At 42.1% G+C, this 144,179-nt stretch overlaps 3 protein-coding genes across 3 annotated transcripts in view; 1 reads left to right on the top strand and 2 right to left on the bottom strand.

Moving 5' to 3' along the window:
- The window catches only part of KLF10 (KLF transcription factor 10), a 12,631-nt gene extending 1,079 nt beyond the window's left edge, over positions 1 to 11,552 (bottom strand). The window contains exons 1-4 of the mRNA XM_060775692.2: positions 11,302 to 11,552; positions 3,547 to 3,783; positions 1,960 to 2,764; positions 1 to 249 (exon numbers count right to left, since the gene is read on the bottom strand). The exon at positions 1 to 249 is cut by the window's left edge and continues 1,079 nt beyond it. Of these exons, the coding sequence (XP_060631675.2) occupies positions 1 to 249; positions 1,960 to 2,764; positions 3,547 to 3,783; positions 11,302 to 11,337 (1,327 nt within the window). The 5' untranslated portion in view covers positions 11,338 to 11,552. The remainder of the gene's footprint in view (positions 250 to 1,959; positions 2,765 to 3,546; positions 3,784 to 11,301) is intronic.
- A 33,334-nt stretch (positions 11,553 to 44,886) lies between these two features.
- AZIN1 (antizyme inhibitor 1) lies at positions 44,887 to 82,320 on the bottom strand. The gene is made up of 12 exons (XM_060775693.2): positions 81,975 to 82,320; positions 65,116 to 65,253; positions 60,984 to 61,187; positions 60,608 to 60,781; positions 57,679 to 57,851; positions 55,223 to 55,357; positions 53,485 to 53,566; positions 52,472 to 52,546; positions 49,734 to 49,899; positions 48,689 to 48,804; positions 48,268 to 48,482; positions 44,887 to 46,997 (listed from the first exon to the last, which is right to left on the bottom strand). The coding sequence occupies exons 3-12, from the start codon at positions 61,083 to 61,085 to the stop codon at positions 46,886 to 46,888; spliced, it is 1,350 nt and encodes a 449-aa protein (XP_060631676.2). The 5' UTR covers positions 61,086 to 61,187; positions 65,116 to 65,253; positions 81,975 to 82,320; the 3' UTR covers positions 44,887 to 46,885.
- Positions 82,321 to 106,432: 24,112 nt separating this feature from the next.
- Positions 106,433 to 143,570, top strand: ATP6V1C1 (ATPase H+ transporting V1 subunit C1). Its single transcript, XM_060775694.2, has 13 exons — positions 106,433 to 106,588; positions 109,483 to 109,665; positions 110,332 to 110,399; positions 111,809 to 111,894; positions 112,497 to 112,591; positions 122,283 to 122,374; positions 124,105 to 124,203; positions 127,137 to 127,205; positions 136,570 to 136,662; positions 136,742 to 136,835; positions 136,947 to 137,044; positions 140,666 to 140,792; positions 142,936 to 143,570. The coding sequence occupies exons 2-13, from the start codon at positions 109,534 to 109,536 to the stop codon at positions 143,029 to 143,031; spliced, it is 1,149 nt and encodes a 382-aa protein (XP_060631677.2). The 5' UTR covers positions 106,433 to 106,588; positions 109,483 to 109,533; the 3' UTR covers positions 143,032 to 143,570.
- The last annotated feature ends 609 nt before the right edge of the window (positions 143,571 to 144,179 follow it).

The following is a 144,179-nucleotide window of genomic DNA, read 5'->3' as shown; positions in this document are numbered from 1 at the left end:
GAGCTGAAGTATGGGATACAACAATATCATTTAGCTTGCTCACTTCCATCTGCCAGTTTGGCAACTTCTTGGCTGACAAGTGGCGACGTGCGTGTTTGGTTAAGTGGTCACTTCTCATGAATCGCCGATTACATATTGGGCAGGCAAATTTCTTCTCCCCTGTGTGTGTTCTACGGTGGCGAGAGAGTTCATCGGAACGTGCAAATCTCCTCTCACAGCCTTTCCAACTACAGCTGAATGGCTTCTCTCCTGAAATACAGAATATAAGAATCACAACCATGAGTGGGGTTTTTTTTTGCCAAAAGCAGATCATACAGATTCTTCCTACAACTATTCACAAATAAGTAAACCAAGCAAAAAGAAATCATTATCTGCAATGTTAATGTAGTTAAGCTTAGAGAAAAACCGTGCTTATGATGCTACACAGTCTGAGAGGAAATATAGCTACTTTCCAAAAGCAAAATATAAGTCTTAGGATCACACTAACTGCTAGAACATAAATCAGATTATTCCAAAAAAGTAATTAGATAACTGTTGTTGAAGGCTTTCATGACTGGAATCACTGGGCTGCTGTCAGTTTTCTGGGCTGTATGACCATGTTCCAGAAGCATTCTCTCCTGACGTTTCACCCCATCTGTGGCAGGTATCCTCAGAGGTGTCCTCACAACCTCTGAGGATGCCTGCCATAAATGTGGGTGAATCAGGAGAGAATGCTTCTGCAACATGGCTATACAGCCTGCAAAATTCACAGCAACCCAAGTAGATAACTGCTTTTAAAATCAGAAAAATATATATTCATACCAAATTTTATATTATGAAACCAATGGGATATTAGACTAAAGTGGCTGAACATTCCCAATGCAAAATTGATTAAATATGACATGCCTTCATATGATAAGCTATCTCCACAGACAAGGATTGCAGCAGTGCCTTGGTGACTTCACATATTTATCATAGCTATGGGTATGCATGTTCTGAGATAGGTTTTTTCCCCTTTCAAATTGTATATTTTCCCTGTTCCTCTCCTTTCTGGTATGCATATGGCCTGCAAGCTAAACTTTTTATGCCCCAGGTGTAGATATATGACTGTTAGATTCACAAGTCATTTTGGAATAGCAAAATAATAATGGAAAAATATATGGGAGTTTTTTGCAATGGAAAAAGCAGTAGCTTCCTTTAGGCAGCAATCCTATACACATTTACCATAAAATAATCCTCTGTGAATTTAATGGGGCTTATATTTATAAATGGGGCCCCCTGGTGGCACAACTGGTTAAATCGCTGAGCTGCTGAACTTGAGGTTGGTGGTTCAGATCTAGAGAGCGGGGTGAGGTCCTGCTGTTAGGCCCAGCTTCTGCCAACCTAGCAGTTTGAAAACATGCAAATGCGAGTAGATCAATAGGTACTACCCTGGCAGGAACGGCACTCTGTGCTGTCATGCAGGCCACATGACCTTGGACAACGCTGGCTCTTCAGCTTAGAAATTGAGATTTTTTTTTTGTCGTGTCAGGAGCGACCTGAGAAACTTGCAAGTCGCTCCTGGTGTGAGAGAATTGGCCGTCTGCAAGGACGTTGCCTAGAGGACGCCCGGATGATTTGATGTTTTATCATCCTTGTGGGAGGCTTCTCTCATGTCCCCGCATGAGGAGCTGGAGCTGATAGAGGGAGCTCATCCACCACCCTCCAGAGATGGACTCGACTAGAGGGGAAACCTTTAACTTTACTTATATTTACAAATATGTACAGGATTTCACTGCTGCTAAATGTTTTCTATTCCGAAAGAAATAACAAGGAATGCTGAGAGAAAAAAAATCAAGATACTTCTGATATGTTTTTTTCCAGTTCTAAATGCTGTTAAGTAAAGGAGGAATTTTATCACATGAACAACAACGCATGCACATAACATACACACTCCTCAATTTCAAATTTCTCATATTGAGTGATTTCAGAATCATTTACCTGTGTGAGTTCTAACATGAGCTTTCAGGTGGGAACTCTTGAAATATGTTTTTCCACATCCTGGGTGGGTGCAAACATGACTTCTTATCCTTAAGGAGTCAGCAGATGGAGTGATCTTTGTTACAACAGGGATTAAACCTGGGGCCGGGGCAATAGGTGAGAGTCTGGTGCCGTTAGGGCTGATTACTGGTGCCTTTGGATTCTGAATAACAGTCTGTGGCACCACAAACATGACAGCTCCCTTGGGTACCTGGGTTCCCATGAAGACCATCGGCTGACAAAGGTTTGGTGTCAATGGATTGCAAGGAGTGTTGGGCACTATTGTTGTCACAACGGAGTTGTTAGTAGAGAGCGGAACCATCTGGCACACCAGAGGCACAGAAGGGAGTGTCCCTGCATGCAGAGGAGGAGAGGGAGTGACCAGTGCTGGTTGCTGTACTGACCCAAGGACAGGGACAGGGCTGCCAGATACAGTCTGGATAAAAGGCACTGGACTATTTGGCAGCACTGGACATTGTTTCTCCTGCAACTCTGGTGCTGAATGCAGTTCTGTTTGATTTGCCTCAGTCTTGATATCATCTTGAAGCTTCAAAACACTCATAGTTCTTGCCGGACAAGTTATGCGATTGCAAAGCTGAGCGTCCGCAGTGTGGCGAATGACACTTGTTGCCTGAGATCTCAGTATTCTTGGTGCTGGAACCTTGTCGTTCCAGCACTTGCTTTGTACAGCAGGTGGTGCTGGTGTTGCTTGATGGATTGCCTGAGACATGTCAAGATCGGAAGGACTGTAGGGTGGAGTTAGGCACTAAAAAAAGAACAACAAAAACAAAATGCATTAAGCAATCTGTACAACATAGCTACATGTTCAACATTTACACAAATGACCAGCCACTGCCAGAAGGGACAGAGAGTTTCATCTATGCTGATGATCGTGCCATTACTGCTCAAGCAGGGAGCTTTGAGATGGTTGAACAGAAGCTATCCGAAGCTCTAGGTGCTCTTACTGCCTATTACAGGGAAAACCAGCTGATTCCTAATCCATCTAAAACACAGACATGTGCTTTTCACCTTAAGAACAGACAAGCATCCAGAGCTCTGAGGATTACCTGGGAAGGAATCCCACTGGAGCATTGCAGCGCACCCACGTACCTGGGAGTCACTCTGGACCTACAAGAAGCACTGCCTGAATATCAAGCAAAAGGTGGGTGCTAGAAACAATATCATACAAAAGCTGACTGGCACAACCTGGGGATCACAACCAGACACAGTGCCCTTGTGTTATGCTACTCTGCTGCTGAGTATGCATGCTCGGTGTGGAACACATCTCACCACGCTCTTAATGAGACATACCGCATTATCACGGGGTGTCTGCACCCTACACCACTGGAGAAATTACACTGTTTAGCCGGTATTGCACCACCTGACATCTGCCGGGAAGTAGCAGCCAACAGTGAAAGGACCAAGGCAGTGCGATCTCCAGCCTACCGGCTGTTAGGAATTGTGAGAGTTGTAGTCCAAAACACCTGGAGGGCCGAAGTTTGCCCATACCTGTTCTAAACAAACAAATGATACACAGAATACACTTACAAAGGCTGATATTGTAGGAATGTCAGCAGGAGGTAGCAGATTTTCCTCAAGTTCTTCTGATGTATCCGACGCTGGCGTTATCGGTCTCAGTTCGGCATACTTCTTGGCATCTGACTTCCAGCTACAACTCATGAACATCAGAGCTTCTACTGCGTCGAAATCACTCTTTTCAGTGGTATTATTCCAAGAATACTTCTGATTGTGCTGCCTTTTGGTAATCATCTCCATACTTTCCTCCTATGAGAAAAAAAGAGTTGTTTTTAATAGAAAGCAAACAATATTTATACATTTAAAAATGATTGCATAGTGATGGGGGGAGAGAGATATTATTTATTTATCATGTCAGAAGCAGTAGTTATTGTGTATTTAAAAAGAAACAAACAAAGTTTAAAAATTAGCATTATGCTTGATTTCCTTTGACCAGAAGCTGGCCACTTGGGAGTGCCTCTGATGTCACTGTAAGAAGGTCCACTGTGCATGTGGCAGGGCTCAGACTGCATTGTAATAGGTGGCCTGTGGTTTGCTCTTCTCGTATGTCATGGACTCTACTTTGTGGCCCCATTTCTTAAGGTTGGCTCTGTATCTTGTGGTGCAAGAACACAGCCTGTTCAGTGCCTTCCAAGTCACCCAGTCTTCTGTGTGCCCAGGGGGGAGATTCTCATCTGGTATCACCCATAGATTGAAATTCCGGGTTTTAGCCTGCCACTTTTGGACTTTTATTTGCTGAAATGGCTCGAGAGCAGTACATGTGAGAAAGATTTTGGAGTCCTCATGGACAACAAGTTAAACATGAGCCAACAATGTGATGTGGCGGCAAAAAAAGCCAATGGGATTTTGGCCTGCATCAATAGGAGCATAGTGTCTAGATCTAGGGAAGTAATGCTACCCCTCTTTGGTTAGACCACACTTGGAATATTGTGTCCAATTCTGGGCACCACAATTGAAGAGAGATATTGACAAGCTGGAATGTGTCCAGAGAAGGGCTGGAATGTGTCCAGAGAAGGGCGACTAAAATGATCAAGGGTCTGGAGAACACGCCCTATGAGGAGCAGCTTAAAGATAGCTATGTATAAATATGTGAAAGAAAGTCATAGGGAGGAGGGAGCAAACTTGTTTTCTGCTTCCCTGGAGACTAGGACGTGGAATAATGGTTTCAAATTACAAGAAAGGAGATTCCATCTGAACATTAGGAAGAACTTCCTGACTGTGAGAGCCGTTCAGCAGTGGAACTCTCTGCCCCGGAGTGTGGTAGAGGCTCCTTCTTTGGAAGCTTTTAAACAGAGGATGGATGGCCATCTGTCGGGGATGCTTTGAATGCAATTTTCCTGCTTCTTGGCAGGGGGTTAGTCTGGATGGCCCATGAGGTCTCTTCCAACTCTATGATTCTATGAGGTGTTCCTGTGAGTATCTCTGTAGATCTTAGAAAGCTATTGGTTTGCTGGCTGATATCTGAACAGAGGATGGGCCGAATATGTCAATCCCTTGGTCCTTTCACTACAGGCTGCTATTTCCCAACAGATGTCAGATGGTGCAATACTGGCTAATCAGTATAATCTCAGGGAGAGACTATATGGGGCAACTCCAATGCTTTACTTTTTCCTAGTGTGGATAGGATACCATGAAACAGGGAGCTCTGGCGTGGGCTGGTCTATGAGGTCAAAGTCAGAAGCGACTAAATGAATAAACAACAAATATGGTTCATGTAATATGCTATTTGTTTATCTGTTTATTTGGCTTATGATATCGTGCTTTTTTGTGTCATGTTTGTCATTATTCGTTCAGTCGCTTCCAACTCTTTATGACCTCATGGACCAGACTACGCCAGAGCTCCCTATCAGCCGTCACCACCCCCAGCTCCTTCAGAGTCAAGCCAGTCACTTCAAGGATCCCATCCATCCATCTTGCCCTTGGTCGACCCCTCTTCCTTTTTCCTTCCATTTTCCCCATCATCATTGTCTTCTCCAAGCTTTGTGTCATGTAATTTGTGCTATTTTTAACCATTGTTCACCGCTTTGAATCACACCCATGGGAGAAAAGTGGGATAAAAATCTATATAAATAAAAATGTAATGTTTGTTTGTGGGATTAACGTAACTCAAAAACCACTGGACGAATTGACACGAAATTTGGACACAAGACACCTAACAGACTAATGAGTGACCATCACTCATAAACACACACACACACACCCAAAATCAGCGGAAAGGCTTTAAAAACTCAAAAAGCTAAATGATGAAAAGTTAAATGATACAGAAAAAAGGGAAGGAAAAGGGAGGGAAAGATGGAAGCATGGAAGCAAAGAGCGAAGGGAGGAAGAAAAGAGGTAGAGGAGGACAGAAGGAAAGAGAGAAGGAAGGGTGGAAGCAAAATACCAAGGAAGGAAGGAAGGAGAGAAAGAGGGAGGGAAGGAAAGAGAGAAGGAAAGAAGAAAGGAAAGAGAGAAGAAAAGAAGGAAGGAAAGAGGTAGAGAAGGAAGGAAGGAGAGGAGGAAGGAAAAAGGGAGCAAAGGAAGGTGGGAAAGAGGGAGGGAAGGAGAGAAGGAAAGGGAGAAGGAAGGGTGGAAACAAAAAGCGGAGAATGGAAGGAAGAAAAGAAAGAGGGAGGGAAGGAAAGAAAGAGAGGAGGAAGGAAAAGGGAGCAAAGGAAGGAGGGAAAGAGGGAGGGAAGGAAAGAGAGAAGGAAAGAAGGAAGGAAAGAGGTAGAGAAGGAAGGAGAGGAGGAAAGAGGGAACGAAGGAAGGAGAGAAAGGAGGAGAGAAAGAGGGAGTGAAGGAAAGAAGGAAAGAGAGAAGGAAGGGGGAAGCAAGAAGCAAAGGAAGAAGAGAGAGAGGTAGAGAAGGAAAGAAAGAATGAAAGAAGAAAAGGCAGGGAAGGAAGCGAAAGAGTGAGGAAAGGTTGGCCACAGAAACACATGGCGGGTACAGCTAGTAAATAAATAAAAACCCAGGTGAAAAAGTAGAACAATAATAAATTATGTAACAGAAAAGTTAACTATTCCAAATTTTGTTGCATCAATAATCCTGCTTCCGGTGCAAACTGTTTCAGCTCAAGCAAAATTGCTGTGTCATATTTATTACTGTTGTTATTATTACCAGTGGATCACTTTTGGTCCCAATCCAATCATGACTTATGTAATAGCAAAGTCCACGTTTTGCTGCATCCATTGTCTTCCTTCTGGTGCAAACTGTTTCAGCTCAAGCACAACTGCTGTTGTCATATATTACTATTGCTAGAGAAGCCTGTTCCCATCTGAATCTCCAAGAGGAGCTCGGCTGCGAGGGAAAGGCAAGGCAGACAGCCACGGCGCCTCCCTGGCTCCCAGCCAATCGGGTTTCAAGACTGGCCAGGCGGGAAGAGAGAGAGGGAGCGCGCGAGTGAGCTTGGCCGCGCGCCCCGCTCACCTCAGGCGGCCCCTGCAGTGACTCACCCCGCGCCTTCCCAACAGCACGCGCCCTCTTCCGCGAGGACGGCCCCCGCCCTTCGCCCATTGGCTGCCAAGGTCAGGCACGGCAGGAGCTGATTGGCTGCCGCTGCCGCCTGGGGAAGGGGGAAGAGTAGGCGGGAGGGCGGGGCATGTGAACGAAGCGTGATCAGCGGCTGCTCTGCTCCCCGGCGCTCGCGACCTTCCACCTACTTTCCTCCGAGAGCGGCTCGCGCCCTCACGTCCCCCCGCGAGGCCCCGCCCATTTCCCCTGCCAATTTGCATGAAGGTTGGGATTATACAAACAGCAGCCACAGAGGATGGAAGAAGGCACTGAGCCCCAGGCCTGCGCTATATACAATAGATACAATATAATCTACACAATATAAGAATATATACAATAAATACATATACATATATAAATACATATATAAATACATATATAATAAATACATATAAAGACTATACTGAAATAATAACATTGCCATGTAATTATACTAATAGATTATATATAATATTCATGTTGTAATACTATATATATATATATATAATATAATATAATAAAATTTGGTCGTGTCAGGTGTGACTTGAGAAACTGCAAGTCGCTTCTGGTGTGAGAGAATTGGCCGTCTGCAAGGACATTGCCCAGGGGATGCCTGGATGATTTGATGTTTTTACCATCCTTCTGGGAGGCTTCTCTCATGTTCCCGTATGAGGAGCTGGAGCTGATAGAGGGAGCTCATCCGCCTCTCCCCGGATTCGAACCTGCGGTCTTCAGTCCTGCCAGCACAGGGGTTTAACCCACTGCACCACCAGGGGCTCCATATAATAATATAATATAATATGATGTAAAATATATATTATAAACTAGCCGTCCCCTACTATGCATTCCTGTGGCCCAGTCTGTGTATATGTGTTTTGTGTGTGTGTTGTTGTTCATTCGTTCAGTCGTCCCTGACTCTTCGTGACCTCATGGACCAGCCCACGCCAGGAGCCGTCACCACCCCCAGTTCCTTGGTGACAGCCGACAGGGAGCTCTGGCGTGGGCTGTATGTATGTATGTGTGTATATATGTGGTTTTGCGCATGGGTTGTAAAGTATTTTTTTGTCTTTTTAAGTCTCTTCTGCTGTTTTTTTCAGTGTTTTTATGAGTGATGGTCACTCGTTGACCTGACAGGCGTCTTGTGTCCAAATTTGGTGTCAATTTGCCCAGTAGTTTTTGAGTTATGTTAATCTCACAAACGAACATTACATTTTTATTTATATGGATAATTATATTATTATCATATCATATATTAATATATATAAACATATAATATATATTATATATTTTATTACATTAATATTATATATAATTATTAGTTTATTACACGACAATGTTATCATAACATTGTCATAACATTATGACATTATTATGATAACATTATAACACTGTCATGTAATAATACTAATAGATTATATATATAATATTAATGTTATAATATAATATATTATACGACTATATATATATATTGTAATATAATAATACTAATATATTAAATATAATTACTACTGATAATATATTAAGATATACTGATTTTAAGTGGAATTTTTTCTCTAGTGTGGTGCTTTTCTCTCACTAGAGAAATATATATATACATACAATATATTATGTTATTAGCATAATACAATATCAGTATTAAATATTACTATATTGTACTATACCATTATATTGTAATATTATTAATAGTATTACATGTAATATAAATATATAATTATAATATATAATAATTATTAGTATTATATTGCATAATACTATATTATAAATATATGTATATACAATATATTATATTATATTATTACATTATACAATAATGTAATAACAATTCAAGAGAGATATTGACAGGCTGGAATGTGTCCAGAGGTGGGCGACTAAAATGATCAAGAGTCTGAAGAACAAGCCCTATGAGGAGCGGCTTAAGGAGCTGGGCATGTTTAGCCTGAAGAAGAGAAGGTTGAGAGGAGATATGATAAGGTAAAGGTAAAGGTAGTCCCCTGACACTAAGTCCAGATATGATAGCCATGTATAAATATGTGAGAGGAAGCCACAGGGAGGAGGGAGCAAGCTTGTTTTCTGCTTCCTTGGAGACTAGGACATGAATCAATGGCTTCAAACTACAAGAAAGGAGATTCCATCTGAACATGAGGAAGAACTTCCTGACTGTGAGAGCCGTTCAGCAGTGGAACAACAACTGCTTCCCAAGTCCCGCCCTTGCCTCGCCCAACCCCAACTGATGCCCCTTATAATAGACGCGTCCAATCTTTATAAATGTATGTTCCATTGAATGTCTTCATTGCAAACTTATTTTGCATGCAAGGAAGGCTTTTTTGTAGGACTCTCATACTCGGAATCATTACTTTTCCTTCTAAGCCAGGCAACGGCTAACTTGGGCTCTCCCTTAGGTGTTTTGGACTCCGACTCCCACATTCCTCACAGCCTCTCTGCCCCGGAGTGTGGTGGAGGCTCCTTCTTTGGAAGCTTTTAAACAGAGGCTGGATGGCCATCTGTCAGGGGTGATTTGAATGCACTATTCCTGCTTCTTGGCAGGGGGTTGGACTGGATGGCCCATGAGGTCTCTTCCAACTCTTTCATTCTATGATTCTATATCTTTATATATGTTCAGTAATAATTATATTTAATACTAGCCATCACCTGCCATGCACTGCTGTGGCCCAGTCTGTACATATGTATTTTGTGTGTGTGTGTGTGTGTGTGTGAGATATATATATATATATATATATATATATATATATCTTGTCAGGAGCGACTTGAGGAACTTCAAGTCGCTTCTGGTGTGAGAGAAGTGGCTGTCGGCAAGGACGTCGCCCAGGGGACGCCCAGATCTTTTTGATGTTTTATTATCCTTGTGGGAGGCTTCCCATTATTATTATATAGTATTATTATTATATAGTACTAGCCATCCCCTGCCACATGTTGCTGTGACCCAGTCTGTATATGTTTTGTGTGTGTATATATGTGTTTATATATTTGCATATATGTGTATATATGTGGTTTTGTGCATGCTTTGTAATGTATTTTCTTTTGGCTTTGAAAAAAGACAGTCTGGATGGCCATCTGCTGAGAGTGTTTGGGCTGTATTCCCATGAAGGGCAGACAGCGGATTGGACTTATTATTATTATTATTGTGTATGAAGATGTGGGGCCCCTGGTGGCGCAGTGGGTTAAAGCACTGAGCTGCTGAGCTTGTTGACCAAAAGGTCGCAGGTTCGATTCCAGGGAGCGGTGTGAGCTTCCGCTGTCAGCCCTAGCTTCTGCCAACCTAGCAGTTCGAAAACATGCAAATGTGAGTAGATCAATAGGTACCGCTCCGGCGAGAAGGTAACGGTGCTCCATGCAGTCATGCCGGCCACATGACCTTGGAGGTGTCTACGGACAATGCTGGCTCTTCGGCTTACAAATGGAGATGAGCACCACACCCCAGAGTCAGACATGACTGGACTTAATGTCAGGGGACTACCTTTACTTTTACCTTTTTATGAAGAAAAAACACAGACTGGATGGCCATCTGTTGAGAGTGCTTGGGCTGTATTCCCATGAAGGGCAGACAGCGGATTGGATTTATTATTATTATTATTATTATTATTATTATTATTATTATTATTATAGTGTATTAAGATGTTGTCTTGGGAGGGTGTGAAAAAACACAGTCTGGATGGCCATCTGTTGAGAGTGCTTGGGTTGTGTTCCCATGCATGGCAGACAGGGGATTGGACAGGGCTGTTGGGTCCCGCCCTCCTCTAAGCGCCAATCAAGACTCCCTCCGCACCTTGGGCCACGCCCCCTTCTCAATCCCAAACGCGCGCGGCTTTTTAGGCCACGCCCCCTCCTGAGAACTAGGCCACGCCCCCTCCTGGACAACAACTGCTTCCCAAGCCCCGCCCCCGCCTCGCCCAATCTCAACCGATACCCCTTATAATAGTCGCGTCCAGTCTCTATTAATGTATGTTCATTGCAAACTTATTTTGCATGCAAGGAAGGCTTTTTTCTAGGACTCTCATACTCAGAATCATTACTTTTCCTTCTAAGCTAGGCAAGGGCTAACTTGGGCTGATCCTTAGGTGTTTTGGACTCCCACTCCCACCATTGCGCACAGCCTCAGGACCCTTCCTTTTCCCCCTCAGCCGCTTAAGCGAAGGGTCCTGAGGCTGTGCGCAATAGTGGGAGTGGGAGTCCAGAACACCTGGAGGCAGAGCCCAAGCTAGCCCTTGCCTTTGCCTAGCTGCAGTCCGTGTCTCCCCCTCCCAAGGCATATCCCGGGTTGGTGGTCCTACTCACCGCGATCTGCAAAGGAGAGGCTCCGAAGTTGAGCATGGCTCCTGCTGCGGGGCGGCTCTAGGCAAGCTGTGCTGGGCGCCGCCTCGCTTTCCCTCTTTTTGTCTCCCATTCAGGTGGCGGGTCCCCGGGCCGAGGCGGGCGGAGAGGCGGCCAATGGGCGGCAAAGGTGTGCGCCCAGCCGGCCAATGGGCGAGCGGGGCCCACGCGTGATCAGCGGGTGCCCGGCAGCGTGGAGACGGAGTCATCTCGGCGTGCGCATCCTCCGGCCTCGCTCAGCCCTTGGGGAAAGTCCCGCGGGAGGCTGAGTCAGGAGGCGCGCCTCTTCCCACCCCCTCCATTCCTGCCTCCCTTCCTTCCTTCCTGCAAAGAGGTGATGGAGAGGGGCATGTTTGGGATCTTTCCCTTGCCTCCATCTTCCTGAGTGTCAGGCACCTCCCAACAAAGGACTCCCCCAGGCAACAAGCAGCCAGGCTTTGAAGCTGCAAGGTCATCCTCAGTCCATTCTGCACGACTGCCCCCATCTTCCTGAGTGACAATATTTGGCCTTCAGGCACCTCCCAACAAAGGATTCCCCCAGGCAACAAGCAGCCAGGCTTTGAAGCTGCAAGGCCATCCTAGGCATCCCCCAGGCAACAAGCAGCCAGGCTTTGAAGCTGCAAGGCCACCTCAGTCCATACTCAATCTTCCTGAGTGACAATACTTGGCCTTCAGGTACCTCCCGACAAAGGATTCCCCCAGGCAACAAGCAGCCAGGCTTTGAACCTGCAAGGCCATCCTCAGTCCATACTCCATCTTTCTGAGTGTCAATACTTGGCCTTCAGGTACATCCCAACAAAGGACTCCCCCAGGCAACAAGCAGCCAGGCTTTGAAGCTGCAAGGCCGTCCTAAGTCCATACTCCATCTTCCTGAGTGTCAATATTTGGCCTTCAGGTACCTCCCGACAAAGGACTCCCCCAGGCAACAAGCAGCCAGGCTTTGAAGCTGCAAGGTCATCCTCAGTCCATTCTGCACGACTGCCCCCATCTTCCTGAGTGACAATATTTGGCCTTCAGGCACCTCCCAACAAAGGATTCCCCCAGGCAACAAGCAGCCAGGCTTTGAAGCTGCAAGGCCATCCTAGGCATCCCCCAGGCAACAAGCAGCCAGGCTTTGAAGCTGCAAGGCCACCTCAGTCCATACTCAATCTTCCTGAGTGACAATACTTGGCCTTCAGGTACCTCCCGACAAAGGATTCCCCCAGGCAACAAGCAGCCAGGCTTTGAACCTGCAAGGCCATCCTCAGTCCATACTCCATCTTTCTGAGTGTCAATACTTGGCCTTCAGGTACATCCCAACAAAGGACTCCCCCAGGCAACAAGCAGCCAGGCTTTGAAGCTGCAAGGCCGTCCTCAGTCCATTCTGCACGACTGCCCCCATCTTCCTGAGTGACAATATTTGGCCTTCAGGCACCTCCCAACAAAGGATTCCCCCAGGCAACAAGCAGCCAGGCTTTGAAGCTGCAAGGCCATCCTAGGCATCCCCCAGGCAACAAGCAGCCAGGCTTTGAAGCTGCAAGGCCACCTCAGTCCATACTCAATCTTCCTGAGTGACAATACTTGGCCTTCAGGTACCTCCCGACAAAGGATTCCCCCAGGCAACAAGCAGCCAGGCTTTGAACCTGCAAGGCCATCCTCAGTCCATACTCCATCTTTCTGAGTGTCAATACTTGGCCTTCAGGTACATCCCAACAAAGGACTCCCCCAGGCAACAAGCAGCCAGGCTTTGAAGCTGCAAGGCCGTCCTAAGTCCATACTCCATCTTCCTGAGTGTCAATATTTGGCCTTCAGGTACCTCCCGACAAAGGACTCCCCCAGGCAACAAGCAACCAGGTTTTGAAGCTACAAGGCCATTCTAAGTCCATACTGCACGACTGCCCCCATCCTCCTGAGTGACAATATTTGACCTTCAGGTACCACCCAACAAAGGCCATCCTAAGTCCATACTCCATCTTCCTGAGTGACAATACTTGGCCTTCAGGCACCTCCCAACAAATGATTCCCCCAGGCAACAAGCAACCAGGCTTTGAAGTTGCAAGACCATCCTAAGTCTATACTCCATCTTCCTAGGTGACAATATTTGGCCTTCAGGTACCTCCCGACAAAAGATTCCCCCAAGCAACAAGCAGCCAGGCTTTGAAGCTGCAAGGCCATCCTAAGTCCATACTGCACGACTTCCCCCATCTTCCTGAGTGACAATATTTGGCCTTCCGATACCTCCCAACAAAGGACTCCCCCAGGCAACAAGCAGCCAGGCTTTGAAGCTGCAAGGCCATCCTAAGTCCATACTCCATCTTCCTGAGTGTCAATACTTGGCCTTCAGGTACCTCCCAACAAAGGACTCCCCCAGGCAACAAGCAGCCAGGCTTTGGAGCTGCAAGGCCATCCTAAGTCCATACTGCACGACTGCCCCCATCTTCCCGAGTGACAATATTTGGCCTTCAGGTACCTCCCAAGAAAGGACTCCCCCAGGCAACAAGCAGCCAGGCTTTGAAGCTGCAAGGCCATCCTAATTCCATACTGCATGGCTGCCCCATCTTCCTGAGTGACAATACTTGGCCTTCAGGTACCTCCCAATAAAGGACTCCACCAGGCAACAAGCAGCCAATACTCCATCTTCCTGGGTGACAATACTTGGCCTTCAGGTACCTCCCAATAAAGGACTTTACCAGGCAACAAGCAGCCAGGCTTTGAAGCTGCAAGGCCATCCTCAGTCCATACTCCATCTTCCTGAGTGACAATATTTGGCCTTCAGGTATCTCCCAACAAGGGACTCCCCTAGGCAACAGGCAGCCAGGCTTTGGAGCTGCAAGGCCATCCTAAATCCATACTGCACGACTTCCCCCATCTTCCTGAGTGACAATATTTGGCCTTCAGGCACCTCCCAACAAAGGACTCCCCTGGGTAACAAGCAGCCAGGCTAAGTCCATACTGCACAGGTCTCTGTGCGGACATGCGGGGGTTTTTTTTGCCCCGCATGGAAAATCAGTGATTTGGTGCTGTCTGGAAGCACCCCTAGTCCAACACTCAAACCAGTACATGCTAGTTTTCAAATTTGTTCCATCCTTCTGTGTTTTTGTGCCTTCTATCACTCTTGCCTCAATGCCTTATTGTAAGCTGCAGTCCTAAACTCAGTGATAACTGAAGAATTAAGGACCTCAACACACTAGAGACTGAATCCACTTTAAATCTGGTTTCTGACTCCTTCAGAATTCTGGGATTTGTAGTTTAGGGAGGATCCTTCAACAGCCTCCCTAAACAACAACCTCCAGAATTCTGCAGGAGGCAGAAACAGGATTTAATGTGGATTCATTCTCTAGTGTGATGAAGTAGTAAGTGCACACCTAAGTGTAAATATTATGGTCAGCATTGCTACTTCAGCATTTATACAAACTGAAGATCCTCAAATACAGAAGCAATGTAAGGTGTGATCATTTTGCTGCAATTTAGGCACAAATTGCACTCACAATATTGCTCTCATGTATGTCCCCTGTCTGAATAAATGGGTATGCAAGATGAACCTATGCTGAACATGTATGACATTTGAAGCTTCAAGTCCATCCTGTCCATACTGCACAACTGCCTCCATCTTCCTGAGTAACAATATTTGGCCTTCAGGTACCTCCCACCAAAGTACTCCCCCAGGCAACAAGCAGCCAATACTCCCATCTTCCTGGGTGACAATATTTGGCCTTCAGGTACCTCCCAACAAAGGATTCCCCTAGTAAAGTGCTCTAGCCAATAAATGGGAATGTTACATTTGAATAGGAGTGACTTTTTAAGACTCCCACCTCCGCCTAAAACTTGTTGGATGGCCTTGTACCAATCTGTCTCTTACCTGGGAATCTGGCTTATCCAAGGCCATCTAGATAAGGTTAGTCTAAATAAGAATCTTACCCCTTCTTTCCCACATTTGATCAACACCTTCGTTGCAAGGGCTCTTTATTGACAGACTGCCTTCTGCATAAGGAGTCAATGCTTACTCGTGCCTAGTTTTAATAGACATTTTTCTTGTGTTTCTAGAGTTAATGAGACACATCCTCTCCATATGATAATTATACCTAATCACTAAATGATAATATATTGGAAATGCAAAATCATTAAGTCTGAACAGGGATCATTTATTACTCTGATCGTATTGTGGCTTTTTTTAGTATATTATGCCAATATTCCAGAAAGCCACAGGATTAGCCTGAAAGATATATTACATTAGTGGGCAGTTCTGAATTAGGGTAAAGGTTTCCCCTTGACATTAAGTCTAGTCATGCCTGACTGGGGGGTGGTGCTCATCTTCATATCTAAGCCAAAGAGCCAGCATTGTCCATAGACACTGTTGCCTTCCTGCAGAAGCGGTACCTATTAATCTACTCAGATTTGCATGTCTTCAAACTGCTAGGTCGGCAGAAGCTGGGGCTACCATTGGGAGCTCACTGGTCAGCAAGTTCATCAGCTCAGCGGTTTAACCCACTGTGCCACCAGGGGCTCCAATAGTTCTCAATTACGATGGAATTCTAAAGTTTATATCCTGAGAAATTGGGGAATGTGTTCAACCTACTAGATGAACTTTAGTGAATTTTAATCCGCTGAGCTGCTGAACTTGTTGACCGAAGGGTTGCAGCTCAAATCCAGGGAGCGGAATGAGCTCCCACTATTAGCCCCAGCTTCTACCAACCTAGCAATTTGAAAACATTGAAATGTGAGTAGATTAATAGGTACCGCTTCTGCAGGAAGATAACAGCGCTCCATGCAGTCATGCTGGTCACATGACCTTGGAGGTGTCTACGGACAACGCTGGATCTTTGGCTTAGATAGGAAGATGAGCACCACCCCCCAGTCAGACATGACTAGACTTAATGTCAAGGGGAAACCTTTACCTTAATTCAGAACTGCCCACTAATGTAAGGTAACAGCACTCCATGCAGTCATGCCGGCCACATGACCTTGGAGGTGTTTATCGACAATACCGGCTCTTAGGCTTAGAAATGGAAATGAGCACCAACCCCCAGAGTCAGATATGACTGGACTTAATGTCAGGGGAAAACCTTTACCTTTACCCTGTGGACAGTGCATGTGTTTCTTCTTTGTAATCCCTCTAATTAACACATACAGGGTTTCCGGCACAGGGACCGCTTTGGCACTACAACTGCCACATTAGAGAGGGAAGACAATGGCCACTGTGTTTGCTCAATCATAGAATCATAGAATCAAAGAGTTGCCATCCAGTTCAACCCTCTACCAAGAAGCAGGAATATTGCATTCAAATCACCCCTGACAGATGGCCATCCAGCCTCTGTTTAAAGGCTTCCAAAGAAGGAGCCTCCACCACACTCCGGTGCAGAGAGTTCCACTGCTGAACGGCTCTCACAGTCAGGAAGTTCTTCCTCATGTTCAGATGGAATCTCCTCTCTTGTAGTTTGAAGCCATTGTTCCGCGTCCTAGTCTCCAAGGAAGCAGAAAACAAGCTTGCTCACTCCTCCCTGTGGCTTCCTCTCACATATTTATACATGGCTATCATATCTCCTCTCAGCCTTCTCTTCTTCAGGCTAAACATGCCCAGCTCCTTAAGCCGCTCCTCATTGGCAGATGCCAATTTCCAATGGACACCTTAAGCCCTTGCTTTTTCTTCTGATAGCTCTCTTTAAACAGACCTTGGATGAAAGTCTTTTTGACAGAGAACTGTCCTCTTTAAAGTAGGACATATGGGCACCATTACTGTAAATTTCTTCGCTTATAATACTATTCCTAGCCATCTTCTTCTCCCTGCCCATCCTGCCCCTTCTCCAATTCCTTCCCTCTCTTCAATTTTTTTTGATCTTCCACTGGCCATAGGGTAAAGGTAAAGGTTTTCCCCTGACATTAAGTCCAGTCATATCTTACTCTGGGGTTGGTGCTCATTTCCATTTCTAAGCCGAAGAACCGGCATTGTCTTTAGACACCTCCAAGGTCATGTGGCCAGCATGACTGCATGGAGTGTCGTTACCTTAGAATCATAGAATCATAAAGTTGGAAGAGACCTCATGGGCCAAGAAGCAGGAATATTGCATTCAAAGCACCCCTGACAGATGGCCATCCAGCCTCTGTTTAAAAGCCTCCAAAGATGGAGCCTCCACCACACCCCGGGGCAGAGAGTTCCATTGCTGAACAGCTCTCACAGCCAGCTCTCATAGTCAGCTGAACAGTCAGGAAGTTCTTCCTCATGTTCAGATGGAATCCCCTTTCTTGTAGTTTGAAGCCATTTTTCCGTGTCCTAGTCTCCAGGGAAACAGAAAACAAGCTTGCTCCCTCATCCCTGTGACTTCCTCTCACATATTGATCTACTCACATTTGCATGTTTTCAAACTGCTAGGTTGGCAGAAGCTGGAGCTAACAGTGGGAGCTCATGCCGCTCCCTGGATTCGAAGCTGCAATCTTTCAGCCAACAAGTTCTGCAGCTCAGCGGTTCAACCCACTGCATCACCAGGGCCTCCTCTACTGACCATAACATTTCTTTAAAAACTGTTGAATGTCTGATACAAATATGCCTGTTGTTCCGCATAAGAAAGTAATTCCAAAATTATTTCTCAAAACAGTGTGTGCAAGAAAGGATTTTTATACCTCGAGGCTCAGTACAGACTAATCGTTGTTATCTGATGTCTTCTTTTTCCCTTGCTATGCAAATATATTTGCTTCGTGGACAAATATAAACTCAGCATGTGTTGCCAAAATCAGCACGTGCACAGAAGTAGGGACTGTTGTGAAAAAGATAAAATAAATGGAAGCTTTTATACAGTGTTATGTCGGTGAAAGGTTAAGCATTCTGTTTACATCCTTTTTTATTTCTGTCCAGGGTAGCCTATTATATTTCATCAGCAGTTCCCTCCCCGTTTTTCCTAGGAGAAAGTGACAGTCGTGGTTTCCTTGCTATGAAGTATTAAAGGTGATTGTCTAACATGGACCTGAACGAAAGGACTTAAGGTACGAGAAGAATTCTCTTCACTGGGATGGATGTTATTTTTAAACCATTGTCACTTCCCGATTTTTGTTGCCAGCTACTTTGACAGTCCCTGTTCAGCAGGACATAATTAATGAAGAGGAATTTTTTCATCTTTCAAAAAAAGAAACAAATTATTTATGTTAAATGTGAATATAACAATCCTATGTTTTACTGGTATTTGTATTTGTGTGTATACATTGAACTTCTATGCATTTAGATACATTTGCATCATTACAATTAGTGGATACTGGCACAAAAGCAGCCAGGAGATAAAAAGCACTGAATAATATGACTTAGGCATCAGGGAACATCAGGGAAAATAATAATAATAATAATAATAATAACAACTTTATTTGTACCCCGCTACCATCTCCCAAGGGACTCGGTGCGGCTTACATGAGGCCGAGCCCACAATACAACAATAAACAATAACAGCAATAATACAAAAACAATACATAAAACTCATAAACAAAATAAGCAAAAAACATTAACAGTAACACGACGCATTTTAAAAACCTATGACTGGGCCAAATGAAATAATTAAAAATTTAAAAATAATGCTGGGCATGAACAGGTGACATGTAATTGAAATAGAGGTTTTGGAGAGGGAAAAAATGTGCAGACAATCTTAAATCATTATTAAAGTGCGTTTAAGGACATAATGCTGGAAGTTTCCTTATTCTGGGAAGGCACACTGAAACAGCCACGTTTTCAGGCTCCTCCTAAAGACTGCCAAAGTTGCGGCTTGCCTAATGTCCCTGGGGAGTGAGTTCCAGAGTCGAGGGGCCACCACTGAGAAGGCTCTCTCCCTCATCCCCACCAATCGTGCTTGCGATGGTGGTGGGAGCGTGAGCAGGGCCTCTCCAGATGATCGAAGAGATTGTGTGGGTTCATACACAGAGATGCGGTCACACGGGTAGGCGGGTCCCAAACCGTTTAGGGCTTTGTAGGTAAGAACCTGCACCTTGAATTGGAACCTGTCACTATATCCATAATCCAAATTTATGCTCCAGCTACTTAGACAGATGAGGGAGAAAAGGAAATATTCTTGATCAAATGGATTAACAATATTTTGGCAGTCATGGAATATATAAGTAGGAAACAGCAAAAACATATTGGAAAACATGACCTAGGTAAAGCTTATGCTACCCAGGCCATTGTACCAGCATGCTTAATATGAGGAGCCCCCAGTGGTGCAATGGGTTAAACCCTTGTGCCGGCAGGACAGAAGACCAACAGGTCGCAGGTTCGAATCTGTGGACAGCGTGGATGAACTCCCTTTGTCAGCTCTGGCTCCCCATGTGGGGACATGAGAGAAGACTCCCACAAGGATGGTAAAACATCAAAACACATCCTTGCAGACGGCCAATTCTCTCACACCAAAAGTGACTTGCAGTTTGTAAAGTAGCTCCTGAAATGGAAAAAAGGCATGCTTAATGAGATCTCTGAAAACAAAGCTTCTTTTATGAAGACATTTGGTGTTGGAAATAGCAACCTTCTCAAACCTCTTCTATTTAATGTTTTGTCTGTTTACAATGTGTCATTTATTTCCTGAAGTGTATGTCATCTTAGGTTTGCAGTTTTCTTAGCTCTATATACTTGAGGCAGTGGGAGGGGCTGCAGACCATGTGACTGGTTCAGTGACTGTTTAGAATGCAGTTTTTAAAGGATGACAGTTGAAGAATGACAGTTGAGGCTGAGTCAGTTTGAGTACAGAAGTCAGTGTAGAAAGTTAGGAAAGACAGTTGAGGCATGAGTCCCTTGGAAGTAGACTGTTACGAAAGAGTAGTATAGTTTTGAAGAGACTGATAAAGACTATAAGTTAAAGATACAAACTGGAATGTTTAAAGCTTAACCTGACAAGAAATGTGCCTGTAGATTTAAATACATGAAGTTTTGAGTAAAACAATCATGTTGTTTTAAAGAAGTCTACTTGAATCTTTGTCTGCTGAGAATATAGAATAGAAACAAGATATTTACATGCCCAGTGATATTTTTTTTGTCATGTCAGGAGCGACTTGAGAAACTGCAAGTCGCTTCTGGTGTGAGAGAATTGGTCGTCTGCAAGGACATTGCCCAGGGGATGCCCGGATGATTTGATGTTTTTATCATCCTTGTGGGAGGCTTCTCTCATGTCCCCGCATGAGGAGCTGGAGCTGATAGAGGGAGCTCATCCGCCTCTCCCCAGATTCGAACCTGCGACCTGTCGGTCTTCAGTCCTGCAAGCACAGGGGTTTAACCCCTGTGCCACCGGGGGCTCCATGCCCAGTGATGATTACCCGATAAACTAATGGATAACTTCTGAAACTCTGCTACCCAACAGGTCATAATCCATATCCCAGTATTTGGATACAGGTGGCTAGAAGCTGTCTCCTTACCACTCCATGAAAGAAAAAAAACTTTCCAGTGATGCCAAACTAAAGAATCCCATCTTTGATGCTCAAAGCTACAGCAATAAATCAGTTCCTTATCTATAGCAACAACAACATTATCACACCAAGGCTTTAAAGCAGGCAGCCCCCATTTATGCTGGCTACAGAATTCTGAGAAATGTAGTTTGGGAAGGCGTCTGTAGCAGAGAATTCAAAAGGACTTGCCGTAAACTACATTTCCCAGAATTCTGCAAACAACAGAAATGCAGGGCTGCACACTTTAGAACCCTTGTGTGATAACGTAGAATGTCTTTAGGCTGCGAAGAAAGGTTTATTGAAATAAGCGTACACATTTACAGTATAAGTTCTTCCTAATGTTCCACCTGAACATTAGGAAGAAGTGTGAGAGCTGTTCAGCAGTGGAACTCTCTGCCCCGGAATGTGGTGGAGGCTCCTTCCTTGGAGGCTTTTAAATAAAAGCTGGATGGCCATCTGTCGAGGGTGCATTGAATTCGATTTTCCTGCTTTGGCCCACGAGGTCTCTTCCAACTCTAGTATTCTATGATTCTGTGATTCTATAATGCAGGTAAACTATTTCTGGAAATAGAGAGAATGGGAGATGGAGTCTAGAAGTGGCTGTAGGAAGTTCCAAAGCTTCCCTCCTCCAGCTTAGTAAGATATAGGTTAATACCTTGTGTTCGGGGCTTAGAGAGCTCAGCTCAAATGTTTTCACAGATGCTTCAGGGAGCTGTGCTCATTTATTATTTTATTTTTTGGCCAGACTAGGATACTGCAAGGAAAAAAAGACATGGCCAGAGAAGGCCTTGCATTTTGGAAGAAGCCTTCAGGTGGTCTTGTTGTTGTTCATTCGTTCAGTCGTCTCCGACTCTTCGTGACCTCATGGACCAGCCCACGCCAGAGCTCCCTGTCGGCCATCACCACCCCCAGCTCCTTCAAGGTCAGTCCAGTCACTTCAAGGATGCCATCCATCTTGCCCTTGGTCGGCCCCTCTTTCTTTTACCTTCCACTTTCCCCAGCATGATTGTCTTCTCTAGGCTTTGCTGTCTCCTCATGATGTGGCCAAAGTACTTCAACTTTGTCTCTACTATCCTTCCCTCCAATGAGCAGTCAGGCTTTATTTCCTGGAGGATGGACTGGTTGGATCTTCTCGCAGTCCAAGGCACTCTCAGAACTTTCCTCCAACACCACAGCTCAAAAGCATCTATCTTCATTCGCTCAGGTGGTCTTAGAAGGTTCAAAATGTGCTTTACTTATGTAAGCTTTCATATGTGAAAAGTGTTTGTTTTGCAAACAAAAAGTTTCTTGAAACATGTTGAATTGTTTATTTTTGTGGTGTTCCCATCCTTATACTTTTAGTGTTATTTCTATCTCTGGTGCTAATTTTTCTGTTAAAGAAGTCGTGTCAGGAAGATATCTAATGCATTTCTGACTTCTGTGTATGATTGTGAAAACTGGACAATGAAGAAGGCTGACAGATCGAAAAATCAATTGATTGGAAGTGTGCTTCTAGAGAAAAATTCTATAGAAACCATGGTTTGCCAACAAGCCAAATCATTGAGTTTTTGAGCAAATCAGTTCTGAACTCTCCCTAGAAGGTAATATAATTAAACAGAGGTATCATCCTTTGGAGTTATCATGGGACAACATGACTCATTCAAAAAGACAACAATACTTGTTAAAATGTAAGGTGATAGCAAAAGAGGAAGGACACATTTTAGGTGGACAAAGTAAATTTAGGAAACCACTGCATTGAGTTTGCAGGACTATTAATAACAGGGTTTCTTAATGATTTCTTACTCAGTGCATTGCCATAGGTCAGTGGTTCTCAACCTGTGGGTCCCCAGATGTTGTGGCTTTCAACTCCCACAAATCCTAACAGCTGGTAAATTGGCTGGGATTTCTGGGAGTTGTAGATCAAAACACCTGGGGACCCACAGGTCAAAGCCAACATACCAATAGTTAGCAAAAAAAAAAAAAACCCAAAAAAGTTTATGTCGTAATGGCTAGAAAACTATCGTGCATGATGACCCGGACCAGGAGAGGCTTCTACGTCCGTGGGCCTTTTCTGTTGCAGCACCCAAAGTGTGGAAACAACCCCCATTTGTAATGAATTTTTTAACAAGTAGTAAAAAATCCACTCTTTTCCTGGGACTTTGATCATATTTGATACTTTTCTGATCTGGTGTAAATAATGTTTCATTTTGTCTTGAATAGTTGTGACCTTATTTATTTCACTCACTCACACACACACACACACATCAGATATGGACAAACTTTTTGACCAACATAAACTTGACAGTATTTTAGTGGATGACCCCAGGGTCCATCCAGTCAAACCTTTTTCTGCCATGCAGGAAAAGCACAATCAAAGCACCCCCAACAGATGGCCACCCAGCCTTTGTAATAACAACAGTAGTAGTAGTAGTAGTAGTAGTAGCAATAGGAGCAACCCCAGTGGCCATCCAGTCCAACCCTCTTCTGCCATGGGGAAGCGCAGAGTCCCTCAGTATGCTTCACAGAGCCCCAAGGGCTCCACGGAGCACACTTTGAGAACCGCTGTTCTAGAGGCTTAATTTATCAGTGTGCAATCCTGTTTACAATTCTATTAAATTCAACTATATTTATTTCCAGGTAAATGTGTTCAGGATTGTTTTGTTTAGAGGAAACAGAAGAAAGTGAGCATGTGTTTTGGGAACATTTTGGCTGTACTGTTTGGAAGCTTGTTTGGGTGTTTTTGTTTGTCTGGAAGCTATTGTTCTCCCTGAGAACATGGTCTAAGAGAACAGAGCTGCAGTCGAGCTACTGACTTGATTGGGTCGGAGCTAGTAGCCACAAACTCAATAGAGCAAGAAATGAGGGATGACTCTAGGGAGAAGAACACTACTGAAACTCAGGAAAAAGATCCTTGGTGGCGTGTGACATACAGAAGCAGAACTATCAAGCTCCATGTTTTAAGCTTGGAGCTAAATATTTTGATTTCTGTTAATCAACCATTATTAGGCACAGGAACAGGGACAACCGCTTCACTGCTCAGAAGACATAAAAGTGACATTGGAAAGTACTACAGAGAGAAAAACTTCTTTCATTTTCCAGAAGAAACAGGAGGGAAAAAAAGAAGAATAAATAGAAGACATTTGTAGTGATAGTGGGCAATTTCTTTTTGACAGGAATACAAGTGGTATCCATACCTAATAAGATGTCTCAAGAGGTGCATTATCTTCCATTGGCAAAGAACCATGATGTAACAAAGAAGATAACAAAACTTGTCTTATTCTGTAGTCAGTAAAGTTACTCAGGAACCAGATGATTGGAGTGCAAGAGCTGTTAATTCAGTGGAGTTCAGACACAATGAAAGGTGAAACAAGTGAGTGATTATTAGTCAGTGTAGGAATTGTTATAACAATTCAGTAGTCTAGATAAGCAAGCTAGTATGAATTAAACAAGAATTTTTAATCATAGCCAGTCCAAGATCAGGAAAAAAGAGATTGCTGAAGATTACTAGTAGTCAACAGAAAAGGAGGATTGAAAGCAACAAAACTGCCAGAGAGTTACTATAAGATTTATAGCATTGGTTCTCAACCTGTGGGTCCCCAGATATTTTAGTCTACAACTCCCAGAAATCCCAGGCAGTTTCCCATCTGTTAGGATTTCTGGGAGTTAAAGGCGAAAACATCTGGAGACCCAAAGGTTGAGAACCACTGATTTATAGACAGTTGTCTCAAGACATCAAGTGCCCAGTTAGGTCAGCATCTTCTATTTAACAACCATGGAATTAGTATACACTCTCCTTGTGTCTTTGTCACTTGATGAATGATGGTTGAATGCAATTTTCTGCTTCTTGGCAGGGGGTCGGACTGGATGGCCCACAAGGTCTCTTCCAACTTTATGATTCTGTGATTCTAAATGTCTTCAACATTTGCAATCTTCTTCTGGAAAGTAGAGCTCAACTCTCCCTCAGGCCCTATCTCTTTGAATTCTGAGAGATCCACCATCATCAGGAGCTGCAGATTTTTGGCAGTCTGCATCCTCCTCTCTGCCTGAATCTTCCAACTGCAGAAGATGAGTTATCACATGTAGCCTTCAACATGTAACGGGGTTACGAGGCCCTGGGGAGGAGCTAAAGGATCTTGAGCAAAGACTATTACTTCACCACTGCTTCCTGTTGAAGGATACAGTCCTGACAGAGGAGAAAGAATATTGGGTTGCTGTGAGTTTTTCAGGCTGTGTGGCCATGTTCCAGAAGCATTCTCTCCTGACATTTCACCCACATCTATGGCAGGCATCCTCAGAGATTGTGAAGTCAGGAGAGAATGCTTCTGGAATATGGTCATACAGCCCGGAAAGCTCACAGCAACCCAATGATTCCAGCCATGAAAGCCTTCGACGACACAAAGAATATTTCACTCTGCAGATCAAATATGATCTACACTTTTTTGAAGAAGGATTTCTGACAAGAGATAAATTGTGCCTCTCAGCAGTTGATAGGAATGTATTTTCTAGGAGTGCCACAAACCTTATCAGGAGGCCTTTAAACTGAGTTACATAGAGGAGGCAGACAGAGGAAGCCAGGGGAGGATTGGCTGAGTGGGCAACAGAGATAAATATAAGGTTCTATATCTAGGCAAGATAAATGAAATGTACAAATATAGGATGAGTAACACTTGACTTAAAACTAGCGCATGTAATCTTGGGAGATTACAGATGCAATTTGGTTAAACGTGAGTCAACATTACAATGTGACATCTAAAAAACCCTAATGTGATTCTAAGATAAATCAACAGGAGTATCGTGTCCAGATCAAGAGTATCAACAGGAGTATAGTGTCCAGATCATTTTGCTTTGGCCAGACCTTACCTAGTATACTGTGCCCAGTTCTAAGCACCATGTTCAGCAAGGATATTGAGAAGCTGGAACCGTGTCCAGAGAAGGGCGACAAAGATGATCAAAGGTGTGAAGACCAAGCCTAATACGGAACAACCCAAGGACTTGGTATGATATGCTTGGAAAGGGGAAGATTGAGAGTGCTTTAGTTATGTATTCCTGCCTGGCAGGGGTGTATACTAGATGTGTCTTCCAAGCTCTTCCATAAATCTATTATTCCTGTTATTGTTTTGAAGCCCCTGGTGGTGCAGTGGATTAAACCCTTGTATCAGCAGGACAGAAGACTGAGAGGTCGGAGGTTAGAATCCAGAGAGAGTGAGGATGAACTCCCTCTGTCAGCTCCAGCTCCTCATGCAGGGACATGAGAGAAGCCTCTCACAAGGTTGGTTAAAACATCTGGGCACCCCCTGGGCAACGCCATTGCAGACAACCTATTCTCTCACACCAGAAGCGACTTGCAGTTTCTCAAGTTGCTCCTGACATGAAAAAAAGTTTTTGGTTTAACCTTCAGGATTGCTGGCTTAGCCTTCAATTTTGCACCTTCTCTGCTAAAGTGTCCTGGCTTTTAATGGTCTGATAACTCTTAAATTACGTATACACCAAGTTGCACTTTCATCTCTCCCCACATCGCTTAATATAGTGATGTGATGCGTACATGCTTTGTTTTTGTAAGCAAAAGCTATTAAGAACTGATCTTTATTACTAACATAAAACCTTGGAATCAGTTGAAGGACAACTTGCACTCGCATGGCATATTATGGTTGCTTGTTGTCATGCTAGTGTGTATTACCAGCATGAAACCACATGATTTACATGTTTTCCTAACAAGTTCAAGGCAAATCTGACCCGAAATATGTTAGCTTTTAATCTTTTTTCATCTATTCTCCCATCTTCCCAACTTGTTTTACCCTCCCCATTGGATGATGTCCTTTAATCATGGGCAAAAGTCATGGTCCATTCAAATTTTATGAGGTCAACTTTAGACAGTTTGTAAATGAAAAGAGGGCAACAAAGCAATATTTTATTTTGTCATTTTAAGCTGTTGCTATCTAACTTGGGAGGTGCTTCTGTCTATGTAATTATCCTTATCTGAACGGATAAGAGACTGAGAGGTCTGGAAGAAATATAGCAGACAACTCTAGATATTACATCAAAAATAGTAGAAACTTCATGGAAAAACAATTGCAGAAAAAGCAAAAATAACTATTGGTCATAGGAAAAAACCCCAAAGAATTGTATCAACTTTATCACAGAACATTGAAAGCCATAAGAATTAATTTTTTTCAAAATCTCCAGGCATCCTTATCAGAAAGGATGGGGAGAAACATAGGGGTGTGTCTGTGCATGGAAGAAGGACTGGCAGTCACCATGTCTGCCTAGTCAGAGTTTACATATAACATGATACAACAGTTTCAGGAAGCATTTGGAACTGCCAGAAACAAGAAAAAAAAAAACAATGATTGAGTCCGCCATTTTGAAATTACTTACTTACTTACTTACTTAGGCGATCCCTCGTTGGACGAGTAAGATGGTCTTCCATTATGGATTTCCTTGTGGGTCCGTATGTGGCTGTGGAGCCCTATTCTTGCTCTGCATCTTCTTCCACAGTGAGGGCATTGGTTTCCAGGTGGAAGGCGGTCGCGGTCGGGGTTGGCTTGACGCGCCTTCCTCCTGGCACGTTTCTCTCTTTCACCCTCCACTCGTGCCTCCTCAAATTCTGCAGCACTGCTGGTCACAGCTGTCCTCCAGCTGGAGCGCTCAAGGGCCAGAGCTTCCCAGTTCTCAGTGTCTATGCCAGAGTTTTTAAGGTTGGCTTTGAGCCCATCTTTAAATCTCTTTTCCTGTCCACCAACGTTCCGTTTTCCGTTCTTAAGTTCGGAGTAGAGCAACTGCTTTGGGAGACGGTGGTCAGGCATCCGGACAACGTGGCCGGCCCAGCGGAGTTGATGTTGGAGGACCATCGCTTCAATGCTGGTGGTCTTTGCTTCTTCCAGCACACTGACGTTTGTCCGCTTGTCTTCCCAGGAGATTTGGAGGATTTTCCGGAGGCAGCGCTGATGGAAACGTTCCAGGAGCTGCATGTGACGTCTGTAGACAGTCCACGTCTCACAGGCATAGAGCAGGGTTGGGAGGACAATAGCTTTATAAACAAGCACCTTGGTATCCCTACGGATGTCCCGGTCCTCAAACACTCTCTGCTTCATTCTGGAAAATGCTGCACTTGCAGAGCTCAGGCGGTGTTGTATTTCGGCGTCGATGTTGACTTTGGTGGAGAGGTGGCTGCCAAGGTAGCGGAAATGGTCCACATTTTCTAATGTGACACCATTAAGCTGTATTACTGGCATTGGAGAGGGATTGGCTGGCGACTGCTGGAACAGCACCTTGGTTTTCTCAATGTTCAATGACAGGCCGAGCTTCTCATATGCTTCTGCGAAGGTGTTTAGAGTGGCTTGTAGATCTTCTTCTGAATGCGCACAGACGACATTGTCATCAGCATACTGGAGTTCTATAACAGCTGTTGTTGTAACCTTGGTTTTGGCTTTCAGTCTGCTGAGGTTGAATAGCTTGCCATCTGTCCGATAGATTATTTCCACTCCGGTGGGAAGCGTCCCATCAACAAGGTGAAGTATCATAGCGATGAAGATGGAGAATAGAGTTGGGGCAATAACACATCCCTGTTTGACACCTGATTCCACCTTAAATGGGTCACTTTGGGAGCCACTGCTGTCCAAGACTGTTGCCATCATGTCATCGTGGAGGAGCCGCAGGATGTTCACAAATTTGTTTGGGCACCCGATTTTGTGGAGGATGGTCCAGAGAGCGCTGCGATTCACTGTGTCGAATGCCTTTGCAAGGTCGATGAATGCCATGTACAGAGGTTGGTTTTGTTCCCTGCATTTTTCTTGGAGCTGTCGTGCAGTGAAGATCATGTCCACGGTTCCTCTGGAGGGGCGGAAGCCATTCTGGGATTCTGGGAGGGTGTCTTCTGAGAGGGGCAGAAGGCGGTTTGCAAGGATTCTTGCGAGGATTTTCCCAGCAGAGGTTAGAAGGGAGATACCTCGATAGTTTCCGCAGTCTGTTCTTTCCCCTTTTTTGAAGAGGGTGATGATGGTGGCGTCCTTGAAATCTGCTGGGATTTTCTCGGTCACCCACACTTTTTCTATGAGCTGGTGGAGTTGGTGTGTCAGCTCAGGTCCTCCCTCTTTAAAGATTTCAGCAGGGATCCCATCTGGTCCACTGGCTTTGTTATTCTTCTGTTGGCTGATGGCATTGCTGACTTCTTCCAAACTAGGCAGTGCTGCAAGCTCGTCCCTGGTTTGTTGTTGCGGGATTTGTGAGAGGACCTCTTCGGCCACATTGGAGCTACGGTTCAGGAGGCTTTGGTAGTGTTCTTTCCAACGTAGTGCAATTGAGTTTTGGTCCTTCAGGAGTTTGGTTCCATCTGATGAGCGTAGAGGCTGTATCCCATGGTTTCTTGGTCCATAGATGACCTTTGTGGCTTTGAAGAATCCCTGAGCATCATGGGTATCTGCCAGGTGTTGGATTTCTTCAGCCTTCTTTGTCCACCAGATGTTCTTGAGTTCTCTTGTCCTTCTTTGGACCTCAGCTTTTGCACTGGCATAGATCTTTTTCTTAGCAGCACAGTTGATGTCTCTCTGCCATGCTTGGAAGGCTTTCCTTTTCTTGTCAATTAGCTGTTGGATCTCGATGTCATTTTCATCAAACCAGTCTTGATGTTTCTTGGCTTGGTATCCAATAGTTTCTTCGCAGGCTTGGATGATGGAGGTCTTCAGTTTGTTCCAATGTTCCTCGACACTTTCGGGGTGTACTGTGGGTAGATGGTCCTTGAGTGCTGTTTGGAGATGGGCTCGTCTGGAGGGCTCCTGAAGGACTTGGGTGTTCATTTTGCGCCTTGTCTTCCTTCCTTGGAGTCTGCGCTTGGGGGCAATCTTGAGAGCCATCGAGGATCGAATTAGCCTGTGGTCAGTCCAGCAGTCGTCAGCACCTGTCATGGCTCTTGTGAGGAGCACATCACGGCGGTCTCTGGCGCGTGTGATTACATAGTCTAAGAGGTGCCAATGCTTTGACCGGGGGTGCTTCCATGATGTCTTGAACTTGTTTTTCTGGCGGAAGAGCGTGTTGGTGATGACAAGGTTGTGTTCCGCACATTTGGTGAGAAGCAGGATGCCATTTGAGTTGCTGTTTCCAACCCCGTCTTTTCCGATGGTTCCTGGCCACAGGTCGAAGTCTCGCCCGACTCTTGCATTGAAGTCCCCCAGGAGGATGATTTTGTCCTCCTTAGGTATCCCCGATAGGACGTTGTCCAGCTGACAGTAGAATTTCTCCTTGATGTCTTCGTCAGCATCTAGTGTTGGTGCATAGGCACTTATGATGGTTGCCCGTTGGTTTTTGGCAAGATCGATTCGGAGGGTTGAGAGTCGTTCGTTGATGCCAGTGGGTGCTTCGGACAGATGTTTCATCAGATCATTCCTGATGGCAAAGCCAACTCCGTGCATTCTTTGGTCTTTTTCGGGCAGTCCCTTCCAGAAGAAGGTGTAGCCTCCTTTTTCTTCCTTCAGCTGTCCCTCTCCTGCTCTCCGGGTCTCCTGAAGGGCTGCTATGTCGATGTTGAAGCGTCCCAGCTCCCTTGCAATGATGGCAGTTCTGCGTTCGGGGCGTTCACTGCCACTGTTGTCCATCAGAGTCCGTACGTTCCACGTACCGAAGTTCATTTTCCTTTTTTGGCCGCAGGATGGTGACCCCACTGGACGCGGCAGTCCAGTCAGGGATAAGTGAGGCAGACTATGTTTAGGGCACCTTTTCTAGCCCCCTCCCCATGTGGGGTGAGCAGAGTGGGTCCTCAATAGGGCTGCTCAGTCGTAGATACAGCTGCCGAACTACTCAACTGCCTCGGACCTTGAGGTAGAACGACTGAGTCCGTACCCACCGCCCATGTGCCAGTCTGTGACTAGGGGCTTCCAGATTTCACAATCCTGCCCCCGTCGCCACTCGCTGATCGCCATGGGACTTTGGTTGCTTGGTTTTTATTTTCTTTGGAAGACGCCTGTGCGTGGGTTTTTTTAATGTGTGGAGGTCAGTGCACAACTGATCAACACACAGACTTCACAGAGTGAGGTTCCACTGGTGATGTAGTTTAACACAATGACCGTGGCTTCTCAGTCTGTTGCAGCCTTCTTCCGCCGTCGCAGCCGTTGTAACATGTAGCATGTTATCCTCCGCCTGCTCCGCCGTTGAGGTCTTTGGGTCTTCGGACTGTGCTTGGTCTGGAACCTCCCCCGCGGCCACTCCTGGGAGTGCACGACTCCAGTTGTTGTGCCTACAGGTTCATTGGAACACACAAGCCCCCTCACCACGACAAGGTGACAGTCCATCGAGGGGGGATTTTGAAATATACGAGGGTGGGTCAAAAAGTAATGCCTCCATCGTGCTTTTATTTCTTTCACAGCTACTGGACTATCTATGCATAGAATCATAGAGTTGGAAGAGACCTCGTGGGCCATCCAGTCCAACCCCCTGCCAAGAAGCAGGAGAATCCCATTCAAAGCACCCCTGACAGATGGCCATTCAGCCTCTGCTTAAAAGCCTCCACCACCAGGGCACAGAGTTCCACTGCTAAACAGCTCTCACAGTCAGGAAGTTCCTCCTAATGCTCAGGTGGAATCTCCTTTCCTGTAGTTTGAAGACATTGTTCTGAGTCCTAGTCTGCAAGGCAGTAGAAAAGCTTGCTCTCTCCTTCCTATAACTTCCTCTCATATCATCATGTCTCCTCTCAGCCTTCTCTTCTGAAGGCTACACATGCCCAGCTCTTTAAGCCACTCCTCATAGGGTTTGTTTTCCAGACCCTTAATCATTTTGGTCGCCCTCCTCTGGACACATTCCAGCTTGTCAACCTCTCCCTTCAATTGGACACAGTATTCCAGATGTGGTCTGACCAAGGTGGAATACAAGACCAGGGGTCCTCAAACTTTTTAAACAGAGGGAGAGGTCACAGTCCTTCAAACTGTTGGAGGGCCAGATTATAATTTGAAAAAAGCGTGAATGAATTCCTATGCACATTGCACATATCGTATTTGTCGTGCAAAAAAACTTTAAAACAATACTATAATTAAAATTAAGAACAATTTTAACAAATATAAACTTATTAGTATTTCAATGGGAAGTGTGGGCCTGCTTTTGGGTGATGAGATAGGATTGTTGTTATGTGCTTTCAAGTCATTTCAGACTTAGGTTGACCCTGAGTGAGGGCCGGATAAATGACCTTGGAGGGCCGCATTCAGCCCTCGGGCCTTAGTTTGAGGACCCCTGATCTAGACACTATACTCCTGTTGATGCAGGCCAAAATCCCATTGGCTTTTTTTGCTGCTGCATGACATTGTTGGTTCACATGTTGTCGATGAGGACTCTAAGATCTTTTTCACACGTACTGTTGTTAAGTCAAGGGTCCCCCATTCTGTATCTTTGCATTTCATTTTTTCTGCCTGTGGGTATTGTGGGAGTTGAAGTCCAAAATACCTGGAGGGCCTAAGTTTGCCCATGCCTGCTATAATGGGTTTCTTGGCAAGATTTGTTCAGAAGTGGATTGCATCTCCCTTCTTGTGAGGCTGAGAGAATATGACTTGCCTGGGTTCATCCGGTGGATTTTCATGGCCAAATGGAAATTCAGACCCTGGTCCAACCCTCAAACCATTATACCACGCTGGCTCTCCTGTGTGTACTAGTCTGTTCCAAGTTAGTTCCTAAATATTGGCACAACATGTGATAGCTAGGAAGCTGGCCAAGTGCCACCAACTAGCTTGTGTCCCTGAATGCTCTCTCGCTGAAATTGCCATAATTATGGGTCATGTGAGGCAAGATCATAAACAGTGCACAGGTGTTTCTGCCTTTGGAGCTGAGCACAACGCCCTGCAATTTGTTAAAACATTTGTCTGATTTAGATGTCTGCTGGAGAAGTGATATTTGTGGAAGGGTTGTAAGAAAAACTGCATATTTTATTATTAGTATTTCAGACTTGTGATGAAGAGGGGTACCATGAGTTCCTCTGTTCAAGGATTTTTCCTACTTAACTAACACTTCGTTCTTAAGCACGTTTAGTATTATAGATGCTGCACACCAGCAGAACTCTCAATTACACCTATGTGTTTTGAGGAATGTTGCAAACGAATGTTGCCTTCTTAGGGAAAGCCGTTTAGCTCAGTTGTGCAACAGCAGCCATTTTCATCGCTATGATACTTCACCTTGTTGATGGGAAGCTTCCCACCGGAGTGAAAATCATCTATTGGACAGATGGCAAGCTGTTTAACCTCAGCAGACTGAAAGCCAAAACCAAGCTTACAACAACATTTGTTATAGAACTCCAGTATGCTGATGACAATGTTGTCTGTGCTCATTCAGAAGAAGATCTACAAGCCACTCTAAACACCTTCGCAGAAGCAGAAGCTCGGTCTGTTATTGAACATCGAGAAAACCAAAGTGCTGTTCCAGCAGTCACCAGCCAACCCCTCTCCAATGCCAGAGATACAGCTTAATGGTGTAACATTAGAAAACGTTGACTATTTCCGCTACCTTGGCAGACACCTCTCCACCAAAGTCAACATCGACACCGAAATACAACACCGCCTGAGCTCTGTGAGGGCAGCATTTTTCTGAATGAAGCAGAGAGTGTTTGAGGACCGGGACATCCGTAGGGATACCAAGGTGCTTTTTATAAAGCTATTGTCCTCCCAACCCTGCTATATGCCTGCGAAATGTGGACTGTCTACAGATGTCACATGCAACTCTTGGAACGATTCCATCAGTGCTGCCTCCGGAAAATCCTGCAAATCTCTTGGGAAGACAAGTGGACAAATGTCAGCATGCTGGAAGAAGCAAATACCACCAGCATTGAAGCGATGGTCCTCCGCCATCAACTCCGCTGGACTGGCCACGTTGTCTGGATGTCCAACCACTGTCTCCCAAAGCAGTTGCTCTACTCCGAACTCAAGAACAGAAAACGGAATGTTGGTGGGCAGGAAAAGAGATTTAAAGATGGGCTCAAAACCAACCTTAAAAACTCTGGCATAGACACTGAGAACTGGGAAGCCCTGGCCCTTGAGTGCTCCAGCTGGAGTTCAGCTATGACCAGCAGTGCTGCAGAATTTGAAGAGGTACGAATGGAGGGTGAAAGAGAGAAACGTGCCAAGAGGAAGGCGTGTCAAGCCAACCCCGACCGCCTTCCACCTGGAAACCAATGCCCTCACTGTGGGAGAAGATGCAGGTCAAGAATAGGGCTCCTCAGTCACCTACGGATCCACAAGAATACGGATCATGGAAGACTATCCTACCCATCCAACGAGGGATCGTCTAAGGTACAACAGCAGCTGGTGAGATCCTGGTTATAACAGTGGGGTTGAAGCCTGCTCTATCTTTGCAAGATGTGGATGGATCGTCAGACTGTACTTGAGTGATTGTACTACTGGACCAGCACTGGACTGGGACTCTGGGAGAGTTTGAATTCCCCCACAGCCATGAAAACCCTCAGCCAAGTCATATTCTCCCAGCCTTAGAAGAAGGTGATGACAAACCCTCTCTGAGTGAATCTTGGCCAAAAAAAAAAAGCCTTGTGATAATTTATCTTGAGATTGCCATAAGTTCCAAGCAACTTGAAGGCAAACAGTAACACTCTTCTAGCTGAGTACAAATTATTGCTGTTGTTGCTGCTGCTGCTGCTAGAGAAGTGATATTTGTGGAAGTGTGGCCAATTTTGCTCCAGTTGTGCCCATACCTTGGGAAGTCTGACATCCCAAATAGATTACTGCAATGCACTCTATGTGGGGCTGCCTTTGAAGACTGTTCGGAAGCTTCAACTAATCCAGTGTGCAGCAGCCAGGTTGCTCACTGGAATGCCATACAGAGAACATATAAACCCTCTGCTACATCAGCTCCACTTGCTACCATTCAGCTTCCCAGCACAATTCAAAGTGCTGGTTTTAACCTTTAAAGCCCTGTGATAGCTAGGAAGCTATCCTTTGTTAGGAGGTGTTAGCTGGCCCTGATTGTTTCCTGTCTGAAATCCCCTGTTTTCTGAGTATTGTTCGTTATTTACTGTCCTAATTTTAGAGTTTTTTAAAAAAGAAAACTGGTACCCAGATTTTGTTCATTTTCATGGTTTCCTCCTTCCTGTTGAAATTGTCCACATGCTTGCGGATTTCAGTGGCTTTTCTGTGTAGTCTGACACGATGGTTGTTAGAGTGGTCCAGCATTGCTGTGTTCTCAAATAATATGCTATGTCCGGGTAAGTAAGTAAGTAAGTAACTTGTACACAGTTTTGTGGCACATGACACTTCCAAAGAGGATTCAAAGCCCAACTCTATCTGACTCCGTTTATTATAAAAGCGAAAAGACAAATTGGCCACAGAAACAGAGACCGGTTTGTGCAAAAAGCCTTGGATTGGGAGCTTGGTGCCAGATGGAAGCACTCAGCCAAATTAACACTGGTTATGTAAGTCCTCGATTGTTTATTTTACCGTTCATTGTCTTCTTTTAACCAAGGCGTCATCAAGTAAATGATTAAGGCTGCGGTCCTATACCTATTCCTAATACCAGCTCTTGAACTCAGTTGGATTTACTTCTGAGTAGACTTGTATAGAATTGAGGTTTGTATAGAATTGCATTATTTATATTGCAGCTGGAAAAGTTAAGAGGATTATGTGCATCTTATTGCTTCTTAATAGTGGTAGTTTAGGGGAGCAGAACAGGAGTGGATCCTGGATTGAAGAAGACAGACCTCTACAGATTATAAAACATGCATGGGCAAACTTTGGCCCTCTAGATGTTTTGGACTGCAACTCCCACAATTCATAACAGCCTCAGACCCCTTCCTTCCCCCCCTCAGATGTTTAAACTGAGGGGGGAAAGGAAGGACAATAGCTTTATAAACAAGCACCTTCATATCCCTACGGGTGTCTCAGTCCTCAAACACTCTGTGCTTCATTCAGAAAAATGCTGCACTTGCAGAGCTCGGGCTGAGTTGTATTTCAGTGTCAATGTTGACTTTTGTGGAGAGGTGGCTGCCAAGGTAGCGGAAATGGTCAACATTTTCCAATGTTAGACCATTAAACTGTATTTCTGGCATTGCAGAGGGATTGGCTGGTGACTGCTGGAAGAGCACTTTGGTTTTCTCAGTGTTCAGTGACAGCCTGACATAAGTTAGTATGGTTTGATGGAAACTTCAATTCAGTATTTCTCAAGGTATTGGATTATGGAGTGTTATAGTGAGTTGTAAAAGGATGAGCACCAAGTATTTGTGTATGTTAAAGAAAATCTTATACTATATTGTTGAAGGTTTTAATGGCTGGAATCACTGGGTTGTTGTAGGTTTTTTCCGGGCTATATGGCCATGTTCTAGAGGTATTCTCTCCTGACGTTTCACCTGCATCTATGGCAAGCATCCTCAAAAATAATGAGGTCAGTTGGAACTAGGAAAATGGATTTATATATCTGTGGAATGACCAGGGTGGGACAAAGAACTCTTGTCTGCTGGAGCTAGGTGTGAATGTTTCAACGGACCCCTTGATTAGCATTTGATGACCTGGCAGTGCCTGGAGCAATCTTTTGTTGAGAGGTGATTAGATGTCCCTGATTGTTTTCCCTCTACTGTTTTGATGTTTTAATTTTAGAGTTTTTTAATACTGGTAGCCAGATTTTGTTCATTTTCATGGTTTCCTCCTTTCTGTTGAAATTGTCCACATGCTTGTGGATTTCAGTGGCTTCTCTGTGTAGTCTGACATGGTGGTTGTGAGAGTAGTTCAGCATTTCTGTGTTTTCAAATAATATGCTGTGTCCAGGTTGGTTCATCAGGTGCTCTGCTATGGCTGACTTCTCTGGTTGAAGTAGTTTGCAGTGCCTTTCATGTTCCTTGATTTGTGTTTGGGCGCTGCATTTGGTGGTCCCTATGTAGACTTGAAAATGAACAAAATCTGGCTACCAGTATGAAACATTCACACCTAGCTCCAGCAGACAAGTGTTCTTTGTCCCACCCTGGTCATTCCACAGATATATAGACCCATTTTCCTAGTTCCAACAGACCTCACTACCTCTGAGGATGCTTGCCATAGTTGCAGGTGAAACGTCAGGAGAGAATGCCTCTAGAACATGGCCATATAGCCCGAAAAAACCTACAACAACCCAAACCTTATACTGTTAATTATCATGTGCAGCTGCTAATCTAGGTCAGCAAGCAGGTTTGTGCCACAGCCGGTGGGGTATAACTGTATGCTTAGAGTACAGTTCAGCTCTATGCTCAAAAGCCTTTACTCTGAGGATTCGTTTTGCTCAACCATTTGCGGCGTTGCGCTGCTCAAGGGAGATGAAGAAGCCAAGCTCTCTGTGTTCTGTATTTCTTACAAGGACTATGTCAGATTGTTGCACCGTTTATTTTGTATGCAACACTGTAAGTTTATGTTTTGACTCTGCTGACAAGAGTAAAGTTTTCTGTTTTTTTAGCTCCTGCTTTTGTGCAAAGTTATTGTGTCTTTTGCATTGGACCAGACTAAATTCTGCTTAAACGCAACATGGGGAACCGGCATAGGGAAAGGGTAATTTAGGAAAGGGTATTTGTGTCCATTGGCTACAGCTGTTTCCTTTTTTCTGGGAAACTCTGTGGGTGGGCAGCGGATGCCAGACTCACCCTGGTCTAAGGACCACCTCTTTCAGGAGCACTGGTTTAATAGCTTCAGTTGAGTATAGTTATGGTGGATTAGTAAAGTGTGCCATCTAGTGGAGCTGGATGGGCAGTATTGTAATAATATGCCAAGACATGAAAATCTGGGCAAGCTTTTCCACACAATGGGTTGTTGTAGGTTTTTCGGGCTGTATGGCCATGTTCTAGAAGCACTAGAGTGGTCCAGCATTTCTAACAACTAGCGTGTCAGACCACACAGAGAAGCCATTGAAATCCACAAGCATGCAGACAATTTCAACAGAAAGGATCAAACCATGAAAATGAACAAAATCTGGCTATTCGTATTTAAAAACTCTAAAATTATAACCCCCACCCCCCGAATCGGACACAACTAGACTTAATGTCAAGGGAAAACCTTTACTTTTTACGTACAGTACCAGTGCCACGTAATCTCTTATAAAATACTAATTCTCGAAAGCTTTTGAGTTTGTAAAAGAGTATATTTTAAAAAGGCATTTTGAGAAAAAGTTTGCAGAAGCAATATTCAAGATTATTTTATTTTTAAAAGTGGTTTTATTTTAAAAACCATGACCATTCCTCAGACCACTGTTAAATTATTTAATATGAAATTGAAAAAAAAAAGCTTTTTTGCAACTCCACCTAGAGAAGGTTGTTCACTAAAACTCAAGTGAAGGGGTAAGGAGAACTGTAGTAGAGAAGCAACCCAAAGGCCAATGGTTGGAGGGATCCATAGTTGAGACAGGAGGATCAATGCATGGGCAGCTGTTTCTAGAGAGTCGTGGTGGCACAATGGGATAAAACCTTGTGCCAGCTGGAATGCCGACCTGAAGGTTGGGTTGGTGACCTGAAGGTTGCCGGTTCGAATCCGTGAGACCGAGTGAGCTCCCATCTGTCAGCTCTAGCTTGCGGGGACATGGGAGAAGCCTCCCAGCAGGATGGTAACACATTTGGGTATTCCCTGGGCAACATCTCTGTAGTTAGCCAATTTTCTCACACCAGAAGCAACTTGCAGTATGTTCCCAAGTCACTTCTGACACGATAAAAAATAAGCTGTTACCCAGATGCCTCACACAGTGTATTTAATGGAAGGCTGCTGAAAAGAGAGGCACTGCAGAAATAAATCTGTGTCAAAGCCCATTTTGCAAAAACCCACCCTAGGAAAAGGATTTCTTGAATAGGATTGGGGAAAAAACCCTTTTGGTTCTCCTGCAAAATCCTAAGATTGGCACAAAGCCAACAGTGCCCATCGCCCCGAGGAAGAATGGTGATGACAACATTGTGTTGTGGAGGTGCTTTTTCCACAAGAGGGACTGGGAAACTGTTCATATGGATGGAGCTAGCAATTGGCAATTCAAGGAGAAAACCTGTTTCAATCTGCCAAGAACCTGGGCCTGAAATGGAGCTCCAGCTTCCAGCACATTATAATAACCCTAAACATGTAGCTGAAGTAACACAGTAGTTAAAATACTATTACTATTTATGTATATAGTGCCATCAAATGTACATGGCACTTTATAGAAATACAATGAAAAAAGTGGGCCCTGTTCAATATCCATCTATCTTGTCTATCTATTGTGATAACAGAATCAAAACATTGGCCAAAGGAGTGTGTTGGTGAATGAGAACAAAGCCTGAGTCCAAAAGAAGAAAATAAAGACAATTTCTTCTTGGCAGCAGGACCTTTGGAACAAATATTAAAATCACCCTTAAGAGTTATCATCAGAGAGAAATATAGTCAACTAAGAGTCAAAGTAGGAAATGAAAGTCGAAACTAAGCCATGGGGGTGGCAAATGACTGCAATCCACAGGTGCAGAGGCTAAGAAGGCCTCACATCATGGGTCTCAAAAGACATTGTTGGTGGGAAAGACAAAAGCTGAAACTGGTACATGCAAGATACCAGGAGAGAACAGCTGAGGTAGGGAGTGAGGTTTCAGAGAAAACAAGGAGATGGAAGAGACAGATGAACAGGAGCAACTTTACGAGTAACCAAGTGAAAATTCCATAAGTAGCAAGGAATTAAAGAAAGACAGTGGATAGGTATCTGAAGAAATTGAGTGAATGGGGCTTGTTCTGCCCCTATGCTATCTTAACTACTTGGAAGGAGAACTGGCTGCACAGGGTATAGATCGGGGACTATATAGTTGAATAAAACAAGAATTTATTAACTGACAAGAATTTTAGACTTTCTCTCCTCCTGAGTCTCACTACAAAGCCTTTATAAGGAGAGGTTAAGTCTTTGAGAGATAGACACAATTCGGGCTGAACTCAGGCTCTTGAATCTTTATTTCTTCTTATTGTCTCTTTCTTGTACGGTGTTCAACTGTCTCTTAAGATGGTCTCAATATTTAACTCCGATTGGACTTGAATACAGCTCCGATTGGATGTGCTATTTTGTAGCTCTTCCAGTTATGGAAAAGGCAGACTTTTCCAAGAACAAAAAGTGCCTTGCCTGCGGCTCCGCCCCTGAGGGGATTCTTAAAGGGGAAGTGCAACGGAGGCTTCAAATGCAAAGAAGCTGTCTAGACCAGGGGTCCTCAAACTTTTAAACAGAGAGCCAGGTCACAGCCCTCAAACTGTTGGAGAGCCGGATTATAATTTGAAAAAAAACATGAATTCCTATGAACACTGCACATATCTTATTTGTAGTGCAAGAACACTTTAAAGAAAAAACAATGATTAAAATGAAGAACAATTTTAACAAATATAAGCTTATTAGTATTTTAGTGGGAAGTGTAGGCCTCCTTTTGGCTGATGAGATAGGATTGTTGTTGTTGTTGTGCGCTTTCAAGTCATTTCAGACTTAGGCTGACCCTGAGTGAGGGCCAGGTAAATTTCCTTGGATGGCCGTATCCGGCCTTCGGGCCATAGTTTGAGGACCCCTGGTCTAGACTGACCTCCCAGAAACTGTACATAAAATATTACAAACCTAAAAAGGTCTTTACTGGGGTAAACAGTGAGGATCTTGATGAGACACGACAGGGCTTAAGAAATCTTTTTCAAATGTTACCAATGAAAGGATAAAATTAACCATAAAAACTTACAAGAAACATGCAACACAGTTATAGAATTCTGCCCCCACTAGTAATGAAACCAGGACTCTCATTTCCTGGATTTACCTCGCAGAAAAGCCTGATTAATTCTGGACTGGTTTTATGCCTCTAGTTCCCAGATATGAGACACAGCTCGGTGTGGGAAGGCAGCAGAGAGGCCTGAGCCTGCCAAGAGTACTTTGAAGCCAGTTGGCAAGCCACAGGAGAGGTCAGTCCCTGCAAGAGCAGTGGGGTGACACATCTTGACGTCTACGCACTGGAGAGCCTCTTCTTCCCCCACAGAAGTTCCCTAGGTGAAGGGAATTTCCAATCTAGAGTAGCATTTTGCATTTGTGAGAGCTTAGTCCCCATTTTGCCTTGCTTGTTCATTCGTTCCCAAAGGCAGGGTCCATTTCCTTTGAACTTCCAGTGGGCAGTTAAAACCGGTATAATGTCATGTTGTCTTTGTTTTCAAATGGTGTTAAACCTTTTTTAAAGTTTTATATCTCATACATGGCTTTAGATCCTGATGAGCAAACAAGTATAGCCATCTCGAGTACAAATATTAGAGGAAGGGTGGGATATAAATACATTTTAAACATTGACTGACAAAACATCTGAAGGCATAAGGTCAGAACAGCACAATTTAAAGCGACACTAGTTGGAACATGCCAAACTAAACTTCATAGAATCCTAGATTCTCGAGTGGACTTTGAATCATTGATGGGCCAAAACTCCAACTGGTAACACCTGATTGCCTGCGAAACCAGTGATGCTATTAATGGTGATGATGTTTATAACTTCCTGAGGTGCTTCCTGACAATCTACTTCCATTATCAGCTTTATATTTAGCTTAAAATAATGATAAATTGCCATACCATATGCCAGTAGAAGCAATACACCATATAACAAATCAGAAATTCTATGCCAACCTAGAAATTATGGTCATATTGTTGGTTTCAAATATTGTTCTAGCCAATAATCTATACTGCTGAATGTATGAACCTGTTAGGCTGATATCTCCTGCTTCTGGGTAATTACAACCATGGCCCTTCATGAAGTATTTTATACTATATTCAACAATGTCTCAGCAAAAAAAAAAAAAAATCTCAAAAGGATAGGGTTGATTTATTTTGAATGCAGTGAACTGAATAAAAAAAATCTGTTCATACAGGCTGGAATAGAATGGACTTGGCAATTTTAGTTAAGTGCTATGCAAGCAATAGAGCATATAAAGCATCTGTTGCTGTTTCCCCTGAAATCTTCACAAAAATATGTGTATCTGTATATCCAAGGAACTGGGAAAGAAATATGGAGGAGAAAATTTTCATTATTGTGTAAAGAAAAATACATGTGCTTAGTAGTAGTAGTGAAACAGATTGCATTGTCAGGTATAGATAGTAGTGATCTTATTTCAACTAATTTTCTAAAACTAACGTAATAAACCCCATACCCATGGGATCAACATAGTTTCACCTATCCACTCCTGACAAACTATGTCTTCTCTACAAACTTTCTAGATCCTCCAGGGAGGCTATGGTAATTTTCTGCAACACATTATTCATTTCAGTAGGGCTCCTACTAAGTATCAATGGTTGCATGTTTCCACAGTAAGTTCAGGAATGTAGCCCACACAAATATAAAGATTGTACTATACTGAACAAGTTTATTAACTTGCTTTACTGCACCTCATAGTGTCAGGTAGTACTTACCCTCCATTCCCATTTCCGCATACTCACTTGCATGGTTCTTGGTGCACTGGAAGCTTCCTATTTGCTCATAACTACGAGATGTGTTTGCATGTGAATGCATGCTGTTGCAAATAGCAGATCTATTCAGCTGCACGAGACTCCCTCCAACCTTATAACTGTTGTGTTAAGTTCTTTTTTAACACATATTTAACATCTTGTAAGTTGATCTGTCACCCTCAGATAATAAGTTTGAATTAAACTTCCAAATGTTTAAACAGTGTGCTTTTCCTGCTAATATCAAGTGGTATTCTTGGAAATAAATTCAAATGTACTTGTTGAAGGCTTTCATGGCCAGAATCACTGGGTTGTTGTAGGTTTTTGGGGCTGGATGGCTGTGTTCTAGAAGCATTTTCTCCTGACATTTCGCCTGCATCTGTGGCAGGCGAAACGTCAGGAAAGAATCCTTATAGAACAGTGATTCCAAAAGTGGGTGTTACTGCCCCGCTGGTGGGTACTGCAGCGATCGGGGGGGGGGGGGGGGCAGTAATGGCCACAGGTGCATTTGGGGGCGATGAATAACTGTAAGGGGGCGATGAAAGCATAAAAGAAAGAAGATTTTAAAAAATTGATTTCTAGGGGGTAGGCCAAATAAGTTTGGGAACCACTGTTCTAGAACATGCTATACAGCCCAAAAAACCTACAACAACTCAAATGTAATTTAGTGCTATATATGTAGCTAGCCCTCTTTCATTAACAGAATTGAGAAGCTACAAGACACAGGGAGCAAACACTTGGCAGTAACCAACAGTTAAGTAATGTCAGGGCAGTTTATTTCCAGCTCCATCCCAGACCCAGTAAGCATAATTCTCCCTCACACACTCAGGGACTGAACTCTGGACAGCAACCAAAACAGGAACACGCAAGAACAGTGGGAAATAGCTGAAGTACTGAAAAATTCAAGGCAGCAAAAAAGCCCGATAAAACTCTTTAAACATCACTCAGTGTAAACAGAGCATGCTTAGTAGTTACAATATGTTGACTACCATTTAAAAAAAGAAAACTGGGGTAGGACAATATCCTGCTGGAACTCTATAGTGGAGAAGCTTGAGGGAAATCGGCTAGCGCCCAGAACAGTGGGATTCTTGCAATATTTTGTAGTGGTTCCAACTTCAAATCCAATTATATTAGATGGGTAGGAGGAGGCAATAGGTATTTGCTAGAATCTGCTACCTCTCCACACCAGCATTTAAAACATCACAAATTATGAAAGGAAATGGATGCACAAAAATGTGACCATGCTATTTTCTTGATGTTACCTTTGCACTGTAAAGCTGCCTAAGGTTAAGCATTCATTTCTACTAGCTGACTGAAACAAAGCTTTAGTATAGTTACATTAGGAAGAATATATAACCCTTGTTACAGATGCATTTGTAAGACTGAAATCCCAAAACAAATTAAAATGCTTGGAATTTCGTTCTGAAACTTTTTAGTTTCACCATTAAGATGCTCCCTGACCAAACTTTGCACAAAATGACCTCAGAAGCACTTTATTTTATGGTTTGTGCAATTAAATCCCTTCTTCATCCCTGGATCCTCCTCCTGATGTTTTACATTGTCCTATCTCCCAGTGTTTTAAAAATTTAATCCTTGAATTTGGCCCTGCCCAATGAAATCTTTTGTGTTTTAATGTTTGATTTTATATTGTTGTGTCGCTTATTATATTGGTTTTGCTTTTTATGTATTTTATTTTTTGGATTTGTTATGGTTTGTGTTATATTGTTGTGTACTGTACTGATGGGCGTGGCCTCATGTAAACCGCACCAAGTCCCCCTGGGAGAGATGCAGCGGGGTATAAAGTTATTATTATTATTATTAAATGCAGAGCTGCAGTTTCCGATGAAGAGGGTATTCCAGCATTCAATGATAAGACAAAATATTTTGACTAGCAAGTAGTTCAAGTTCAGTCTTTATACCTTGTTAAAAGAAATAGGAAGCAGAATCAAGTGATGGGACTTGTCCTGTCTGGAACTATGAAAAGCCACTGTTAACAGAAGTGGACAATACAACACTATTCAGACAAGCTAGCATCATATTACTAGCCCTGAGCAGAGGAGATCAATTAAATCAATTATTACATAATAAGTCCCAACTATTCAGTGGGTCTACTCTGAGGCTCATCCATGGGAAGACTGGAATATAAATTGAATAACTCAAGTGGATGCTAGAAAGTCTGTTCACCTCCAAGATTCCTGTAGAAAAACTCCTAGTGCACAGGGTTGTTGTAGGTTTTTTCGGGCTATATGGCCATGTTCTAGAGGCATTCTCTCCTGACGTTTAGCCTGCATCTATGGCAAGCATCCTTAGAGGTAGTGAGGGTGCACAGTTTGCACATTCTCTAGCAAGATATGCTATGAGAAGGCCACTATGGTTCTCTGCACTAGATGCACGTACTTTACTTCTTCTCTCACTCACATTGCCCAAACACCTTCATCAGGGAATAAACCTCCCTTTACTGTCTTCTCCAAGGTGGAAGAATCCTTCCCATCTTGTTGCAGGGATTATTATGGCATTAGGTGCAAGTGAATACTGCCATGTGAAAGCTGCTTTGGAACTGAACATTGACATTTACAGATTTCTGTCATTAGTGAATTATCTCACTAATAAGGCTCACAAAAATACTTGCAACAGGTCTTTTTCCTTAGGTCTGCTAACGGGTTCTTGGTTACTCAACTTGAAGCAGTAGCTGTGTGCATCTGATCCTTTCACACTGCACTTTCCCCATTACATATGAGCGTAAAGCTTCTGTGATTTGCAAAGCTCTAAAATAAACAGTCTCCGATGGCATCCAGTTGTATATACACAAGACAAAAGTTCCACTAGTTAAAGTTGCTATATAGAAATCATTCAGTTTTATATTTGAATTATTCCAAAACTGATATTACAATATTGTAAACAGAAGATAGGTTTTTAGCATATAAATTCAAATACATACCAAGTTCAAACCAGTTTTTTATGGCAAACGGTCAAATACAATACATACATTTCCAAGGTGACTGTACCATTTACAACAGAGTTGGTAAAACTCACAACAGTTCTATAAACTTTATAGCAGACTCCCGGGTTTGATATGATAAGTATTCATTTTCTTCCTCATAGAACCCTGGTAGATGCTGGATCACAATGCTAGAAATTCATTCTTTTTTCTGAATTGGTAAAATGTAAATGGTTTATGTTTCATTTGTGCTTTAGTGCTCACAGCTGTATTTTACACTCAGGGTTACTGGATTGGGCAAAAGATACCATTCACACAAGTGAAAGGCATTTCAAATATAGTACCTGTTATTTTATTACGATCAGACTAACGTGAATACTCCATAAGCCAGGCATGGGCAAACTTCAGCCCTCCAGGTGTTTGGACTTCAACTCCCACAATTCCTAACAGCCTGCAGGCTGTTAGGAATTGTGGGAGTTGGAGTCCAAACACCTGGAGGGCTGAAGTTTGCCCATGCCTGCCTTAAGCCCTTCAAACAACAGTGCATTTTTGATTCACCAAATTGAAGAAAAGTAACTTCTGGCTGCTCAACGCTAATATAAAATACATTTTCATATGGTGGCATACTTCAAACATGAACTTAAGTAAGGAATACCAATCTCCATTTTCAAATAAATTCTGGCTTGGTGCGTTCAAAAATATGTCCAAGGCTACTAGATTAGCAAAATAAATTAAAACGAGTAATCAGAGAAGTGAAAGAGTCTAAGTAACAAAGAGTAAAAATGTCAGTATTCTATTTACTAAATCTAGCTGAGGCAGTTTGAATATAGTTCAGGTGAATTTTCCCGTTGTATGTGCCAAAAAAAAAAAAAGGCAAGGCTCCGGAAACAGCCACTCAGTTAAAGGCTGAATGCCATCACAAGTACCTTTCTGGGAAGTTAAGAGACTTTCAGCATAAGGCTTTCCATTTTTATGCAAAAGCCAAGCCCTTCTCAATTCAACCAGCCTTACTGTTAAGCACACACAAAAATCCGCCTTGCTTTGTACAACCAAAAGAACAAAACAGTAGTTCAGCTTCCTGCTAAACTACTAACTTCATATGGACTGTCGCATGCTTCACAAATTGAATGTTTGAATGTTAGAATAATATTAAATCAGATGCATAAAGAAATCCACATAATGCACTTCAATTTGGAATACAGTGCTCATGATCTAATGTTTTTGTTTTTTTAAAAACCTGTGAATAAGTTACGTTACACCTTTCTGCACTTAAACTCTGGCTGCTGCTTAGACACCTTCCCTATTTGAGCAGGAACTGGGGGCAGGGCAGCAAATTCTACACCATTTTTTATTGCAATCATACAAGTGTAGGTACGCCAAGGGTGAAATACAACAAATACTATGATGCAATTTTACATTTATTAAACTACAGTTCAAAGCACAAATTTACACATTCTAAATACACTAAACATAGCTAATGAAGTCACACTTGTTTCCCACTGACATTTCATATATCTGGGGGAAAAGACAACTTTACAAGACTTTCTAACAGAAATCCTTAGTATAAAAACTGTACTTGTATGTAAACTGTTAACAGAGAACCCAAGTGATGGGTTTCCATCTCAACTAAGTCATCCATTTTGTTGCATATTTAAATTTAAATGCTGAGGGATTGAAATATCTGACATGTTTAAATTTGTATATTATTTAACCCTTACTCCCTCAGGGAATTGTAGTTGTAAGCTGGTTTTGCCTGGTCCCAATTGATTTCAAGTTTTGAGAATTCATTCAAGATTGTTCCATTTTTTTTCTTCCAAACTGGAATGTTGTGACCAGACAAGACTACAGACGTGCAACTGCAAGGCTAAATGAATCACTAATGCCTGTTTAAGCTGCGAGGGAAAATCCGTCTTCAGGGCTCAGCTGAATGCACGAAGGCACAAAGAAGCAATTCTTCATCAGTGTCTCACAGGTGAATCCAGCATCTTGCATCTCATACCTAGAAAACACACAGATGTTCAGGTCAAGAACTGAAAGAAATCTCACAATTCCAAGGCATTTGGGCTTGTCCAACAATTGCAGTCGTTTATACCTTTTGTTTCCACTTGGCATGCTTTCCTGATTTCTTCAAAGTAATGTTTCAAATTAGAAAAAATTACCCAACCTGATTTTAATTCTGCTCTAGTTCTTGTACTACCAAATCAAAATGTTTACATTCAAGAATTTGGGGAAAATGGAATAGTGATAATTAATTAATTAATTACTATATTATATCCCATGTTTCTTGACCCCGAGGGGGACTCAAGGTGGCTTACAGTATCATTCAACCTGACTGGCTTCTAGTGGTCTATGAAGCATACACATACTTACTTTTAAAGCTTAGTATGAAACTCCATCACTCTGCAAAGAGTGATATAAAATAAACTCACTGATTCCATTTCTTTTACTCTTGCCCTGTTAAAATTATTGTAAAATCACTATGTTGCCATCACAAAGCCAATAAAGGAGCTGCGGGGAAGCAATGGGTGAAATCCTTGTGCTAGTTGAACTGCTGACCAGAAGGTCAGCGGTTCAGATCCAGGAGACGGGGTGAGCTCCCGTCTGTCAGCTCCAGCTTCCCATGAGGGGACATGAGAGAAGCCTCCCACAGGATGGTAACACATTCAGGCGTCCCCTGGGCAACATCCTTGCAGACAGCCAATTCTCTCACACCAGAAGTGACTTGCAGTTTCTCAAGTCGTTCCACACACACACAAGCCAACAGCAAATATCTATGCTGCTGCTTTTAAGAAGTGGCCATGGGCATAGCTTTTAAAAAAGACATTGGTGAAAAAGCTACTTGAATACATTGAGATGCCAACCAGCCTTCACAAAGTGAAGACCTAAATATATAGCATGTATATGGCATAGGTTTTAACATATTTATCATGTGAAATCACAGTTAAGCTGAATACTGTTCACATGTTCAAGGGTGAACTAGTGGGATTCAGAGTAAATGTCAAAATTTGCCCATATTGAAGTATAGAACTTTGGCTACTGAACCAACTCCATATATGTGTATATACACATCTTATTTATTAAAAAGCACCAGAATACCTTGAATGTACATATAAACATCCCACAATAATATTGTAAGTGTAAGTTTTCTAAATATAATATTCAGTTGTCTGTATTCTTACTTGAAAGTGAATTACATTATTACCTAAAGCACCTAATATCTCATTGATGATCAAGACTGATTGAGGAAATGCAATAAAATATGAACTTACCAGTTACTGATTGACATTATGTAGTAAACAGGTGGCCTTTGGAAGTCGTTAAAAGCAGATTGTTCACCCAAAGTGCCGGAACCCATATTGTCAAAGAGCAGCCAGTCTCCAACATTCAGCTCAGGGAGAAGACAGTTTTCCACAATTTGATCAAGCTCATCACAGGATGGACCCCAAAGGCTGCTTGCAAATAGAGGCTCGTCTTCCTTGTATTTCTACATAAACATAGTAGTGACACTTAAATACAGGCCTAATTATGCATCAGAATAATAATAATAATAATCTTTATTTATATTCTGCTCTATCTCTCCAAAGGAACAATAATTACCTTAAGTGACAACAAATGCCTAAACACTATCAATAAGTAATACAAGTAAATTGTCAGACGATCTCATCCTAAAGTACATAAAGGTGGTCTCACCTTGTGAACCTCTGGAATAGTAGTCAAATTGTCAGACAATTTGCTTGCAAAAGAACCATAAACACCATCATTTATATAGTACATGAAGACTTGGTCATCCTCCTGGGTTTGTTCAGCTGTTTAAAAAGAAATGTATTTTAGTAACAGCCTCACAGTAAACTTCAATGTGCAGCAAATGTTCTAGGAATGCATGGAACATGGACAAGCCAAAAAACTGTAAAGGATTGTAAGAGATGCGACTTGCAACAAATATATAAGGAATCATTTAAGCTTGATCACTTGTCAACACTTCAAATAAAATGCAAAGTATACCATCAGTATGTCAATAGTGCTATTCAAAGCAAACCTACAGAGATAACAATTTTAAAGTATAATCCTACATCAGGAGAGGGAACACGTGGCCCTCCAGATGTCAGATTGCAACTCCTAGCAAAAGCAATGGCACAGGATGACATGAACCTTCGTGTCCAACAATATCAGGACAGTGGCCATCTTTCTCCTATGGGCAAGACATTTTAATCTGGAGCAGCATGTTTCTATGGGAATAAAAGTACAACCTAGTTCCCAAACATTAAAGAATTTTCTACTCTTACTAGCTCATTAAAAGGTCTTTTGAACGGAAGCCAACTCAAATACAGGAGCAGAGAGACAGTCTGCAAGAGGACAGATGACAAAGGAGCCTGGTTGTAGCTGTCCATCAACTAGCTCCAACCAAAACAAACTCTCACTTCTCAAAATCCAACTGCAAATTTATTCAAAACTATCTTAATGTGAGGAGAGTGAAGTAAAATTTCAAAACTTGTTCCCTGTAGGTTGTGTTTACTTTTCTTAAAAATGTATAATCTCATTTTAGTATTTGTAATCTATACTGCTTTGTGAGCTTCATCTGAAAAGTGCTCTACGACATGCTAAATGTAACATTTTCAAAGCAATCTAAAACAGAAAGCGCACTATTTGAGGAGAGACCTAATTTCAGGCAAGGTTCCAAGGCAAATGCTTGCATCTGAAACCTCTGCTGACGTAACAGGCAGATGATTTTGCTTACTTTTGAAGAGAAGGGGCTCAGTAGACTGAACAGCTTTCTTCGCAATTATATTAACTGCAAGTGTAAATGCAGATGAAACATAATAGCATCCAGCTTCCGCAATCACGTTTACACCAGATTCTTCAGGAAAGTATATGTCAAGCAATGGGCTAACAACATGATTAATCTAGAAGATAAAAAAGATATTTAAAAAAATTGTTTCTGCAAAGTTTAGTACCTATAATTTACAAGCTCTTTACAAACTGTAGGTTTGATCTCAGATTATTTTTTGGCAGGCTAAATGCTGAGATAAGAAAGGACACCACTATCTTGATAGAGGAGAAAACCGTACATGGTTAAAGTTACAATGGCTGTAAATTGCCTAAAATGCAGTATTTATTTACCATATTTATATCCTGCTTTTTTCACCCCAGAGGGGACTCAAAGTTGCCTTACAACAGGCAACAATTTGTTGCCATACATAAATGTGTCAAATAAACAATTACAATTAAAAACCAAACAATTAAAACATGAACAATTAAAACTTCAATTAAAACCACGCCACCCAAAACATAATCCAGGGCCATTCCATTTATCAATCACACTGATTCTTGGTCACTTATTCCACTAAATATACCACTAAATTCCACTAAATATCAGTTGGTAGGGAACATAAGTAAGAAGGTGTCATTTTTCATATTCTCCTTTCAGTAGACATCTTGCTGCCACTGTGGGAATAGGATGCTGCACCATTTAAACATTTGGTGTAACTGAGCATATCATTACTAATACTATAGGCACCAGTTTTATTTTAAACTGTTATAAATGAGTGATTTTTCTCTTATTACCTAAAACTAAAAATACATGGCAGCACATTACCACCAGATAATTAGTACTGGTTCATACTGAACTGTTTCTCAACCTCAAACCCAGATAGTGAAAATCTTATTTATTAATATCCTCCTAATCTTAATCAAACAAGTCACCTAAATGTTATGGAAGTTTTCATCGTAAGATGTCACCTACATGGTCATTTTTGTAGAATTCATGCTGTCTCCATGCATCCTACTAATCTCAAGAATGCTTATTTTCTCAAGGAAGTAGCTCATCTGATGGGACAATGAAGCCACTGAGAGAGTTATAAAGCTGTAAGATGTTTTGGCCTTCAACTTCCAGAAAGCCTAAAACCTGTTAACTGTCTGGGATTTATGGGAGTTAAATATTTTAAATATTAAAATATTAAATATTTTAAAATAAATATGCAGTCAATGCCTTTTTGGAAGTGTGGTATTAGAGCAGGCACAGGCAAACTTTGGCCCTCCAGGTATTTTGGACTTCAACTCCCACAATTCCTAACAGCCAGTATGAGGAATTGTGGGAACTGAAGTCCAAAACACCTGGAGGGCTGAAGTTTTCCCATGCCATGCCTGCTTTAAATTAAAGTCTGAAAATTCCAATGAAGAGAAATGAAAATAATTATTTTTATTTTTAAGCTAGGATGATGATTGCAAATACAAAAACTCCTAATACTGATTTCTGTGTGGTCAGAGAACATACACGTGTTCCTTCCCTCCCTCATAACTGAATCCTCATACAGGTATGAATAAAAATATTAATGATTAACCTTCCCTTTCTTTATTGCTCCACCAATATACAACAGTATCTGTGTAAAGTGTTCAGTTTGTAGGCAACCTTTAACCTCCCTGTTTTATAGCTCTGACACATGAACATTACTTGATGCCTGACTGATTCCAATGTACCTTCAGTTGTATTTAGGTAAATACAGTAGAAAAGGAGTTGGAACTACAATCCACAAGTCGCTAGTTATTATAGGAAAATGGAAAAGATATAAAATAGAGATGAAGGAAAAAAATCAGATTTTTTAATACAATCTGTTTACAAACAGTGCTTTCAATAACTACAACAGAAGTCAGATACAAATAGTCTTGAGTATCATAGGAAGTGTTAGAATTGTATTTGATCCAAAGGTCCCATATTAACATTTAGTGCACTGGATCCCAACATACTACACCAACAATCACTCACTGAAAACATGAGGTTGGTTCTAGACTTAGTTGTGCTTAGAATAGGCCAAATAAGATCACATGGATTTATGTCAATCATTGTTTAATGGGCTACATTGATTTTAGTAGATCTCTCTGCTCTGAGCTTGATGGGATCTGAGTCCAGCACTGTGTGCCCATCTCTAAATGTAAAATGCCCTTCATTTTATGCTGGCCCTGGACTCTTAACCAATATATTTGACACAGAGACTTGCACTTTTCTTCTTGGCACAAAAACACAATATAGTGAATTTAGACGTATCTGAGCTGAATACATTTTTTTCAGTACTTGCCTCTATAGTACAATTTGTTTGCTGTAAAACGTAATTTACATCCACTGTAAATGCCGCTGGAATTCAACCCCACACTGCCAAGTCTGCAGCCCTCAATGAGGAATAGTTAGCTTAGAATAGGCTGAAAAAAATCCCTGCCCCCACCCCAAATGACAGGTGGAATGTATCCATTTCTTCTCTCCTCTCTGCATCTGCTCTCATTCTGATTGGTTACAGCCACATCCAACAGCACTTCACATTCTGCTTGCTGTGAGCTGATGCTCAACTTTTAGTATCCTGTTTGTATTTTGGATGCTCTGCTATATTTTTGAGTAGTTTTCACTAACAGAAAATCCTAACAAATGCAAGTATCAACTAAAAGTGACAGGTAAGGGGGGGGGGAAATCAAAATAATATTTCATACCTTTTCCAGATCAAATTCATAATCCGTAAATCCACTACCAATATTCAACATGTTCATTGTAAAGCCAAATTCTTCCTATAATAAAATGCAGAAAATTTGCTGTTTATAATGCAAGCTTCCAAAATGCTGAGTGATTCCACAGGATAGATATCTTGTTTCAATGCTGTTACAAATCAGGCAATTATTATACTTTATATTATATCACATATAAATGAGCATGCACCTTCAATTGTATGGTAAAATAATGATAAATGAGCATTATAGCTTGGATCAAACAAGCAACAAATGGAGCTGTGCTCACAGAATGGGTCTTTCTTATCCATCCCTGGTACTGCAGTCCTTTGAGACTCCTAAAAGCACAAAAGTTTCTTTCCAGGGGTTAAAACACATTCCAGAATTACATGGGATGTGACTAGGGAGCGACAGCAGAAAGTAAAATCTGCATACATGGCCTTTCTTGTTATACTATCCACTGAATTCAAACATAGGTAAAGGTAAAGGTTTGCCCTGACGTTAAGTCTAGTCGTGCCTGACTTGGAGGGGAAGGGTGCTCATCCCCATGTCTAAGCTGAAGAGCCAGCGCTGTCCATAGACACCTTCAAGGTCATGTGGCCAGCATGATTGCATGGAGCACTGTTACCTTCCCACTGGAGTGGTACCTATTGATCTACTCACATTTGCATGTTTTCAAACTGCAAGGCTGACAGAAGCTAGAGCTATCAGTGGGAGCTCACCCCGCTCCCCGGATTCGAATCACCAACCTTTGGGTCAGCAAGTTCAGCAGTTCAGCGGTTTAACCCACTGTGCCACCAAGGGGCCCATATAAGAATACAAACATTACTTATTTCGTTTTTATGCATAATGCCTCTTTATGCAAGAATGTTAATTAGATGTCAAATGAATCTTGAAATTAACATTACAAATTAAAAGGACTTTGTTATATTTAGAGTTGAATCTCTTGGGATTATCTGTATTTATTTAACATGTATATATAGATGCAACACTTCACTTACAGCCATATCAAATACACAGCGAGCATCAGAAATAGCATGTTTGTACACTTGAGATTCCTTGCAAGAGTTTGAAACATTAAATCTAAAAAAAGGAAAAGAGAAAAGAGACAAGTTTAAATTATTACCAAGATCATTGTTCTAGTTAAGAAATTTGGAGGCAATTCCAAGAGACTCTTTGTAAAAATATACAAGGCATGACACACTGTGTCACTATTTCCAAACATAAACACTGCAGTTTACATGATGTATGCAAGTTTACGGCAATGCCACGAGAAGATGTTTCTTTTTATATCCTGAATTCTGTATATATACGACAAAAATTGCAATGCTAATTACAAACCTTAATAAAGAAGAAGCGGGGTTTGGTGAATAGCTGAAAATCAAACCAGACAGTGCCTGTTGGGGCAATGTTATGAACCTGAAATTCTATCCAAGAGACAGTGATAAGAGAGATCCCACAATCAAATGTGGCTCCAGCTCAGTTTATTCAAGCTTTTCTACCCACTATCAAAGAATCAGAGGCATGATAAGCTGGGCCTCTTCCCAATAACTCCCTAGGGATGGGGTAATACCTGAACAGGCCTCACATTTTAGCAACACTGTACTCAATTGTCACAGTGGCCCTGAGTATTTTGTTCCTTAAGAGAAGTTTGAACACATCATCTGAAAGAAACAATAATTCTATTTCCCCCCCTGATGACCAAGCGTAAACCAAATGGATACATTCAGAAAGATGGCTAGTGTCCAGCAAACTAAGTTAGATAACTACAACCCCAAATAAACCTATTTAGAAATAACCCCCTTTCAAATACTGGGTTTCCTTATCATGTGTATGTTTAGGCTTAACCAGTGGTTTAAACACATGGTAAGTAAGGAGCTACCCAAAGGACAGCAAAAAATAAAGGAAGGTGCAATGCAAGCAATGAAGGGTAATTCATCTTAAATGTTCTTTTGCAGTATTTGGTGCTCATATCCACCCCCCTCCCCAAAAGATATGCCAGTTTCTGTTTGAAGTATAGAAGCATATTTCTTTTCTGTGGGAAAAGTTATTATAGGAAGAGGCTTCAATATAAAAAGGGCCTGCAAAAAAACTCAAGGGGAGCATCAAGCAGTATCTTACCACAGATATCTAAGACAAATATTTACAAACCATGTAAAAAAGAAAACTCAGTGTGCTTCTGCCCCTGCTTCCAACATTGCTTTTCAAGGTAAAAGGTAGCATATTAAATGCTTTTTTATTAATATGCACAATAAAGGTAAAGTAAAGGTAAAGGTTTCCCCTGATGTTAAGTCCAGTTGTGTCCAACTCTGGGGCTGGAGCAAATGTCCATTTCTAAGCCAAAAAACCGGTGTTGTCCATCGACTCTTCCAAGGCCATGTGGGCAGCATGACTGCATGGAGCGCCATTACCTTCCTGTAGAAGTGGTACCAACTGATCTACTCACACTTGCATGTTTTCGAACTGCTAGGTTGGCAGAAGCTGGGGCTAACAGTGGGAGCAAACCCTGCTCCCCAGATTTGAACTGCCAACCTTTCAGTCAGCAAGTTCAGAGCTCAGCGGTTTAACACGCGGAGCCACCAGAGGACCCATAATATGCACAATACACAACTGAAAATGTGGATATGGACATAATAAATGCATACTCGACTGCTTTTCGTTTCTTATTTCATATTACAATACAACAGCAAGGAAGAGAATGTAAAAGGGAATATGAAAGAAAATGCTCAGTCTACTTACTTGACGCCAATTATTTGGACATTCAGCTCCTTTGCACATTCCATAAGGTGACGACAGTTCTTCAGGGTGGTGCCAAACATCATGTTCATCTCTTCACCTCCATTAATGTCTTCTGTGGCAATATGAAGCAAGAGCCTAAGAGAAGGGGAAGATGATTGGGGCACAGTTGGTTTACACCAGCATCAGCACATGTGAAGCCTGAAGACTGTCAGAAGTATGTTGATTATGTTGCCATTACTCCAGTGCCATCGATGGACGAGTCAAGGGAACCTAATAAAACAATCCTGTATAGAGAGAAAACTAGCAATTAGGGCCTAAAATATGGGAGTCGATAAGAAAGGGGGGTTGGAAATGCAGCAGCTAAAGATTCTGTTGTAGCAGAAAGTCTGTTGAATGCTGTAATAAAAGTACATTACCTTACATGTAGTCATGGACATCCTAAATTCCTCTGACTTAACACTAAACTTTATAAACATGCTGAATATGGCTGGTTTGGAGAGATGGTTGGCTATTTAAAATTTATTTATTTATTAACTGCATTTCTATACCGCTTTTCTCACCCCTGCGGGGACTCAAAGCGGTTTACAACATAATGAATGGCAAATTCAGTGCCTCACATATATACAAAAATATCACATATCCTAATCAATGACATATAACTGTAGAAAATAAACATTAAAACTATAAAAACATCAAGCATGAAACATATTGTTGCTACAATTAACAATGTAGACCCCTTCTCCCCCCCCCCCCAACTCTCTCTCCATAGCGTTTCAGCCCTTCTTTTTTTTGGTTTGCAGTAAAAGGCATCCCATATTTTTCCTCCAACTAGGTACTACATCATGGTGTGTCCCTCTTTTCGACTGGCTTCAGATCTTATTTGTAAGTATTTGATGACGGGCAGCAGTTCCTCTTCCCAGAAAATGGAGGTTTGAGGAAATGCCAAGTCTTTGGTTCCTAGAAAAATGAATAGTTTCTTTCCTATTTGTAGTTACCATCCATCTTAGGGGTTTGAGTAAATGACTACATACATCTTAAAGTGCTTAATCACATTCTTCAGTGATTAGATGCAGTGACCTGTTTGCTCATGCATGCAGCTGATAGAGGCAATTGTTTTTTCACTGTCAATGATGAAGTCTATGTAGGATATGAAAATTTGCACCATTATTTACTGTCTATTACTTACACTTCCAGCTGTGCAATTTGCCTCAAAAGGAGGTCAATAGCAGTCATGCAAATGTGCCCTTAAGGGACATACAACCACAGTACTTTCTATTAACTTTTAAAGTATGCAAATACATGATCCTAACCTTTTGGATGACAGTATACAGCCCAAAGTGTGAGAGAAGACAGGAAACATGTGAAGACTGGCAACTACTGCCCTTTTACAAATATTCCTAATTACAGCAATTATTTTACAGATATTAAAAATGGAAATGGAGGTGCCCAACTGAAGCACCTCTTCAATAAACTCTCCCCAGCAAGGAAGTCTGCCCACACTACGCACTGCTGAAGAATGTGTTTATTTATATTGTCTTTCTCCAAACACAACACTCAATAGACAGCCAGGATGTGTAATGGTCTGAGCAATGGGCCATGACTCTGGAGACCAGGTGTGAATTCTTGCTTGGCCACTTGATGACCTTAGGCAAGTCACTCTCTCTCAGAGGAAGACAAAGGTAACCTCCCAGGAAGAAAGTCTGCCAAGAAAACCCCATGATCTATTCGTCTTAGGGTTGCTGGAAGTCAGAAATTACTTGAAGGCACACAACAAAAAGAAAAACATGTTAAAATTCAAACTTGGTATTCTGCTTTTTCAAAGGGACCCATACCTATTGCTGAAATAGCTTAAATGTTTCAGACAATTCAGTCATACCTTTGTTGCTCCTTTCAAGCTGATGCTACCCAAATAAGCTTGAAGACAATGTGATGTGCCCAGTTGGTGCAACACTATGTTTCACATACACACCATACAACAGTAGGTTCCAGATCTTTCCTCCCCTCCCCTCCCACCAAAGACATTCAGGACCATTTTAAAGGATTTTGAAGCAATTGTCACAAATGGTTGAATGGTTGTCTGAACAAACATGCGGTGTATCTATCATGTCGTCAGAGTTCCAGGTGCAGAATAAAATCTACTTTATTTTCACATCAATATTATGTTCCCATATAATTTTGGGCAGAAGCAGGCTTTGAGTCAAGGAAATTTTCAAATATTCCTAATAAAACAATGCCAGTGGAAGTTAGAAGAATCCTCAAAAGCAACAAATTAGAATTACAGTTACACACATACCTAACTAGTATTGGATACTAAAATCGTGCAGTCTCACATTTTAAAAATTCAAAGAGAAGCATGTGAAAACACTCATTGGTTAGTACTCCCTAAAAGGCATTTCAGAAACTTAACCTTCCAACTGAAATACAACAGTAAATAAAATAAACAAATTTATACTTACTTTGCATTTGGATGGTTTCTAGCAATTTTCTTTAATTCTAGTTCATTGTCGCATGTCAAAATGTTTACTCCGGTTTTCGCTGCATATTTTATTTGGGAAGCTTGCTTACAAGGATTTGAGAATAAAATGTTTTCAGAAGAAATGCCCAAGTCTTGAACTAATGCCATTTCATTCTGAAAGAGAGAGAGAAACAGCATTAACTGTCACAGATTTAGAAATTAAATAAGAGTGCACTTTTTAATTACATGCTCATTTAGAAAATTCCATATAGCTTATATTTTAAAAATCTATCCCAGGGTTTGTAAAAAAAAATTGTAAGGCCCTTCCACACAGCCATATAACCCAGAATATCAGGACAAAAATCCCACAATATCTGCTTTGAACTGGGTTATCTGAGTCCACACTACCATATATTCCAGTTCAAAGCAGAAAATATGGGATTTTATTCAGCTGTGTGGAAGTGGCCCAAGTTTACAGCCTGATCTACTGAAACAAAACTGAACATTTCATCTTATTTCCAGAAATCAAAATGCAACACATTTTTTGTATAAGAGAAGGAGATGGTAACTGTGCCGTCGCGCCTGGGGCTATAGAGAAAGAGGCATGGACGTGACTTCTTTCCCCAGGGGATTGCTTCTTGCCCTCCTTTAGGGAAACTGGAACTCCCAAGGACCAGAACACAACAAGTAACTCGAAATGGTGTTTATTGTTGACAATGAGTTCACTTTCTTAGGTACAAACTTGAAGTTTTAACAGGGAAAAACACTTTATAAACTCTAAAGTCCAGGGTCCTAGGAGTTATAAGCTGAGAAGCTTTTCCTGTTCCCTCTCTCTCAATGGTTGTGAATGCCGGAGCAAACCACAACCCCAGTTCAGTGGCCTAAGTTGAAGGACAAGACCTTCCTATGGTGCCACAGAACCGGAATGAAGGCGCCTGAGGTCTTCACAATTTCGTTCAGGAGGTTTGAACATAAAGAATAAGACTCAGGGGGTCAAAACCTAAGAGTTGGTAGTAAAAAATGCCTTGACCAGGGGCTTTGGGCCAAGCTTTTGGACACGTCCATCCAATGAGTCTTTTACTGAGGTAAAAAAGGTGAGAGAGATACCTTCCCTTTCTCCCTTGGAAGGGGCGGAGCCTAAACAACTGAACTGGGGAAACAAACCAATTGGTGCACAACAACAATAAATTGACAGCTATAGTAACCAATGAAATTTAACTATACATGTACAAGGTAGACAGAAATAAAATGGCAGTTTAAAATCCTGCAACTAACAGTTCAAAATATATGAGGCGCCACACGCGCCGTCACAGTAACGCATAAGGTTTCCGATACTCATGTTTACTTTTGCTATCCTGTATACTCTCTCCTCACATACTTGACGTTTAAACATGGCGTGCACGTTGTACATTAATCAGTTATTCTTTGATGATTTTGGACAAAACAATGAACAACAGAATTGTTCTCAATTTGTTGAATCCAAGCCATTTACACGAGAGCTGGAAATATTAAATTCAACTACCCTGAAAGATATGCAAAAGATGTTCACCACTGGTGCGATAACTATCTCTCATTCAAATAACACTGAAGACCTTGAGAGTTGCTGCCATGCAATGGACAATACAGGGCTAAATAGACAAGTCTGATCTGGTGTAACATGACCTGCTAACAAGTCAGTCACTGTACACAGGGCAGTAAAACCCTACCTTTATCTGGCATTAAAGAGACAATAAATTAGGGTGCAAACCTAGGGACCTTCCACACAGCCATATAACCCAGTATAACAAGGCAGGAAATCTCACAATATCTGCTTTGAACTGAGCCCACACTGCCATATATTCCAGTACAAAGCAGAAAATGTGGGATTTTATTCAGCTGTGTGGAAGGGGCCTTAGTTCTACAAACTAGGACAAAATCAAACAGATACAAGGAAGTTCCCTCCCTGCTCTTTTCCATACAGAACGCCCTGCTCAAGCTGCTAATCACCCCATAATGGCAGCTGGGAAGGGAGAAGGCTCTGGTTTCTATTTGCAGCTTGACTTGATTTCTGGATGATTTAAGTTGGAGAAAGCTATTTTAGGGAACATTTGATATGAATTTGAATTCCAACAATTGTCTCGGCAATTCACTAGGAAAGTACCAAGTACCATTAATGACACTACATATATATATATACTAGCCGTCCCCTGCCGCGCGTTGCTGTGGCCTAGTCTGTGTATATGTGTTTTGTGTGTATATATATGCATTTGTATATATTTTTGTATATGTGTTTATGCATAAATACACATGTGGTTATGCCGAAACCCCCAGTGGTGTAGTGGGTTAAACCGCTGAGCTGTTAAACTTGCTAACTGAAAGGTCGCAGGTTTGAATCCAGGGAGCAACATGAGCTCCCGCTGTTAGCCCCAGCTTCTGCCAACCTAGCAATTTGAAAATGTGAGTAGATCAATAGGTACCTCTTCGGCGGGAAGGTAACGGTGCGCCATGCAGTCATGCAGGCCACATGACTTTGGAGGTGTCTATGGACAACACTGGCTCTTGGGCTTAAAAATGGAGATGACCACCAACACCCCCCCCCCGAGTTGGACATGACTGGACTTAATGTCAGGGGAACAATGTGGTTATGTGCATGCATTGTAGTGTATTTTTATTTTTTGGCTTTTTAAGTATCTTCCGCTGCATTTTCAGTGTTTTTATGAGTGATGGTCACTCATTGGCCTGATAGGTGTATTGTGTCCAAATTTGGTGTCAATTCGCCCAGTGATTTTTGAGATATGTTAGTCCCACAAACAAACATATCTATCTATCTCCAGTTACCAGCTTCCAATGCTCAGCAAGCTATTGCAGTAGGATCCCTAAAATTATTTTTGAAAAATCTCAAGAATGAAAAAAAAATGCAGAATAGGAACATTAACACAAACCATACGTACCTTATTCGAACATGCAAACCCAGTTCCTAAAGCTGCCAGTATCTCAAGTACACCAGGGGTGGAGTTGCATTTTACATTGTAAAATGGCTTTATTGGTGCCATCACATTCTGCCAGTGGATGTGGTGTTTGATCAGCTTTCCCAGATCACCAACAAAAAATCCATTTTTTCCATTCTAGAAAGGAGAAGAAAAAATATAATATATACTTCAGAGTACAATAATATGACAACTAACCAAAGTACCTTTAAGCATCATTTCCTTATTTTGTTAGTTACTGTCCCAGTTATTATTTCCCAATTACACAATAAAATGTATGAAAACATAATAGTAGCTGGAATATTAGAAATTGAAAATAAGGGAATTAGAAACAACTTACAAGGGTATGTTCATAAATGCAGTTGTCAATGACTTCTGCAACATTCACTCCTTCATCCAGTAAGCCAATGGAGTAGTTTGCATCCTCCAGGAATCCTTTCATCTCAGCCGTATTCCGCAAAGCCGACAGTCATAAACCAAGAAACACAAGGGACGGGCCACAAAGCTAAAGCCTTAGAGCTGGGTCCTTAAATTATGCAACAAACTGGTTGAGAGAAAATATAACAAAAATATCACTTGTAATAAACAGTATAACAGAGTATTATTTCATAACATCTCTCTACATTCATCCCTTTCCCCCTTCCCTCAAAACGAGAGTGCCATTAGTAATGCTACAAGTTAATCTTAAAGCCTAGCTCAGAAAACGGTATGCCATAGTATCTCTATGTTAGCGTTATGATTTAGTAAAGGTAAAGGTTTCCCCTGACATTAAGTCTAGTCATGTTTGACTCTGGGGGATGGTGCTCATTTCCATTTCTAGGCCGAAGAGCCAGCGTTGTCCATAGACACCCCCAAGGTCATGTGGCCAGCATGACTGCATGGAGTCTCTGGATGTAGGTGAACTACAACTACAAAACCAAAGGACACTGCGCACCAAACCCTTTCAGTATTTTCTGTTGGTCATGGGAGAAGTGTGCCAAGTTTGGTTCAATTCCATCGTTGGTGGGGTTCAGAATGCTCTTTGATTGTAGGTGAACTATAAATCCCAGCAACTACAACTCCCAAATGACAAAAACCATTTTTTGAGTGAAGGACATACATTGGGTTGTTAGGTGTCTTGTGTCCAAATTTGGTGTCAATTCGTCCCGTAGTTTTTGAGTTCTGTTAACCCCACAAACGAACATTACATTTTTATTTACATAAGATAGACTTCAGGTCTGTTGTTTTTTATTTTCTGGCCTTTCTGCTGCATCCCTTCCTGACCCAAAAAACTGTGCAAAAACCAGAAACAGTGGCCCCAAAGGACAGGAACAGTTTCTCTTCTACAGATCTCAACTAAAGGTGGAGACAGGGATGGTTTTAATGGAAATTTAAACATACACTCAGACAAGCCAACTTTAATTAATACTCTGTTCCAACTAAACTCATTATGTTTAATTGACTTTTTCCTCAATAAATCATTTATAGTAGAACTTTAGGGCATCCATTAGTCAGCTAATACACACACATACAAAATCCGGGCTTGTTGAGTCTCTTCAAGCCTAGGCACACCCAAGATGCAAATATGCTTGCTGCTGAACATTTGAACATTTGTATGAAACTGCTTCATCAAAGTTTAATTTACTAGTGATGACTAATTCAAAATATTTGTATATGATACATGGAGAACAAATCTCTTTTGCTAAATGAATGATAGAACACTTAGCACTACACAACAAATATTTAGAGAAACTGCATGTTATGCCCACGTGAGCAAACATTGTAAGGCAAATGGTTACCAATGGTTACAACTTGTTCAGACAAATTTGAAAATGCATTCAACTCTAAAAGAATATCAACTTATTTGGACAAGAGGTCACCTCTGGCAACGGAATACTAAACAGCTTAATCATATGGAGCTACTATGTAGCAAATTTATATACTCAGGCAGTATGGCCCTCGCTTGGCAGGCTAGCCAGCAACAAGCAAAATTTAAATTAGACCAAGGATTGTTCAAAGTTTTATTTCAATATGACCTTTGAAAACTGGATCATAAGAAAAGCTTGTCAGATTAAAGTTTCAAGAATGCTGTAGTTCAGATCCAGAATAACTAAACAAGGCATTACACCTAATGGTGGTCCATGGACCCGTAAGATAGTCTATAGAATGCAAAACACTACCAAACTTCAAAACTAATATAAAGTAGAATAACACAAAACTCTGTAATTACAAATATGTATGAGAAGGACAATTTAACACAAAGAACACAGACCAAATAAAACCTATCGGCAATTAAACATAGCTTAATCTCATACATTATAGCAAAGGAAGAGATGTAAAAAACAAAATGCTCAGTGGCAAAACACATCCCAATACTTGGTGCTATGCTTTGTATTGTTATGAAGTTTGATAGTATATTATTCCATACAGTATGATCCCATATCCACAGGAGACATATTTTAGGCTCCTCTATGAAACCACGGCTATTAGCGGACTCTATATTTTGACAAAACTTGAGCTGGAAACACACCACAGAATTGGACTGGAGGACCTAAAAAAGTACATGTTTTCCTTGACATTAAGTCTAGTTGTGTCCGACTCTGGAGGGTGGTATTCATCTCAATTTCTAGACATTAAGTCTAGTCAAATTCAACTCTGGAGGGTGATGCTCATCTACATTGTATTTAAATACCTCCAAGGTCATGTGGCCAACATGGCTGCATGGAACACCGTTACCTTCCCGCCGAAGTGGTACATATTGATCTACTCAGATTTGCATGCTTTAAAACTGGTAGGTGGGCAGAAGCTGGGGCTAACAGCAGGAGCTCACCCCACTCCCCAGATTCGAACATGCGACCTTTCAGTCATCAAGTTCAGAAGCTCAGTGGTTTAACCTGCTGCACCACTGGGGGGAGGGGGGGGCTACTGCAGAACCTAGACGCCCACAAAACACTTCTGTGGGGATATTTTTTAAGCAGTGGCAAATGAAATTGTGAATATCAAACCTGTAGCTAAGGGGTCCATACTGTGTGTCAGTTACTAATCATATTTAATTGCCTTTAGGTTGTCCCGTATTCTACATTGTATTTTTCAAATTATTATTATCGTAGTTACTTTTTCATTTGATGATTTTTATTTTTTCCCCTCCTTTGCTGTTTCATCGTTAATGCTTTGCTTAGGTCAAAGGACTCTTACCATCCCTTAGCCACTGGCTATAAGCATTTATAACTAATGGGCATAGACATGGAACTGGTCTTTGGGACACAAGAAAATTTGCCATAGATATAGGCCAACTCATATTAAAAATTCAGTCACTCTGGGGCCTAGAAACCCAACTGTCAATCCCAACAAGAGAAAGTCTGCAGATTCAATACTAATTTACCAACAGTTAGATAGGTTCGATTGGATGAGTGAATCCATTTCAGTTAGAAGTAGCAAAATGATTCAGACCACACATTCCAGCACTTCTGAATTTGTGTAATAGCAGCATATTCCAAAACTGTCCCAAATGGCTAAAATATGTCCTGGTCACTTCATAATAGACTTTCATATATGCTTTTCTAAGTTGCAAATATTTTACAAGTCAGCAAAAATTCAGCATACTTATCTACAATCTTTAATCAAAATATCACTGACAGAAATTACTAATTTCCTGTTCAACCTGCATACCTTTAACTTTGACAAATTCAAATTAGAGCTGTTTATTCTCTTTATCAGTAATACATCAAAAGAATTGCTTGAGGCAGCTTTAGTTAGATTTGTATACAAATGCAACCTAGTATTCATATATCCTATGTTTTCATAACAGCATATACTACTTACAAAAACATGCTCCAACAACTCAGCTTTGTATCATAAGGTTTTAATCCACATTATTCAAAAACACAAAGAAGAATGCTTCAAATACATCATGACAGTCATCTGGTAAGAGGCCAAGTCTGCTAAATCTGATTTCCTGCTGTGATAACCCTAATGAAATACAGTAGGAAGTCCAGCTTCTCTCTCACTATAATTTTAGTTTAGTGACACACAGTTTAACTCACACATACCTTTATAAACAAAGAATGCACTAGTATTCAATAGTAAAATAAACAACAACTGTTTGTAAAAGCAACTAGCTAACAGAGACATGCTTTGGACACTCTGCTCTGAAAGTGAAGTACAAGTGATTGGATATTTACACATAACATATAAATTCGATTTGAATCTCTTCTAAGCTGTCATTACCTTTCAATTAGCACACTAATTTAAGTTACTAGAGAACATGGGGGATTTATGGGAAAATATTTTATGATCCAGAGAAATGATATGAGTAATAGAAGAGTAGAAACCACTACTGATGTTGAAATAAATGCCACATTTTGATGAATCAAAAAAAGAGCAAATTTTAGAAGGGAGAATTGACTAAGTGACAAAAAGACTCCTATATATGAAGTTTGCTGTGGCTTAAATAAATTGGTAAATTCAGACCTAACCAAAAATACAAGACTTACATGGACAAGTTAGGAGATGGAACCCTACTATCATCAGCTAGGTTCCCAAGGTGGCTCCGCGTTGAAGTCGAACTGTTCTCGATAAAGCACTTCTCCTAAACCCTCTGGATAGTTGCAGGCCTGGTCAGAGAGTTTGCCCTGTGAAGAAAAAAGGATTAAATATTCATAAGCAATGAAGAAAGTCCAGGTCCACAACGTAAGTATATTGTACGTTAAATGTGCTAAATGAAACAAAACAAAAACCTGTATGTTCAAATTGTAGCATCACCAACAGGCAGTCACCCAAGACCTCTTGCCACGTGCAGATATGAGGGAATATGTACAGAGAAGGAGAAACATTTTATATGTCCTTTTCACTGTACAAGGAGCCCCTGGTGCTGCAATAGATTAAATCCTTGTGCCAGCAGTACTGCAGACCAAAAGATTGGTGTTTCGAATCTGAGGAGTGGGGTGAGCTCCCACCTATGAGATCCAGCTTCTCATGTGGGGACATGAGAGAAGCCTCCCACAAAAAGATAAAACATCAGGGCAACATCCTTAAAAGGTAAAGTTTTCCCCTGACATTAAATTTAGTCGTGCCTGTCTCTGGGGGATGGTGCTCATCTCAATTTCTAAGCTGAAGAGCTGGCGTTGTCCATAGACACCTCCAAGGTCATGTGGCCAGCATGACTGCATGGAGCACTGTTACCTTACCGCAGAAGTGGTACCTATTGATCTACCTACATTTGCATGTTTTGAAACTGAAATCTAGTTAGGTTCTCAGACAAAATGAGACAAGCAAGTCTTAAGGTGAGTGATAAACATGTTCTTTGGAGTTCAATGCGTGTTATTTGGAGTTAAATGAAAATAAGAAAAAATAGATTGCAATGGGACAGAAAGAATTATTTACAATGGAGCTATGACACAAGATTGTCTGCAAAGGACACAATTAAGTTCCAAATGAAATAGCACTATGCAAGGCTATATAAAAACATTGTATTATCATGACAAGAAAATATACAGGACGCAAGTGATTTAGCAGATGCACTATTTTTCTAATCACTCATTGATGAAAACACTGCAAGTTATGTCTTGAGACATAAACTGAACTACAAAAACTAACATTAGACTGAAGATTGTTTACAACTGCTTAAAAAAACCCTAATGTTAACACTTGCTGATAGAGGAAAAACCAATCTACAGAAATACACTTCTTGGTGTGAGGAGAGACCATTTTTTATCAGCAAATATATGCCATGTAGAGAACTACAGTATATTTGGAAGATATTGCATTAAAACAATGACATTGGTACAAAATATGTAATCTAGGTTTTTCAGTGGAAACCATTAATACCTTACTAATATAAAGCTTGACAAAGATTAAGATTACCTATGATGTGGTCATTAATTCTCAACTCTTTTTGGATTATCAGGCCAAAAAGGCAAGCATATTCCAGCGAAAGCTGGGGAGAAAAGTGTTAATAGTGGTCAATAAGAGCTGCTCTATCCTATTCATTTCTATTCCTGTATTTTTTTTTTCTTCAATTATTTTTCCATTATCTTCCTTTCAGGAGAGATACATTGTTTCTCACTAAATCCTGATCTGGAAATGCAGGAAGAAGTCCCTTTTTCACCTCTTGTTATTGCTTATATAGATCTCATTTTTAAGAAGGGAAACCACCCAATAAACCGTTCTCACTCCAAAGAGCAGAAAGTTCAGAAAAAATATGTCCTGTTTTCCATTTTTCCTACTCCACTCAAGCACACAAATGAAATCACACATTTATGAGGATATGAGGACTAGGTTACTTTCATGTCTGGATGCCAAGCCCAATAAAAGACTTCACTGAACTATGCAGAAAATGCATAGTTCCAAGTACACTTCTAAAAAGGGTATCAGATGGTATCTCTGAGGAATTCAACAAGGATTAAAAGAAACAAAGGGCACAACTCAAACATTTGCTGGGTATACCCTCTGCTCTCTGGCAGAAATGGTAGTGAGACACACCTACCGTTCCCTTGTAATCTCATTTTCCATACGGGTGGAGCTACCCACCCACCTCCATCTTTATCACTGTAAAGAGCTTACAGATCAATAGCCATACTAGCCAGATTCCAAAAAGACAAAGCAGTATATTGTACCGGAGACCAAGAAATATAGATAATAAAATACAAAATGTCGTGTCAAGATCACGAGAATTAACAAGGGCACTCTATTCTGCTTTGGTTAGATATCGCTTGCAGTACTTGATGGCATCCTTTAAAGAGGACATGAAGCAATTTATTTTCTAGAGAACTTGAAAACAGTGAGTAAACTGAAGACCCAGACCTATGAAAAAAAGTGGTATGATAGCTATCTCCAAAGATTTGAGGTCATCTGAGGGCCACAATCTTGACACCTCTGCCCTAAGTGACAACACCCCTTTTCTTTTCACATTGGAATTTGGACACTTTTTTTTTCATTCCAAAAATGAAAATACTTTTCTCAAGAATTAATTACTGACAGTAAGAGCTTTACGCTAAAATATGCTCATATTTTTGTTCTTGCCTATTTGCCTTTGCCCACATCCACTTCTGGCATGCATCCTCTGAGCCCTTTTGTTGGAGACCCTGGTGGCACAATGGGTTAAACCCTTGTGCTGGCAAGACTGCTGACCAAGACGTCGGCAGTTCAAATCCAGAGAGCAAGGTGAGCTCCCATCTGTCAGTTCCAACTTCTCATGAGGGGACACGAGAGAAGCCTCCCACAGGATGTTAAAACATCCATGCGTCCCCTGAGCAACATACTTGCAGACAGCCAATTCTTTTCACACCAGAAACTTGCAGTTTCTCAAGTTGCTCCTGACATAAAAAAAGCCCCTTTGTTTAAAAAGATTCTCCATCTTGACTTCAATGTAAGTATTTTGGTAATGTGGAAATGTAAATGACATGTAATGTGAATCACCTGTGTTTTGTCAACTCATTTGTAGGGAAATACGCACACGCACACACACAATACACTTCGGATCTGATGGAATTACTTTAAAATTATGTGTAACCCTTTTAGATGACCTAATAATAAGTATGCTCTGGGTAACACTATATAGACAATTTTGACTAAATAGGTAATTTAAAAAATATACAAAACCAAAATTTAAAAAGGCATGAAATACAACCTATAGCATAGACTTTTATCAACATACAATAAAATCAAAGACAGATGAATCACAAAACTGAATACTACGAAGAGCTAAAATGTTTAAAGATTTCTTAAATACAAGGAAGCTAGTGGTACAAATATTGAGATGAAATTTTATGTAAGCCTCTTTAGGGATAACACCACAGAGAAAACAAAGAATTATCACAAATGTATCTGTCCAGGCTGTCTCATTGGTGATATCACCAGCCTAAACTGATAAAACATGCTCTCAGTCTAGGCATTAACCTATGACAACAGTGGACTCAGGCATATTATCAAACAACAGACTTGCTCTTTTAGGAAGTGCAACCCCCAATAGGGAAGAATGGAGCAGAATGACATTTAGCAAGATAGACAAGCTATCAACAAACAGAGAATCTATTTATCTGTTGATTCTCAATGTACTGGACAACACTTGGGTCCATTCCCCTATACAAAAACTTGTTCAAAATAACAAAAAGGTTCACTGCTCTTAGATAAAAGGAAGACATACAATGGTGTCACCCACATACTAGTGAGACACTGCAACCCATAACTCTCGGCAACTTTTTCTAGTTTGTTATAAAGCCTAGGAAACTGATGGAGCCTGAGGAATTCTGTTGTACAGCTACTACTAGGCAAAAAAATAAAATCCCAGCACACTGAATGGAGAAAAAGACTCCAGTACTAGACTGTAATGTGCTTCTATATAGCAATTATGAAGGAACACAAGTGTTAGGGAACTTCATGTTCTGCTTTTTGTTCTCTGCTTCAGTCTACCAAAACAGAATGCAGCTTTTGATCTGAAACAGTGTTGCTGCTCTTATATTCTTGCAACCATCCAAGACTGTACTTGACTAATCTTTAAGATCCTTGGGGGAGTACTTTCCCACTATCCTCAGAAAACACATGTGCAAATTTGGGGGAAGAGACTTCTCAGTAGTGGCTCCCAAGCTGTGAAGCTTTCTGCAACAGCCTCATTTATACTCTATATATTTCTTATACACATAACTGATGGGTAATTTGATACAGTATTTTTAATAATGTTAAAATTAATTTAATATCTGTATTAGCAACAAAGTGTGTACATTGTTGCTAATACAGATATCCACCTAAACAATTTTGGAGTACTGAATTTTGGAATTCCAGTACTCCAAAAATGATTCACAGCCTTTATTGTTTTAAGTAGTGATGTTTTTACATGGCAACTAGACTATTTTGAACTTTTTTATGACTGATTTTTAATTCATGTACAGTAAAACGTAAAGGTAAATGTTTCGCCTGATATTAAGTCTAGTGGTATCCGACTATGTGGGGCGGTGCTCATCTCCATTTCTAGGCCGAAGAGCTGGCACTGTCCGTCGACACCCCCAAAGTCATGTGGCCAGCATGACTGCATGGAGCGCCGTTACCTTCCTGCTGGAATGGTACCTATTAGTCTACTCACATTTGTATGCTTTCAAACTGCTAGGTTGGCAGAAGCTGGGGCTAACAGCGGGAGCTCCTTGCTCCCCGGATTTGAACCACCAACCTTTCAGTCAGCAAGTTCAGAAGCTCAGTGGTTTAACACGCTGCACCACCATGTTCAGTACTTTCTTTTAATTGCATTGGTTTATATTTAGGAGAAAGGCAGATAAAAGTAAACACATAAATAAAACCAAGCAGGACAGGAACCTCTACAATGCAATACTTCCACATTCTCTACTCAGACAGCCTATCTAGAAAGATACTGCAGTCAATGGGCTATTTACAGCTGTTGTGAAATCTAAGAGAAACGAAAGAACCACTCTATCTTGTTTTTTTTCCAGCACAGGTTACTTCAGACAACTCACCCACCAGTACATTTTTTGTTTCAAAACCAGGTTTTAAGCCAAATTAGAATGAATTTAGAAATTTAGTTTCATTCAGGAATTGCTTAGAATTAATTAGCACCCACTTCCGTGGGCATCTCTTCCAATCAAAATGTAATGCAAAGTTTTATATAAGAATCATAGAAGTATACCTATGTAGAAAATATTATATAGTTTAGTTATTAAGTGGTCATGCTGTTTTCTACAACAGATGCAGCTGCTAGATAACGTATGTGACCTTTAACAGTACTGACATTCTATTCTGTATCCAAATGCACAATGCAGCAATACTATAAACCAATCTGCTTCTAAGACCATAAAGACAGGAAACCAGTTTCCATGGAACCAAGGCATCTGAGACTTTCATTTCTTTCTATAGATTTTTTTCTCTCTGTGACAAATTTGTATTTTAGTTTTACTGGCCTTCTATACTAAACTGAACATAGGAACGGCATAAGGATATGAGACTGGATCTTGTTTGCGATCGAGGCATTGTATGAATGGTTGTGTGTGTGCTATTGGATATGCTGTGTTTTAATTGTTATTGTTGTGATAATTAATATTGTGTAAACCGCATTGAGTCACCTATTATAGGTTGAGAAACGCGGTATAGAAATAAAGCAAATAAATAAATAAATAAATATATTGCAGGATTAAACATATAAAACTTACCGTAAACGGAACTGAAGTCAACACAAGGTAGGCTTCTGTACATTTTGTACCAAAGCTATTCTGAATTACTGAATAACCTACTAGACCTTTTATTGTTGTGTTTATGTTTTTAAGACCTGGGTGGTTCTAAAAGTTTGATTAATAAAAGACTTTGTCCTTTTCTGTCTGTGTTTTCAAAATGCCTGTCTTAATTAACATTTTAATTAACATGTATTTTTAAAGCAGCATTTTTATGCCAAAAGACAACAAAATGTCTTGGAAATCATGTTGTCCTCTAAAAAGGTTGTTCTCAGTGCTTAAGGTGCTCTAAGTCTTTTTGTATGCCTCCAAAAAAGTATATATAAATTTATTGTCGAAGGCTTTCATGGCTGGAATCACTGGGTTGTTGTAGTTTTTTTGGGCTATATGGCCATGGTCTAGAGGCATTCTCTCCTGACGTTTCGCCTGCATCTATGGCAAGCATCCTCAGAGGTTGTGAGGTCTGTTGGAACTAGGAAAATGGGTTTATATATCTGTGGAATGTCCAGGGTGGGACAAAGGACTCTTGTCTGCTGGAACTAGGCGTGAATGTTTCAACTGACCACCTTGATTAGCATTTGATGGCCTGGCAGTGCCTGGGGGAATCTTTTGTTGAGAATATATAAATAGATCCGAGTTACCAGATTTTAAAATAGTGTTATTAAACACTTGTACAGATTAAGCATCTCTTAATTTGAATTTTGAAATATTTTGATATCCCAAATTGTTCATATGTGTGGAAGAGACAGTGGTATCTTTTATGATAGTTTAATGTACACAAACTTTGTTTCATGTAAACTAAAAATGGTGTGTTAAAATTACTTTCTAGCTATGTGTACAAAGTGTATATGAAACATTAATTTTCTGTTCAGACTCCAGTCCCGTATGCAAGACCTCATTATGTAAGTATTCAAAAACCTTTTAAACCCCACTTCCGGTCCCAAGCTTTTTGGACAAGGAATACTCATCTTGCATATCCAAGAAGTCCAAGGGTTAAAATTTTAAATAATTTTGTGCATTTTCCATGCAATTCCAATAGTTGTATCAGTTAGAAAGTTTGTTTTGTTTTAAATGGAATTAAATAGCTTCCATTTAGTTGTGGATTTTGTCTTCCTTCAAGTCATGTAAAGTTCAGCACGGTAGATTCTAAGCCAAATATGAAGGCTTCATATTTTCATCCTGTACACCTAAACACTGCCCTTGGAAAGGAGCCTCAAAATGAGGCAGGGAAGTTAGGTATTCCCTCACCTTCCCAGATTGCTAAACCCGCTTAATGTTATCAGAAGTCCAAAGAAAAGAAACCTCCATTGTGAGCCTCTAACAAACCCTCCAGTTTATTTAGCACACAATCGTGGCCTTCTTCCATCCCACCCACGTCTGCTGGAAACTGTGAGGCTCAACGTAAGCCCCGCTGGCGGGAGAGACCAACACTCCTGCTGTGGGCGACAGACGCTCTCTACTGTGCTGTAACTGGGCAGAGGAGGGAGAGGAAGGGACGCCGGGAATGCTCGCCTTCGAAGAGGCGCATGGGGGGATGCTGTGTCGCAAGCCCGCAGCAGCATTGTTCGCACCAAGACAGGAAGCAAAGAACTGGACAGGACCAGTCCAGACTGGAACAGACCCTCTTCCCCTTTCACCAGCATTATTCATGCTCAATCCCTTAAGCTACCACCGTGTACCACACAAGACTGGCCAAGAGCATTTGCAGCTGGTAACTCACTCATGTGTAGTGAGGACACGGGGGATGTTTGAGTCATAGTAGTCAGAATGTGAAGCAAAAGCTAACTAAAGTACAGTTGCAAATGGCAGGTTTCCCATGGAAGAGTACTGTATGCAATTCTAGCATGAATTGTGCCTACACTGATTAGCCTCCTTTGGACGCCAAACCACTAAAGATCTGGCTTTTAAAAAGGAAAAACCAGATTTCCTTCCTTTTTGCAAACCTGGACTCTAGTATTTCTGCAGAATGTGAATTGTGCAAGTTTACACATAATGCCAATACACTACTAGATGTATGGGGAAAGCCCCTCTCAGTTCCATAAGGACATATTTAAATCCTGCTTGTCTCCTGCTTTACTGAAAGCAAACTCAAAAAACACTGATCACATACCTCACTACCTCTGAGGATGCTTGCCATAGATGCAGGCGAAACGTCAGGAGAGAATGCCTCTAGACCATGGCCATATAGCCCGAAAAAACCTACAACAACCCACTGACCACATGTTTATTCATTCGCAATTAGGTAAAGGTTTTCCCCTGACATTAAGTCCAATCGTGTCTGACTCTAGAGACTGGTGCTCATCTACATTTCTATACTGAAGAGCCAGCGTTGTCCATAGACACCTCCAAGGTCATGTGGCCGGCATGACTGCACAGAGTGGTGTTACCTTCCTTCTGGAGTGGTACCTACTGATCGACTCACATATGCATGTTTTCTAAATGCTAGGTTGGCAGAAGCTGGGGCAAACAGTGGGAGCTCACGCCGCTCCCCGGATTCAAACCTGTGACCTTTCGGTCAGCAAGTTCAGCAGCTCAGCAGTTTAACCCACGGCTCATTCGCCTTTTTTATACTCATAAGCAATGTCTTTTTTTTTTTGTATCAAAAGCATTGCATAAATTAGTATATGACTGATAAAAAATAGCAGCTAAATATCTTTTGTCCAAAAACGGGCAACAGTGACTGCAATTGTCTGTAGTCTCCAATAATTCTTCCTCTGTACATAAGGCAGGACATTGTGGACAGGCGTACAGATGCGGAGGTGTCTGTTCTGCTCCACAGTTGTACAAGGTGGAGGATACTCATAAGAAATAATTGCCTCTAACAAAAAATGCCACACCACAGAGAGTTAATTGTTTTTTATAGTAGGCAGTATAAACTGACTTACAGAACAGCCATAAAATGTGCATAAATAAGAGGGGGCAGCAATTCCACATTAAATGTGGCGATCAAAGTCCTGCATTTTTTTCCAACTAAGAAAAGGTAAGTGAATGTCAGGTTGTTTACTGTTTCAGTGACTCAGAATGACATTCACGTAATTCTCATTTTGTTTCCATGAGGTGAGATATGCTAGAAAAGGCAATTTGTCCAATGATGGATATGAATGTGATGCTGTGTATTCCAAGTTGTACAATAACCTTTACCATCAGAAATCCAGCTGCTTTACAAAAGTGTCACATCCCAAGACAGACTCAAACTTATGTAAAACTGCTTATTTTCCAAGAAACCACAATCGCAGCAGACCGAGTGCCCAAGCCTGGGATAAAGAACAGAAAGAACGCAATCTACCGAAAGGAGAGGGTTCATGATGACACAATGTAGAATTGCTGATGTCTCAAATGCTTTAGACTCCAATGTTACTTAGAAATAAGTAACGCTGAACTCATTGGACCTTCCCTTCTGAATAGACACCATAAAACGGCATTGTTTGCCAGCCTGTCACTCACTCTCAAGTGCATTTTCTCAACTTTTCCATGCATGCTTAGGAACAAACTCCACAGCTGACTGACTGCATAAAACTCTGAATTAATTAAAGCACAATACAATTTGAATGGTTTGTTGTGAGTTTCCCGGACTGTATGGCCACGTTCCAGAAGCATTCTGTCCTGACGTTTTGCCTGCATCTATGGCAGGTATCCTAAGAGGCTGTGAGGTCTGCCTGCCATAGATGCAGGCAAAACGTCAGGACAGAATGCTTCTGGAACATGGCCATACAGCCCCAGAAACTCACAACAAACCAATGATTTCGGCCATGAAAGCCTTTAACAATATAACTCTGTTTAGCCTTGAAATGAAACTATTAAGAAACTATTAAGAAATTGCTATCTTTCTGTATTTGAAAGGCTTTTACCCAGAGCAAATTATGAGAAAAAGTATTTCGACTTCACAAAGAAGTTTGCATCAATAACAAAGCACAACAATATGATTTGTTTTGTCTGATGTACTACATTGGTACTTATATATATTTGTAATATAGCTGTAAAATGTGGACTGTGTAGAAAACTTTAAAAAATAACAATTAAAGAACTTTGCATTGGTATGAGAGTTTCTGTTGTTGACAGAAACTTTCCATCTTTAAACAGAAACTTTATGGCCACTTCTCAGAAATATATAATAGAAAAATTTCCTCCACTGGCAGGAAGTTGGACTAAATGGTCACCGAGTTCCACAGGTAACCACCAAAAATATGCCTCTCTTAGATTGCAACCATTAAGTAACTGACAAAGAAAAGTCTTGTTTTACTGACCCTATCCTTTGTGCTACTAGTCGAACCTTAAGAACATGAATACCTTTCCAAATGAGGCACAGAAACTGCTTGATCTTTGATCAAAAAGAAGGAGGCAATAGAGGTTGGTGTCACACCATGCACCCAACTATCACAGCATCACCATACTCATCAGAATATCAAAAACCTTTAGACTCGGTAAACAATAGAGGCAAGATCCTCACAAGCAAACCCAACAGATCCGTATCTCCCAGGTGCAAAGGCTTCAGGCTTTCTTCTCCACACTCCCATACACACAAAGGCATACATTGCAAAACCGTATCCGCCTAATGCTTGCAGATCCATGTTGCCATGCGCCTTCACGTCATTTCCAGCTGTGTTTTCTGGGGCTGACAGTATGCAACTCGCCCAGGCTCACATCTACGTTTAATGCATTTTCAAACTGGTATCAAAGAATAGCTGTTTCATTGTGCAGATTTTTACAATTTGAGATAATGAAACAAACCACAAAGCACATTAAGGATTTTTTTCTCACACACTTTGATGGGACTACATAGAGAAGCCATTGAAATTGACAAGCATGTGGACAATTTCAACAAAATGAAGGAAACCATGAAAATGAACACAATCTGGCTACTAGTATCAAAAAAACCCTCTAAAGTCAGGATAGTAAATGAAGAAAAACACTCAAAAATAGGGGAAACAATCAGGGCCAGCTAATCACCTCCCAACAAAGGATTCCCCCAGTCAGGAAGCAGCCAAGCTTTGAAGCTGCAAGGCTAATCAAGGTGATCAATTGCAACATTCATACCTGCTGCAAACAGGCAAGAGTTCTTTCTCCCACCCTGGACATTCCACATATATATAAACCTCACCTAGTTTCCAACAGACCTCTCAGCCTCTGAGGATACCTGTCATAGATGTGGGTGAAATATCAGGAGAGAATGCTTCTGGAACATGGTAATACAACCCGGAAAACTCACAGCAACCCACTTTGGTGGGAGTTTGTTGCCTGAGGGCCATTCCACACAGCCATAAAAGGGAAAGCTTTTTCCCTTGACATTAACTCTAGTCATGTCTGACTCTGGGGAATGGTGCTCATCTCCATTTCTAAGCTGAAGAGCTGGCGTTGTCCATAAACACCTCCAAGGCCATGTGGCTGACAAGACTGCATGGAGTGCCGTTACCTTCCCGCTGGAGCAGTATCTATTGATCTACTCACATTTGCATGCTTTCGAACTGCTAGGTTGGCAGAAGCTGGAGCTCACCTCACTCCCCGGATTCGAACCACCAACCTTTTGGTCAGCAAGTTCAGCAGCTCAGCAGTTTCACCCGCTGCACCACCAAACAGTCATATAACCCAGGGCCCTTCCACACTGCTATATATCCCAGAATATCAAGGCGGAAAATCCCACAATATCTGCTTTGAACTGTGCTGCCTGAGTCCACACTCAGATAATGTGGAATTTTCTGGCTTAATATTCTGGGATATAGGGCTGTGTGGAAGGGCTCCCTTAATATCAAGGCAGAAAATCCCACAATTTCTCCTTTGAAGTTAGTTGAGAGTCCACACTGCCATATATTCCAGTTCAAATGTGGGATGTATGCAAGGGGCCTTACGCTAGTTTCAAAGTGCATTAATAGTGTAGATCTTTGCAGAGCAACTGGAATAACATGGGTGGCCTTTCAGCACTCGCAAGGCTCCGGGAGGGGGAGAGAGAGGGAAAAGCCCTGCCTGAGCCTTAGACAATAACAACATAATCCATGCTAGGCAGTCAATTATACAGAGAGAGGGAAAAAACAAGGAGGAGGAGGCAAAACTATGCCATGTCACCAACTCTAGCCTCTTTTTAGAGGGACAACACAAGGCCCCCAAACTCCAAGGACTCCCTTTAATGGGGGAAGGCGGGTTTGACCACACGCCATTTCCTCCCTGAGGGTGGCAGGTGTGAGAATGATGGAAGAGGATTATAAAATGAAGGGATTCTCTTCACACTCTTGGGTTGCTTTCCTTCTGCAGAAGCCCCCAGCTTTCTCTTCTTAACACCACGGCCACATTCGTGGCCGTGGTGTTAAGAAGAGAAAGCTGGGGGCTTCTGCAGAAGGAAAGCAACCCAAGAGTGTGAAAGCAGCCTTTTCAATTCACACCCCCCTCCCGCCATTTTAAGCCACCCACAGTCGCCTCCCGCAGCTGAGCAGACAGGCGAGGCTGACCCAGTTGCGAGGCCTTGCACCGCCGACTCAGCCTCCCACTCCCCTCCAGAGGAATCCGCCATGTTAGGACCCAGCCTCCTCCTTGTGTTCCCATTTAGGCACCCCCATTTCATCCCATTTATTTTCTTCCCCCTTCCCTCCGTCTTCCCCCTCACACACAGAGAGAGAAATCCCCATGGGGAAGGGAGGAAAAGAGGGCAACTTGAGCCCCAAAGGCAGCCCCTTCCTCGCCCACACGAGCCGCCGCCATGTTACAAGCCAGAAGTAGCAGCTGCTACTACAGCCTGTCCCAGAAAAATGTATACACCTTTTACAGCCCTTCGTTCTTAAAAGAAATACTCTTTTTTGTCCCCAAATACACATAGAAATCATTGACAAGCTTTTTAAAGTCGCAATACTGTGGGAGAATGTACAAAGAAGATACTGAAGGCAACTCTTGTTTGCTCCCACCAAGCACCTGACTTGAGATTGTAAATTCAAGATTCAATCATTATTATAACACGTATTTTTCAACATACATATATGTATTGGGAGGCATTTCTCTCACAAAATATGTATTTATACCCTTGACAGGATTAAGAATCCAAATAATAAATTATGAAGGTCTGCAACTCGACAATGGCAGCAACACCTGACACGGCATTGGAATTTAAGATGAGATTTGTGACTTGGTTTAAATCATTATTATAGCATGTATTTTTCAATAGAAGTGTATTGAGTCTTCAAGGAATCACAGTAGCAACCATGCGGAGGCATTTTTGGGAGTGGGGGAGTCACCTTATACACCTCTCCCTGGGAAAAATAAATGTATTGATGGGGTCTTCAAAGAATCAATCGGTGTAAAAGGGTGTGTATATTTGGGGGAGGGGAATACCCCTTATACATCTCTCCTTTGAAAACATAAATGTATTGATGGGTTCTTCAAAAAATAAACAGGTGTAAAAGGGTGTGTGTATTTTTGGAGGGGAGACACCTTATATATTTATCTCTGCCTCAACACACATACACTCCATTGAGCTGTTCTGTTTTGCGGAGGAAAAAGGGACACCTTTCTTGAGCTTCCCCTCCCCTCCTTCAAGGCTTCCTCAGCTGCCAGGAAGAGCCGAGGAGCTCTCACTTCCCTTGGAGAAATTAAATTAAAGGTCTCCTTGGGACTTGTTAATGTGAGAATTGCCTGAGAAGCGTGTCTGTCTCACCCTCCTCCCACCCTTACAGTCCCTGCTTTGACTAGGTGTAAATAATAATAATAATATGGCAATTAAGAATAATGTATTGGAAGGTCTCCTTCCCGTCTTTGGCTGTGTCCGAGAGTCCCTTCTTCCCCATGACTCCCCTTTTCCCAATACAATAATACAAATTGTTATTATTTATACTTCACTTTCCTCTCAGCCACGAAACTTCAAAAACAGATGATGAATATAAATAATGTATTTAGCAGGATCCTTTCCCTTCTCTGGCTGCAACCTTTTTCCAACACTCCACGTAATAATAATAATAATAATAATAATAATAATAATAATAATAATAATAACAACAACAACAACAACAACAACAAGCAACACTTCCCACTTTCTTCTCTTAAATGAGAATCAAAGACTCATGATGAATATGGATAGTGTATTTGGAAGGAGTCTTTTCCTCCTGTGGCTGTATGTCAAAGACCAAGGCACTAATGATAATAATAATATATTAATAACAGCTACAACTACCCCTACTCCTGGAGACTCAAAGCGGTTTCCTCTCTTAAAGAAGATTCAAAAGCTACTGTTAGTGCCTTAGTCCTTGACCCAAGGCACTAATGATATTATAACAATAATATTGTTTTATATGTTTTAATGTATTTTATAATTCTATTTAAAGGTTTGATTTAACTGTACATTGTTTTGGATGGCATCAAATAGTTGCCTGAGAGTAAGCTGCCTTGAGTCCCCTCCGGGGTGGAGAAAGGCAGGGTAGAAATGTTGCAAATAAATAAATATATAAAAATAATAACAATAACAACAACAACAATCACTACCCCTGGAGATTCAAAGTGGTTTCCTCTCATAAAGAAGATTCAAAAGCTAATGATGAATGAGAAGACTGTGTTTGAAAGGAGTCTTTTCCTTCTCTGGCTGTGTGTCAAAGACCAAGGCACTAACGATGATAATAATAATATATTAATAACAACAACAACCACCTTTGGAGACTCAAAGCAGTTTCCTCTCCTAAGGAAGACCCAGAAGCTAATGATGAACATGAATAGTATATCTGGAAGGAGTCTTTTCCTTCTCTGGCTGTGCGTCAAAGACAAATGATAATAATATTAATAAGGAGGCTCAGAAGCTAATGGATGAATACGAATGTAGTATATTTTGAAAGAACATTTTCCTTCTCTGGCTGTGCCTTGAAGACCAAGGCACTAATAATGATAAATAATAATAATAATATGAACAGTGTATTTGGAAGGAGTCTTTTCCTTCTCTGGCCGTGCATCAAAGATCAAGGCACTAATGATAGTAGTAGTAATAATAATAATAATAATAATAATAACTACCCCAGAGACTCAATGTGGTTTCCTCTCTTAAAAAAGACTTAAAGAAGACTCAAAAGCTAATGATGAATAGTATATTTGAAAGGAGCATTTTCCTTCTTTGGCTGTGCATCAAAGACTAAGGCACTCATGATAATAATAATATATTAATAACAACAACCACCACCACCACCCAGGGAGACTCAAAGCAGTTTCCTCTCTTAAAGATTATTCAAAAGCTAATGATGAATATGAATAGTATATTTGGAGAGTCTTTTCCTTCTTTGGCTGTGCATCAAAGACCAAGGCATTCATGATAATAATAATAATAATAATAATAATAATATTAATAACAATTGAGATTCAAAGCGGTTTTTTCCTCTCTTAAAGAAGACTGAAAAGCCAATGATGAATAAGAATAGTGTCTCTGAAAGGAGTCTTTTCCTTCTCTGACTGTGTGTCAAAGACCAAGGCACTCATGGTAATAATAATAAATTATTATTATTATTAATAACAACAATAACAATGGAGACACAAAAGCTAATGGTGAATAAGAATAGTGTATATGGAAAGAGCATTTTCCTTCTCTGGCTGTGTCAAAGACCAAGGCACTCATGATATAATAATAATAATAATAATTATTATTATTATTATTATGCTAATGATGAATAAGAATAGTGTATTTGGAAAGAGCCTTTTCCTTCTCTGGCTGTGTGTCAAAGACCAAGGCACTCATGATATAATAATAATAATTATTATTATTATTATTATGCTTATGATGAATAAGAATAGTGTATTTGGAAAGAGCCTTTTCCTTCTCTGGCTGTGTGTCAAAGACCAAGGCACTCATATAATAATAATAATAATTATTATTATTATTATTATTTAGCCTCAAAGCGGCTTTCTCTCTTAAAGGAGACTCAAAAGCTAATGATGAATAAGAATAGTGTATTTGGAGCTTTTTCCTTCTCTGGCTGTGTGTCAAAGACCAAGGCACTCGAGATATTATATTATTATTATTATTATTATTTAGCCTCAAAGCTGCTTTCTCTCTTAAAGGAGACTCAAAAGCTAATGATGAATAAGAATCGTGTATTTGGAAAGAGCCTTTTCCTTCTCTGGCTGTGTGTCAAAGACCAAGGCACTCAAGATATAATATTAATAATAATAATGATGATGATGATGAATAAGAATTGTGTATTTGGAAAGAGCCTTTTCCTTCTCTGGCTGTGTGTCAAAGACCATGGCACTCATGATATTATTATTATTATTATTATTATTATTTAGACTCAAAGCGGCTTTTTCCTCTCTTAAAGAAGATTGAAAAGCCAATGATGAATAATAGTGTCTCTGAAAGGAGTCTTTTCCTTCTCTTGACTGTGTGTCAAAAACCAAGGCACTCGTGGTAATAATAAATTATTATTATTAAACAATAACCATGGAGACTCAAAAGCTAATGATGAATAAGAATAGTGTATTTGGAAAGAGCCTTTTCCTTCTCTGGCGGTGTGTCAAAGACCAAGGCACTCATGATATTATTATTATTGTTATTATTATTATTATGCTAATGATGAATAAGAATAGTGTATTTGGAAAGAGCCTTTTCCTTCTCTGGCGGTGTGTCAAAGACCAAGGCACTCATGATATTATTATTATTGTTATTATTATTATGCTAATGATGAATAAGAATAGTGTATTTGGAAAGAGCCTTTTCCTTCTCTGCTGCTGTGTCAAAGACTAAGGCACTCATAATATAGTAATAATTATAATTATAATTATTACTTAGCCTCAAAGCAGCTTTCTCTCTTAAAGGAGACTCAAAAGCTAAGGATGAATGAGAAGACTGTCTTTGGAAGGCCTCTTTCCTTCTCTGGCGATGCGTCAAAGGCAAGGGCTCAAAGGTCTCCCTTCAAAACACAGGGATATAAATTATTATTGTCATCACCTTCATTATTTATACCAGGCCTGGGCCAATTTGGGCCTTCCCTCCAGGTGTTTTGGACTTCTACTCCCACCATTCCTAACAGCCTCAGGCCTGTTCATTTTTGCCCTCAGCCGCTTAAGCGGCTGAGGGCAAAAATGAGAAGGCCTGAGGCTGTTAGGAATGGTGGGAGTAGAAGTCCAAAACACCTGGAGGGAAGGCCCAAATTGGCCTAGGCCTGATTGACACCCTGCTTCCCCCTCCTAGCAAGGCCTGACCCACCACAAAAGATGAGGAAAGAGAGGGTACTCACGTGGGACAACGGCCCGAAAGATTTGGTAAATCGTCTTCTCTTTTTAGGCGGAATTTTTAAAGAGTGATGTGGGAACCTACAGCAGAAATCCAGGCGGCGGCAGCGACGCCTTCCAGGGCCATAGGCTGCGGGAGCGGCCGGGAGAAAGGCGCAAGGTGGCGCCGAGGGTGAGGAGCAAGGCCTGGAGAAAGGAGAGGCGAAGCCCAGAAGGAGGAGGAGGAGGCGGTGGCGGAGAGGGCGAGCCTGCTGGGTGGCCAGAGGGAGGCGAGAGGAGGAAGCGGAGAGAGAGAGGCCGAGGATGCGTCAGGCAACCAGCAAGGCGAAGGCAGGAAGAGGAAGGAGCGCTGCCGGAGGGGCTTTTATACCGGAGGGCGGGGCTTCGTCGCGCGCGTCACGAGCGCCAAAAGGAGAAAAAAAAAGGAGGAGGAGGAGGAGCCAACTCCGTGCCAATTCCTCTGGGCCAAAGGAGCCGTGCGCATGCGCGCACGCTGCTCCCTTCCAAAGGTCCTCCTCACAATGGATCTCAGGCAGGAAACGCACAATCAAACCAACCCCGACAGATAGCCAAACAGAATCTGTGTTGTTGTAGGTTTTTTTCGGGATATATGGCCATTTTCTAGAGGCATCTATGGCAAGCATCCTCAGAGGTAGTGAGGTCTGTTGGAAACTAGGAAAATTAGGTTTATAAATCTGTGGAATGACCAGGGTGGGGCAAAGGACTCTTGTCTGTATTGTCGAAGGCTTTCATGGCTGGAATCACTAGGTTCTTGTGGTTTTTTTCGGGCTATAAGGCCATGTTCTAGAGGCATTCTCTCCTAACGTTTCGCCTGCATCTATGGCAAGCATCCTCAGAGGTAGTGAGGTCTGTTGGAAATAGGACAATGGGTTTATATATATGTGGAATGGCTGGGGTGGGGCAAAGAGCTCTTGCCTGCTAGAGCTAGGCGTGAATGTGTGAATGAAGAAACACAACATACAATCTACAAACCCACCAAGAAAATCTAACAAATGCTACGTTCAGCAAAGGACAAGAGGGATCCTCTCATCTCTGCAGGAGTCTACCGTATACCATGCAGCTGTGGACAAGTCTACATAGGGACCACCAAACGCAGCATTGCCCAAACACGAATCAAGGAACATGGAAGGCACTGCAGACAACTTCAACCAGAGAAGTCAGCCATAGCAGAGCACCTGATGAACCAACCTGGACACAGCATATTATATCAGAACACAGAAATACTGGACCACACAAACAACCACCATGTCAGACTACACAGAGAAGCCATTGAAATCCACAAGCATGTGGACAATTTCAACAGAAAGGAAGAGACCATGAAAATGAACAAAATCTGGCTACCAGTATTAAACAACTCTAAAATTACAACAGCAAAACAGCAGAGAGGAAACAACCAGGCACATCTTAACACCTCTCAACAAAACATTTTCCCAGGCTCAGCCAGGCCTTCAAATGCTAATGAAGGTGGTCAGCTGAAACATTCACACCTAGCTCCAGCAGAGAAGAGCTCCTTACCCCACCCCAGCCATTCCACAGATATATAAACCCATTGTCCTAATTCCAACAGACCTCACTACCTCTGAGGATGCTTGCCATAGATGCAGGCGAAACGTCAGGAGAAATGCCTCTAGAACATGGCCCTATAGCCCGAAAAAACCCACTAGAACCTAGTGATTCCGGCCATGAAAGCCTTCGACAATACATTAAAAGGACTCTTTGTCTGTCTGAGGCAAGTGTGAATGTTGCAATTGATGTTCTTGGTTAGGATTGAATAGCCTTGCAGCTTCAAAGCCTGGCTGGTTGCTGCCTGGGGGAATCCTTCTCATTTGCAGGTTAAACAGACTCATATCTCTTGGAAAAAGAAACCCTTTCACTCTATATATTTTTACAAAATTATGATTTCTAAGATAACAACATGCATTTCCATATTTTTGACATTTATTTATTTATTTATTTACGACATTTATATGCCCCCCTTCTCACCCCAAAGGGGACTCAGAGCAGCTTACAAGATATACATACAATATATTATAGTATTAGCATAGTACAATGTCAGTATTCAATATGACTATATTGTACTATACCGTTATATTGTAATATTAGTAATATTACAAGTAATATAAATATATAACTATAATAATATATAATATATTGTATATACATATAATACTTATAATATTATAATATAATGCAATATAATACTAATAAAAGGAAGAGGGGCCGACCAAGGGCAAGATGGATGGATGGCATCCTTGAAGTGACTGGGCTGACCTTGAAGGAGCTGGGGGTGGTGACGGCCGACAGGGAGCTCTGGCGTGGGCTGGTCCATGAGGTCACGAAGAGTCGGAGACGACTGAACGAATGAACAACAACAATTATATTGCATTTCATTATAATATTATAAATAGTAAATGTATATACAATATATTTTAGTGTATATAATATATTGTATGTAATATGTAATATATACAATATACAATATATTACATTATAATTATAAATATATGTATATACAATATATTATATTACATTATTTCTTATGTTTATGCAACACACCTGCAAACAGCAGCCTATACACATTTCGAAAGCTCTGATCTGTAGTTAATATCAACAGGAGCAACAGCAGGGAAAGCCACCATGACCTGGTTACAGAGCAAGAGTCCCCTGAGGGTTCATCTACACTGTAGGATTAATGCAGTTTGACAACACTTTAACTGCCATGGTTCAATGCCACGGGATCCTGAGATTAGTAGTTTGGTAAGGCACCAACATTCTTTGGCAGAGGAGGCTAAAGACCCTGTAAAACTACAGCTCCCATGATTCCGTAGCATTGAAGCATGGGAGTTAAAAGTGTGGGAAACTGCCTTCGTTCTACAATGTAAATCAAGCATGGGCAAACTTCGGCCCTCTCTCCAGGTGTTTTGGACTTCAACTCACACAATTCCTAACAGCCTACCGGCTGTTAGGAATTGTGGGAGTTGAAGTCCAAAACACCTGGAGAGAGGGCCAAAGTTTGCCTATGCTTGATGAACCCTCAGGGAACCCTTGCTCTGTTCCCAGGTCATGGTGGCTTTCCGTACTGTTGTTGTAGAGATGATCTGCTGTTGCCAAGTGGACTTTGGCCCGGTGGGGTTGGTGTCACCCAGTTCTGGTGGTGGTAGTGTCACCTCTCCAACTCAGCAGGTGGAAGGGAGGTTGGAAAGGGTCCTTGAAAGAGAGTGAAACTATGATTAGGAGTTTAAGCCCTTCCTGCAGGAGAGGATACTAGAAGGCAAGGCTCGCCTGGGTGGACACAGCTCGGGAAATACATTGCTGCTGAATCACTGCACAAAAATTGTATACAGTCATTTTGGGGTCCCTCCTTCTGGTGCTGTCTGCACTTCCCAAATGACACTGCTTCTCTTATGGAAACCCTACAAATGGGAGACCTTCAGGTTATCCTGCCATCAATCTCTTACTCGGGTCTTGCAAACTCAGGGCCCCTTGTTTCCTCGAGTGAGTCTGTCCATCTGGAATGCTGTCTTCTAACTTAGCAATAGAATCATAGAGTTGGAAGAGACCTTGTAGGCCATCCAGTCCAACCCCCTGCAAAGAAGCAGGAAAGTCGCATTCAAAGCACCCCAACAGATGGCCATCCAGCCTCTGTTTAAAAGCTTCCAAAGAAGGAGCCTCCAGTGGAACAGAGAGTTCCACTGCTGAACAGTTTCTCTCACAGTTAGGAAGTTCTTCCTAATGTTCAGGTGGAATCTCCTTTCTTGTAGTTTGAAGCCATTGTTCCACATCCTAGTCTCCAGGAAGCAGAAAACAAGCGTGCATCCTCCTCCCTATTACTTTCACTCACATATTGATACATGGCCATCATGTCTCCTCTCAACCTTCTCTTCTGCAAGCTAAAAATGCCCAGCTCTTTAAGCTGCTCCTCATAGGGCTTGTTCTCCAGACCCTTGATCATTTTAGTTACCCTCCTCAGGACGCATTCCAGCTTGTCAACATCTCCCTTAAATTATGGTGCCCAGAATTGGACACAGTATTCCAGGTGTGGTCTTACCAAGGCAGAAGAGAGGGGTAGCATGACTTCCCTGGATCTAGACACCAGATTTCTGTTTATGCAGGCCAAATCTCATTGGATTTTTTAGCTGCCGCATGACATTGTTGACTCATGTTTAACTTGTTCACGAGGACTCCAAGAGCTTTTTCACACATGTCTAAAAGCCTCCAAAGAAGGAGCCTCCACCACAGACAATCATTATTTTATTTTCTAACAAAACATATTTTCTCGTAATATAACACAACACAGTCTCAGTCAACTAATCTTAGCTTCCAAGGAAAGTTCAGGTTTTATTTGCTCTAGGACCCATCTGTCTTTTTCGCTGTCCGGAGTACCCACACATCTCTCATCCAGCACATCGTTTCAGCCAAGTTGATTTTCTTCTTTCACAGTCATACACAGAAACTGAGGACCCTTCTACAATGCCATATAATTCAGATTATCAAAGCAGATAAGGCTCAATATCTGCTTTGAACTGAATTATATGAGTCTATATTGAATTATATTCCAGTTCAAATCTGGATAATCTGGATTTTATATAGCTTGGGAATTTGATCAAATGCACAGTCTGGACTTTGGTATTCAGTTATATTATTTTAAATGTGAGGATCTTGAATATTTCCTTCATTGCTGCCCTTCTTATGATTTCTTGACACCAGGATTAATTACTAAGCCAAAAATATAGGAAGCCTTTCACTATTTCAGTACATTTATGGTCTGTTTTAAGGTTATATAAATATGTTTTCTTAATGTTCGGCTGAGAACTAGAGAATGTAGAACGACAGTTCTACGTTCTCCAGTTCTAAATTCCTATTCATCTTGGATAAGTTGCACACAGGGGCGGCTCAACCATTACGCAAAGTAAGCATTCGCAGTATAGTTGATTTTGCCCAGGGGTGCTCTTGAGACCTTGACATATGCGAGTTGTAGTTACTGGGATGTATAGTTCACCTACAATCAAAGAGTATTCTGAACTCCACCAATGATGGAATTGAACCAAATATGGCACACAGAACTCCCACGACGAACAGAAAATATATATCAGTGATTGGTTGGGGGAGGGGGGCAAAATACTGTTTGCTTACTGTTGAAAATTACCTAGGGCTGCCTCTGGTCGCACACTCTCAGCCTCAGAAAAAGGCAACCCCCCACTTTGGACAGAGCAAGAAAACCCTGTGATAGGCATACAACAATAACTATGCGCAACTTTAAACATACCTTTGCATTTCTTCCTTGACTTTCCAATCCTTTGTTATTTTCTTCTAGCAATATGCTGTCATCTTAAATGGTTGATGTTCTCATGCCTCCTTCGTCTGGGTCTAATCCACATATATGTGAAAACTGTATGTTTATTTTTTCTTTTGGGGTTGGATAAAGAGGAGTCTTTTTAACTTTTTTCCCTTTTTTTTTTTGTATGCCTAATATGCTTTTCCACACTTCTGGGGAAATACATGGAGTCCCTGATGTGGCATCCTCATGAGGTCAAAAGCAGGCGAGGAGGTGGGATTTGGACAGTGAAGCCGCTTTTGTGTTGGTTCATCTCCTGTTTCTTCCTTGCTGCTTTTCTTGTTTTTCATTTATCAAAATAATATGATTACTTTTTCATCTCCTTTGCCCCACAGATAGTCTGCTGTTCAGCATAAGCAATGTAGTCTTCTTGACAGATCACATGCTCGTCCTTTTTAAAATATTTACAGAATGGAGAAGAGGAGCAGGAGGGGGACACTGACGGTTTTGTAACCTCCCAGTGGTAGCTGTGGGTCATCTTAGTACGAGAGTTAGAAAACACTGCTCAATATCATTGAGTGCTAAACATCCCACATGGAGCTCAAAACACATAAGAAGAAGATCAAGAAAGAATTGTGTTTTAACTGGCTTAATTCATACAATAGAGAGGACATACTTATGTAACACAGGGGAAAATAACAGGATTGCAAAACATTTTGCAAAATATCCCATTTTCAATACACTGAAGAACCAAATAGAGCTGTGAAGTGGGAAATATCATAAGACCATAAGTTGAAAGGTGACTTGAGGGCACACACACACTCTCATATAATATATACACAACTATTATATGAAAAAAAACACACAACCAGATCAGTATTTGTAATCTCTGTGGAAGAAGTCGAAAAGTCATTTATTACTACTACTACTACTACTACTATTATTATTATTATTATTATTATTATTATTATTGTGGGCTATAGATCTTAGTGGAAGAAACATGGACGTGGCATCTTTTCCCCAGGGGATTGCTTCTTGCCCTCCTTTAGAGAACTGGAACTCTCAAGGATCAAGACACTATAGATAACAATTGTTCACAATGAGTTATCTTCCTTAGGCATAAACTTGATATTCAAAAGGGGTATAGAAAACATACAGTCGTTGGAGTCTTGGGTCCAAGGAGTTTTCCAGCTGAGAAGCTTTCCAAGTTCCCTCTTTCTCAATGGCTGTGGATGACTGAACATTCACAACCCCAGTCCAATAGCCTATATTTGAAGGCACAAAGTCTTCCTCTTGATGCCAACCGGTGCAAAATAACATTGATTGACAGCTATAGGTAACCAAACAATTTAGCTATACATTCACACACAAGTGGGGCCAGACGTGTCGCCATTATTATTATTATTATTATTATTATTATTATTATTATTATTATTTACAATATTTGTATACCTCTTTTCTCACCCCGAGGGGGACTCAAAGCGGTTTACACATAGGTAAAGGCAAAATTCAGTGCCAGTACAAATAATTAAAATTATACACTACAATTAGACATAAATCAAGTTAAAAACAATACATCTACAAGCAATAAAACAATCATTAAAACAATAAAACAGTCTTGTCCGTTGAATCGCCGTTCCAGTCATTGTCTTTCTGAAACGCTGCATACATTTACTTCTACTGCCCGAAGGCCTGGTCCCAAAACAATGATTTTAATTTTTTTTTCTAAAAGCCAGGAGGGAGGGACCGGATCTTACCTCATTTGGGAGTGTGTTCCATAGGCAGGGGGCCACAACCGAGAAGGCCCTACTCATCTACTATGAGTAGCATTTATCTACTCATTCCCCTCTCTCTTTCTGGCCAAGGAGATCTCAGGTTTCAACAAACTCATCTTTGTTAAGCGCTGGTCTTTATTTTGTCTTCATCGAGCATACTGGCACTTTAAGGCTTATATATTAATATAAGGCTTATATATTAATATAATATATTAAATTATTAATATATTACTGACTCTGAGGGTTGGTGCTCATCTCCATTTCTAAGCTGAAGTGCTGGCATTGTCCGTAGACACCTCAAAGGTCATGTGGCCAGCATGAAAACATGGAGCACCGTTACCTTCCCTCCGGAGCAATACCTATTCTACTCACATTTGTGTGTTTTCGAACTGCTAGGTTGGCAGAAGCTGAGGCTAACAGCGGGAGCTCACACCACTCCCTGGATTTGAACCTGTTACCTTTCAGTCAACAAGTTCAATAGCTCAGTGGTTTAATACACTGTGCCACCCGGGGGGGGGGGGGGTGGTGTTATTAATGTGTTTAAAACTATGTAATGTGTTTAAAACTGTTTTATTAACATTGATTTATTATTTATTATAAACATTTTATTGCTTTTAAAAAGTCTTCCTACAGATTAAAAAGCAAATTAAAATGGGTGTTGTTTAGCTTTTTGAATGTTGGACTGCAACTTCCAGCAACCCTTGCCAGCATAGCAAGTGATGACAAATATAGAGAGTGTAATTCAGGGTGCATTTATTTATTTATTTGTAGCATTTATATTACACACTTTTCACCCCAAAGGGAACTCAGGGCAGATCACAGAACACATACATGGCAAATATTCAATATCATTAGACATACAGGACAGACAGGCAGATAGAGGTATGTGTAGGTATTTTTCCGCGTCCTGGAGGATATGCTCAATTCCGGGCACAGGTGGGTGCTGTCTCTTCGTCCTCTATGACGACGAGCCTTTTTGATCCCAGACTTTCCTCCTGTTCTTTGATTGCCGACTTTTTTATGGTGCTGTAAAATACCTCCCCGCTTAAGCAGTGCCTAATTCCTCTACTCACAGCTCACAGCTGTTTTCCAATTGCTTAGGTGGACAGTAAACTAGGCTGAAAGTGGGTGCTCACCCTAACCCGGGCTCAAACTGCCAACCTTTTGGTTGGGAAAGATCTATTGCTGCTGGTGATTAACCAGCTGTGCTAAAGCCCGGTCCTTGTGAAGAGAGTAGGTTTAGGTCTTCCCTTCCTAGGATGCATCTACACTGTAGAATTAATGCAGTTTGACATCACTTTAACTCCCATGGTTTAAGGTTGTAGTTTTATAAAGTCTTGAACCTTCTCTGCCAAAGAGTGCTGGTGCCTCACCAAACTACAAATCCCAGGATTCCATAGTATTGAGCCATGGCAGTTAAAGTGGTATCAAGCTGCATTAATTCCTCAGTGTAGATGCATCCTAGGAAGGGAAGGCCTAAAACTACTCTCTTCACATGGGAGAATCCCAATAGATGTATTTCTAAGTTTAAGGGAAATCAAAAACCAAGCATAGCATCTAACAACATCTTTCAGGTAACGTGTAGTTTCAACTCACCATGCTTTCCTCTAAACAGTTCTGTCTCTTGGGCATGCATATGCGGTATTTAGACAGAACATTATCTATGTGAACAAAAAACCAAACATACAATATGTGATGTACTTCCCCATCTGACGTGAGCCTGCCTGTGCATTGAATCAAATGAGCAAGGGACAAACTGTTCTCAGGTGTGCCAATTTTTGTTGATTCAGTAAAATAAAAGCACCACGGAATTCACTCTCATGGGTTGCCAATCCCCCTGGGGAAGGAAGTTTTGTTTCCGAAATACATTGGCAATGTAAGCATTTTTGGATTCCTGAGGACAATTTTTTTTCTTTACTACGTTTTTGTTTTACTTAGTGCCTTTCACTATTGCTTTCTTGTTGTGCATTTATATCCCCATCTGAGGCTTTGCTCTGCGATCCCTCCCTTGCCAAAGGGGCAGTGAATGGGAGCTCAAGAATGAGGGTGCATCTACATTGTAGAATTAATGCAGTTTGACACCCCTTTAACTGCCTGGCTAGGTGTTTGGAATTTGAGACTAAAGACTTTTAAAAACTATGACTCATATGATCCTAACATGGTAAAGAAGGGCGTATCTATACGACAGAATTAATGCAGCTTAACACTTCAACGGCTTGGGCTCAATGCTTTGGGATCCTGGGAGTTGTAGTTTTGCAAGATCTTTTAGCCTTCTCTGCTAAAGAATGCTGGTGCCTCACCAATCAACAAGATGCCATAACACAGAGCCATGGCAGTTAAAGTGGTGTCAAACAGGATTCAAACTGCAGCGTAGATGTACCCCCAAAACAGAACTGTGGAGGAAAAAAATGCAACTGTGGTTGCATTTTGGAAAACATTTTCAAGTGATCTCTAGAAAGTTCAACATGGGGCTTGTTTAACTTATGCAAGCCCTGCCTCATCTCAAGGCTTCATTTCACACATATATATTATTAAGTCTGAATTTTAAAATTGCTGAAATATACTGAACTGTTATTTTTTGTATCATAGGAACCCTTTCCTATGCTTTTCATATTATTTCTACTGCTGGTGCCAAATTTTCCGTTAGAGAAGCCATGCACATCTATTCCATTACCTGAGGCATACCTGTAGTTTCATCAGTGTAATTCACATCCTGGTGGGACTTAAGCTGGATCTGCACTGCCATTTTATGCAGTTTAGAACTGCATTATATGGTTAGTGTAAACCAGGGGACCCCAAACTATGGACTGAGGGCCAAATGTGGCCCTCTATGATCATTTGCCCGCTCTAAACTTTATGTGAGTCAGTGCAACTTTTCTCATGACTGTATATAAGTTATGTTCTGCATAACAAAGAGTAAAGACCTTATTTTTGTGTTGTGTGCTGAAATAACTTGAAGGCACACAACACAAAAATAAGGTCTTTACTCTTTGTTATGCAGAGCAACATATATACAGTCATGAGAAAAGTTGCACTGACTCACATAATGTTCTTTGAGAGAGATTCAAATGGTCCTTGGGTGTCCATGTGAGAAATCGTCTTCCATCTGCCAAGAAGTAAAAATACAAAACTGTCCAGGCAGTAACAAGCCACACCTAAAAACTGTCAGGCCATCAAATGCTAATCAAGGTGGCCAATTGCAACATCCACACCTAGCTCCAACAGACAAGAGTTCTTTATCCCACCCTGGACTTTTCACAGATATATAAACCCAATTTTCCTAGTTTCCAACAGACCTCACAACCTCTGAAGATGCTTGCCATAGATGCAGGCAAAATGTCAGGAGGAAATGCTTCTAGAACATGGCCATACAGCCCAAAAAACCTACAAGAACTCATTGTCTTGGTTTAAGAATACTTAAATATGTTGTTGTTGTTCATTCGTTCAGTCGTTTCCAACTCTCTGTGACCTCATGAACCAGCCCACGGCAGAGCTCCCTGTCGGCCATCACCTCCCCCAGCTCCTTCAGAGTCAAGCCAGTCACTTCAAGGATGCTGTCCATCTATCTTGCCCTTGGTTGGCCCTGCTTCCTTTTTCCTTCCGTTTTCCCCAGCATCACTGTCTTCTCTAAGCTTTCCTGTCTTCTCATGATGTGGCCAAAGTACTTCATCTTTGCCTCTAATATCCTTCCCTCCAGTTAGCAGTCGGGCTTTATTTCCTGAAGTGTGAACTGGTTGGATCTTCTGGTGGTCCAAGGCACTCCCTGAACTTTCCTCCAACACCAGAGTTTAAAAGCATCTCTCTTCCTTTGCTCAGCCATCCCTATGGTCGAGCTCTCACATCCATAGGTGACTATAGGGAATACCATTGTTTTAACAATGCAGATCTTCGTTGCCAGTGTGATGCCTCTATTCTTCACTATTTTATCAAGATTGGACATTGCTCTCCTCCCAAGAAGTGTCTCCTGATTTCCTGGCTGCAGTCTGCGTCTGCAGTAATCTTTGCACCTAGAAATACAAAGATTCAGCCTCCACGTTTAATTCCTCTATTTCCCAGTTGTCAATCATTCTTGTTGCCATAATCTTGGTTCTTTTGATGTTTAACTGCAACCCAGCTTTTGCGCTTTCTTCTTTCACCTTGATTAGAAGGCTCAGCTAGCTCCTGGGCATAGCCCAACCAATCAGCTTTGTGCTTTGCATTTTTCAGTTAACACACTCACTAACTGATTTTATATGTTCCAACAAAGTTGACCAAAGAGTCACACTGGAGGACCTATTGGCACCTTGAGATAACATTTTTAATCAAATCTGAACGATCTGATCTGCAAAAGTCAAAACTGCAAATGTGGAAGGATGACTTCACAGCCATCTGTCTGCTAGGCAGTAAGGAGTATTTCTAATTTTTACATCAATAAACAACTGCATTGGATGGAAAACTTCTGCCAGCATAGTAATTCCCTTGTATCCCCAGAAACCTACTGTTTGCAGAACTCTTGCACAGCCAACACTGCATCAAGGAAAAGGAGAAATGGATTGAGATGGAAATGTGAGACAGGAAACTAGTTAATGACTTTGAGTAACTGCAGGCAAGAACAGACACAAGTCTTTTAAAACTTCCAACAGAGAAGCAAAGATCAGTCTGAAAAGTCTTTTACAACACAAGTTTCTGTAGGTAAAAAATCTTATTTCGTATGTGCACTTGGGAATAACGCTTTCCATAACCAAGGCGGAGATTGTACTTGGAAGAGCTTTCTCAGATTAACATCAGTTTAGAAAAAGCTAAGAAAAACGGCATTAGTTCTACTATTTATTTGTTTCACAAGCTAATTTATTTTAGTACAAAGACATCATTCATTCTAGGAAGTTAACTCCTTTGACTGCCTTTACCAAATCTAATAGGCTATAAACCAAGACAAATTGATAATTGTGTTAAAACAATTTCTACCCAGTGTAACCCCAAACATAAAATTAGAGGAAGTTTGATCCTTACAATATTTAGCACCACAATCCTTATACAGTTAACGGAGGGTAAGCCCCATTAAACAAAGTGGGATTTAATTCTGACTTACACGGCTTCTTCCAAATGTCACAAGACCTGAGAGGCTTAAAGCATTACAAAAATCATTTTTAATTGCTCTGTTCCTCACGTTAATGCTGCGTGGGTCCATGTGCTTTCAAGTCACCTGTCAACTGATTGTGACCCCAAGTAGATTTCGTAAGGTTTTCTTGGGCAAGGAAGTAAGAGGTGGTCTTGCCATTTCCTTCCTGTGAAAAATAGCCTACAGCACCAGGCATTCATTCTTGGTCTCCCATCCAAGTACTAGCCAGGGGTGAGCCTCCTTAGCTCTCAAGAGCAGACATAACTTTGTGTTTTTAGTGTATTTAAATGTTATTGTTTTTTTTGTTATTATCCCTGATTACCTTTTATTCTGACTCGCTGTTGTGGTAATTGATACCTTTCTTGCTTTTTTTCACTACTCATAGAACTTAAAGAAAATTTACTTGGTAAATATCCACTGATGATTTAGGGTGTGTATTTATTTGCTTCCTATATGTCATATATAGGAATTATAACAGCTCCCAGCTGTTCCTTCCAAGTCCCAACTCCCCATATTCTGGACTCCTGAAACACAGAATGCTATTTAGCTTGGGTTTTGTTTTTTGCCATCTCTGCTAGTTTCTGACTTAAAGTATGGAGGAAGATCCTATCCCACTGCTAGTGTAGAAGTCTAACATACAAACACCTCTTAAGTCTCTGAACATAAAGTAAAGGAGGGCACCATCTTGCTTTTTCTATCACGCAGGACGAGAAATGTAATTTTATAAGGTGTTAGCCTTCTCTGCAAAAGTGTGCTGGGCCCTCATCAAGATACAAATCCCAGGATCCAATAGTATAGAGTTATAGCAGTTAAAGTGATGTCAAGAGAGATGTCATTAATTCTACAGTGTAGATGCATTGTATGATGTTGACGGGAATCCTAGACCAATCATGGAGTGGATCCTAGCCAGATACTTCCTGAACCAATTAGGAGCTAGCACAGGAGTCTCAATAGCTGCCAAAATGTTATAAATACGCTCTGTATTTGTAGTTGCAGTGCGGTGTTCCCTCGCTACTTCGTGGTTCGCTTTTTGCAGACTCGGTTTCGCGGGTTTTTTCCTCTTCAGCCCTCTCTCCATCCTTGAAGGGCAATTTCTTCCTTTCCTTCACTCTCTCTCTCTTCACCCAGCAAAGAGAAAGGTGAGGAGGGCTTGCTTCCTTTCCTTCCTTCCTTCCTTCCTTCCTTCCTTCCTTCCTTTCCTGACAGCCACTGGACTGGCAGGGAGGCAAGTGGGGGAGCTGTGGGGGGGGGGGGGAGAGGGGGGGAGGAAGAGGAGAGGAAGATGAAGAAGGCATGCGCGAGTGGGGAAGGAGGAGAGGGAGGAGGAGGAGGAGGAGGAGGGGAGGTGGAGCCAGGCGCGCAAGAAGGATCTAGCAGGAAGTGTGGTATGCAAGGGGAGGGAGGAAAGGAGGGGGAAGAAAAGCTAAAGGGATTGAGTGTGTATGAGAGAGCGGGGGGAAGAGTGAGGGGTTGCGTCCCTACTTCGCGGATTTTCACTTATCGCGGGTGGTCATGGAATGTAACACCCGCGATAAGGGAGGGAACACTGTATGTCAATTCTTTGGAGTACTTTCTCTGCTGGCATCCTCTCTGACCAGTGATAATAAACCTCTAATTTTGTCTGTGTTTGCGAGTTCTTTGCGGAGAACTTCGCAAAGAACCTCTAATTTTGCCTTCCACCCATCTGTGTCTCTTTAGCCCTCTGGGAAGAGAGACACGCCAGCCCCTGAACCCGTGGTTCTTGCTCTAGCTGAAATCGCACAACAATTGGATCATCAATCACAATAGTTATCTACAGAAATAAGCAGAAGTCTGACTTCAACATTGTCTCACCATATAGGAAAATAATAACTGTTAGAGCAGCCCGGATAGATGGCACAGGGTCCATATGACTGACTTCCCTGTTGTCTTTTTAAAAAGGGACTATTAGGATCTCAACTGAGTGTTGTCAATGTTATCTCTCCTTTTTCCTTTGTACATGTTGTCCATGTTTTCACAGCTAAAACCACCTGGGCTCAGAAATCCTACACTGCTGTTCTTAAGAGCTCAGCATGGAAACTGTTTTCTTCACAAAAGAGTTAGTTGTTGTTTCCAGTTACTTACTGATGGCTTACTGTGAGGTTGTACAAATATAAGGCGATTACATAATTTGATCTGTAAAAGGCCAGAATTGAACATGCATTTAGTTTCCAGCTGGCACTTTTACAAACACCTCTTTAAACAGAATTATTTTCACGTGTGTGGTACAATTTATTAAGTAACAACAAGCAACACCCTCTGGTTGTAGTAAACTTTTACTGTAATTTTCCATGTGGTGACTTGTTAAAACTAGGCACACACCCTGCTAATAACCTTTAGGCTACACTCAGGTAGCTTTTTCCAGAAAACTTGGGATGGTCTTACATTAGCAATTCTTTTTAGAATTGTTCATTCTTTAGTTATAATATCTATATAGCTGCCCTTTCACCCATATTCTCTGGATGCATCATAAAATAAAGGCAATATTATAATTCCGTGTAAAACAATTAAAAGTAAAGGACAATTAAAGCACAGACTTTGAACTGAGAAACTAAGTCCGTGTGAAAGAAGTTACTCAAAAGACTTAGTTGAATTACTACTATCAGAAAAGATGTGGTTTCCTAGTGTACAAGCAGAGGGAACAAATTATTGATTTATTATAATTGATTTATATTTTTGGGTCCTGCTATACAGCTGGAAAGACTCTCAGAATGACTTAGATATCAATTCAAAAATATATGTCCTGCCCACAGGCTTACAATGTATATTTTATGTTGCTTCTGTTTGTTTTGGTGCTGTCTTGTAAGCTGCTCCGAGTCTCTCCGGGAAGATGGGACAGGTTATTAATAAAGTTATTATTATTATTTGAAACATAACAAGATTAGCACACAGCAAACAAGATCACCATGCTGGCTGTTGTATTGGATCACATGTTGAACAGTTCCCAAGTGTCTAGGACTGTGTGATGTATCGGTAAATAATGCATGCAGATCCAAGTAAGGTGGCCTTTTGCAGCTGACAGATGGTAATTTTGTCAGTGCTGATTGTGTTTAAGTGCAGGCCAGGGTCTTTAGGCATTGCACCCTGTGTGCCGATCACCGCTGGGACCACCTTGACTGGCTTGTACCAGAATCTTTGCAGTTTGATCTTTAAATCCTTGTATTATGTTAGCTTTTCCAGTTGTTTTTCGGCAATCCTGCTGTTGCCTGGGACTGCAACATTGACAATCCAAACTTGTTTTTTTAACACAATCATGAGGTCAGGAGTATTATACTCCAAAACTCTGTCAATCTGAATTCGGAAGTCCCAGAGTAGTTTGATGTGTTCATTTTCTGTAACTTTTTAAGGCTTGTGATCCCACCAGTTCTTTGTCACAGGCAGGTGGTATTTGTGGCACAAGTTCCAATAGATCATCTGAGCAACAGTATTATGCCTCTGCTTGTAGTCTTTGCTATCTTATTGCAGCAGCTGAGGATGTGATCTATCATTTCGTCTGCTTCCTTGCAGAGTCTTCTTCTTCTTCTTCTTCTTCTTCTTCTTCTTCTTGCAGAGTATTATTATTATTTTATTACAATGTTGAAAAGACAGAAAGAAAGAGACATAACACAAAACTAAAATAGAATAGGTTATACAGTGTGAAATAGGAAAATGCAGGGTAAGATACCCCTGTAGTTGTCGTTCGAAAACGTAACTTTTCTAGGTTCTGGAGATGGACAAGGAAAGCACCCAGTTCACCTTTAAGGTGGTCACGTGAAGCTAGCTTTGAATGGATCGAAACAGAAGATTTTTTAGCAGTTTTTAGCAGTAGCTGTTGATCCTCACAGTCTTTGTTTTGAAACTATCACCCAGATCTAATGAAGAAGGACGGATTTTTAGGAAATGCTTTACTGTACCTTCTCTGAATGGGTAACTTGGGATGAAAACCCCAATGTAAGGTAAACAAATATCTTCTCTGATGCAAATCTATTTTGCCAAGACCCATAGATAAACTCCAGAGAAAAGTTATGTGGCTTAGGTTGTAAGCCACTTTCCTGAGTTACTTATAGTGGAGTATGAATATCATAGCCCTAAGGTCTGTAACTTTTCCAAAGACTTGACATGCTTAATAAAAGTAAATCCCACTAAATCTGAGAAAACTTGCATACCAGAAAAGGTATTAAGGACAATGTCACTTGCAGTGCGGTTCTACTTAACAATAGTTAACACATAGCGAACTTGAGACTCTATCCCACTTGCCATTCATTGAAGATCATATTTGAGGAATTAGCTATGTAGAATAGAATGTCCTTTCAGGCAAGTGCTGCTTTGAAACTTTAGTCCGTTTGTGTTATCTGAAACCCTGTTTGTCCCCACTTGAAAAGGGAGCTTGATCCCACAGCTGCTGCACATGCCTTAGCGAGCTTTAAGAATGGACTCCACCAGGATTTGAAATGGAATTTCAGATGAGATATCCCTTTGCATTAATTCATTCATCACCACTTTGTAAAAAAAAGTTGTAAATAACACTCAAGGATTCGTTCCTTATCAAAACTCAGATTACAAGCTAGCAAACTCAGGTGTTTCCAGTATCTAAATTTGGAAAAAGCTAAGGAAATAAATCCAAAATATTTGGCTTTGCTGTAATTTAAACTATGCACATACTTCCCATTATTGCCTTGAGCACAGATGGAAAGCAACAGCAGTACAGTCATTGCTCACTGTTTAACTACCAGCGGCCAATTCTTTATTGGAGGGATCTAACTTCTTTGTGGGGCTGGAGGCTAGATTCTGACATTCAATCTGACTGGAAATCTTACTCCGACCCTCTGATGTGGAAGATATTTCCCATAATTTGTGGGCATTCCAGTAGCAAAATTTTACTAATACTTTGCACCTTCTCGGGAGCACCTTAGCTATCCTTACTTGCTAGGTATTGTAAGATTGAGCTATGCCTCAAGTAATTTAACTTGGACTTTTCCATGTGTTTGCTATCCCAACATGTGACGGTCAATGACAGTCAATGTCTATGCTAATAAAAACTCTACAATATTAAGAAAATACAGCCCAAATACAGTCCTCTCCCATTTCTATGGATTGTATATCCACAGACTCAACCATCCATGCCTTGAACATATTTCAATTTTTTTAAATCCAAAAAAGGAAACATTGATTTTACCATTTTATATAAGGGACATCATTTTACTATACTATTGTACATAATGGGATTTGAGCGGCCAAGAGTTTTCGTATCCACAGAGGTACTTGAACCAAATCCAGATACTGTCAGCCCACTGTATTGTCTTCACTGGCATAGAATTTGGTGGATACATATTATAGAATATAATAGATCTATTTCTCAAGTTAATTTGGCTTGGACTTTTCCATGTTTGATATCCAAATATATGCCCTCCTCTTTTAGAGATAGGAGGGTCTATGGTATTGATAATTCTGCAATGATAAGGAAACACAGGTTAAATAGTGTCTCCGACAGCAAAGTAATTGCCGAATAAATATACTTCAGTTGATATTGACACCAAACTATTTAATACATACAATAAATAAAAACAAATACATAGTTTATGCACTAATGCATGCTCATAGTCCTTCCTGAGTGATAGGATTTTTTTTCCAAACTAACATACATTTATATTTTGTATCTACTGATTCAAGCACTTATAATTAGTATTGCTTTATACCACAAGTAGATAGATAGCTCTGATCATGACCAATATTGAGATGTTATTAAAAATTGGACCCCCAAAATTATGAATTGTAAGATGCGGCTCCATTTGGTCATACAGTGAGCCCATTTTGCCCTTTTCATTTGTCCCTCAGTAACCCTTTAATTAATTACCATAGAATGTAGCCCCATTACATCTCAAACTTCAGAATGTAATCCCACAATTATCATAATCCTCTCACTACGGAGGTACAGTCTTCAAAATACATTACAAAAAACATTGCAAGAGGCACCTGTGACCTTGATTTTGCTATAATAAAACTCTTGTGGTGTCTTAGTGAAAGGTATCAACCCCAATTTTGAATCCAAGCTAATCTGAAGATACAAGTTCTGCAATCTTGTTGCTGTTTGTTTGGCTGATGGGCTAGAAAACATGGAAACTCAAAATAACAGCTATCTGTTACTGCAAAAGAAATGAACATATGTTGCTGTGGAATATTTTTAGTTACTATTTGCAGTATGAGTGGAGCAACTGCAAAGCTTAAAGGGACACACTTTCCTTTTGATCTGTTTCCTTTGAAGTTACTTTGTTTCACAACTAACACATTGCACAACACTTCTAACTGTTCACAGAATCTTACAGAACAAATTACTATAGGCTTTTTGTTATAGTGAGGAAAGCAGCTCTCTTGCCAAGGCTGTGAGATGTAGAATGGGCCCAATTCTCATAGAATCATAGAAGAGACCCAAAGGGCCATCCAGTCCAACCCCCTGCCATATAGGACTACACAATCAAAGCAACTCTGACAGATGGCTATCCAGCCTCTACTTTAAAAAAACTCCAAAGGATTTCATCCCACACAAGTTGGAAGCACCAAAGGGAATTAATTGCCTTACTATCACATTCAGTCTTCGATCTGTCTTGTGAGAAGGCAAAAGTAAACTCTCCCCCATCACTCTTCTCATGTTCAAGCATTTGAAAATGCATTCTTCCCCATCACATGCTAATAGCCTGTCTCCTTCCCCTCCATCAGATAGATTGCCCACGTGTCCTTGAAAAGAAAATAAATCACATAACATCACGTTTTCTCTCAGCAAGTTCACATTTCATCAATAAGTTTTCTTATAGGAAGATTATATGGGTAGGTAAAGGTTTCCCTTTACCTACCTATATACATGAAGTCCAGTCGTGTCCGACTCTGGGATGTGGTGCTAATCTTCATTTCTAAGCCGAAGAGCCGGCATTGTCCGTAGACACCTCCAAGGTCATGTGGCCGGCATGCCTGCATGGAGCGCCATTACCTTCCCGCTGGAGCGGTACCTATTGAGCTACTCACATTTGCATATTTTTGAACTGCTAGGTTGGCAGAAGCTGGGGCTGACAGCGGAAGCTCACGCTGCTCCCCGGATTCAACCTGCGACCTTTCGGTCAACAAGCCCAGCAGCTCAGCGCTTTAACCCACTATGCCACCGGGTGACAGTGGTTTTCTTCCCTGCCGACTGGAACATCACCTTTGAGTGACAGGATACAGGAAGAGGAAACATGGACTGGGACCATCCACAGTTACACATTAGTTAAAGACAGTACAGGGGGAATGTTATGGGATGGGATAGGAAGTGGGATATCGTGGGTTTGAGTTTAATAATGCATGTATTTTCACTGTGGAATAAGGTCCAGAGACTCCATTTCCCTGTGAGGCAGTATATTCTACAGTCATTCAGCTCTTGCCATCAGGATGTTCTTCCTAACATTTCGGTGAAATCTCTTTTCCTGCAGTTTGAATCCATTGTTCCAGAAAGCACCAGAAAACAAGATTGCTTCCTCTTTAATATGACATCCTTTTAAATATGTCAATATAGTTATCACGGTCCATCTCAACCTTCTTTTATTCAGGCTAAACATGCCCAGTTCCTTAAGCCGCTTTTCATAGGTTCTCAGCCTGTGGGTCCCCAGGTGTTTTGGTCTACAACTCCCAGAAATCCCAGCCAGTTTACCAGCTGTTATGATTTCTGGGAATTGAAGGCCAAACATCTGGGGATCCACAGGTGGAGAACCACTGTCATAGGGCTTCTCTGGACACATTCTAGCTTGTCAGTGTTGGGAATCATGAGCTGTTAGGTTCAAAAATAACCCTCTCTGAGGGTGATTCCACCAAAAATATAGCAGAGTGCAGGGTGTACAGTTCATAAGCAGCAGAAACTTATGTGTAGTGAGCAAGGATTGACTTCCATTCAACAGGATGGAACAGGATTGCAGATACACAACTCATAGGATCAAAAATAATATGCTTATTAAAGATAAAAGAAATCCATTCTAGAAAGGAAAGGTTCTTGGAGCTGACTAGCTTCACTGAGCTATCTTCTAAGGAAAGGGAAAAAGGAAAACAAAAACAAAAAAAACAAAACAAAAAAACGGAGACAGGTCACAGGACTAGCCCAGGGCAATGAAAATACTCCTAGGTATTCAGGGAATTCCCAGGATTGAAAAAAGTAAAGGTTTTCTCTTGACACTAAGTCCAGTCATGTCCACTCTGGGAGGTGGTGCTCATCTCCATGACTACATGGAGCACTGTTATCTTCCCACAGAAGTGGTACCTACTGATCTATTCACGTTTTCATGTTTTCAAACTGCTAGGTTGGCAGAAGCTGGGGCTAACAGCAGGAGCTCACCCCACTCTCCGGATTCGAACCGGTGACCTTTTGGTCAGCAAGCTCAGCAGCTCAGTGGTTTAACCCACTGTACCACTGCATGTTCCACTGTAGCTAAGTGACTCATAATTCTCCAAGTCTGAAAAGACAAAAGAATCACCAGACATCATTCGTAAGACATCACAGTCATGAGACCTTACTAAATGTTTATTGTACAGAGGTTAACTGCATGTAAATATTTTCGGGCATATGATCAGCTTCTATTAATGTATCTACTAGCTCACATTCACATCCTATGTAATTCTTCCCCAACTCGTCCCTCCTTCACTTGTTGCATTTATATTTAGGCAGTCATTAAACTACTTTATTGATTATTATGGGTTCTTTTTCAGAGAAAGGCTGGAAATAAATGTAAACAAAAATAACAATAGATCTCTTTCTTTCAAGGCCCTATACGGAGGGGGGACAAAATACTAAGAACCACGAACGATTGCAGTAGCTTTCCTAGTACAGGTAGTCCCCGAGTTAAGAAACATCTGACTTACAAATGACTCCTAGCATGCTTCCAGATAGCACCAAATTGCAAGTTTTCCGTGGGGGGGGGGGGACGGGACCAGGACCTGATAGCAGGTCGTCACTCAGACCTGTTGGTCTTGCAACATCCAGACTTACTGCTTTGTTGTGCGAATATGCACATTGTTCATATGAGTTTTGTTCCTGTGTCATACATATTTGTTCCTCGTTGCTTTTATCCTGAAAAGATGGCAAAGGTTGACTAGAGAGTGAATATTTGCCCTGGAAAGAGAAACTTTGTCCTCCTCATGTTTCATGAAATTTGTGGCATACAAACAAAGTTTATGGAGTAATAACAAGACCACTACTTTCAGTGTCTAGACTACACTATTAACAGACACTTTCAAACCAGGGACAGAACTTCATCATTATTATTATCCTTCAGAGGCTGCATGGCCATCTGTCCAGACAGGTTTGGTCGTGTACTTGTGCCTGGGAACAATGGGGTGATGGCTGTTCCTCATTCCTTTTATCATAAAAATACATGGAGAAAGTGTAATCAACCTTCCCATTAAATGTTCTACCTCTCCTTCTGTCTGAAGACAATGGCTTTTAAGCTGTGTTTGTTAACAAGCAGTTCTCAATAACAAAACCACAAATAGAAAACATATTTTGCTAAATTTAGAAAGTTTGCATGCCATCATCATTAGCCAACACAGTGTGCTGGAAGAAGAAAGCGTTGGCTGTGTTCTGGTTGATGGCCCTGGTTCTCAAGAGGATAGCAATTAAACCCAGCAGGCAGAGCCAGTGTTGATGCCCCCAAAATCATAATTAGAAAAAAAAATGGAGGCCAAAAATTAGATTTTCCAAACTGTCTGGAATCATCTGCAAAGGCTTCGGTGACATGTGTGTTAGGCCCCATCCACATTCCTATATAATAAATGACAAGATGCTATGATGAACTGTGAAGGCAAATTGCATTTATTCAGTAATTCATCCTATTTAATCTTCATCCAGCCTAACTAGAAAGGTGGCCATTAAGGCACCTTCTACACTGCTATATAATCCACATTATCTGATTTGAACTGGATTATATGAGTCTACACTGCCATATAACCCAGTTCAAAATGTCTGTATTTTATATGGCAGTGTAGAAGAGGCCTAAACGTTTGCTTGGAAGTGAATCCAATTATGTTCAGTGAAGCATGCTCTCAAGTAAATGTGCAGACAAAGCTGCAAACTGAAACATCTCAGATAAACAAGCTCCCTCTTGCTGTTACAAAAGGGAAAAGTTACAAAATGGAAAATCTTGTAGGCCAAATGTTCCATTATGAAAAACTCTGTTATGAAATAAAACAAAGACATTTTTAGAAAATGGAAATCTCCAGAAACTTTTTGGTGATTTTATGATATTTGGACTTCTTAGAAGTCACAACCTTTTGAAAAATGATGCCATAACCTCTTGGTAAAAAGCATGACTTGTTAGACAGTGGTTCCCAACCTGTAGTCCATGGACCACCAGTGGTCCACAAGAACTAAAATATGGTCCACAGCCTCACCATTACTACTCTGTTGCAATGAGAGCAACTGGTCTTGCGAAACCCACTTATAGTGCCAAGGCTTATTAAATATGGTTTTCTGTGGGCCCATTTTTATATCCCTTTTCTTGCTCACCAACATTCTGTTTTCCATTCTTCAGTTTGAAGTAGAACAACTGCTTTGGGAGACAGTGGTCGGGCATCTGGACAATGTGGCCGGTCCAGCGGAGTTGATGGCGGAGGACCATCGCTTCAATGCTGGTGGTCTTTGCTTCTTCCAGCACGCTGACATTTGTCCGCTTGTCTACCCAAGAGATTTGCAGGGTTATCCAGAGGCAGCGCTGATGGAATCGTTCCAGGAGTTGCATGTGACATCTGTAGACAGTCCATGTTTCATAGTCATATAGCAGGGTTGGGAGGACAGAAGCTTTATAAACAAGCACGTTGGTATCACTACAGATGGCTCGGTCCTTAAACACTCTCTGCTTCATTCGAAAAAATGCTGCACTCGCAGAGCTCAGGCAGTGTTGAATTTCAGTGTCAATGTTGACTTTTGTGGAGAAGTGGCTGCCAAGGTAGTGGAAATGGTCAACATTTTCTAATGTTACACCATAAGCTGTATTTCTGGCATTGGAGAGGGGTTGGCTGGTGACTGCTGGAACAGCACTTTGGTTTTCTTGATGTTCAATGAGAGGCCGAACTTCTCATATGCTTCTGCAAAGGTGTTTAGAGTGGCTTGTAGGTCTTCTTCTGAATGCGCACAGATGACATTGTCATCAGCATATTGGAGTTCTATAATAGATGTTGTTGTAACCTTAATCTTGGCTTTCAGTCTGCTGAGGTTAAATAGCTTGCCATCTGTCCATAGATGATTTCTCTCTGGTGGGATGCTTCCCGTCAACAAGATGAAGTATCATAGTGATGAAGATGGAAAATAAAGTTGGGACAATAACACATACCTGTTTGACACCTGATTCCACCCTAATGGGTCACTTTGGTCCTATAGGCTGATAAGAATTGTGGGAGTTAGAGTCCAAAAAACATGGTGCGCCCAAATTTGCCCATGCCTGCTGTATTCGTAAAAAGCGCCTGGCTTCAGTCTTGTAGAAGGGAAGTTTGGCCTTCAACTCCCAGATGCCCCAGCCATCTTATAGAATCCTAGAATCAAAGAGTTGGAAGAGACCTCATGGGCCATCCAGTCCAACCCCCTGCCAAGAAGCAGGAATATTGCATTCAAATCACCCCTGACAGATGGCCACCCAGCCTCTGTTTAAAAGCTTCCAAAGAAGGAGCCTCCACCACACTCTGGGGTAGAGAGTTCCACTGCTGAACAGCCCCCACAGTCAGGAAGTTCTTCCTCATGTTCAGATGGAATCTCCTTTCCTGTAGTTTGAAGCCTTGTTCAGCGTCCTAGTCTCCAAGGAAGCAGAAAACAAGCTTGCTCCCTCCTCCCTGTGGCTTCCTCTCACATATTTATACATGGCTATCATATCTCCTCTCAGCCTTCTCTTCTTCAGGCTAAACATGCCCAGCTCCTTAAGCCGCTCCTCATAGGGCTTGTTCTCCAGACCCTTGTAGAGGGGAAGTTTAGCCTTCAACTCCCAGATGCCTCAGCCGTCTTGGTCAATGAGAAGTGATCCTGGGAACTGGAGTCCAAAACACGCAGTAGGCCAGACTTTGAGAAACACGGTCGGACTCCAACTCCCAGAAGCGTCGGCCACGTTGTTCAATAGCTAAGAATTATGGGAAATGAAGTTCGAAATGACTGAGGGCTTGCGTTTGGGTACCACTGTTGTCAATCAACGATGAGGCGGGGCTTAGGGCCCTCTCTGGCGTCGCTTCAGTTCCTGACTGACAGCCCAGCTTTAGCCCCGCCCCTGGTTCGCTCAGTAAAGCGTCCGGCTGGGCTGCGCTTGCCCGACTCCGCCCCGCCCGCCCCCGTGACTCGGGTCACGTGTGTTTTCTTGTTCCGCAGCGCCTGCTGCTTTCTGTCCCCTTCCTCCTCCTCCTCCTCCTGCTTCTCGGCCTCTCCCGTCTGCTTGCCTGCCTTCCGGCCGGGGCCTGCCTTCGCAGGTAGGGGAATCTGCGAATCTCAAGGAAGAGGCCTGAGAGGCTTCCTCTCAAGAGAGGGACGGAGGGAGGGCAAGGCCCCATTTCCCCTTCTGTAGGTTCCCTTTGGAGGTCATGCATCCCCCAATCCGGAAGTAGGGTGTTTTGGGACCCCTGCAAAGCCCTCATACTTTGGGAGGAGCTTCTAGAGATGAGACACACCAGGCCTGGGCAAACTTTGGCCCTTCCTCCAGGTGTTTTGGACTCCAACTCCCACAATTCCTAACAGGCGGGGGGGGGGGTGAAGTTTCCCCAGGCCTGGCCTAAACCGTGAACTGGATGCAGTTTGACACCACTTTCAACTCATAGAATCAAAGAGTTGGAAGAGACCTCCTGGGCCATCCAGTCCAACCCCATTCTGCCAAGAAGCAGGAATATTGCATTCAAATCACCCCTGACAGTGGGCACTAGAAACAACATCATACGAAAGCTGACTGGCACAACCTGGGGATCACAACCAGACACAGTGAAGACATCTGCCCTTGCGCTATGCTACTCTGCTGCTGAGTATGCATGCCCAGTGTGGAACACATCTCACCACGCTAAAACAGTAGATGTGGCTCTTAATGAGACATGCCGCATTATCACAGGGTGTCTGCGCCCCACACCACTGGAGAAATTACACTGCTTAGCCGGTATTGCACCACCTGACATCCGCCGGGAAGTAGCAGCCAATAGTGAAAGGACCAAGGCAGGGACATCTCCAGCTCATCCCCTGTTTGGGTATCAGCCAGCACGTCAATGACTTAAATCTAGACATAGTTTTCTAAGATCTACAGAGACACTCTCTGGAACACCTGAGCAAGCGAGAGTCCAAAAGTGGCAGGTTCAAACCCAGCACCTCAACCAATGGCTGATACCAAATGAGAGACTCCCTCCTGGGCACACAGAAGACTGGGCAACTTGGAAGGCATTGAACAGACTGCGCTCTGGCACCACGAGATGCAGAGCCAACCTTCAGAAATGGGGCTACAAAGTAGAATCCTCGACATGCGAGTGTGGAGAAGAGCAAACCACTGACCACCTGCTGCAATGCAACCTGAGCCCTGCCACATGCACAATGGAGGACCTTCTTGCAGCAACACCAGAAGCACTCCAAGTGGCCAGATACTGGTCAAAGGACATTTAACCAGCTACCAAACTCACAAGTTGTGTATTTTTCTGTTTGTTTGCTTTGTTCTGTTCGAAATGTAATATAATGGACTGATTGCTCTGACACGACAAATAAATAAATAACTCCTGACAGATGGCCATCCAGCCTTTGTTTAAAAGCTTCCAAAGAAGGAGCCTCCACTACACTCCGGGGCAGAGAGTTCCACTGCTGAACGGCTCTCACAGTCAGGAAGTTCTTCCTCATGTTCAGATGGAATCTCCTCTCTTGTAGTTTGAAGCCACTGTCCCGCATCCTAGTCTCCAGGGAAGATGCGAAAAAAAAGCCAATGGGATTTTGGCCTGCATCAATAGGAGCATAGTGTCTAGATCTAGGGAAGTAATGCTACCCCTCTATTCTGCTTTGGTTAGGCCACACCTGGAATATTGTTTCCAATTCTGGGCACCACAATTCAAGAGAAATATTGACAAGCTGGAAGTGTCCAGAGGAGGGCGACTAAAATTATCAAGGGTCTGGAGAACAAGCCCTATGAAGAGTGGCTTAAGGAGCTGGGCATGTTTAGCCTGAAGAAGGGAAGACTGAGAGGAGATATGGTAGCCATGTATAAATATGTGAGGGGAAGCCATAGAGAGGAGGGAGCAAGCTTGTTTTCTGCTTCCTTGGAGACTAGGACACGGAACAATGGCTTCAAACTACAAGAGAGGAGATTCCACCTGAACATTAGGAAGAACTTCCTGACTGTGAGAGCCGTTCAGCAGTGGAACTCTCTGTCCCAGAGTGTGGTGGAGGCTCCTTCTTTGGAAGCTTTTAAACAGAGGCTGGATGGCCATCTGTCAGGGGTGATTTGAATGCAATATTCCTGCTTCTTGGCAGGGGGTTGGACTGGATGGCCCATGAGGTCTCTTCCAACTCTTTGATTCTATGATTCTATGAAGCAGAAAACAAGCTTCCTCCCTCCTCCCTGTGGAGTCCTCCCTTGTCAATACTACAGAATCCTAGGAGATGTAGTTCCACAAGGTCTTTGCTGGCACCTCACCAAGCTGCTCCTGTTGTCACTTCCTTGGAAGCCAAATGGGTTTTTTTTGGTCGTGTCAAGAGCGACTTGATAAACTGCAAGTCGCTTCTGGTGTGACAGAATTGGCCGTCTGCAAGGACATTCAATCCTCCTGTAAACTCATCTGTAGCTCATGAATCCCACTAATGAAATACAATAACTTTATTTATATCCTGACACCATCTCCCAAAAGGGATTAAGGGCGGCCATAAAACAAATTAAAAAGACAACATTAAAATACAGGGAATGTTAAGGGATGTTTTTGCTATCAACTGGACTTGCAGCAATACATTCCAAAGAGGAAGTTATGGTTTCCTCTTTCTGAGGGAGACTGAGATAAATCCGGTCCCCTTTACAAGCTTACATTTTTACGGAAGGGGAAATGATTAATAATTTAATTCTACGGAGTAGTTGTGCCTTCAGTTGATTAGTATGGAAGCAAAGGAGTGACTCTCTTGTATTAACTAGGAAAAGCACATGAGGGGGATAAGTAGCGGATCTACTGGAATTGCTATTTGCATTTCAGGTGCTATTTCTGCATGTCATCTGTACAAATCTCATATGAATTGATGCTAATAAATTTGACTGTTTCTTCTTCCGAATCTCTTGTCAATAGAAAATCACATTAAGCAGTGATGTTTAGGTGTTTTTATGCCTCTGCTCCTTAACAAAATGTTTTCTTATTCCCTTCAGTGTCTCGCCTCTGTCTTCTGAAGTCATCAGCATCATCATCAAGGGACCAAAATGACAGAATTCTGGCTGATTTCTGCTCCTGGGGAGAAGACTTGTCAGCAGACTTGGGAGAAGCTGTGTGCCGCAACTATCAAGAATAACAATCTCTCCACCAATTCCAAATTTAACATTCCAGATCTAAAGGTATATCGAGAGGTTCTTTTCTCAATTGAAGAACATTTGACTGCCTTTTTTTACACTTTGCTTTGCACTCTAAATTTAGGGGGTTGGAGTAGGAAGCACAACCATGGCACATTCATGGCTAACACCTCCCAGCAAAGGATTCCCCCAGGCAGCAACCAGTCAGGCTTTGAAGCTGCAAGGCCATTAAATGCCATTCAAGGTGGCCTATTGCCACATTCAGATTTGCCTTAAGCAGACAAGAGTTCTTTCTCCCACCCTGGACATTCCACAGATATATAAACCTCACTTGCCCAGTTTCCAACAGATCTTTCAACCTGCCATAGATGTGGGTGAAACGTCAGAAGATAATGCTTCGGGAACATGGCCATACAGCCCAGAAAACTCACAGCAACCCGGTAATTCTGGCCACGAAAGCCTTTGACAACACATTGAAAAATAACTATTAGTTGTACTGTCTTTACATTGGAATGTTCAGGAAACTTTTTGTAATCAAAAACGTAATTGCCACCTTTCCGTACACACTTACATGAAAGCAATGCCATTTATACTAGATACGGGGTTCTTTTGTGATAAAAAAAATGTGGAGGATGGCACTATTGACATTATGAATTCCTTTTTGATGTTTTTTTCAAGCATTTTATCTAAAGTCATTCTTATCCTCCATAGGTTGGCACCCTTGATGTTTTAGTTGGCTTGTCAGATGAACTAGCTAAACTGGATGCATTCGTGGAAGGGTAATAGTTATTTCTTATTACTATCCAATATCTGAACCAATCTGTATTTGGTATGGTCACATTATACAACCAGGTAATATAGTTTGCAGCTTAAAGAATACCTTTGCATTTGGTCAAGTCAAGTTCATCACTTTTTATAGTTTTGAGCTTAGCAGATAAGCAATAAATATACCCTAACATGAAAGCAATGATAAGATTGCATGAAATCATTAAATGCAGGCTAAACGTAAAGTAATGGTCAGCTATAGGGATAGGTTCCTACACCACAAAAAAAGAGCAGATCAGCATGTTTCAGGGAAATTTTTACTATGTGCATATGAAGTTGACTAAGTCAGATAAGCCTTGCGTAAGTCAACAACCACATTTTTAACCTTCTAGAGGTCATTTGAAGATTTCTTCCAAATCATAGGGATTGCTGCCCTGACTTTGTTTTTTTAACCTGTGGTATCAGAATAGCAATCTAAACAAGCACATTATGTGAGACTTCACCGGGGCCCCTTTGACACTGCCATATAAAATCCAAACTATTTGCTTTGATCTAGATTATATGGCAGTGTAAAGTCACAAAATCCAGTTCAAAGCAGATAATGTGGTTTATCTTTGATAATCTAGATCAGGTATCCTCAAACTGTGGCCCTTCAGCTGTTTGGGCCTCCAACTTCCAGAAGCCCTACAAGCTTGTTCAATTGTCAGGAATTCTGGGAGTTGAAGGCCCAAACAGCTAGAGGGCTGCAGTTTGAGGATGCCTGATCTAGATTATATGACAGTGTAGAAGAGGCCTTAAAGAACTCACAGTAAGCTGCTAAACAGCTGAATTCAGAGAGTTATGTTTGGATACAGGGTTTTGGGACTCACTTAGCCCTTCCTCTCTCTTGAGTATCTCTCCTTCTGTCTGCAGAGTTAATCTGCACAGTGGGGTAAATAAGTATATTCTGGTTCCAGTACTTAGCAACCTAGAATTAGTCCCCTGTTCTATTCCTTGCTACGTATAGGGTTCAGATTAATCACTGCAGTGTCATTCCATTGGTAGCTGTTCTCTTCCATCAAGTGGGAGGAGTGAGAAGGAGCCACTTATAGTCCTTTATCAAAGGAAGCTTTGTTCTGGAGGCTTTGTTGACTGAGGTATGACTGTAATAAGAAAGTGGTTGTTTATGTGTTGCAAGTGGAGTCTTCTTCAGTATTGCAATCTGATCTACTGATATGTTCAATCTAGCAGTGGTTCCCAACCTTTGGGCCTCGAGGTGTTTTGGACTTCAACTCCCAGAAATCCCAGGCATCTTACCAGCTGTTAGTAATTGTGGGAGCTGAAGTCCAAAACACCTGGAGTCCAAAACACCAAAGGTTGGGAACCACTGGGAGAGAAAAGATGCGGTCTTCCTTCATCAACTTCTATCTTTTCTTGTTTCCAGTGTTGTCAAAAAGGTGGCACAGTACATGGCTGACGTGTTGGAAGACAGTAGAGATAAGGTTCAAGAAAACCTTCTGGCCAATGGAGGTAAAATATTTTTTACAGAGAGTTTCTGTGGATGCCACGAATTCAAAACAGGAAGCAACTTATAAATCAGTGTAACTTTAAAATCAGAGACAGAAAGCATATACAGTAGACATTTTCAGGCAGCAACTTTCAACATCCCTTACCATTGACAGCTGATGGGAGTTACAATAGACTGTCTGAATGGGCACATTCTCCCCTCTATAATACCTTCTGGTATTATACTGCCTCCATTACCTTCTTTACAACTTAGATTCTTAGATGCAATCAGTATTTGGGGAGATAGGGCAGTATATAAATAAAGATTATTATTATTATTCTCCCCAGTTATGTTAAGATCAGGTTTCCAGTATACACTAATCTGGAAGTCTGTAATTCTATTAGTTTACATAGAAAATGATTGTACTGACCTGCAATATAATAAAATGGAAACAGAAAAGCTCTGCAAGTCCACAAGATTACTACAAAATTAACAGAAGTTCTCTGTTGAAATACAATTTCATGCACAGTATTCGAAACATGAGTGATGAATTTGTTCAAAAATAAGTAAATATGTTTGCTTGCAATACTAAGTTCAATATCATCTATTAATGTTTGATTCACAGTTGATTTAGTCACCTACATAACAAGGTTCCAATGGGATATGGCGAAGTATCCAATCAAGCAGTCTCTGAAGAATATTTCAGAAATAATTGCCAAGGTAAGATAATATTTTTAAAGGCATGGAAACCTGTATAATGATCCTTAGTGTTATATTTATCTATTGCCCAAGCTATGTATTTTGAAATGGTAGCAACATTAAGGCTACAGTTCTAGAAATACATGCCATTGAACTTGATGAAAATTATTTTTGTGTCAATGCACATAGGATTGCACTATATGTTTCATGAAGTAGGTACACATTGCAATCCGTTTTGTCAAGAAAGATAACATCTTTAAATTAAATATATAAAAATTGCTTGTATATGTTCCAATTTAATGTTATATTCTCAATTTTAGAGGGAACTATTGGCTATTCTGTCTAATTTAAATATAAATTGGAAACAACTGAAGGCACACAACACTAAGTTTTCGAAGGCTTTCATGGCTGGAATCACTGGGTTTGTGTTAGTTTTCCAGGTTGTATGGCTATGTTCCAGAAATATTCTCTCATGTTCCACCCACATATATGGCAGGCATCCTCAGAGGTTGAGAGGTCTGTTGGAAACGAAGCAAGTGAGGTTATATATCTGTGGAATGTCCAGAGTAAATGAACTCTTGGCTGCTTAAGGCACGAATGAATGTTGCAATTGGCCACCTTGATTAGCATTTACTGGCCTTTCAGCTTCAAAGCCTGGCTGGTTGCTGCTTGGGGGAATTATTTGGTGGGAGGTGATGCCTGGCCCTGATTGATTCTTGTCTGGAATTCCCCTGCTTTTTGAGTGTTCTGATTTTAGAGAAAGGAGGAAACCATGAACATCTGGCTACCAATATTAAAAAAACTCTAATATCAACCTCTGAGGATGCCTGCCATAGATGTGGGTGAAATGACAGGAGAGAATGCTTCTGGAATGTGGCCATACAGCCCAGAAAACGTACAGCAACCCACACAACAATACTTCATTATTGTCTGTTGATGGTGGGAATTATGCCTTTAAGTTTCTTCATGTATTTTTTTTTTACATTACTCTGCCTTTGTCTCTTAAATCTGCATCTGTGAAAGTTGCTTGCCATTAAACATTTTGAAGAGTGAAAGAGATAAATACCATAAACCCACACAATAGGTGAATACTCTGTTCTGGCAATTTACAAATACTACGGTGCAATGAACCCAGCATTGTTTCCTAACTTCAGCTTTTTATCTTCTCCTACTGTCATTTTTGGCCCATAAAGAGGTTATCTTTATGGTGTGCATAGGAAATTCCCTTAGTGGCATTTATCTGTATTTAAACCTGGCTGACTGTTCCCACAGCATCTTTTTATCTCAACAGAACACTGGTTCTGTAACAACCACGTAATTATAAACTACGGTATATGCTACTTCCTTCTTTACATCAGGGATGGGCAAAATGCAGGCCACGCAGGGCTTTTGGCTTCCTCAGGTACAACCCCAGAACCCTGGAAAGCCCTTAGAACAGATAATTTTATTTTTCTTTCTTCAGGCTGATTTTTTCTATCCTCGAAGAAGCTCCAAAACTGCCTACAAACACTGATTTTCTCCCTGCTGTCTCCCAAGACCCTGCAACAAAAAGAATTAGCCTTAATTCAAACAAAATGATGTTACTTCTGGGGCGTCAAAATGCACTGGTATCATGGCCCCTTTTTGACTCCACAACAGGGATTGTTTGCTGAAGAATACATGGTTGACCTCTAAATTGATTTTATAGCTCTAGGCATCACATACACTTTAAAATATCACTGAGATGGATGGTCCCTAGAAACAGAACCTTCTCACTCTTGACCTTTACTTCATAGAGCTCCCTCCCAACCAAATGTAGTTGAACTCTGACCTGTGATATTTTAAAAGGCTTGGAAAACCTTTCTATTTTGGATTTTCTTGCTCATGCTGATGTTTTACTGATGTTTTAGTCCTGTAGATCAATAATTGTTTGTAATACAGTAACGTGACCTGCAGCCCCTCCCACCGCTTTAGGTATATATTTTATTTATTTATTTATTTATTTCTGGCATTTGTTAGCCGCCGCTCTCAGCCCTAGGGCGACTCGCGGCGGCGTACAGTACAAAAAGACATTTTACAAAGAATCAAACAACAATTAACATCACTAATACCTACATCAACTTATACTAAAAATCCGCTCCGTCATATTTATGGAATCATAGACAGTCTCGTCGTCGTAGTTCAATCCGGTTGTCATTACCCGTAGCATAGCACTTAGTTGAAAGCCTGCTCAAAGAGCCAAGTCTTCAGGCCCTTACGAAAGGCCATGAGGGAGGGGGCCTGTCTGACATCAGCCGGGAGGGAGTTCCACAGCCGGGGGGCCACCACCGAGAAGGCCCTCTCTCTCGTCCCCGCCAGACGTGCCTGTGAGGCAGGCGGGATCGAGAGAAGGGCCTCCCCAGATGATCTCAAGGTCCTCGTGGGCTCGTAGGCCGAGATGCGGTTCGCAAGGTATTTTGGGCCGGAACCGTTTAGGGCTTTGTAGGTTAACACCAGCACCTTAAATTGGGCCCGGTAGCAAATCGGCAGCCAGTGGAGCTGGAACAGCAAGGGCGTTGTATGCTCCCTGCGTCCTGCTCCTGTTAACAACATGGCTGCCGCGCGCTGGACTAGCTGCAGCTTCCGGGCCGTCTTTAAGGGCAGCCCCATGTAGAGAGCGTTGCAGTAGTCAAGACGGGATGTGACCAGAGCATGTACCACCGTGGCCAAGTCAGACTTCCCAAGGTACGGGCGCAGCTGGCGCACAAGCCGAAGCTGTGCAAATGCTCCCCTGGTCACCGCTGAAACCTGGGGGTCCAGGCTCAATGATGAGTCCAGGGTTACACCCAAGCTGCGAACCTGCGCCTTCAAGGGGAGTGCGACCCCATCCAGCACAGGCTGTAACCCTATACCCTGCTCGGCCTTGCGACTGACCAGGAGTACCTCTGTCTTGTCTGGATTTAATTTCAGTTTGTTCGCCCTCATCCAGACCATTACAGCGGCCAGGCACCGGTTCAGGACTTCGACAGCCTCCTTAGTAGCAGGTGGGAAGGAGTGACAGAGCTGGACATCATCTGCGTACAGATGACACCGCACCCCGAAACTCCGGATGATCTCACCCAGCGGCTTCATGTAGATATTAAACAGCATGGGGGACAGGATAGAACCCTGAGGAACCCCACAGGTCAACGGCTGTGGAGTTGAACAGGAGTCCCCCAATAACACCTTCTGGGTACGGCCTTCCAGAAATGACTGGAGCCACTGCAGAGCAGTGCCCCCAAGACCCACTTCCGCAAGGCGCCCCAGAAGGATACCGTGGTCGACGGTATCGAAGGCCGCTGAGAGGTCCAGGAGCACCAACAGGGACACACTCCCCCTGTCTAGCTCCCGGCGCAGATCATCCACTAAGGCGACCAAGACCGTCTCGGTACCATGTCCCGGTCTGAAACCAGACTGTGCCGGATCCAGATAATCCGTGTCTCTCAAGAGTACCTGGAGTTGTGAAGCCACCACGCTTTCCATGACTTTGCCCAAAAAGGGAAGATTGGAAACAGGCCGAAAGTTGTCGAATTTAGTGGGGTCCTGTGATGGTTTCTTCAACAGCGGCTTTATAATAGCCTGTTTTAGGCTCGCTGGAATCTTGCCTTCCCGAAGGGAGGCATTAACCACCACCGTTACCCACTCAGCCAATCCCCCTCTGGCCTCCCTCAGAAGCCAGGATGGGCAGGGGTCTAGGATGGACGTGGTGGGCCTCATTCCTCCAAGTATCTTGTCCACATCCTCGGGCTTCACAAACTGAAAAGAATCCAACAAAATAGGACAAGCAGGCGCTCGTGTCACATCCACAGAGACTGCATTTAATGTGGTGTCCAGCCCAGAGCGGATCAAAGCAACTTTGTCTGCAAAGAACCGAGCAAATGCTTCACAGCGCGTGGCCGAATTGTCAGGGCTCCCACCTGAGGTGGTGGGAGTCAAAAGACCTCTGACAATCCGAAACAACTCCGCCGGACGGTTTTTTGCAGACGCAATAGTAGCCGCAAAGAAAGTCTTCTTTGCGGCTTTTATTGCCACGGCGTATGCCCTCAAAAAGGACACGAACCGTGCTCGGTTTGGCTCGCTTGGGTCTGAGCGCCACACGCTCTCTAGTTCCCTCTTCCTTCGCTTCATCGCTGCCAACTCCTCAGTGAACCAAGGAGATGGTTTAGCTCGGTTACTTGAGAGGGGACGTTCCGGAGCGATCGTGTCAATTGCCCTGGCCATCTCCCCATTCCAGAGAGCGACCAAGGCCTCGACATGATCACCTGCCGAGGTGGCGGGAAAATCCCCAAGAGCCGTCAGGAATCCATTCGGATCCATAAGCCTCCTGGGGCGGACCAACTTAATGGGTCCTCCACCTTTGCGGAGGTTGGGGGGCGCAGTGAGTCTAAATCTGATCAGGAAGTGGTCAGTCCACGGCAACGGAGAGATGGACAACTCCTCCACACCGCCACCCTGCTCCCATCCCTGACAGAAAACCAAGTCCAATGTGTGTCCAGCACAGTGGGTGGGGCCAGTTATTTGTTGGGACAGCCCCATGGTTGCCATGGCAGACATGAAGTCCTGAGCCGCTCCTGTGGGGGCCGCCTCGGCATGGATGTTGAAGTCCCCCAGCACAAGAAGCCGTTGGGACTCCAACACCAGGCTCGAGACCACCCCCGCTAGCTCAGGCAGGGAGACTGTAGTGCAGCGAGGTGGACGGTACACTAACAGAATCCCTATTCTGTCCCGGTCACCCACCGTCAGGTGGACGCATTCAAAATTTGTGGTCTGCGGGATGGGGCTCCTGGTCAGATGGATGGAATCTCTATAGATCACTGCGACCCCGCCTCCCCGTCCTCCGGATCTAGGTTGGTGCTGTACGGAGAAGCCTGGAGGACAAAGATGGGTCAGGTTTACCCCTCCAGCTTCATCCAACCAGGTCTCCGTAATGCACGCCAGATCTGCCCGCTCCTCCAGGATTAGGTCCTGGATCCAGGTCGTTTTTCCGTTGACAGATCTGGCGTTCAGCAGCACCACCTTCAATCCCGAGGGCCCGCTCACCTGGCTACACCAATTTACCTTAGGAGACCGGTTGGGAGTTATTAATTTAGATAGGCGGTCCGAATTAGGCCGAATTCGAGGTCTCCTTCTTCCGCATCTCCTCCTTCCCACCACGACCTCTATGGGGGCCCCACGGCTAGTGGAACTCCTCCCTCCCTCCATGCCGCGATCTAATATCAGGGACTTGATTCCTGCTTCATCAGCTGTATGCTTTGTTGGATCCTGCCAACATCCTTTCTCTCCTTCCTCCCTCCTCTCGGTCCCATTGGGCTCCAGCCCACCTCCCCCCCTGGCCTTTCCGCTAACTACTAATAACAGAGATAGTATTAACAGGGGAGTGGGGGGCCACATGGATGATAATAGCTACCGGTGGTGGGGGCGTTTCAGCCGCACCCGTTAGACAGTTGTAAAGTGCGAGAGTGCAAGAGTCTTAGATGCGATACAGACAGCAGTACCACTCGGTTGCCTTATAGAGATAAGGAAACTAAAAATCAAATAAGACATATACGTCAGGTTATAAAATGACACATTATTAAAAACAGACAAACATCATACAGAGGAGGTTTGAGATGGTTGCTTCCTCCAACACAAGCTTTCTGTAATCAGTACCTTGTTACATTTCTGATTCTAGAGGGGTGTTTTTTGTCAGAAATAATTTTGGAACCTGAATGCATAGATTGATCTCTATTAATTTATTTGAATTCATAAACTTGATTACCCTTAAAAAAAGAATAATGAGATAAGGTTCTGAAATTAAACACTATCGAAGAGATTTGTGGTGCAAAAATCTGTGGCTTAAGCTGACATTTTTAGGAAATTAAACATTGTCTTCTGAGAATGAAAAACAACACATCTCAAGGCCTGTGTCACAAAGTAACCTCTTATTAGCCTTGCATGTTATGGGGAAGTATTTGTATATGAAGCTGCAGAATTGGCACTGGTCACAAATATGCAGAGAAATTGATTCAGACTGACATAAAAAATTATTATTATTTATTTAAAACTTTTTTATCCCGGTCTTCTCTACCTCTGTAGAGGGACTCAGACCAGCTAACAGCAAAAATTCAATGCTAACAGTGAAATCTAAAACATATCAAGCAGTAAATTAACACATACATAAAATAAATACAAATACAAAAAGCTGTTTGCCAAGATAAAGATGGCAGATAAATTTTAATGTGTTCATTTCAGTAGGTCTGTGGGCTAAATTTCTCTCCAAGGGGTCCTCCAGGAACTATCAAAAATGCCAGAAAAAGAAGAAAGTAGTGGTTGAAAGTCCACTACATTTGAAAAAGAAAGAAACACTATTTTTAAACAGTGCAATAGTCTCCTGTAGCCCATTTACAAGATGAATGGCTGCTCTTGGCAGTTCATTTGTTTTGCCAGAAAAGGGATGGAAAAATAAGATTTGCTTGCCACATTCAGCCCTAAGAATGTAAATTCCCCATCCCAGCGTCATTCCAGTTGACTTGCTTTGGTTTCAGTCAGGTTCCGGACAGATTTCTTCATTCTTATTCCAGTGGATGAAAGAGAGAAGAAGAGGGGAAGCATTGAAGTGTCATAACAGTTTTAATTGGGTGATTACGTAAGGCCCTTGAATGAGAGGGTTGTGTGAAAAAAAACCTTTTGGAACACCCCAGCCAAAGTAGTAGGAAAGATAGAATTGTTGCTCAATGTTTGTAAAAGTTTGCTCAATTTTAAGAAAAGTGCATAATTATCAGATCTTATCCCACACTAAATCTTCCCCTTCCCAGCTCTCTGTGTCTGTCTTCTTCATCCACAGGAAAAATTAAACTGGCAGCCATTCAGGTTCTGTTGTATTTGGCAGCTGTGGGGTTTCTTTTTTCTGGCCATGCGCCTAAGCATTTTAGTTTCCTCACCATCTTACAAGAGAATCCATCCTTTTAGACTTCAGCTGAAAAATGTTGGCCCGCCAGCAATGCTTGATAGGTACGGCATTGTGCTGCATATACTTGTGAATTACCAATTAGGTTCATCAAGTTCCCAGCTCTAGGTGCTGGTCACAGACAATGGATATCTTATTGATTGATTGATTTGTTGTCGAAGGCTTTCATGGTCTGAATCACTGCGTTGTTGTGAGTTTTCCAGGCTGTATGGCCATGTTCCAGAAGCATTCTTTTGTGATGTTTCGCCTGCATCTTATGGCAGCATCCTCAGTGGTTGAGAGGTCAGCTGGAAACTAGGCAGTTAGGGTTTATATATCTGTGCAATGTTCAAAGTGGGAGAAAGAACTTTTGTTTGTTTGAGGTAGGTGTGAGTGTTGCAATTGGCCACCTTGATTAGCATTGAATAGCCTTTCAGCTTCAAGGTCTGACTGTTTACAGCCTGGGGGAATCCTTTGTTGGGAGGTGTCAATCAGGACCAGCTTACCTGGAAGCCAGGGCAACAACAACAAAAAAACCTTTATTTATATACTGCTTTATCTCCCCAAAAGGACTCAGAGCGGTTTCCAAGTGACATAATCAATACATACAAAGAGAACAGCATGAACATAAAATTAACATTACTGTACATTTAAGCATTAAAAACCACAATAGCACATATATTTAAAATAATCCTGCCTGTTCAAGGCAGTTTAAAAGGCCGGCGGGTTAGTGCGATTTTAGAGGGCCCAGGAAATTAGGTAGAGTCTATGGCTGCACATTTCCAGGGCCTAATAGAAGAAGAAAGTGACCTGGGTAACTGGTAGAAAAAGATATGGCCAGTTTCTACAATATCTGGGGCAGAGCTAGAACTAGTCATTCTCAAAAGTTTGTTTAAACCACCAGGTCTTCAGGCTCTTATGAAAAGAGGGGTGGGATGGGGCCTGTCTTATTTCTCCAGGAAGGGCGTTCCGGGGGAGTGGGGGGAACCAAAGAGAAGGCCATCTCTCTTGTCCCCACCAACCATTCTTGTGATGGTGGTGGGAGCGAAAGGAGGGCCTCCCCAGAAGATCTTAAAGAGGGAGATGTGATCGCGAAGATAGGCGGGGCCCAAAGGGCAATGAGTTTGCAAGACCTAAGCAGGCTGTTGATTAGGGTTACTTGGAGGTTTTTTGTTCAAGGAGTCACCATCTTAAAAACCCTAAAATCAGGACAGTAAATAAAGAAAGAGCAACACTCTGAAAACAAGAGAATTCCAGACATGATACAATTGGGGCCAGCTAACACCCCCCAACAAAGGATTCCCCCAGGCAGGAAGCACCCAAGCTTTGAAGCTGCAAGGACATTCAGTGCTAATCAAGGTGATCAGTTGCAACATTCACACTTGCCTTCAACAGACAAGAGTTCTTTTTCCCATCCTGGACCTTCAATAGAAATATAAACCTCCCTTGTCTAGTTTCCAGTATACCTCATAACCTCTGAGGATGCCTGCCATAGATGTGAGTGAAATGTCAGGAGAGAATGCTTCTGGAACATGGCCATACAGCCCGAAAAATTCACAGCAACCCAGTGATTTTGGCCATGAAAGCCTTCGACAACACAAGTTTAAAAGTAGATGAAACATCTTGAGAAGATTTAAAACTGTACATAAGAAGATTTGGATTAAATCAGCTGGATCCCAAAGCAGAATTCAAAAGCTGTTGTTTCAAGGATAGAGCAAATGAATCTTTGGAGGGGATCAGTAGCAGAAAACAGACTTTGAAACCTGTTGTAATTGCCTATCCATGTAGTAGAGCTGCAGAGGAGATTGGGACAGTCTGCTCATCATTAGAAGAGTGTAAGACTATCCCTTCTGATACAGGATGTCTGGCACCAGCTTTCCCCTGGAGGAGAGTGACCTTCCTCAGATGGTGGATTAACGGCCTAAATAAATTATCACCATTAATCAAGGGTACCATTGTGCTGTGGGAAGAGACTAAGTTAAATAGCTTGGTAGGGAACATAACACCAAAGTAAAATGCCATCTGAGGCTAGTACAGTTACGGATTTCCCTGAGTGGTCACAACTGCTTGCTGCTTGTTGGTTTTTTTAATCTGTTGGAGCTTTAAAAAGTCACTTTTTTGCATGTAAGTCTCAGAATCCACCAGCCAGCATTGGGGATTGAAGCTGGGGCTTACAACGGGAGTTCACTTTACTCCCTGGATTCAAACCACCAAGCTTTTGGTCAGCAAGTTCAGCAGCTCAGCAGTTTGACCCACTGTGCCGCCTGGGAAGAATTAGATAGAGCCTCCTTCCATTCCATGTTAGTTAGTTGAATTTTTCTTCAAGACTGGTAATAGGCATTATCCTTCACTTGAATGCAACAAGCCAGCTTCGTTGCAAAATGGAGACCTGCCTTTCTAGTATTTTTATCCAGAAAGGTTGCCTATGAATCAATGTAACAAATAATCGCCTTCATGATGAATAAATTCAGCTTGGGTCACATAAACCACAAATGGAACTTGTTTGTTGATTCTGAGAATAGTTTTCTGTAGAGACTAAAGAATGCTCCAGGGCACAGTAATGCCTACTCTAATTACAGACTCCCCAAACACAGTTTTAATAAGGTAGAGTCCTTGGCTTTCAAAACCTTGGATGAGTAAGAAAGATCTAATCTACTAGTCTGCGTGTTTTATCTCATTTCCATATGTCTCCTTTTAAAAATAAGTATAGCTATTATATGTATACTCCTGTTTAGCAGTACTTTTCAAATTCTCAACACTGTTTTTGTTTTTGAATTTTGTTTTTTAAAGGGAGTGACTCAGATTGACAACGATCTAAAGGCAAGGGCTTCGGCGTACAATAGTTTGAAAGGCAACCTTCAGAACTTGGAAAGAAAGAATGCGTGAGTTGTTTTGAAGTTCTATAAGGCATTATCATTGATTTGATTTCAGTATGATTTTTGAAATAAATATTTTGCCATACAAGAACCCGAATTTGGATTTAATCATACATACTCATTTTGGGTGGAAGTAAGGTAAAGATCCGGACAACTGTGTCCAAAGATGATTTGAGCACCTTTATTTCCATTCATGTTTGACCTCACTCTCTGCAGCTTGGTCTACACACAGACACAGCCTCCTCCCAGCCAGGAGGCTGTCTTTAAATTTGACATTTACCATATATCCTTGAGGATAAGCCGGGTGTTTCAATCCTTTCTTAGGCTGAAAAAGCCCCTCATAGCTTATAATCAAGTCAAAGTTATATATTATTTTATTTGTGATATCATTATTATTTTATTACATTTATTATTTTACTCTATTACTGTTATTACATTTACCTTATTTTACTCTATTATTATTATTATTACATTTATTATTTTACTCTCTTTATTATTATTGGAAGGATACGTAAACACATTTACATTGAAGAAGGTTAAAATAATGGTTTAATCAGAGTTGGACAGCTTTATCTTAAAGATTTATGTAAATATTTAAAAATGTTTAACCTACTGATGCCTCAGCTAATGTATTTTATTTTATTTATTTATCGTGTCAGCCAACCGAACAGTTGTATTAAATTTTTGACAGAACAAACAAACAAACATACATACAAAAGACACAGAGTTTGCAAGCTTGGTAGTTGATTAAATGTCCTTTGACCAGTATCTGGCCACTTTGAGTGCTTCTGGTGTTGCCGCAAGAAGGTCCTCCATTGTGCATGTAGTAGGGCTCAGGTTGCATTGCAGCAGGTGGTCTGTAGTGTGCTCTTCTCCACACTCTCATGTCGTGGATTCCACTTTGTAGCCCCACTTCTTAGGGTTGGCTCTGCATCTTGTGGTGCCAGAGTGAAGTCTGTTCAGCGCCTTCCAAGTCGCCCAGTTTTTTCTGTGTGCCTAAGGGGGAGTCTCTTACTGGTCAAAGGACATTTAATCAACTACCAAGCTTGCAAACTCTGTGTCTTTTGTATGTTTGTTTGTTTGTTCTGTCAAAAATTTAATACAACTGTTCGGTTGCCTGATTAAGGTTCTGGGTTTGAGCCTGCCACTTTTGGACTCCCGCTTGCTGAGGTGTTTCAGTGAGTGTCTCTGTAGATCTTAGAAAACTATTTATTGATTTAAGTCATTGGCGTGCTGGCTGATGCCCAAACAAGGGATGAGTTGGAGATGTCTCTGCCTTGGTTCTTTCACTATTGGCTGCTACTTCCCGGCGGATGTCAGGTGGAAGCAACCAGAAGTTAATGTAATTGTATTGGTATCTATTTTTATGTTGAAATTAGGTGCCTCGGCTTATATTCGGGTAGGCTTATATTCGAGTATATAGGGTACATAAAGAATCAGGCTGTGTACTGTAACACTGTCCTTGTAACTTTAAGTGTGGAGTTATTTAGACTTGACATGCTTCCCCTATTTTCCTTTAAATTGAGCATTTGTTGAGCTCAAGGGCTTAAAAAAATACAAACTTGTATTTATATCACTGTTGCGTTCTTGAAAACTAATCGCTGCCACAGATTGTATGTATCAGTTCCTTCAGGAAGATTACAGACATGTTAATATCTGGTATTCAGTCACATTATTCACACAAACTAAAGAGTAGGATTGTAGCCTCACTTTCTGATCTGCTTATGCTTTGACAGGGGGAGTTTGCTAACAAGGAGTCTAGCTGAAATTGTGAAGAAAGACGACTTCGTGTTGGATTCTGAATATTTGATTACATTGTTAGTGGTTGTACCAAAGTAAGTCAGCCTTCCTTTCTAAAAGTATGAAAGAAAGTTAAATGGAAGCAAGAATATTCTGATTAGAAGGAGAATGATTCCATTGAGCTGTTTATTGAAATTAACATGTCACAACATTAGCAAAATCTGCCATCTTAAAATGAAATCAGTTAAGAAAAATCTTCCCAAGGCTAGATTTTCCCTCACCTCTCATCACTACTTTAAGGATGTTATTGTTTTGCTCTATTTCATGTATTTATTTGTAAATTAACAAACTAAGTCAACAATTCACTTCTGAATACTCAAGTTTTATTTTCTTTGCTTTTGTTTTCCATATTTTATCATTCAGTCTAGTAGAGCATTCATAGTCATAATAAACCACAGAGCATTTTAATGTCACAATTGGTGACGAAGCAGGTTACACCACTGAATTGCTGAACTTGCTGACCAAAAGGTCATAGATTTGAATCCAGGGAGCAGGGTGAGCTCCCACTGTTAGCCCCAGCTTCTGCCAACCTAGCAGTTCGAAAACATGCAAATGTGAGTAGATCAGTAGGTACTGCTTCAGTGAGAAAGTAATGGTGCTCCATGCAGTCATGCTGGCCACATGACCTAGGAGGTGTCTACGGAAAACACCGGCTTCTCAGCTTAGAAATAGAGATGAGCACCACCTCCCAGAGTTGGACACGACTGGACTTTAATGTCAGGGGAAACCTTTACCCTTTACTATGTTGAAGATTTAACTTATTTATTTATTGTGTCAGGAGCAAGCCAAACAGTTGTATTGCATTTTTAACAAAACAAACAAACAGACAAAAAAAACAAGGTTTGCAAGCTTGGTAGTTGATTAAATGTCCTTTGACCAGTATCTGGCCACTTGGAGTGCCTCTGGTGTTGCCGCAAGGAGGTCCTCCATTGTGCATGTGGCAGGGCTCAGGGTGCATCACAGCAGATGGTCCGTAGCCCCATTTCTTAAGGTTGGCTCTGCATCTCGCGGTGCCAAAGCGCAGTCTGTTCAGCGCCTTCCAAGTCGGCCAGTTTTCTGTGTGCCCAGGGGGGAGTCTCTCATTTGGTATCAGCCATTGATTGAGGTTCTGGGTTTGAGCCTGCCACTTTTGGACTCTCACTTGCTGAGGTGTTCCAGCGAGTGTCTCTCTTGATTTAAGTCGTTGATGTGCTGGCTAATATCCAAACAGGGGATGAGCTGGAGATTTAACTTATAACCTAAAAGAATACCAATGGCTCTTTGTAACATTTTAAAAAGCTGGAATCCGCTTCTACACCCATTCTTATGAAAATAACTTTTTAAAATTAGTAAGATGTCAAAGTAGGACTGAAATAAGAAGCCTTTGAGTTTAACTTCATCTGTAATTATATAGAACATTCTCCAGCTCAGAGAAAGGGGGAATATATGATCCCTAGTTGGGAGTGAACTGTTATGTTTGATCTTTCCGGTGCTGCTTAGGGATTACAGTAGTTATAATCCGATAACCTCTGGAGGTTTTCACTCCAGTTATAAATCTAAATGTCTATACCATTCTGCCCAAAGGGTTAGGATTGTAATAACTAGGGAACAGAATATAATGGTTTTTGTTGTTGTTGGCTGCCATCGAATCAGCGTCAACTTACAGTAATCCTATGCATTGGAGACTTCTAATATACCTTGTTAACAACATTGTCAGTTTACTGAGCATTATTGTCTTTTCTGTTAGACCATGCCATCTCAAGGTATGACCAAAGTCCTACAGTCCCATTTTAGTCATTTTGACTTGTAGTAAGAGTTCAAGTTTAATTTGCTTTTGCAGCCACTTGAATGTATGATAAGGTTTACACATTCAAAATACCTTTCCTATCCAAAAGCTTTCTTGTTTTGGATTTGTTTTCAGGTTCTATTTATTTTGGAATCATAAACACACATACATAGAGCACTTAAAATGTTGTCTGTAGGCCTGAGGAGAAGAGTTCATCTATGTTTGTTTTCTCTTCTCAATTTTCCATTTAGAGTGAGTCATTCTTGGAGATGCAAAAATGTGTCTGACTTCAAAGATGTCAGGGGGAAAAAACAGAATTGCCATGTTTTATAATAAACTAGTTAAATATGTTTCAGGCTTTTCAAACCATGCAAACTTCTCTTTTGGTGTGTTGAGTATAAAGTTTCTAGAGTGAATTATATTTCCTATTTTTAATGGGAAAGGTAAACTTTAAAAAAATTAGAAGTCCAAAACTGTATTTTTTTAATAGTAAAGGGTAAAGGTTTCCCCTTGACATTAAGTCTAGTCATATCCGACTCTGGGGGTGGTACTCATTTCCGTTTCAAAGCCCAAGAGCCGGCGGTATCCATAGACACCTCCAAGGTCATGTGGTCAGTGCTGTTAGCTTCCTGCAGAAGTGATACCTATTGATCTACTTACATGTTTTTGAACTGCTAGGTTGGCAGAAGCTGGGGCTAACTGCGGGAGCTCACCCCACTCCCTGGGTTCGAACAGCCAACCTTTTGGTCAGCAAGTTCAGCAGCTCAGAAGTGTAACCCACTGCACCACTGGGGGCTCCATTTTTTAAAATAAGATACTTTAAAAATGAGTTCGGAGTGTGCTTCATTATGAAATCCTAAGTTAACCTCGATTGTCTCAGTATTTGTGGTGTTTCCTTATTTGTAAAAAAAGAAAGGATGTATTCAACTGTTCAAAAACATTCCCCCATATTTCTTTTATTTTAAGCCTTGTGAAACTGAAATGGTTGTGTGCTGTACGCAATATTTTGTACACGCTGACGGGCCTTTTAAAACCCTCAATTTTCACATTAGGTTCTTTTGCACCTGAAAACCATGTGAAGAGCAAAGACTTGCTAGAGAACTATCAGCTGCAGCATGCCATTCAATACCTGAAAAGGAAGTTGGGCAGACATAAATATATTTGGAGTGCTCACTAAAGTATAACCTTTTCTTCATTTTTTAGGTTAAATTTTAATGATTGGATGAAGCAGTATGAAACTTTGACTGATATGATAGTCCCACGATCCAGCAAGTAAGTTTTGTTTTGTTATTTCTTTCCATTGAAATGGAGAAAATGGGTTTTGGGGACCTGGTTTAACTATTGCGGGCATGGGCAAACTTCAGTCCTCCAGGCATTTTGGAATTCAACTCCCAGAAATCCCAGCCAGCTCATAAGCTGGCTGGGATTTCTGGGAGTTGAAGTCCAAAACACCTGGAGGGCCAAAGTTTGCCCTTGTCTGATCTAATGCTTTAAATGTCTTCTTTTTCCCTCTCGAAAAACTTGATTCTTTTAGAGTCCCTACATTGCTTCTTATGCCTGGCTTTGGAATCAGTTCATTCTGTTTAAACTCCCCTTCTCTAATTTCTCCCTTAAACTTTCTGAATTTTTTTTAAAAAATCCCCTTTCTCTACTTGGAAGTTATCCTGTGGTCCAGACTGTGTGATGTCTTCATGTTTGCCTGTGAGAAGGATTTTTATAAAGTGAAAGGAAGTGGGTTGCTGTGAGTTTTCTAATCTGTATGGCCATGTTCCAGAAGCATTCTCTCCTGACGTTTTGCTCACATCTATGGCAGGCATCCTCAGAGTTTGTGAGGTTACCTCTCAACCTCTGAGGATGCCTGCCATAGATGTGGGTGAAACGTCAAAAGAGAATGCTTCTGAAACATGGCCATTCAGCCCGGAAAACTCACAGCAACCCAGTGATTCCAGCCATGAAAGCCTTCGACAACACATTGAATGGAATTGTATCCCATTAACAGGATGAGAAGCCAGTTTCAGTCTCCTGCTTATTCATCTAACAGGTTACTACTGAGTTGTTCTTTTTCAAGCAGACCCTGAAGAGAGAAGGAAAGAGGCAATCAGGCAAAGAGGCCTGGACTCTTCGCTAAGCTTGGAACCCCAAGTTTCGGCGGTTTCCAGGGGAGCATTTGCACAATTAAAACTTGTGCGCCAGTTGCGCCCGTACCTTGGGAAGCCTGACTTGGCCACGGTAGTCCACGCTCTGGTTACATCCCGTATTGATTACTGCAACGCGCTCTACGTGGGGTTGCCCTTGAAGACTGCCCGGAAGCTTCAGATGGTCCAGCGCTCGGCAGCCAGGTTGCTAACGGGAGCGACACTCAGGGAGCGTACCACTCCTCTGTTGAGCCAGCTCCACTGGCTGCCAATCTGCTACCGGGCACAATTCAAGGTGCTGGCTTTAGCCTATAAAGCCCTAAACGGTTCTGGCCCCACTTACCTCTCCGAACGCATCTCCACCTATGAACCGACTAGAACATTAAGATCGTCTGGGGAGGCCCTGCTCTCGGTCCCGCCTGCATCGCAGGCGCGCTTGGCGGGGACGAGAGACGGCCTTCTCAGTGATGGCCCCTCGGCTATGGAATGCCTTACCGGTAGACATCAGACAGGTACCATCGTTGCTGGCGTTTCGGAGAAAGGTCAAGACCTGGCTTTATGAACAAGCGTTTGGTTAAACAGTGCAACCGAACATAGGAAGACGGTAAATGGAACATAGGAATGGCACAAGGATTATGAGTTCGGATCTGATTTCATTGAGGCGCTATGTTTGTTTCATGTTGTTTGTTAATTGTAGTGGATCGGTGTTGTTGATCCTGTTGTCACATTTGTTGTGTTTTTAATTGCACTGACACTGTTATGATCATTTGTACCTTGTAAACCGCATTGAGTCGCCTGTTTGGGCTGAAAAATGCGGTATAGAAATAAAGCAAATAAATAAATAAATCATCTTTTGTATTCCAGGAGTTTGCAAGCCATTGATCTCCCACATTGTCTCATTTCTCTTTTCCGCTTTTGTTCTCAAGTGCCTGAAAGTTAACTTGTATTTCTACCTGCACTACTCACAATCAGCAGAGTCTTGAGTTGTTGTTTTTTTATGAAGAGAATCGGTTCTTTCCTACACCTAGTAGACAACAGATGAGGCAATACTCTTTTTTGCAGTTTATGGTTCAATACACTTAAAAATACACATTCTCTTAGCTCCTCCTTGTGGCCTTTAAGATTATTTATTAGAAGCATTTCCCTTTTATCCTGGAAGATTTGGCTTGACTGCAGGAGTTTCCACAGCTTTTTATCTGTCTTCACTATTGTTGTATTAATTTTGAGGCTCTGAGTTGATTTTTCCTAGAATTTGAGATGTTTTATATTCAAAATCCACCATAAATAGCTCTCAAGATCTGAGTGGGAACTCATGCCCCAAACTAAAAAAGGCCTTTCCTTGCCCTCTAGCTTTTCTCCATGTTGGTAATGAATTCGGAGAGAAATAAGGTCAAGCACTGTGAATGCCATCCACTGCATGGCTATCAGCCTCCTCCCAGTAGACTCAAGGAAAAGCTTCATGAGAAACACCACTCCTCTTAATGTTCCCCCAGCAACAGCAAGAGTTTCCTTTTGGGCAGCTAAACCAGGAAATCCCAACTGGATGGCCCCCCACAAGGGTCTGCCTCCAGGAGCAAACTAAGAATGGGAAACTTGGAAGTCTCTGAATGGACTCTGAAGTGGAGAGGGCAGATCAAAAGACAACCTGGCAAAATGGCACTAGCTAGAAGACTCCTCCACCTTGTGGGACTGTGGAGCAGAACAGACAACTCCGCATCTGTATGCTTGCCCACAATGCCCTGCCTCATGCAGAGGAAGAATTGTTTAAAGCTACAAACAGTGTGGTTGTTGCTGCCCGTTTTTGGCCTAAAATCATTTAGCCACTTGTGCTCCCTGTATTTTATTCAGTTCTATCCTTGTTTATTTATGCAATGCTTTTGACCCTGAATAAATAAAATAATAATTCACCCCAAACAAGAAGGGATAGTAAGAGCGAGGAGAGCTGATTTAAAATCATAGAATTGGAAGAGACCACAGGGGCCTTCTAGTCCAACAAGCAGCAATACACAGCTAAAGCAGTCCTGAAAAATGCTCATCCAGCTTCTTTTAAAAATCTTCCAAAGAAGGAAAGGCCTCTACTCTCCAAGGCCAGTCCATTCCACTGTTGAACACCTCTTACGGTAACAAAGTTCTTCATGTAGTTTAAGTAGCTTCGTAGTTTGATTTAAATTTAATCTGAGATTAAATGGCACCACCTTCTGACTGTTTTTTTAAATGGAGACATAAGCACCAGTATTTCAGGTGTCATGTTTCTGGCGGCTACCAGATAGTAGCAGAAAGAAACCTCATTCTTGCTTAGACATACATAGGGGAAAAATGTGTTGGACACAAAGAGGCAGTTTCCCAAATATCAGTTCATTTTTTTCACCATGAGCAAGGTTAGAAAGGATTGTGATTTTAATGCTAGCAAAATATCAGCAAGCAACTTTTGTCATTGTATTGTCGAAGGCTTTCATGGCTGGAATCACTAGGTTCTTGTGGTTTTTTCGGGCGATAGGGCGATGTTCTAGAGCAGTGGTTCTCAACCTGGGGTCCCCAGATGTTTTTTGCCTTCAACCCAACCAGCCACACTCCTTCGCTCAAGAACACTTCCCTTATTCAGTCCACTCAGCTCCCTTGATGTTTCATTATCTACCTCATCATCAGAAACATCTCTACCTAACACCCAAGGGAGATTATTTCCCAGCCCGACCTCGTCCTCTGAGAGCTGACTAGTTACAGATCTCGGCCATGTAAGGGGGGGAGTGTTCCGGAAGAAGGGGGTGCCATTCAAGTCGTGTGGGGGAGGAGAATAGTGGGTCACCGATATCCCAGGGAGAAGCGCAACAGAGTTCTTGCGACCCTGGAGAAGGTAGGTAGTGGTAGGCTCCAGGGCAGCCCCCTTGGTCTTAAGGTCCTGCTGATTAATGCCAGATCCGTTAATGGCAAGACCGCAGCCATCCAGGACTTGATCCTGGATGAGAGGGCGGATCTGGCATGCATCACCGAGACCTGGCTGGACGAGCTGGGGGGAGTAAATCTCACTCAGTTGTGTCCACCAGGTTTCGGAGTGCATCAGCAGGCCAGACAAGGGGGGCGGGGAGGAGGGGTCGCAGTAGTCTTTCGGCAATCCATCGCCGTGATCAGATGCGCTGTCCCGCAGGCTTCTGGGTTTGAGTGCGTCCACTTGAAAGTGGGGTGCTGTGACAGTGTGGGGTTTCTGCTGGTGTACCGCCCACCCCGCGACCCAGTAGTTTCCCTGTCTGAGCTAGCGGAGGTGGTCTCTAATTCGGCATTGGTCTCCCAGCGCCTGGTGGTGCTGGGAGACTTTAACATCCACGCCGAGACCACCCTATCTGGTGCAGCTCAGGACTTTATGGCCACCATGACGACCATAGGACTGTCACAAATAATATCTGGTCCCACTCATCAAGCTGGACATACTCTTGACCTTGTTTTCGTGGCGGACAACGAAATGATTAGAGTGGAAGATCAAAACATCCTTCCGGTGTCATGGTCTGATCATTATCTGATCACCTTTAGACTTGCTGCGACTCTTAACCTCCGCAGGGGTGGAGGACAGATTAAAATGGTCCGCCCCAGGAGACTGATGGATCCGGATGGATTCCTGAGGAACCTTGGGGTTCTTCCTGCCTTGGAGCCTGGCGATTCCATCGACGCCTTGGTGACTCTCTATAATGGGGAGATGTCCAGGGCGTTAGATGTGATCGCACCCGAACGCCCCATCTCGTTGCGTCGTGACAGGCCATCTCCCTGGTTCACCGGGGAGCTGACTGTGATGAAGCATACGAGAAGGGGGCTAGAGCGCAAATGGAGGAAATCTCGGGTCGTGTCTGATCGAGCACGGGCTAAAGCCTCTCTTAAGGCATACTCCGTGGCTATACGGGTGGCCAGGAAATCATTCACGACCACTCGTATAGCGTCTGCAGCAAATAGACCGTCGGAGCTGTTTCGGGTCGTGGGGGAACTCCTCCACCCACCTGTGGTGGAGGAGCTCACTGATGACCCAGCAGCTCGGTGTCGCGATTTCGCACACCATTTTGCAGGTAAAGTCGCTCAGATACGCCTTGAGCTCGACTCCAATTCCATCGCAGTGCCAGGAGAGGTGACGGAGGCATCTGCTTGCCCAATTTTGTGGGATTCTTTTAGGCTTGTTCTCCCTGAAACCGTAGAGGAGGTTCTTGGGGCTGTGAGGGCGACCACCTCACCTCTAGACCCATGCCCATCTTGGCTCATTAAATCAGCCAGGGAGGGGTTGGTTGACTGGTTTGTATTGATTATCAATGCATCGTTGGAGCAAGGGATTTTTCCATCTGGTCTGAAACAGGCTGTGGTTCGTCCACTCCTCAAAAAGGCTTCCCTTGACTCCACGGTGTTGAATAACTACAGGCCAGTCTCCAACCTCCCTTTCTTGGGTAAGGTGCTGGAGCGGGTGGTCGCCTCGCAGCTCCAGAGCTTCCTAGACGATACCAACTACCTAGATCGGTCACAGTCTGGCTTCAGGCCTGGTCATGGTACCGAGACAGCCTTGGTTGCCTTGGTGGATGACCTCCGCAGAGAGCTGGACAGGGGGAGTGTGACCCTGCTGGTTCTCCTGGACATCTCAGCGGCTTTCGATACCATCGATCATGGTATCCTTCTGGGTCGTCTCTCTGGGATGGGCCTTGGGGGCACGGTTTTGTCGTGGCTCCGGTCCTTCCTGGAGGGACGGACCCAGATGGTGAAGCTGGGAGACGCCTGCTCGGACCCCTGGCCTTTGACCTGTGGGGTCCCGCAAGGCTCCATTCTGTCGCCCATGCTTTTCAACATCTACATGAAACCGCTGGGAGAGGTCATCCGGAGTTTTGGAGTTGGGTGCCATCTTTATGCGGATGACGCGCAACTCTACTACTCTTTTCCACCTAATTCCAAGGAGGCTTCTCGGGTGCTGGACGAGTGCCTGGCCGCTGTGTCGATCTTGATGAGGAAGAGCAAGCTGAAGATCAATCCCGACAAGACAGAGGTCCTCCTGGTCGATCGTAAACCGGACCGGGGTATAGGATGGCAACCTGTGTTGGACGGGGTTACACTCCCCCTGAAGCCACAGGTCCGCAGTTTGGGTGTCCTCCTGGATTCTTCGCTCACACTTGAGGCTCAGGTGTCGGCAGTATCCGGGAGGGCCTTTGCACAATTGAGACTTGTGCGCCAACTGCGACCATACCTCGTGAAGGCTGATCTGGCCGGGGTGGTCCACGCCTTGGTCACCTCTAGAATGGATTACTGCAATGCGCTCTACGTGGGGCTGCCCTTGAAGACGACTCGGAAACTTCAATTGGTCCAGCGGGCAGCAGCTAGGATGCTAACTGGAGCTCATTATCAGGAGAGGTCAACCCTCCTGTTCAAGGAGCTCCACTGGCTGCCATTTATTTTCCGAGCCCAATTCAAGGTGCAGGTGCTCACCTACAAAGCCCTGAACGGTTTGGGACCACCCTACCTGCGTGACCGCATCTCCATCTACGAACCCACACGCTCACTCCGGTCATCTGGGGAGGCCCTGCTCGTGATCCCACCTACGTCGCAAGCGCGCTTGGTGGGGACACGGGACAGGGCCTTCTCTGTGGCGGCCCCCCGACTTTGGAATGCCCTTCCAAAAGAGCTTCGTCAGGCCCCTACTCTAGCAGTTTTCAGAAGGAACCTAAAAACTTGGCTGTTCCGATGTGCCTTCGCAGATTAGGAATCCCCCATCCCAAGTCCTAGATGCACTTTAGCACAACTATTGTTGCTGCACACCGCACTTTTAATCTTACGTTCCTCCTGCCATCTCAGCACTTTTAACCCTGTACCCCATTGCGCTGGCCGAACCAGTTTTAATAGTGTCTTGATGTATTGTCATTGTGGTTATTTTGCTTAACTGTTTGATTTGCTTTGTTTATTGTTGTGTTATGTTTTCTATTGTATTGTATTTGAGGCTTCGGCCTGTGTAAGCCGCATCGAGTCCTTCGGGAGATGCTAGCGGGGTACAAATAAAGTTAATAATAATAATAATAATAATAATAACTCCCAGAAGTCCTAACAGCTGGTAAACTGGCTGGGATTTCTGGGAGTTGTAGGCCAAAAACATCTGGGGACCCCAGGTTGAGAACCACTGTTCTAGAGGCATTTCTCCTGACGTTTCGCCTGCATCTATGGCAAGCATCCTCAGAGGTAGTGAGGTCTGTTGGAACTTCTGTCATCTTTTTTTTTTTTAAGTTCTTCAGTTCCGGTGTGATTGTGTAACGCTTAAGCAAACAAAGACAACATCCATGTAAATCAAGTGGGACAAATACATTGGGGAGAAAATGACTCCTATGAGGCTGAAAAAATGTGGTTGAAACACCATGTGTTTAAAGATACAGACAATGCAGTTGCTGTGCCCACCTCGTTTCTGAGGGAATTTGGATGGGAATGTTTCTACATTATTAATCCGTTCTTTTTTCTACATATACCAAGGTTTTCCCCCTTTTTATTTTCTCTTTAACCTTTAATGGTATTTGTGATGCAATTTGGATGTATGTTGGGCATCCAAAGATGTATTTGCAATAAATATATTCTTTCAGATAAACACTTCCATTTTTCACAATATTTCCCTGGGGGAAAACAATTTCCATTTTAACTTGCATATCAATTGCATATAAAACATAGCACTTACAGTACCATTTTCAAATCACAACATACTCCCACTGATCTACTGAAACCATAGTAGTTCTGCCTCAGAAATCTACAGGGCGACCACATAGTTCCTACAGCATGCTTCCACTTGATATTATAACTAGTCCTTAGGGGTATGTTTTGCAGCACTTTTCTCCTATGTTTTCTAAAAGGCTAATTTGTAGACTACTTTCCTGTGCAAACAGAGAAAGAAATATTAGAACTTATCTTAAATGAGGCAGTCTTCAATGGCCACTGCTGTGCACTTATTTCCTGTTTCTTACACATTCACAAAAAAGCTTTGTGATCATTAACACTTTCAAGAGCATATATTGTCCTTAATGTGGTTAGACACACTCGTGACCAAGTAATTCAAACACTTAACTTTTTATTTTCTTCCCAACATAACTAGGGATGTGGGTGGCAAAAATACAAACGTTTTTCTTTTTTCTTGAGCTGATGGAAGATTAAAATCTCTCCACATCCCAAAAGAAATTACCGTCATAAGAAGTGGCAGTGTTTGTTTTCATTTTCTCTTGTTTTTATCCACCTGTTTCATTTTTTAGTCCTGCAAGAGTACGTCTTTTTAAAATTTGGATGATATAAGTAGAATATAACATATCCACATTTTGAAAACAACTAATGTGTAATTTAATTGTCCCTTTTTATTTGGAGTATGGAGTGATCATATTAATATGTAGTCAACTAGGTGCACATAGATGAATAACATGTGACTCAACATAATGGTGTCAACATAGGTACTTAATGTGAATGTTAAGAATGTTGCTTAAAGAAACATCTTATGTCTTCCAGGAGGTCATGGTCTTAGCTGGAATGATAAGTAGAAGGCAGATAGCAATCCTCTATTGTAGAGCGTGTTGCTCTACAATAGAATGTGTTGCTGAAGGTTTTCATGGCTGGAATCACTGGATTGCTGTGAGTTTTCTGGGCTGTATGGCCATGTTCCAAAAGCATTTTCTCAGTGCTAATCAAGCAGGACAATTGCAACATTCATACTTGCTTCCAACAGACAACAGTTCTTTCTCCCACCCTGGACATTCTACAGATATATAAACCCCACTAGCCCAGTTTCCAGCAGACCTCACAACCTCTAACGATGTCTGCTACAGATGTGGGTGGAACATCAGGAGAGCCCGGAAAACTCATAGCAACTCAAGTCTTAGAATTCTCTATGATTCTTTTGAGGGCAGGACAGGATGACTGCCATTCAAACTAGCTGCATCTACACTGTAGAATTAATGTAGTTTGACACTACTTTTATCTGCCATGGCTCAATCCTAATAAAGAATCATCAGAGTTGTAGCTTTACAAAGTCTTTAGCATTCTTGGCTAAGGGCTGCTGGTGCCTCACCAAACTACAACCCCCATGATTACATGTCATGGAGCCAAAGCATTAAAAGTGGGGTCAAACAGCATTAAATCTAGACTGTAGATGTACCCTGAGATACAGTTCTTTTCATTCTTTAAGCAGAAATAACTGAAGCTACAAAAGCTCTTTTGAAGTAACAAATGGAGGTGAACATAGTGTCATTTTTGGAGAACATTTAAATTATCCTCATTCATTTTGTGTGCTAGCTTTTACTGTGGTAGTCAAAGCTTTCAGTGTGAAATGTGACCCAAGTATCTCCTGTTAAGAATGGAACGTGGGAACTGCAATTATGTCTCTGTAATAGACGTATGATGTTTCTAAGCCTTGCAATATATTCTTTTAGCAGCGCAAAAGCGCCCAAGTCACTACACTGATCCTGCTAGTATTGAATTCCAGGTCACTGTTCTTTATGTCAATTCTCTTTTTGTCATCTCTTTCATTGCAGCATTCTTTCTGAGGATCAGGACAGTTACCTCTGTAATATCACTTTGTTCAGGAAGGCAGTGGATGAGTTCAGGCACAAAGCAAGGGAAAACAAGTAAGTGGTTCTCCATTTGTTTTGCTGTTGAATAGTAGTTCCATGGCGACCTAGAGTTTCTGTTCCTCTCCTGCTACAGGTTTATGGTCCGCGACTTTCAATATAATGAAGAAGAGATGAAGGCAGACAAAGAAGAAATGAACAGGCTCTCTACTGATAAAAAGAAGCAGTTTGTGAGTTCATTGTCAGGCACTTACACCAGCATTTTAGAGCCTTTTGTTTTCCTTTCTTGATGTGGATGATGAAGAAAAAAATGACTGACTGCTTTTTCTGTCCAACCACAGGGACCTCTAGTTCGATGGCTGAAAGTTAACTTCAGTGAAGCTTTCATTGCATGGATTCACGTGAAAGCACTACGGGTTTTTGTCGAATCTGTTCTGAGGTAATTCCCCCCCCCTTTTTTTTTGCATTGATAAGATACAATCGCTTGCTTTCTCTACTCAAGAACAACTCAGCTGAGTGATCTTAGTAGTTCATGCAGCCTTCATGGTTCAAGGGTTCTCTGAATTAAATGACTATTTTAATGAAGAATGTAATTACTCTTATTCATGCATTCATGTATTTGAATCACATAGGTAAAGATTTCCCCTTGACATTAAGTCTAGTCGTGTCTGACTCTGGGGAGTGGTGCTCATCTCCATTTCTGAGCCAGCGTTGTCTGTAGACACCTCCAAGGTCATATGGCCAGCATGACTGCATGGAGCACTGTTACCTTCCCGCAGGAGCGGTACCCGTTGATCTACTCACACTTGCATGTTTTCGGACTGTTAGGTTGGCAGAAGTTGAGGCTAACAGCAGAAGCTGACCCCGCTCCCCAGATTTGAACCACCAATCTTTCGGACAGCAAGTTCGGCAGCTCAGTGGTTTAACCCACTGCACCACCGGGGCCCCCTATGTGATTTGAATCATGTAGCCAAAGAAAAAGCAGAGGAAACGAGAGACCAAATCGCCAATATCCGCTGGATAATGGAGAAAGGCAGGGAGTTTCAGAAAAACATCTGTTTTATTAACTATTCTAAAGCCTTTGACTGTGTGTATCATAATAAATTGTGGCAAGCTCTTGGTGGGATGGGCATACCAAGCCACCTTGTCTCTCTCCTGAGGAATCTGTACAAGGACCAAGTAGCAACAGTAAGAACTGACCATGGAACAACAGACTGGTTCAAGATTGGGAAAGGCGTACGGCAGGGTTGTATACTCTCCCCCAACCTATTCAACTTGTATGCAGGACACATCATGCGATGTGCAGGGCTTGATGAATGCAAGGCTGGAGTTTAAATTGCTAAAAGAAACATTAACAACCGTAGATGTGCAGAAGACACCACTTTGATGGCTGAAAGTGAGGAGGGGCTGAGGATCCTTCTAATCAAGGTGAAAAAAGAAGATGCAAAATCTGGTTTGCAGTGAAACATGAAAAAAAACCACGATGATGGCAAACAAGCTGGTTGATAACTGGCAAATAGAGGGAGAAAACGTGGAGGCAGTGACAGACTTCTAGGTGCGAAGATTACTGCAAATGCAGACTGCGGCCAGGAAATCAAAAGACGTTTACTTCTTGGAAGGAGAGCAATTACCAATCTTGATAAAATAGTGAAGAGTAGAGACATCACACTGGCAACAAAGGTCCACATAGTTAAAACAATGGTATTTCCCATAGTAACCTATGGATGTGAGAGATGGATTACTAGGAAGGCTGAGTGAAGGAAGATAAACGCTTTTGAACTGTGGTGTTGGAGGAAAATTCTGAAAATGCCTTGGACCATGAAAAGATCAGACCAGTCCATACTCCAGGAAATAATGCCGAGCTGCTCACTGGAGGGAAGGATATTGGAGGCAAAGATGAAGTACTTTGACCACATCATGGGAAGACAGGAAAGCTTAAAGAAGAGAATGATGCTGGGGAAAATGGAAGGAAGAAGGAAGAGAGGCTGACCAAGGGCAAGATGGATGGATAGTATCCTTGAAGTGACTGGCTTGACCTCGAAGGAGTGGGGGGGTGGCAACAGCCGACAAGGAACTCTGGCATGGGCTGGTCCATGAGGTCATGAAGAGGCAGAAATGACTGAACAAATAAACAACAACAACAACATTAGTGGATTATTTTGTTCTGTATTTGAATGTAGCATTACAAAAATGAACCTGTGCTTTGCACACTCTCCCTTCCTCTGGTATGATCATAAGAAAAAAATATGGATACTTCTCTGTTATGTTTCTTGCCTTTTAAGATGTCTTAACATTTAAACAGTGGTTAGCCTTTTACTATGATTCATTTGAAACCAGCCAAATGCATAACCATGATTCAATATCACACCTGAAACAGTCTAACCCTAAAAACTGCTGACTAAAAACAGAGCCTTTATCTTTGTTTCTTAAATATTGGCATGCATTAACATCAGAAATACTTCCCACCGCTGTTTCCCCATCTTTAACAGATGTGATTTAATGTAAGTCTGGGTTTAGTGTGTTTAGAACTGAGTAGTTCTGTGTGAATTAATAGCTATTCTTCAGGTAAAAAGGATTATGGTTGCTTAAGAACTGACAGAAGTGTTGTGAGCAGATCTTGGAGAAGTTCCTGTTTTGGACTACAGTTCTCAGAATCCCCAACCAGCATAACACCTGTGATAAACATACAGGATTATATCTCTTTCCCCCAGTGAGGCTGTAAGCATAATATTTCTATGCCATTCATACTAATAGATACCCAAGTCAGATTTGTCATTGGTTTCAGGAAAACTGGAGTAAGCAATTACTGATTTGTGAATTGTGGTATGTATGGCTGTCTTGTAATTTCCAGGTGACTCTCTGCTTTACAAGAAGTATGAAATCAGTATGCAAAGGGATCTGATAGCACAGGGGTGTCAATCTTGTGGGCCTCCAAGTATTTTAGACTTCAGGGCAATCAGACAAGCTGGCAAGGGCTTCTGGGAGTTGGAGGCCCAAACACCTGGAGGGCCACAGGTTTGACACCTTTGTTATAGCACCTTGGAGCAGTGGTTCTCACCTTATGGATTCCCAGATGTTTTGGCCTTCAACTCTCAGAAATCCTAACAACTGGTAAACTGGTTGGGATTTCTTAGAGTTGTAGGTCAAAACATCTGGGGACCCACAGGTTGAGAACCACTTCCTTAGAGACTAACTTAGAGAACCAAGTTGGTACATTAAGGTTTCGTCTATGAAGTCTACTTCCACAGATACATCTGCCATTAGTCTCTGAAGGTGCTGCAATATCTCTTTCAATATTTATATTCCAGACTAACATAGCTATGCATTTGAAGTATTGTAGTAAGCTGAAGTTCTGTTTGTGTTTCCAAAAGTCATTGTCCAAAGCTTCCATTCCCAGGATCTGATAGCACAGATGTGGCATTCCTTACAATAGGGATGAGCAAAGTGCAGGCCTCATGATGTTGAATTGTAGCTCCCATCAGCATGAACTCACATAGCTAATGGTGAGGAATGCCAAGGGTTGCAGTCCAGCTCCATCTGGGTGTTTCACTTTGCCTTTTTTTTTGTCATGTCAGGAGCGACTTGAGAAACTGCAAGTCGCTGCTGGTGTGAGAGAATTGGCCGTCTGCAAGGACGTTGCCCAGGGGACGCCCGGATGATTTGAGGTTTTTATCATCCTTGTGGGAGGTTTCTCTCATGTCCCCGCATGAGGAGCTGGAGCTGATAGAGGGAGCTCATCCGCCTCTCCCCAGATTCGAACCTGCGACCTGTCGGTCTTCAGTCTTCAGTGGTTTAACCCACTGCGCCACTGGGGATTCCTTTCACTTTGCCTGATTAAATGGGAATTGCTTATTGTAATTCCAAGAGGCATAGAGCGTGGTGAAGCAAAAGTGTTGTTAACAGCTTTTGATAGTTATTTATTGTATTGATATTTAAAACATATTTAATCTAGATTCCTATTTTCACTTAAAATACTCCCTTTCTTGCTAGACTTTGATAGGGAAGAGGCATTGGATATACGTATAAGATCTTTAAAAAAACTTCTTTGTCTGATCTTCAGGTATGGGTTGCCAGTTAACTTCCAGGCGATGCTTCTTCAACCCAACAAGAGAACAATGAAGAAACTGAGAGAGGTTCTCTATGATTTGTACAAGCACCTTGACAGCAGTGCGGCAGCAATCATTGATGTGAGTCACTCCATATCCATTGGCAACATGACCTTGGTTAGATTTCTCTTGAACCAAACAAAAGAAATCTGTCTTCAGCCTAGCAGGAAGGGACAGTGTTGATTGGATGGGTCATGAGATGATCTGGGTAGTAGTTACGTAGAAACAGGATTCGTAGGTTGTTTCATGTTGTGTTCCAACAAATGTCCTTGCACACACTGCTGAAACACAAATGACGTCGTACAGGGGCACACTGTGAAAGATCTGAAATGGTTCACCAAGCATTAAGCAGTATTCGCCGCTTTGATTATACGGTTAGTAATGGAAAATGATTCACTCCTCTCAGGACTGGATTAACTCTTACCAGAATTGATGTACCTGGCTTGTGTATTTCAGGGGTGTGCAGCTGTGGAAGGAGGGCTAGGGGGCTTCCTTAGCCTCTCAAGATATCGTTGGAGGCTGCACACCATTCTGTCATCACCAAAAACATTTACCATGTATTTTTCTCCCTTTCAATGGATTCAGGGTCAAGAGTGAAATCTTTTTTAACAACAGGAAGTGGCACTTTTTGCTTTCAGTTCAAAAAAAAAAAAAGAGGATGAAATAGGGACTGTTGCTAACTTGCTTTCAGAAGCCTAATACTATATTTCATCGCATAATAGTTGCACCCCCATTTTTGGATGGCAAAATTGGGTATTTTTCTGTTTCTCACATAATAGTCGCAGAGCTGTTTGGGGCTGATTTCCCTTTACTTCATTCTTTCTCTGAAGGCAAGGCAGTTTAAAAAACCTGAAATGGAGCCTCTGAAGTTTGAATCTTTGCTCTTTCTTCCTTTCTCCTAAGAACTCCATTTCAGAGTTTGTGAACTGCTTTGTCTTTGGAGAAGGAAGGTAGAGGGAATCCTCTTTCGGAGGTGGAAAAGTGAAGGAAACACAGGGAACCTTTGGATCCCAAAAGGGTTGGTCTTGGTCAGGTGATGATGGATGGGAGAGAAAAAAAATCTATCAATTAGATCCCATATTGCCTACTCCTGATATATAATCCTAGAATCCTAGTGCTGGAAGAGACCCCCAAGAGCCATCCAGTCTGACCCCCCTGCCATGCAAGAAGCCACAATCAAAATAAACCCGATAGACAGCCTCTGCAGAAAAGCCTCCAGAGAAGGAGACTCCACCACACTCCGAGGCAGCCTATGCCACTTTCCAGGAAGTTCTTCCTAATCTTTTCAATCTAATCTTTTTCCCTGCCATTTGAACCCATTTCTCCCTAGCGCCCTGGTCTCTAGAGCAGCAGAAAGTCAGTTTTCCCCTCCTCTTCAATGAGACACACTTTCAAATCTTGAAACCTGGTTCTCATGTTCCCTCTCTACTTTCTCTTCCCTCAGCTAAACAACTCCCAGAAGGAAAAGAGGAAGGAAAAAGAGAAGGATGGAAGGGAATGGAGGGAGGGAGGGAGGGAGAAAGAGGGAGGAAGGAAAGACAAAAGAGAGGGAGGGAGGGAGGGAGGGAGGGAGGGAGGGAGGGAAGGAAGGAAGGAAGGAAGGAAGGAAGGAAGGAAGGAAGAGGAACAGAAGGAAGGAAAGACAAAAGGGAAGGAAGGAAGGAGGAGGGAGGAAAGAGGGACAGAAGGAAGCATGAAAGGATCAAAGGGTAGGATGGAAGGAGAAAGAGGGAGGTAAGGAAGAAAGGGAAGGAGGAAGAAAGGATAGGATGATGAGAGAGAAGGGCCTGAGAAAAGAGTGCAAGGGGCTGCATCTGGCCCCCAGGCCTGGGTTTACCCATACCTGGTCTATACTAAACTAACTAACTGCTGGGTTGTATTAAGTTTTTTTGTGCTTTATGACCATGTTCCAGAAGCATTCCCTCCTGATGTTTTGCCTGCATCTATGGCAGGGCATCCTCAGAGGTTGTGAGGTCCTTCGGCAATACATTTAGCTAACTGCTTCTCATTGAGGACTTGAGACTTGGGCAGTGTGGGGTTGAATCTCAACACCTCCAAGCCAAGTTAGTTAAAAAACAGAAAAACAGAAATGGAGCAGTTTTTATTATGCTGGATCATTGATTTTCATAATTGTTGCGGTTCCGTTTTTCAATCAATAAAAGGGATAAAAAGTTATGCAATGAAATATGGTAATTTAATTTCTCACAAAATCGTCTCTTTACAGGCAACTATGGACATTCCGGGTTTAAACCTGAGTCAACAGGAATACTATCCCTATGTGTACTACAAGATAGACTGCAACTTGCTTGAATTCAAGTAGATGGTTTATGACCCTGACCCACCCTCTCATCGTGTTGGTGTACAAGCAGCAAAGGTTGAAGAACGGTGATGCTCCCAGCTCTCTTGTGAACCTGTGCTTGCTTCTTCCTCCCTGCGCATAGGAGAACCCCTAGCTATCCATATCTCTTGACATTTTCTTTTTTTAAAAGAGAAATGTAAGTATTGCTTTTAATTGATCAGGTCTGTAAATGTATATTGAGAGAATCAGAGAGTGTATTTATAAATAGTTCTTTATTTAAAAAGTAAAGAAAAATTATATCTGTCTGCTTTAAATACCGTGGTCTGTATCAATTCCATTGACTTTCCTCCATGAAGACCTTGTTTACAAAGGAAGATAGTGGGAGAAGTGTATGCCATTTTCACTGTTTCATAGATGATGTTGTAAACCTTGTTGTTGAATTGTGTTGTAAAATATGTGGAGACTGATATTCAGTCGGTGCTTTCTGAATGTTTTAAATTTCCAAGATGTGAAGCACTGGAAACATTCACAGGAGAAAATAAAGCACCTGTACAACTGTATTCTGTTTACCTCACTCTGATATAATATTGCCAGAAGCTGCATGAAGAACTTCTGAAGCACAAGAGCTATATAAGAAATGGGGTTTGTCTTAGTTCTGTGTGAAGCCCTGTGCATGAACCTCAAACCAGTCGTGAGAAAACACCTTGGAAGAAGAGGAGGCATTTTGAACCAATAGGCCATACGAGTTTCCTTCAATCATGTGCACAAGTAAATCACTGTATATGATATATGCTTGTAAAGGTCTGTTTAATTCTACCATGTAATTCTTAGTGTGATTTGTGTGTTTCATATTATGACAGATAGGTTTATACTGTTTATAAGTCAGATAATCAATTACTTCATTAATTATAATAATTATAATAATAATAACAACACTTTATTTATATTCTGCTCTTCTCCCCATGAGAGCAGATTACGGTGTAAACAGATACGGTAGACATTCAATGCCTTCTTACAATACAACGAGACACGCAAACACAAACAAAGGCAGAGACTTCTCCTTTCATTTCCAGCTTTGGGGGCAGTACTCATCTCTGGCTCTGAAGAAGGTGCTGTTCTCCATTTCCAAGCCAAGGAGCCTGCGTTGTCACTTCCTGGTCGTGTTACCA

This window comes from Anolis sagrei, chromosome 4 (genome assembly GCF_037176765.1).
Source record: "Anolis sagrei isolate rAnoSag1 chromosome 4, rAnoSag1.mat, whole genome shotgun sequence".
Taxonomy (NCBI): Eukaryota; Metazoa; Chordata; class Lepidosauria; order Squamata; family Dactyloidae; genus Anolis; species Anolis sagrei.
This window is presented reverse-complemented; position numbering and strand designations above follow the sequence as displayed.

Bases quoted from the DNA above. Each gene is read 5' to 3' on its own strand.
- AZIN1 (XM_060775693.2), bottom strand. From the start codon at position 61,085: ATGAAAGGATTCCTGGAGGATGCAAACTACTCCATTGGCTTACTGGAT. The intron at 55,358-57,678 runs GTAAGTATAAAT...CCCTTCTCTTAG, and splicing joins AGAAACCATCCAAATGCAAA to GCTCTTGCTTCATATTGCCA. The intron at 48,483-48,688 runs GTGAGACCACCT...ATGTTTATGTAG, and splicing joins CTATTCCAGAGGTTCACAAG to AAATACAAGGAAGACGAGCC.
- ATP6V1C1 (XM_060775694.2), top strand. From the start codon at position 109,534: ATGACAGAATTCTGGCTGATTTCTGCTCCTGGGGAGAAGACTTGTCAG. The intron at 137,045-140,665 runs GTAATTCCCCCC...TCTGATCTTCAG, and splicing joins TTTGTCGAATCTGTTCTGAG to GTATGGGTTGCCAGTTAACT. The intron at 140,793-142,935 runs GTGAGTCACTCC...GTCTCTTTACAG, and splicing joins GTGCGGCAGCAATCATTGAT to GCAACTATGGACATTCCGGG.